The following is a 144,179-nucleotide window of genomic DNA, read 5'->3' on the forward strand; positions in this document are numbered from 1 at the left end:
GTACTTAGCAAATAATAAATCACTGTTCAAAATTAACAATAAACATTTTAACAAACTTTTAAGTGATGACAAAAATATGTTTCTTGAACTTGTATTTGATATACTAAAACAAGTTATGCAAGTAAAAAACTGAAATTCAAGAAATAAAAATGTCAATGAGTCCATAAAAACCTTTTTTTCCGCCATTTTCATTTGTTTTGATATAATAAACTGCTATTAAAAAATGGTGGAAAACAAGGTTTTTATGGATTTACTGACATTTTTATTTCTTTAATAACTCCCTATTCCGCAGGTGACCGCAGCAATCCCTTTATATTCTAAAAGTAATGGTGTTAGTTAACTGAAAAAAAAAAAATCTCCTTGGAACTCGTTTGAACAGTTTTTTAGCTGATATTTAAAACAGAAAAGTATGCATATGTTCCATATTATCTTAGAAAATTCTTCTAATTTGAACAAAAAAATCAGATTGCAATTTTTTTTTTTTTTTTTAATATATTTGAAATATATAAAGTTAAATAAAAATTATCTTAAAAGTAAATATAGACTTTTACTTAGATTAAAAAGTCTCCATTTTTACTAAATAAAAATCTTTCATTTTGCAAATTTCTTTAAAAATGATATTAAAGTTTTTTAACTTTTCTTATCCATGAAATATAAAATATAACTTATATGAAAAAACAGTTTTTACTTTTTAAATAAATAATCATTTTAATCTATTAATATCAAAAAAAGGGCACTATTTTTACAAAAAAGTTGTGAGGGGTTCATAGCCATTTGTTTTGAGTCACTGCAGCGTCTGCACAACGTAAAAACCCCTCATTGTTGTCAACCTCATTGTTGTTGCTAATTGTCAACAAAATTAATCTGCTTAAGTGTGAATGAGAAACGAAAAATAAATAAAAAAATTTTTTTAATTTTAAATTACAGTTGTATTAAATTGTAATCTTTCTGCAAAAGCTTCGTGTCATTCTTTTTAGCTACCGATGTTACAAAAATTGGTCAATCTTTTTCAATATAGCCTGCACTTGATTTTCAATGAATTTGTGTTAACATTTACCTAATCATTCAAAAGTAATTTTGTAAAAATTAAAAACTTTGAATGGCTGAAGGTTGGGTCTGAAGGTCGATTTTTTTAAGAATGAAAAATTTAAGATGTCTGAAAAGAAACTGCATCTTCTTTTAACAATTAAATTTACTAACTTGAAAAGTCTGTAAACTTTATTCACTAATCTGCCGGGTCCGATTTCGTTGTGTTCCAATAACCAAATCAAATACAGAATTTGATATAAAACAAAAGTGGAAACATAATGCAATAAAAAGCAGGTAAAATTTATAAAATTATTTTCAAAAATTATCGAAAGAGATTTACAAATTTACAATATAACAAGGAAAATATTTATCACAGCAGCATCGAGAAGAACGACTGACGAATACAATGTAAAATAACGCTATTAAAATATAAAAAAACAAAAAAAAACAAAAAAACAAGCAAAAAAAAAAACAAGAAAATTTTTTATCAAATTCTATTTGTAGCTAAAAAGATAACTTTGTTGCGATGTTATACCGAGTTTGCAAAACCCTACAAAATCTCGCAACAGCTACATATATTTACTCTTTTAGAGGAAGTTAGCTTTGATCGAGCGCGAAACAGAAAAAAAAGATCATTAAACGCTTCGCATGTTGAAAAGTAGGATCTTCTTTGAATGAACCTGGAAAATATACGGACGCAAAAGTAAAAAAGAATTAACTAAGAAATCGATCGTAATAATTATATCATATAAACTACCGTACAAAAAAAAAATGAAAATAAAAAAACACAATCAAAACTGGTACCAAAAGCATTTTTCACTTCAAAACTGTTTGTTATATTATTTTTCCCAATAAATTTCTAGTATATAATATTATTTCGAACACACTTTTTTTTTTTTTATCAGACCAACATATTTTTTAAATATGTAAACTTTAAAATCAACAAAGGTTAAAATGACAGTGAGGAAAATAGATGAAAATAATTGTTAATATTTATAGCAATCCAGTTCAAAGTATAAAAATAAAATAAATTGCATCAACAATTGACCCGAAACGCAGCTCTAATTACTAGCTAGCTAAGAGTCCACACATCATTTCAGTTTTGGTATGTTTTTTGCTTCGTTGGCTTCTGATAATAACAAGAAACAATTAAACTTAACAATGTCGAGCATCGAAAAATGAGAGATTGAGTGAAACTGCAGAAATAGAAAAACAGCACCAATCGCTAAACTAAAGGAGCTTAAAGCAAACCAGGAATCCGAGTTGACGATTCACACGTTCAATAATAGAAAGCTCACAGATATACGATTCTTTTCTCCAGGACAAGGAGGTCAGAGAGATTCCAGACCTCTTGATAATATATAACTTACTTTAACTATATCATTAATTTTGGATAAGAGCAGCTTTCCATGCAGCAATGTCTTGCGGCTTATTAGAGATTACTTTGACGTAAGTGAAAGGAAATATTCCTTTTTTACCGTTCGTTAGCTGGCCCTCCCATGTCCCATCTTCACGCATACTTTGGACTAAAATGCGATCACCTTTCTAAAAAACAAACCAAATAAAAAGAAGTTGGAAGAACAAGTTTGTTTAAAAAACAAAAATAGGCATTAAAATTTACTTGAAATTTCAACTCATAAGGATCGTATATGGTTGGAGTTCGGTCTTGCATAGCCTCAGCTATAACTGGTACAGTTGATGAGCTGGCTGTTGGCGTCTGTTTTTGAATTTAAAGCAAAAAAATAAAAAATAAAACAAAACAATTTGATTATAAACATAAAATTAAGTAGGAACTGAAAAGAAAAAATACCTCAATATTTGCCGGTGAAGTATAACCACCTCCTCCACTATGAATAGAGGATCTTTGAGATCTTGTACTAGGTGAACTACTGCTTACTGGGTATGAAAGCCGATTTTGTAACTAAAAGATTAAAATATTTAGCTTTAATGTTAAAATAACTTGTGATTTCTATATCTATTTCTATTCTTTTTTCTTTTTAACAAACATAATTATCAAAAATAAATCTTCAAAAGGTATAAGATAAAATTCTTTTCAGGAAAAAAATTACCAATTCTACATAATTTGCAGGTATCATTCCTTCTTTTCCCATACTGTCTCTTGCCATCCACCATTGCTGCTCTTCTTTTTTCAGCACAGTCAGAATATCATTTTTCTTAAAAGGAAGGTCTTCAGGGTCCTACAGAAAAATAACTGTTATTTTTATATATGTATACATATTTCTGTTATCTCTGTTAAAAGAGAATCTCTGTCACATCTTCTGTTATAGAGTTTAGTTAGGGAAGTTGTTAAAGGAACTTTTTGGTCATTTGAGACAAGACAAAAAACAAGTTATCTCTGTTAAAAGAGAATCTCTGTCACATCTTCTATTATAGAGTTTAGTTAGGGAAATTGTTAAAGGAACTTTTTGGTCATTTGAGACAAGAAAAAATTTTTTTAATATAAAACAGTATAAAACTAACATTTCCTGGGAAGTTGTATCTGGCTTTAACTTTAATTTCTTGTGGTTGAGGAGTAAAATTTAGACTCACAGCTGGCGTTGATTCCACAACACGAGGTGCCTGAAAAAGAAAATCAGTTACAGATTATTTGAAAATTTAATTTATGATATTAAATGGATGAGGATTTGTCTTTATTTTTAAAAAAATATCTAAATTTTTTTTATATACTGATTATCTGTAAAACTACATATAGGAAAATAAAAATGAAAAAATTTTAAAACACTTACAGATTCTACAAGAGTGGTTGTGTCTAGAAAATGTCTTTTGTAAAATTCCACAATTTCAGGAAGATCATTAAATGTCTGGTCACCTATTTGATACTGAGAATTTTTGTTTGTAATAATATAATGACTCACTTTGTTGTTTTCACTAAAGGGAAAAAAATTATAACCAACAGTAATCTGAAAAATATATAGAAAAATAATAAACTACAAAATATGAAAAATAAACTAAAAAAAAAATCTAAAGAAATAAACATGTGCAAAACTACCTTTCTTACTAATCTTAAGAAATAATTTTTTTTTTTATGGCTGAACAGCAACTGTTATCTTACAAACATTTTTGAATTTAAAAAAATCAAACATTCAGATTAATCTTTTAACATTGAAGCATTCCCTGAATCCATGTAACTTATGTAAAGCTCAGGATATTAGGTATACATGCATCTATAAAACAGCTTACATATAATTATTATAGGACTTTGATATGAGTTACATGATGCCAAAAAACTTATTTCACAGTTCAGTTAGAAATCAATTTATTCAAAATCCTAACTCTTTTGAAAATCAGGAAAGTATGAGACTTTATATTTAACAAACTTTTGACTGTTTTGTTTTTTTTTTAAAAAAGAATGTAAAGTGTTATTTTTCTAAGTGTTATAAAAAAGTGAATTTTAATTCAAAAAATTATTTTCTTCAAATGGTATGTGGGCTTTGAAAACAAATAACTTGTATAATTTAATTTAGCAAATTTATATAAAAAGAAAAAATAAAAAGACTGGAAGGTTTTTTTTTATATTCAGTTACAAAAAAAAAAAAGAAACTTGAAGCTAGTTTTAATTCAAAATTCTTTCCTAAAACCAACTGTTAATGATGGCTACTTTATAAATGTAAGTTATGTTAACTAATGTTTATTCTCTTTGAATAAAATTTCAAAGAGAATAAACATTAGTTATGTTAACTAATGTTTATTCTCTTTGAAAATTCATAACAATATCAATATTAATAAGTTTGGTCACTTTTAAAGATTTTTATGAGATTTTAAGAAAATCAGAAAGTTAATATTCAAATATATGGATTAAAAAGCAGTATATGAGCAATTAAGTGCTAGATATAAGTATAAAGGTTGGCAGCTACAGAATTTACAACAGAGAAATAGCAAGATTTTCAATTTGTAAAAACTACAAAAGAAATACTCTTAAAACTCATAACAAGATAGGTTGTATAAATTGTTATTCAGGGTCTAAAACGTCCCCAAAAAACACAATAAATGTAAAAACAATCTTAATTTCAAGGTTAAGTTATTATGAACTTGTAGAAGCAAGAAATTTTAAGCAAGAAAAGCAACTTTGATGTAACAGACACAGAAAGCAAGGTTTTTGTGAAATGATTTATATTTGAAAAGTATAGCAATTGCTTTGTTATGCAAATGTTGCAAGATGGCTACATGATATCATCATCAGGCAGGGTGATCATAATAATAGGTGAGCTGAACATAGTATTATTATTATTATTATTATTGTTATTATTATTATTATTATCATCATTATTATTATTATTATTATTATTATTACTATTATTATTATTATTATTATTATTATTATTATTATTATTATTATTATTATTATTATTATTATTATTATTATTATTATTATTATTATTATTATTATTATTATTATTACTATTATATTATTATTATTATTATTATTTTCAAATTCAGCTTGGATTTAAATTATTAGATTTGAACCCAAACTAAATTTAAAACAAAAGTAATGGATAGGTTGCAATTTTGTTGTTGTTTCACCTACATTCGTTTAGCTTTTGATCATTAAAAATGTCTAACAATGATACATTCAATCATATGCATGTTTTGAATACTTTAGTATATTGCTATGCTCTATTTTAACAGGAATTTGCAAGATTAAATGTTAACTTACTAGAAAATTGACATCACAATTTTATGATAATGACATTTGTGCTTGGTAAGAAAATGTATTAGCAAAGTTCTCAAAACTGCATCGATTAAAACTCCAAACTTTATGTTTTAAATACGGAACTAAAACTATTTATTTTATCATGCATTTTTATGAAATAAATAAATAAGCATTAAACTTAACATTTGAAGTTTTAATGGTACTGAAAGCCACAGGGCATTAAAATATAGCATTTTGAATTATAACAGTATGGTATTTTAAATTACAATTTAAGAACAAGAAGAACTTTTAAAATAATACTATTAACTAAATCAATAATTTAATCAGTTCTCATTTTATTTTATTTAAATAAACTATATTTTAAAAAAAGTTGTATATACCTGACAGAAAGAACATAGCCTCCTTTACAAGAAGAACTGTCACGCACAAGAAAATATCCAGGTTTCTGTGTCATAAGAATGCTTTCACATGCAGATCTATTAATATCACCATGGTACCAACTACAAATAAAAACTCGTATAAATTTTCAACGTTATTTTAAATCAATTCTAAAATGAACAACCTCAATTTAAGCAATCATTTTTTTCAAATTAATACAAAAATTTTATATTGAAGATTTAGCATCATAAAAACTAACATAAAGATTAGAGAGTTATTTCACATAAAATAATTATCTTTTTATAAGTTGTAATGATTGAGTTTGGATGATTATTATACTATAAACTAAACTTTTAAACTCAGTTAAGTACTATGCCATTAGCCCAACCATGGATTTCTCTAAATAGTACACTTCTTTCCTCATAATCCTTTTTTCCTAGTTATTTTTTCTGTATGACTCATTTTTTAAGAGAAAAAATCCTCAAACAAAAATGCAAGGACAAATCTAATCAAAGTTCGTAATTCAAATTAAAAACTGAGAGTATTTATAATTTATCATAACTCATATCTTTTCATCAGCTTTTTATAAAATTTTGATCCGTTGTAAAATGTTAAAACCTTTTAAAAATACTAGATAAAAATAACAAAATATGACAGAATAAGAGTACCATGTAAATAAGTATCAGTAGAAGAATTTTGAAACTAAACAGTTTAAAATTCTTTTAACCACAAGTTTAAAACTAAAAAGAACATGATAGTACTTTCTGTTGTCTAGTAACAAGTTTTTATTTAATGTCACTAACAACTACTTTACTAGTCTCTTTTATTTTCTTTAAGAGTTAATTTTTGTTGATACTATGTTTCTAATTTTAAATAAACACAGAGCTGAAAAACTCAGAAAACTTTTCCTTTTCACTTAAAGCATCACAACTTGATAAGATATAAACACTTGCAAAGTAAATCTAATTCTACATCAAGCTACAACTTTTGTTTTACCTTTTATTAAACAGCGTTTTAAAAGAACTAGCTATGATCAAGATCTGTATTTAACTAATTATCCAACACCTAGATTATTTTACATCTACAAAAAATTATTTTAAAAAATATTCATGAAAAAACTTTTGTTCTTTCTAGTCAGCTAAATAATTAAAATTAGAGATTGCTATTATTAGGAAAAGTAAATCTCTACTAAGGTTACTATGAAACTCTATAACAACCTTTGATATAATTTAAAAAAAAAAAAAGTAGTTACATGAGAAAAATAAAAAATTGACCTATACATGTACAAACGATCAGCCATTCTATAAATCCACTAATGTATTGGCAAAGATGTTAGCTGATAAAGATTTCCCCCATTGACTACTTGTATTTATTTGTATTACACTGAAATAAAGGTGTTTGTATATATATATGTGTGTGTGTATATATATATATGTATACATACATACATATATATATATATATATATATATATATATATATATATATATATATATATATATATATATATATACACACACACACACACACAGACACATATAAAATAGTAAAGTTCATATATAATATATATATATTACTATTTGAGGAAAAAGACCTAATTAACTCCACATCCCCATTTATGATTAAACTATTTCTTAGATTCTAAGCTAAAAATGTACTGGTTATTTTTGATGTAGGTTTTTTTTATTAGCATGATTACAGAAAATCTTTCTTTTTTTTTTTTTTTTTTCTCATAGTTAAAACTCGAGAACTTCAGCTAATCACAAGTACACTCGCAAAATCTATTTTAATAAAGCAAGAGCACTAAAAAATTGTTCCCTTTTATTATTATGTAAAAAAAGATAAGGGAAACACAATCATTAAAAGAAAAAAACAAGCTCTCAAATCAACATTTTGTTTAAACACCAGATCGGCATGAATTTAGTATGATTTATATTTCGTTGATACATTAGGGACTTTTAAGCGCCCTTTCCATCTGTAAAATTTCGTCTTAGAAAACCAAGTAAATTTTGTGTAAATACGCATGCGTATATTTATGATCCATGTTTGCTTTTAATCAAGAACACCATATGGTGCTTACATCACTAGGTCATAATTGAACTTAAGATTAACAAGAAATATTTTTGTTTTAAATTCTATTGTCTGCTTAAGCTATGCGTTAAGTTTCTTACGCTAAAGTTTTCTTTCAACAGCTTTGTATTCTTTGTTTCTTGAATCTTTCAGGAGTAAATTGACCGAAGGAACCTGAAGGTATTTAGGCTTGTCGGATAATAAACCATACCTCTTAAAAGTTATATGAAATTTTAAGTTCAACTTTTCTTTCCTCTTTTTTTAATGTTAAAATTTTAGTCATATCCGGTTGGCAAAAAATCAGCACGATTTTTCCTTTTTGTAAGTTTATGAGAGCCAGCGTAAGTTCGGCCATGGTGTCAGAACATTTCTCTTTTTACTTTAAAGGTAAGTTTTTTCATAAAACTTAAATACTGCATCTTTAAAAAAATTTTTTAAAAATTGTATTATTATAAATCGTTTATTTTGTTTCTAAAAAAATATGTGTAGATTATAGAATAATATGTTGATGAGTTTAAAACAACGATCAGCATTGGTATCGTTTAATAAGATCCACTTAAATATCTTAATAAAACCCACTTAAATATGTTGGATTTATAACTGGTTAAACAATTCTAATTTAATTCTTGAATCGAATTTTTTTTTTATTTGCTGTTGTTGTTTTGTTTTTTTTTTGACATTTTAAGTAGAAGTGTCTGGAAAAATATTGAAAAGGATTGTTTAAGAGGAAAATATATTAATAATTCATTAAAGGATGCATTTTAGAAAATGAATTGTGTCAAAGGGAGGTTTCATCAAAGTATCCTCCGAAGGATTCTTACATTTCATTTGTTTCCAGGATCAAAATTAAATTAAATAAAAGATTTTAAATAAAGAAAATAAAATTAAAGAGAAACTTTATTAAAATGTTCTTCTAAATTTTATAGGAAGCAAAATTTCTTTCTTTCTTAGCAGTATTTTTTCCAGGGACCTTATAAACCACTGGACGCTAATGAGGACGCAGATTTCTTTTCTTTAAATTTTGAAAAATTTAAACAAATTTTAATTGAAGAAATATTACGAAGTAATGATTTAGCAAATTTAATGACAATATAATTTTTAATTTATTACAAGTTAAAATTTAGGCGGATCTAGAGTGGTGCCAGTTACCCTTTGAAAAAAATTAGATGTATCTGCTTGAACCCTTTATATAATGACCTATTTTGTACTTCCACATAATTTAACCAAAATGCAGTGGTTTGTCAACTATAATTTTATTGAAATGAATTTTTTTTTAATTTAGTTTATATTATAAAGTTTATTTTACTTTAAAAATATAAATTGTAAAATCACCTATATGCAGAGAGAATTCATTTCAACCCCACATAAATCATATTATTTCACCTCCACATTTAATCATATTAATCTCGATATCTGCTAATATCGATATTATTGAGCTAATGAGATTAATGTCGATATTATCGATATTAGCAGTTGGCTTTTTCTTAGACGAGAGAAGTCTATTATGGTTCCAAGTTCTTAGAAACCTTATTATTTGCAGAGAGAAAATTTTTTTTGTCGTATAAATGCAAAATTCTAAAAAATTGTTATAACCGGATTAATAGGGCAACTTGAGAGATTGCTCTAAGGGCTCGAACCCAGAGCATTGAGGTTTCGAGGTTTTTTTTCGCTTTCGATTTCGGTTTTCTATTGACCCGTAAATATTTTTATTTTGTTTTACTCAGCTAAAACTTGAAAAGCCTAATACAGAAAAAAAAAAATTATCTTGAATCATTTTCTTTCTTATTATTTAACATTTATTTACGGTTAGAACAGTTTTGATTTCAATGGATGACTGGTGTTTATTGGGTAAACGTTACTATTAAGAAAATGTTTAACGATGTTTCAGCCGTAAGAATTCCTAGATTCTTATAAATACTTAAGGATTGTCCGTTGATTTTTTGTTTCATTTGAAATTTTTGACTTTTGTTTATTTATTTCTTTGAATTTTTTCATTACTGAAATATAGATCTCATCAAGCTGCTCTTCCACAAAATAGTAAAACGAAGATTAGGGCAGGCTGCTGCATTTGTTCTCTTCAATCTGTAAAAAAAAGTTTGATGAATAATGTAAAATTTTATATTACGACGGAAAAACATATATCGCAAATAAATAGTAGTCAGCATTAAAAAAAAAAAATTAATTATACAAAAAAAAAAAAATTTTAGTATTGCGATTAAAGCATTTAACAAATGATCTTACCTAAATGAAGAAGTTACGTAAAGAATTGAATGAGCTAAACTAACGTTTTCTCTTTAAAAATTTTGAAATGAATTTCTCTTATTTATTACGAAATGCATTAAACCCTCAGCAGATGAGGATTTTATTGTCGTGGGGTGAGCGATGTTTCTTTTAGAGTTCTTTTTACACTAGAAGTCAATCAATTTTAGTTGCAGTTTCTTGGTTGTTTACGAATCAGGGTGAAAACGATTCCAAAGTTTTTTTTTTTGTTAATGTTGCTTTTTTTTCAAGGTTTTGATTATTCATTGAAAAAATCAGTGGAAATTAGCAATTGTTTTAAAATTTCAGCTGAACCTATCCAAAATAAATCCAGAGATCCTTCGATTTCTCTAATTGCTGTAGTTATTTATATAAGATTTTTTTTTACACTTGGCTTTTTACCCATGATTTTAAGCAAGTTATAACATTTATACACTTTCTAATGTAATAATATCTTTTTTCCTTAAAGTTGAAATGAATTTCCTTTCGAAAATGATTGCGAAGATCATTTTTAAGCTTTTCACCATAAGGATTTATCCATAAGGATTTTGCCATAATGATTTTACCACAAGAAATTTACCATAAGGTAATCATAGCTGTCTGCATTCTCCGAGCAAAAAGCTCAACATTGTTTAAAAAGAGATTTCTTTCCCTTGACCAATCAGTTTCATGGTGCGTTCAATTGAAATTAAAATAATGTTTTAAAAAAATATTTTACTTTCTTCGTCTGCTATAAATTTCGTTTTTTTAAGAAAACTTTATCAATTTAGTTTATAAAATTAAAGCCATAAAATATTGATATTAGTGATAAAAGTATAATTGATTTATTATTTATTATTAATTATAAATACTAGCAAAAGTGTTATAGTTTATAATAAGATTACACTCAGCGTATATTCAAATATTTTCGATTCCTCGGATGCAACTTTAGATTCTTATGCTGGTTTTACTTTTTAACGGACTGCTAATTCATTCAATTATGTGTATACTAAAACAAATATATATATATTTTAAATCAATTGTTTTATTATAAAATTATTTTTTTATTTTATAATCATATGACAATAATTGTATAATTATTTTTTATTTTATAATTATGTATCAATAACTGTATAGTTGTTTTAAATAAATTGTTTTATTAGAATCTTTTATTTTTCTTGTCTCTAACAAGAAAAAAAATAAATAAATAAATTAGTAGTTTTTGTTTCTTTTTGAGCTTATTCAGGAATTGAAGATGGAGATATTTGAAGAATACTCCATTTAATCCTAATATTCAGATTACGTTAAAAATTGAGCTTGATCAAAAGCCAACTATTTATTTAAACACGTTACAGCCTTGATGTTTTTCGTAAAAATCTTAAAAATGCTGTTAACGTCAACTCGATAAGCTACTTTAAGCAATAAAAGTACTTTTACATAAAAAAGCTTATCAATAAGTTACAAATGGAGTACAAAGTTTAATGGCCAATTGTTTGGGAAAGTTTAACAAACTTCATGCTTATCTCGATTATGAATGAAGTGGTCATGGCAAAACTTATATATTTTTTTGTTAATGCTTAAAAAACAATTTTGCTTTTATGAAGCGAATGTTACATAGCCGTAAACATAAAAAAGAGAGAGGCATTTTAAAGATTGGTTATGTTAACTTTTATAACTTTTAACCTCCAAGTGGCCGATAATAATTTGATTTAATGATTATTTTCGGAATTTTCTCGGAACAAAGTTTTCTGTCTCTCCGTCATTAGTGCTAGTTGGAAGGAGAAGGGAGGATGGAGGATGGGAAGTGAGCAAATCAAGGGATCACTTGTGAGCTGCTTGATCAACACGCAGAAAGAAAGCATGTTTTTTATTTACCTTAAAATTTTCTATTACATTTAATTAAAGTAAAATGATGACCTGTGGTATTTGAGTCAGTACTAGGAAAAAAGCCCACTGAAAAACTACAACCATGAAGTAATCTCCCTTCTACTAAGTAAACCATAACCTGTTATTCGAATAACTTTTCACTTATTGCATTCATTGTTGTAATGTCAAAGTTATTCTGAGAGTTCAAAGCTGTTGCTAGAATTTACAATCATATCGCAATAAATGCGTTGTACGTCATTTATTAAATAAAACAAAATTTAAATTATTTCTAATACTTGGCTTTGTAAACAAAAGAAATGGCTTCAGATTTGAATATGGTTTTAAAATTAACAATTTTCAAACGCGAACGAGGAACAAGCTAGAAAAGCGATAAAAATAAAGCGATAAAATTAAAATGCTATAAAAAAATAGAAAACCTTTTTGGAACAACCGCCAAATTAAATTTATTGCAGGCATAAGGGAATTAAAAACCATACTTTAAACCCAGAAAAAGGGACGAGAAAAAGTTAATTTTATTTTGTGGTCGGATCCCGTCGGCTACATTTCATGATCGAAGCTCTTCAACTTATCGAACACCCCTCCTCTTTGAGAAGACGAAATGTTGGTTTACTTTTTTATTTCATATTTCATTGTGAACAAAAACTTTTTAAACTCAGTGGAATTGTACAAAGAGTCAGAATAGCTAGTTCAACTATTATTTTAAAAATCTATTTGAAAGTTTCCGCGTTATCTTTTTAGTTAATATATCTTTGGATATCGAGGATAGCAAATTTCCATTGGAATATAAATTTAAAAAAGACATTTAAGCATGCCCTTTTTGTTTATGACTCATGATGTTTTGATGATAGTTCATATACTGATTTCTCTAAAGCCAGCTTTTGTCTTTTAAGTAGCTCAAGCTGCTGATATCATTTTGAGATTTGACTCCCTTTCACTCTTGAGTAAATTTTATTTAGCTAAACCATTTACGAATCAAAAAACTCAAAAATAAATGTTTATTGGTTTAACAATCAACTTGATTCATAAGGAATTACGTGCTGCAATTATGACTAGTGCGTCGACAAGCTGACGCATGATACTCTGGTTTAAACAAGTTTTTAAAGACTGCTCTTATTTGAATAACATTAACTTCTATTAAAGTATCACTACCTGTTAATTATTAAACATTAAACTTAATGTCAAAAAATAGGTTCTTAAATGTTGATTTTGCAGGAATCTAAAGATCATGTTGGTTTACATTGTTGCTCCAATTACAGATGAAACTTGTATTATCAAACATCATTTTCCTAAGTTACAAAAAATGATGTAACTGTTTCATCACAAAAAACTTAAAAAAAATAATCCATTATTTTGTCACTCAATAGGTTTTGTCGACAGTTTTTTGTTTTAAAGGTGACAGCTTTACAAATCAATGATCAGTAGCATGAAGTTGATGCAAGTCACACAGCATCATTATTAGTCGGCAATATATATTTTAAACATAGTAACTTTTCAGTAATACAATTATTTCTGATACGTTTTAAAATGTGACGGTATCATTTAGAAGGAAGTAACAGTTTTGCATTGAAATATTGAAATGTTTTTTATTTTACATGACGTTATTAATCCAACAAGCTTTTCACACTGAAGTATGATTTGTTTAATCCTTCTATCACATTTCTTTGAAAATCTACACTACTTTACTTACTGAAAAAACTTTTTGACTTCAGAAACGACACTCTAGCACAATCGTTAAAACTTTTTTTTCTTTTGTTTGAACATTTGTTGCTTCGCCATACACTATATCAATAATCATAGAAAATAAATGATTAAAAAACAAGTATTTGCATAATGACTTATTGATATTTATTAAAAGTGCTTTGAACATTTCAGCTACCTGGATAATAGTAAAATAATATGAAACAAGATCTAGGCAAGAAAGTACAAAGTTGAAAATAACTAACCATCAGAGTACTGCAATCCTATGATAATAGTTTAAAGTTTATTAAAATAGAACTTTTTATGCATTTTAAGCGATGAAAGCCCTTGGAGTAACAAATTTTAATGATGTATAAAGTTACTTAATACTTCTGAAAAAAAAAAAATTAACTGATTTTATTGAATGCTATTGTGCAATACTTTCAACGGAACAAAATAAAGAGTCGATCTAATCAGCATTATATTAATAGTATTTTTATATATTCCTAAAGTTCACAAAATGTCATCCTATTTAATACTCAACTTTTCTACAAGGTCAAACTATACTGATCGAGATTTTGAATAAAGATGCAATGCATCTTTACTCAAAATTTCTTCAATAGAAAACAAAGAATTCCTTATTTTATTTAAAAACCTACTTGCTGATGAATACCATTTGCTCGCTTAGAATCTGGTCCATCATTTATAACACAGCTGTATTCCAGTTGGGAATAATAACTAAAAAATTCCTTTGTTTAAAAACAAAATTTTCTTTTTTAATTATAAACTGTTTTAATTATAAACTAATTATAATCCAGTGAAAAAAATGTCTCTTGAATCTCCTGAAATTATAAATACTGGGAAATGAAGTATTCGTCCGCGAAGTTTATATGATGCTTTATTCTCTTTTCACAACATAAAAATTTTCTTCATTGAGTTATATTAAACGCCATCCTTTTTTTAAGACTTAGAAGGCTGAAACAAAACCACCACCTTTCTTTTTAGGACTTAGAAGGGATGGCTGGAACAAAACCACCACCTTTCTTGAATTCATTGAATCCCCGTCTTTCTTAAAACTCTACTCTTTTTCTTGAGTTTCTACTCCCTTTCTTGAATTACTACCACCTTTCTTGAGTTCCTTTAACTCAACTATCTTGAATTCGACATCTTCTAGATAGTGTTGAGCAAAAATTTGTCGTGGTGTTAAATGAAGTAAAATGGTATCCACTTTAACTTTTAGCCAACGCAAAGTTCTCTAATTCTAAGTTGATAGTCTAAAAGTTCTCATTAAAATGCTAATATTCGTCTTTTTTTTTAGTAAAAAGTTTTTTTTAAAGTTTAAGCATAAATATAAGCAAAGTAGATTTAACAAAGGTTTAACTCTTGAAAATTCTTTAACAAAAAAGAAAAGAAAAAAGAATACACTTTGACTCCATTTTGTTGATCTTTTCACAGGAGTTACTACGAACATGTGGAAACAATTTGGCATCGAACGAAATCTATATTAAATGTAATGATGGGCTCAAAAACCGTGTAATGATTCTGGACTACTTTCCAGAAATTACGTGGGTACAACGGTTTAATAAACATCGTTTCTTTCACTTATGAAGCCAAATTGCAGCAATTTATTCAGTATAAACTCGAATACAAAAATGCAAAGTGAAATGGATTCTGAAATTGTTTAATACAAATAAATACAAAACGTAGGTATGCTTTTGTTGTTATCCAATCACTTTTTTGGTCTTTTGCTATACATAAGTAAGCCTCAAGAGAAATTAAAGAAAATTACACAATATTTTAAAATAATGATTCACTTTTACTATCAAAGCTGTCCTCTTACTTTTTGTCACCACGATATTGTTTTAAAAAAGACGATTATTTGCGTTTTAACGAATTTTTTAATTTCGACTTTTTGAGGAGCAATCATAATAATCCTGTCAAAATAAACATTTCAATTTACAATAATTCGCATAAAGCTGAAAATTGGTACATACCTTTAGGAAATTATTACAAATAAAATATTTAAAGTCCCCACCGATCCCATATCTGCAAAAAAAGTTATTAAAGGTGAAAGGTTAAAAAAAATAGTTTTTTCTTTTTTTCCAATTAATGATAAGTTTTATCATAATAAATATCAATTAAAAGTATTACATCATGAAAGTATTTAATAGAATTGCCTTTATACATTTTTATAAGAACCGTTATTCCTGAGATATTGCAATTCTTGCGAAAATATATTGCGAGAAGATATTGCAAGAATATATTGCAAGAAAATATATAGCGAAAATATATAGCGAAAATATACTAAGTATAATGCGATTTTATATAAAATACATTGCAAACTAATTTTAAATGTTCTAACTTAGATCGTTTATTTTTCAAAATAACTTGCTCTAATATATAAGTCAATGACTCTGGAATATCGCTGTTAATATCTTCAAACATTTGACTTGGCGAGGGATAATTGGTATTATCAAATACCAATAATTGAATGTCCTCTCGAATGATTGCTGTCGCAGTTTTTAAAATTCGAAATCGTTTTTCTTCTTTATTTTGGCTTTTTTTCTCATACCAAGCTTGGTTAAGAATATCGCTATGATTGTCAAAAAAAACAGATAAACGTTAATTTTCCCGATTTTTTAGTGATAATAACTTTATTACCGAACTTTAATCGTGTCTTAATTGTTCTGTTATCTAAATGTGGATTTTTGCAAATATTTTTTAGTTGTTCTAATGAAAACTAGCAGTCATCGCTATTTTCAGTGTATTTAAATATTTCTTCCATCGCAACATTTGTAAATTCATCTTAAGGACGACCAATTTGTTGGTCTCAAGAAAGAATTATAACAGGTATTATGATACTTAGCCTCAGCAGCAACTAAATCAAATTCATATACAATGCGTGCAGTAACCTTTTTTATTCCTCGTCAGAACGACTCCATGCTACCTTCAGAATTGATTCTTTAAATTCAAGAGTCGCAACTTTATGAATTTTACGCCGAACTTTCTTCGCTTTCTTCTTCTCGGCCTCCTCGTTTGCTTCATCGCTGCAAAATAAGCAACATTTTTTTAAACAAAAAAGTGATTCACTTACGCGCGCTCTGGTACGAGGTGAACTATTTTCAGATGTGCTGACTTGATCTATATTGCTATCTTTTAAATGCAACAATAGTACTCTTCCGAGTATACATTTTACGGCACACCACATGAATCGTCACAGACTTCAGATCTTTCAGGTATTCATAAAACCCGTCAATTCTTTTAACAGTTGTATCAATTAAAGTCTTCATTCCGCGATCAACAACAACAGTTTCACTTGCTATTAAAAGTTTACTACATATAAAACATAGTTACGACGTTTTAATAAAAATATTAAACGGTTCCAATTGTAATAAAAAATACTGCTCGATACTCTTAACTGCAATAGAACGTTCAACGCCAAAAGTATTTCATCGTTCGTAACTTTGTTCCAAGAATTTTGGGAAGTCAGACGAGAAAAATCAGTTGAAAAAATTAGTTGAAAAAAGCATTTTTTATTGTTCTTATACAAGTTTAAAGAGAGGCCGACGAAACAGTTTATTCAAAAATACTTTTAAATAGTGAACGGAAACTTTCGGCTTCGGCCGAAGTTTCGGCCGAAGTCGAAACCGAAATTTCTGCGACAGCAATTTTTTACTTTTCCTGTTTCGGCCGAAATTTCGGTTCAAACCACAACCGAAATGAACCGAAACTTTTATAAGATTTTTTTTAAAGTCTAGATAACTTTTTTTTAATTTAGAGTGGGATCATGACGATTTCCTAATTTTAATCGTTTGTTAGTAAATCAATTTTTAACTATAACAATTGTAGAAATTTTAATTGAAGTCACGTTACATAATTGATTCAAGTTACTATTCTCAAATCATTCTTTAAATAAGTTAACATTTAAGTTAAGTAACCAAAATCAATAATTTAATCAAAGTTTCTCAGTGCTAAATTTTACAATGGAAAATAATCGAAAGAAAAGCTATTTGTGGAATCATTTTACCGTAACAGCCAGTGATTCCAAATACGCAACTTGCAATATCTGCAATTTGAAAATATCTCGTGGATCCCACAATCCAAAACTTCAATCACTTAGCGGACTTTCATCACATTTAAGAAGTCGGCATCCACAGCTTACTCTAAAAAATCTCCTAACTGAAAAAGCAATACTCACAACTACCGACAATCCTGAAAATATACCAAGTTCAGATCAGCTTGAGCCTCTTACAATTAAAAAAAGAACAATACCTTTATTTGACATCAGATCAAAACGCCAGAGGACTGAAATGCTGCAATTTACAATGCCTGGCTGGGTTGACAATATCTCAAAAATTGATTCAAATTCCGAAGAAGGTCTTAAGTTTCATAGATCTATATTTGAAATGATTATCCTCGACTTACAGCCTTGGTCAATTGTGAATAATCCGGGATTTTTACGCCATCATGCACTTTTTAAACCACACTTTGACATTGGAAGTGAGAAATACTACCGAAGCATGCTCAATCCAGCCTATGAAAAGATTAAGCTTGCAACGAAAGTTATGCTTAACGAAAAAAATGCTGAAACTATCTCCATCTCTCTGGACGCTTGGTCATCCTTTCATCATAAGTACTTGGGCATGATGGCACACTTCATTTCAGACAAATGGGAGCGGATCAAATTCTGCCTGTCATGTTCCAAGTTTGATGAAAAACATACTGCTTCAAACATTTTTCAAAGAGTTGAGAATGTTGTGAAAGAGTGGGAGCTAAAGGACAAGATCACATTCTGCTTAAGAGACAATGCTGCAAATATAAAAGCAGCTTTCAAAGAACCACAGTGTGTTTACAAGTCTGCTGGGTGTCTAAATCATTCACTTCAACTAGTGATTAAAAAAGAACTTTTTTCACTCCAGAGTGCTGTAAACTTGATAGAAAAATGTCGAAAGCTTTGCACTCATGCTTCTTTTTCAAATTCCTTCTTTGCTGAGCTTTACAAACAACAAGAGGTTCAAATGAACAATTTTGACAGGCTCGGACTCAAAAATGATGTCCCAACACGCTGGAATTTAACATATTACATGCTTGAAAGAATTCTGTACTTGAAATCAGCAATTGCTACCACGCTGCTAATCCGTCCTTCCAGCGGCATTGAGTTCACTGTACAGGATTGGAACCTGTGTGAAAAGCTGGTACACATTTTAGCGATTTTCGAAGAAGCCACCAAATTGCTCTCTGGAAAGGATGCTTGCATCAGTGCATGTATTCCAATTGTGACAACTATCCTGAAATCATTCGAAGTTCCCTCTGATGACGAAGAAGTGATTGGCATGAAAAATGCTTTAAAGAAAGCAATGGAGGCACGTTTTTTTGATTTAGAAACCATTGATCATTTTGCAATAGCAACACTTCTTGATCCCAGATACAAGCACCACTTCTTTAGATCCCAAGAAGCCTTTCAAGCTGCAAAAAAACAAGTTCTTTTGGAATTAGACAGTTCCATTTTGAGCCAAAATGAAACTACTCCTGTGATGAAAACTAAGTCTATTGAGAACACTGGGTTTTCTTCAATGATGCAAAATATAATTGCACAGTCACAAAATACAAGGTCCAAAAATCCAACTTCCAAATTGAAGAGCGTTTTTTCAAAAGGGATATAAGTCCATTTTTGCTATAGTGTAAATGGAACAAATCTAACTATAATAACATGGATAGAAAATTATTTATCCACTTTACTTTCAATATTAAAATCACCAAGTTTTTTCAAAAGGGCATAAGTCCCAGCATTAGAAAAAAGTATAGCAAAAACTTAAGTTCACGCTTGCGCAGTAGCAACTTCCGTAACAAATTTTATCTAAAAATGGTATCTAAAATAATAGATTCAGAACTGGAAATATTTTCTTACTCTCTAACCCCTGGACATGGTCGGAAAAGATCGAAAATAAGCAAAACAGGAGAGAAAAAACGCCAGAGATATTCATCTCTTGGAAAATTACCTGTCATAGCTTGTAGGCACAACAACAAAAGATGTAAAGCAGGCAATCTTGGCAACCTGGATATTGTTGGTGAGCTCAGTTGTATTACACTAGCCACTTTTGTTAGTTCAGAATTATTATAGTTAGCTATGAGTTTCAATCTATACTATGAATTTAAAATAAAAATAATTCTTTATTATATCAATCTTGACATACCAAAATTTTTTTTAGGTTTTTTCCAGAAGCTGTACAATGAAGAATTAAAAGTTAAACAGGATAATTTTCTTCTGAAGTTTGTTAAATTAACTCAAGTTAAAAGACACAGGCCAAGGAATGAATATTTTTGTTTGAGAAAACATTCAATAAACTACAGTATTGCTGACAGAAGTTGTAAAACAGTTCCAGTTTGTAAAAAAACATTTCTTTCCATAACATGTGTTGGAATAAAAAGATTGCATAATCTTATAAAATATTACTCTAAAAATGGGTGTCTGAGACCTGAAAAACGCGGAGGATTTAGACAAACGATAGGTGATAAAGAAATCACCAATTCAATAGTGAATTTTATAAGTCAATATAAAGGTTGTGTTTCACACTATGGGAGAGGGAAAAGTGTTAGAGTGTACCTTTCACCTGAATTAAATGTTGTAAAGTTATGGAGAAACTGGAAACTTCATAGAAACCAAGAAAATATGGGTATTTCATCACTTTCTAAATTTAAAAACATTTTTTACACAAAGTTTAATGTTGGATTTGGAAACCCAAGAACAGATATCTTTTCTTTTTGTGAAGCACAAAAGAAGTTGATAAGAAAAACATTTGATACAAAGTTAAAGGGAGAAGAGTTTGCTAAATATCGTCTGCACAAATTAAGAGCAAAAAAATTCTACTCTCTTATGAAAGAGAAAAATGAAAATGTCATTAAAGTGTGCTTTGACATGCAACAAAACCAACCACTTCCTAGATTAAGTGTTAGTGAAGTATTTTATGCTCGACAAATTTGGCTCTATAATTTAACATTTGTTCGACATGATCAAATAGTACAAAACAAAGATAACATTTTTATTTATACCTGGTTGGAAACTCAGAGTGGTAGAGGATCTAATGAAGTTTCTTCAGCCCTGGTTCACTATTTGTCTAAGTTGGAAAAAGATTTAATTACAGAAAGAGGAGCTAAAGTGAAATTAGATCTACATTTATTTTCTGATGCTTGTTCATCACAGAACAAAAACTTTGTTGTTTTGTGTTGTTTGAAAAATTTTGTGGAAACGAGTGTTATGTTTAATGCTGTTAAACATTTTTTTCCAATCAGGGGTCATAGTTTTTTACCTCCTGATCGAGTTTTTGGGCGTATAGAAAAAGTGGTACGCAAAAAAGAAACCATTCTTTCTCCTCTGGAATATTACAAAATATTTTCAGAGCATGGAGCAGTGCAAAAACTAGGAGAAGATTGGTTTCTTAAAGATTACCAAAAAATGGCTAAACAGATTCTTAAAAAAAAAAAGCCATTTCCAATGAGAGATCAGAAAATTATAATTTACTCTCAAAAGAAAATCGAAGTGCAAAGTGCATATTCTGCAGAGCCTTGTCTAGTTAGTTCTTTATTAAAAAAAGGACAGTTATTTGCAAAAATGACTGAAGCAATACCAAGACCATTAGAAAACAAAGTCAAAAAGGAAAAGAAAGCAGATGTAAAAAAGTTAATGGCTTTCTTTGAGGTACCATATGATGCAAAGGACTTCTATGCCTGTATTCTTGATGGTATTGAGGGAGTAATGCAGAATGATGTTGATGAGTTTGATGAAGATGAACCGTTTGTTTAAACTTAATAAAATAATTTTACTAAACTTTTGTTTTGTTTTTTTGTATTATAAAATGTTCTCTATTGTTGTCTTAAAATGAGATTGTCTAAAAATATGTACTAAAAGAATATAATATTAAATCCATTCAAATAATTTTTTGTCCCAAACATTAAGGGTTCATACGTTAATGACGTCTCTGCTGAAAGGGGTACTAATGACTTCTCTGCTGAAGGGAGTATCAGTAAATTAATTCAGATGGTAATTATTGGTAAAATTTTGAATTAAAACAAAAATGTTTAATTAAACAATTTAATTATATCATAGGCATCTTGAATTCCTTAAAAACTCTTTAACCAATGTTTGATTAACTCAATTTAGTATTTTTATGAAAATAAAAAAACTGATCTGCAGCATGCTTTGAACTGGTATGGCTGAAAACCATCGAAAAACGTTTAAAATATTTTCGCTTTTCAAGTCTCCATTAAACATATTTCTGGCATAAAACAACAGTTTTTTATTTTTTAAACAGCGTACGTATGAATTTTAAATTTTTACAAAAAAAGAAAAATCACAGAGAGGGTCTTCACTTATCATGTAACAAGGGATGAGGTGGTCAAAATATTAGGTGTGTTTTAAGAACTTACGTTACAAATTTGTAAGTCCATCCAAATAAACTTAATTCGCAAACAATTTAAAACATAATTTTGTCACAAATACTTATTTTTCTCTAAAAAAATGTGGACTTATGCCCTTTTTGAAAAACTTCTTACATTTTAACCCGTTATAAGTATACTTCAAAAAAAGAAAAATTTTAATTGTAAAATTATTTTTATGAAAATCACAATAAACTACCGCTTACAAAAAGAAAAATTTTTATTTGTTGAAAGTTTAAATAGATTATTAATTTTTTTTAGTTTTTTCAAAATATTTAAAATGTGACTTATATCCCTTTTGAAAAAACGGTCTTCAATTAGCAAAGGAAGTTTTAAACGAGTACTTAGAAAGCCCAACATCTTCATGCTGTTTAGAGTTTTGGAAAGAGTATGAAGAAAAAACAACATTAAAAGCAAAGTTTGGTTTGGCAAAAATGGCAAAGAGATTCCTTACACCTCCACCAACATCTACCGAAGTTGAAAGGTTGTTTTCAACTGCTGGAGACATTCTTTCAAATGAAAGAAACAGACTTTTGCCAGAAAACATGGAAAAAATTTTATTCTGTAGAGAAAATATTTCAATTGTTAACTTTAATTATTAAAATGTCTTGACATATTCTACTTTTTTTTTTTGACATATTATAGTTTTTATCAAATTATGTTACATGGTGATTGCTTAGATATACGTAAAATAGTTTTTTTTGCTTTAATTCGGTGATCATAAAAGGTTCAGGGATTTTTAACATTTTTTTTCAAATTTCGGCTGTTTCGGTTTCGGCTCCGGCCGAAATTTCGGCCGAAATTTCAATTTCGGCTTCGGCTACGGCTTTACTGAACCGAAATTTCGGTACTTTCGGTTTCGGCCACTGATCTCTATAATAACTGGATAGCGTAACTCCGAGCAAAACTTCTTATTTTTTGACGCCAAAATCGCCATATTGGAAAGCCCCAAAAATTTTGATCCCGTAAGCTTTAAGTTCTGTTTTTCGGCTTATCGCTTTATCGCTTTATCACACATATCAGATTTTATTGTTCTGGGGCTTTCCAATATGGCGATTTTGGCGTGAATTTTGATATTAGAGATGCGCTATCCAGTTATTATAGAGATCAGTGGTTTCGGCTCAAATTTCGGTTTCGGTCGATCACTACTTTTAAATGCTGTTCGCTTTCGTTTGATCTATTTTAATGATAAAACATTTCCTTTTTTTTTTAAAAAAAAAACAACTTTTTTTATACCTTAAACCTTGAATAACTTTTTTTTGTAGATATGGGATCGATGGGGACTTTATTTGTAATAATGTGCTCAAGCTATGTACAAGTTTTCAGCTCTATGCGAATTATTGCAAATCTACCACTATTTTTTTGTCTATTTTGACCGGATTATAAACACAACATTAACGAGGCATTCTACAAGTTCAATATTATGAGCTTAAGTTACAAAATTCTTCATTATAAATATATTTTTTAATGTTTTCCTCCGTAAAAAAACTGAGCCTTAGCTAATATAACGGAAAAAAGTAGTTGCGGCTTGTATAAGTTGGCTTTCAAAAACGCAAATTTTCATCGCCTCTAAAAAAGATACAACAAACTCCAGATGAATGCATAGCTTTTACCTTTCCAACGCTGAAATGAAATCTTTTTTCGAGCACTTATTCAAATATTTCTCTCGAGCAAATTTCAATTTTCTCTGATTTTTGAAGTAAGTTAACATTATTGTTATAGGTAATATGCTAAATTCCAACAAAAAATCAACAAACTGTAATGTAAACTATAATTCTAATAAAAAGTTAAAACATTAATTTGCCCGTCTCACAAATTTTAAAACGCGTGAAACGCGTCTCACAAATTTTGTAAAACGCGTGTGACTTGCTCGTTTTGCCCACCGCTAATTACGCAACTAAGTTTCCACTAAGTCAGAATTCAATTAAACGGAATAAACCTTAATGAAATAAATTTTATGAACGAAAATCAAAATGAGTTTAAATAGTATTTTTTTTTTTTTTTTTTTTTTAAAAAATAATTGATTTAAGGTAATAGCAATGCTTTGATATAATATTTAGTTTTGATAATATTTCGAGCTAGAACGAGAAATTATTTGTTTTTCTTATTACCAAATTTTTTCTTTACCATTGACAGCAGAGATAAACTTAAGATAATCTTGAGTTTATCTTCGCCATCTTTAAAAATAATGCACTTTAAATATTTTTGTTCGTATATAACTTATGCATGCAGAGATAAGCTTGAGTTTATATCTGATGCATAAACTATAACTGGTAAAACTGTAAAAGCATCCGCTTTCCGTTCCGTTGTAAACAAACATTATCTTTAAATTCCTGTTGAACCAACATTTCAGATTCATTCTTTTTATATATAAGTTAAATGTTGAGAAATAAACAGAACAGAGGAACATAAATGGCACTTATCTGAAATAAAATTAACAAAAGCCTTTAAAACTCGTTTAAATCTGGTTATATGAGTAAGAGAATGGTCGCAATCATAATTGAGGCGCATAATCCCCTTTAAACCAAGTTGATTATCGTTCATGAAATTGACAAAGAATTAAATTTGAGTTTTTTGAAGAGTAAATTTTTGTTTTATGCAAGTTAGGAGCCTTTTAATCAGTTCCTTTTGAACTTTTATGGTTGTGTCAAATCACCATCATCACCAGGGTAACTTTTAAGAATTACCGACTTGGTTTTGTTACTTGGTAATTTTTGAAAATTATCTCCTTTTGCTTTCAATTAAAAAATGCAATTTGAAATTTAAAAATATTATAAAAAATTTCAAGCTATACATCTTTTTTTTGTTTGAATGAATAGAAAAAAATTTCAGAACCTAATATATTTCAAATGCGAATTCTTGTTAGTAAAGAGAAAAGAAAGCTTTTAAAAGCAGAGTTAATCCATTTAGTTTGAATAAATAAATGCATTTCAAAGTATTAATTTTGAAATAAGAGTCATTCGATAAAATTCTAATTACTAATCGCCTAAAAATTTAAAATATAGAGAAGTTTTATATGACCGACTGAAACTGTTTTTCTTATAATTTTTTGGAATATTCGTTTGAAATTTCAAGTTTTACACTGAATTGCAACGAAGAATTTGGAACCTATTGAAAGGTGCTTTAATTCATTGTGATGAGCATTAAAGAAATTTGATTTGGTGTTGTAATATAATTTATACTTGTCAATGCGTTATAACATTTTTTTTAAAAGACTCTGCAAATGCTTTTCTTTAATATAAAGTTTTTAAATACTAGTTTATTAAAAATCTTGATAAACATTTACACAAAAGTTCAAAAATTTTTTTTCAAACTGAACATTTATCGTAGCACAAAATGGAAACCCAATTAATCTTTATTAGTTTTAAAAGTACTACTTTTAAAAATAATACTTTAAAACAACCGAGAGTAGTTGTTGTTGATGAGAACTCAGTTGTTTAAAGTGGTACTATTGGGTTATTATCTTGATTGAGACAAAAGGACAGAAGCAAAATCACAGCTGTCAAAAACTAAATATGAGCTTGATGTTGTGAACGAAGATGAATAGAGGCCTAAAATTTTATGTTACTTGGGTATAAATCCTAAAACCTGAATACAACGTCCGTGAAAAGATAAGACAACTTTAATTTTCCATTGATAAATAAAAAGTTGGGTAATAAAAATGAAAAGTCATGAGGTAAAAAAAAATAGAAAGTCTTTATAATAAAATTAATTAAAAGATTGAAAAGTTTAACAGTTTTTGATAGTTTTCAAGTTTTGAAAAATAAAATGATTTTGAAATTTGAACAAAAAGTTTTCAAATTATAAAATTACAATAGTTAATACAAATTCTAAAAAATATAAAAAAAAACATCTAACAAAAACATAAAAGACAAATAGAATAAGAGCATTTAAAAAAAATAATTCAAATTCTATTTACACGCGTAGTGATAAATTTTGAAATTATTCAAGTCTTTTAGCGTTAAAAATATGTGGCACACCTTTGCAAACTATCACCATTTACTGAATGGTGATTATGTAATTTGTAACTCTGCCATTGGGCTCTAAAGAGATGATGCAAAACTTCGGTAACTTGCTCAGAAAAAATACCAAGAGAGCTATTGTGACATTAAACAAGTTGTTAAACAGACTTTTACCAATTTATTAGAATTTCTACATGTTTCAATAAAAAGAATTGTTGGAAAAAAGAAGTGCTTCTGAATTCATTTTTTTTTTACGGGGATCCTCATGTTTCAGTGGCTTTCGATATTCATTGCCAGCTAGCTGCTCTCTAGAAAATGCCTTTAAATATGATGCAAGGTGAGCGACTATGAAGTATTAGGCCAAATCTGAGTTAAGGAATTTTAGTGATTGCCAATGCCGTGCATTAAATGAAGCTCCATTATTGACATAACATTGGGAAAAAAAGTATTTTCAAGATCCAAATTGAAATGGCTTAACTTACCGTTTCAAAACAATTGTTTATGCAACAATTATATATTAGAAACTCTCCTCATGGAATTTATATTAGAAACTCTATTCATGGAATTTGCATTACGAAACTTTTAAGTAAATACAAGAACAACTGGTTTGATTATTCTAATCATGTCTGACTTACTTACCTCAAAAAGAGTTCTTTTTATCATGTGATATAAAATCCATGCGTTTATATACCATAACATTTGCTAGAACGTTGATTTTAAATTATATAACGGTTGATTTTTAATTATGCATTATAAATTTCTTAACCTAAAGAAAAAAAAAATGCGGCTAGTAAAACTTAAGAGAGCTGGTTTTAATGAAAAAATCAAAGCTGAATTTATTTTCACAGAGGAAGTAACTAGATTTTGGAAATTTTACCCAAATGTCTTAAGCGTATAGGCCTATCATCCTCCATATGGATTTTCTTTGGTCATAACATCAAGTTCATATTTCATTTTTGATCACCGAAAAATGTTTCTTGAGAAAAAGCGTCAAAATAATTTTCTTAAAAACGGTGTAAAAATCAATAAACCGCAAATAGCTTATTAGAATAATACTATTACAAAAAATAGAATATTCACATGAGTAATAGGGGGGCCAAATTTTCAAAATAATATCGAAAGTTGGAACTATTTAATAGAAGGAAGTTTGTTTTATTAAAAACAGACTTAAGAACTCACAAAACCTGAGAAAAAACTTCATAGCATTGTCTTTTGTCTTAATAAACTGTTGCTAATAAAGATCTTTTTGTAATTTTCTTTCGAACAATAACAATCCTAAAAATCTAAACGTATTTTAACAAAAGTGTTTTAAGACTCCTCTTGAATCTCAAAAATCTGTACAAGTTTTATTAAGTTTCTTTACGTCCTGGAAAGTATGTTTTCCCATTTTCTTTTGCTTCAAATAAATCGAAAACGGCCGTTGTTTCTAAATTTCTTTTAAAATCAGTTGTTACAGATTCTCTGGATAACTTGTCCTTCTAATATAATAAGAATGTTGCTATTTAAGTATTACGCCATATACTCTATTTTTACAGTTTGCACATTTTTGTTCTTATTTGATGTTAAATTTGGTTAGTAAAAATAAGTTTTACGCATATAGATGAGAAGTATAGAACATTTATTTAATTCTTATTTATAGATAACTTATGCCAGAAATAAAATTTAATTGATGATAAGAGCATATCTTCTTTATGCGCAACTTTTTTAATGGGACATCTAAATTTCCTAAATTAAGTGTCTCGTCATAAGATAAATTGTGTAATGGAGTGAAATTGTTTCTATAAACTCAATTTCATTCCAAATGAAAAATGTCTTTTTAATTGTTAGTTCCAAACAAATGACAGGACTCTTCTTCGACAATTGCAGTTTTGGTTATCAACCCATCTTCTATTGCTGAGCCTCAAAAATAATCATTTCATGCACAAGAGGGCCTGCTTTGACCATACAAAGACACTTTTTTAAGTGTAAAATAAAAGCTGAAAACAAAGAAAAAAAAACACCAAATAAATCAATTTTGCAAGTTAAAAAAAAAACATTGCATAACAAGGAAAAATTAGAAAAAGTCTTTCACAAAGTTTAAGTTTTATTATTATTCTTACTATTATTCTTACTACTACTACTACTACTACTACTACTACTACTACTACTACTACTACTACTACTACTACTACTACTACTACTACTACTACTACTACTACTACTACTACTACTACTACTACTACTACTACTACTACTACTACTACTACTACTACTACTACTACTACTACTACTACTACTACTACTACTACTACTACTACTACTACTACTACTACTACTACTACTACTACTACTACTACTACTACTACTACTACTACTACTACTACTACTACTACTACTACTACTACTACTACTACTACTACTACTACTACTACTACTACTACTACTACTACTACTACTACTACTACTACTACTACTACTACTACTACTACTACTACTACTACTACTACTACTACTATTACTAACTACTACTATTAATACTGCTACTACTACTACTACTACTACTACTACTACTACTACTACTACTACTACTACTACTACTACTACTACTACTACTACTACTACTACTACTACTACTATTACTAACTACTACTATTATCATTACTATAAATATTTTAATTATTACTATTATTCTTATTATCATTATTGCTATTATTATTATTATTCTTAAAAAACTTTTTTTTTTATAATACAGGTTATCAGCAGGAAAATGACACGGACAGCTATATTTTTTATTGTAGCCTTTGCTTTATCAGGTACGCGAATTGTTCTATTTACAATGAAATTTGTATTTAAATTTATATTTAAAATTATATATAAATATAAATTTATAAAATGTTCTTGTGTGAAAAATACATTTTTCACTTTTTTTTCTTTTTCACTTTTTTTTCTTTTTTTTTATATTAATAATACTTTCATCATCAATTAACTTTGATGAAAACATCTTCAGGTCCATTCATTTCAATATAAAAGTATTAGGCTTGTTTGCACTTGCTCTCGCAATCATTGTTTTAAAATGCTTTTCTTTTACTTTTTGGTGAAACAGTGCACACAGCACCTATTTCTATTAGCCACATAAATAAATACTGAAATGAAATAAATTTTTATACATTTTAAATCAATTAAAAAAAAAGAAATTATTTTGTTTTTTAGTAAGCTTATAAAGAATTTGTTTGTCTCTGTGTTTGTACTGTGTATTTATTTTGTATACTGGCATATATATTAGAGTAAATATAATAAATACAAAAAAAAAATCCTTAACTGTCGTTATGCAAAGAAAATTATATATTATATCATTAATTAACAAAAGTATACATTAGTATACATTGTAATAATGTACAGGGCCAGAAAAAGTGGTAAGATTTGTTTTTTGAAACAACAACACTTACAAAAAAGTGAGCAACAGTAAGAAGCATAATTGTGAGTACTGAATAATATAAGAACAATTACAGTATCCAGAATGTTCAAGTGAAAAATTTTTCTAAACAGCCTCCTTGCTGCTCGATGCATTTTTACAGTCTTGCACGCTATTGATCAATTCCTTTCGCAATAGTATCTTGTCTCACACGATTCAAACAGTATAAAATTCTTTCACGCAAGTGAGCTTCATCCCTTATTTCCACTCCCTTGTAGTATTTTCCAAATTAAATAGTCTAACGGGTTAAGGTCAGGCAAATTTGAGATCCATTCATCTGGTGAAATAAGAAAAGGAACTTTTCTCCTCAAAAATGTTATTGTCCTTCTTGCACGCTGTGATGGAGCAGAATCTTGTTGAAAAGTGTAGCGGTGATTACCAAAAATTCGCTCGCAGTCAGGCAGCAAACATTGCTGAAGAATAGTATTTTGGTAACATTGAGCATCAATTTTGGTGCCTGGTTCAACGAAATAAATTAATCCTTTATGGTGTTTAGTGACACCGAGACTGACCATAACACTTTTTGAGAAATAACTCCGTGGATTGCAAAGATTTTCACTAGACACATCGCATTTTTTGTCTACTTCACAATACACTCTGTTACTTTGAGTATTTTTTGGAGTTTCCACAGTAAAAATCCTTTCATCAGTGAAGAAAATGTTCTGAACTTGACGAATAGGAAATCTATCTCATGAATTTTGGCAACATACTTTACGTCTTTCTTTTTGAGCATCAGTCAAGTTCTGAACACAATGTCTTTTGAACACCTTTAAATTCAAAGATTTAACAATTCTATTACACCCTGTAATATAAATAATGAAAAATTACTGAGGAAAATAGACTTAGAACAAATTTACAAGGGAAAAGAAAAACTTAGAGGATATGCTCATGGGGAAGTTTAGGGAAGTTCCCTCTCCCCCTAATTAAATCAAAATTGTTTGTATGCCCATGCATTACAAATTTGTATTTTCTTGAAAAGATTTCTAAAGAACTCTCTATTAAGTAGGGTATGGAGGCACATCCTCAAAAATTTGTGAATGATACAAACAAATATTTCCCAACTCCATCTTTTAGGGTATAGAACTAGAAGTCTCACTTGTTTAAAAAATCCAAAAACTAAACTGGGCTGTTAGGCTTTTTTCAAGAAATGGATTTTTATCTTTTCATAAACTTATCAATTATGTACTTATTTTTTGCCGGTGGCCAGAACAACCAAATTATTCACATGCATTCAAAAATAATTAGTTCTAAACTAATTATTCAAAAATAATTAGTTCCAAAGCTTGTGGTAAGAAAAGCAAACAAAACTTGTCAATACTTTTCATATTCGGTTGGAAATTTAGACTGGCTAACATATACATGTATGCACATACTTGCACCTCCATTTTATACTTCTTTACACTATCTTTTTCTTTTAACATTTATCATAAGATATTTGTCTGTTATGGTAAAAATGAAATATTTTGAGACCTATTGGTTAGGGCACCTTAATGCAGATTTTACTCTTAAGTGCATATTCAAGCATATTTTAATTTAAAGGATATTTTTCAAGATGTATTTTTAAAAAAGTTTTAGAACTAATCTAATTTGAAATAGATGGTGATATTTATATATATATATATATATATACTTATATATATAATAGAAGCTGATAACAAAGAAAAAAAGTACCAAATAAATCAATTTTGAAAGTTAAAAGAAAAACACACGCACACATACATATACCAGGCAAATTAGTAAAAAAAATTTATTTTTTTGACAATACTTAAGCCAAACATAAATATTTATTTAATAAAAAGTATTTAGACATACATTTACCTTATTTTTATTAAATATACCTCTCTCAGCATCAATCACAGCTAAAACTTAACTCCTAAACCTGGAACAGGGCGAAGTTTGTTCCACTTTTTCTTGATAGCAGCGTTCTCCTGGATTCACCTCTGAGTCTTCTGGGATGTATGTGAAGGTGCTCTATCCTGCTGGAACCCAGAATAGTCATCTGAAGAGTGGTGGGTGACAATCCAGGGTTTGACATGGTTATTCAGGATTTAAATGTACTCATTGGTATTGACTTTCTGACCAAATCTGATGAAGACCGAAGGCATTTTAAGACCATCAGAAGAAATCAGGCCAACATAAACAAACTGCAGCCAGATGATTGGACTTGAATGTATACTTAACATACTCTTGAACTGCCTGGATTGTTTGATGACTTATAAAACATTTGGTACGGTGGTTTGAGACAGATTCAACAGTCAAAAAATTCTCATCTGAGAAAAGGATGGTGATCGTTCTATTCTTCAGGATGCTCAAAAGTTTTTTGATCTTTTAAATCTTTTTCATTGATACTTGGGGAAACCATGTGTTTCTTAATTATAGCTTTTAACTTTGCCTTCAGATCCTTCCTGACATTTCAGATGGTGTGCTCACTGATAGATAGCTCTTTGTTAATTTTCCATAATGACCATACTGGATTCCAAAAAACTTAACCCATGACTGGTATGATCAACTGAGGAGTTTAAACTAACTTCTTCAAACCAGTTCCTGGCTTCCTCTTAACACAATCAGTCATTTGAAAACATAATCAGACTGTAGACAGTATTCAGAGACTTGTTTAGCTTCTTGGTAATGTCTTTGAGGGTGGTGCCAATCATTGCAAACATTAACAATGAGCTTATTTTTCTACCTATCTTCTCTTCTTAACTGTTTTTTATTTGTTTTTGTAATAAAAGATATTTGCATCAAAATTAGTAAACTAAGACGCGAAAACCCAAGCTAAACAATTATTTTGAAACCACCAAATTTATCATGAAATTTGTGGTTATGCACAGTAATAAAAATTAAAAAAAAGCAACGAGTTGACCAGTTCTATTGATTAAGGATAAAAACAATTTTACATACAAAAAGGGTACGTTAAGGCATATTAATACCTTTATTGTATTTACTGTAAAACATCTGCAAAAACTTTTTTTTCTTCTACAAAACAAAAATCTGGCTTCTTTTTTTTGTTTAATAAAATATTTGATTGAAAACCATTTTCTTACTGTGCTCAAATTTTATAAAAATGATACTTGAATTAAAATTTTTATCCCTTTATTGGTAATTCAAAATGAAAACTCTTATCTTGGTAGATAAAAGTTTAACAACAGCAGAAAACATAACAACTACATCTCAAACTGAAACAGCGACAGAATCAGCCACAACAACATCAGTACCAACCAATGCATCAGCGGTTGGTACTGAGCAAACAACTTCTACTACTTCAGCAATAGCTACAACCGCTGTAACAATTTCAACAACAGTATCAACACCTGCAACCTCATCTGAATCAACATCTGCATCAACAGCAGCATCAACAGCAGCATCAACAGCAGCATCAACAGCAGCATCAACAGCTGCATCAACAGCTGAATCAACAGCTGCATCAACAGCTGCATCAACAGCTGCATCAACAGCTGCATCAACAACTGTAACAACACCTGCAACAACATCTGCAACAGCAGCTGGAGAAACTGCAGCATCAACAACTGTAACAACGTCTACAACAACATCTGTATCAACAATAGCATCAACTGCAGCATCGACAGTTGCATCAACAGCTGCATCAACAGCTGAATCAACAGCTGCATCAACAGCTGCATCAACAGTTGCATCAACAGCTGCATCAACAGCTGAATCAATAGCTGCATCAACAGCTGCATCAACAGCTGCATCAACAACTGTAACAACACCTGCAACAACATCTGCAACAGCAGCTGGAGAAACTGCAGCATCAACAGCTGTAACAACGTCTACAACAACAACTGCATCAACAGCAGCATCAACAGCAGCATCAACAGCTGCATCAACAGCTGCATCTACAACTGTAACAACACCTGTAACAACACCTGCAACAACATCTGCAACAGCAGCCGGAGAAACTGCAGCATCAACAACTGTAACAACGTCTACAACAACATCTGCATCAACAGTAGCATCAACTGCAGTATCGACAGCAGCATCAACAGCTGCATCTACAACAGTAACAACACCTGTAACAACACCTGCAACAACAGCCGGAGAAACTGCAGCATCAACAACTGTAACAACGTCTACAACAACATCTGCATCAACAGCTGCATCGACAGCAGCATCAACAGCAGCATCGACAACAGTATCAGCACCTGCAACCTCATCTGAATCAACATCTGCATCAACAGCAGCATCAACAGCAGCATCAACAGCAGCATCAACAGCTGCATCTACAACTGCATCAGTAGCTGCATCTACAACTGTAACAACACCTGCAACATCATCTGTAACAGCAGCTGGAGAAACTGCAGCATCAACGACTGTAACAACGTCTCCAACAACATCTGCATCAACAACTGCATCAACAGCTGCATCAACAGCTGCATCAACAGCTGCATCAACAGTTGCATCAACAGCTGCATCAACAGCTGAATCAACAGCTGCATCAACAGCTGCATCAACAGTTGCATCAACAGTTGCATCAACAGCTGCATCAACAGCTGAATCAACAGCTGTAACAACACCTGCAACAACATCTGCAACAGCAGCTGGAGAAACTGCAGCATCAACAACTGTAACAACGTCTACAACAACATCTGTATCAACAATAGCATCAACTGCAGCATCAACAGCAGCATCGACAACAGCATCAACAGTTGCATCAACAGCTGCATCAACAGCTGAATCAACAGCTGCATCAACAGCTGCATCAACAGTTGCATCAACAGTTGCATCAACAGCTGCATCAACAGCTGAATCAACAGCTGCATCAACAGCTGCATCAACAGCTGCATCAACAGCTGCATCAACAACTGTAACAACACCTGCAACAACATCTGCAACAGCAGCTGGAGAAACTGCAGCATCAACAACTGTAACAACGTCTACAACAACATCTGTATCAACAATAGCATCAACTGCAGCATCGACAGCAGCATCAACAGCTGCATCAACAGTTGCATCAACAGCTGCATCAACAGCTGAATCAACAGCTGCATCAACAGCTGCATCAACAGTTGCATCAACAGTTGCATCAACAGCTGCATCAACAGCAGCATCAACAGCAGCATCAACAGCTGCATCAACAGCTGCATCTACAACTGTAACAACACCTGTAACAACACCTGCAACAACATCTGCAACAGCAGCCGGAGAAACTGCAGCATCAACAACTGTAACAACGTCTACAACAACATCTGCATCAACAGTAGCATCAACTGCAGTATCGACAGCAGCATCAACAGCTGCATCTACAACAGTAACAACACCTGTAACAACACCTGCAACAACAGCCGGAGAAACTGCAGCATCAACAACTGTAACAACGTCTACAACAACATCTGCATCAACAGCTGCATCGACAGCAGCATCAACAGCAGCATCGACAACAGTATCAGCACCTGCAACCTCATCTGAATCAACATCTGCATCAACAGCAGCATCAACAGCAGCATCAACAGCAGCATCAACAGCTGCATCTACAACTGCATCAGTAGCTGCATCTACAACTGTAACAACACCTGCAACATCATCTGTAACAGCAGCTGGAGAAACTGCAGCATCAACGACTGTAACAACGTCTCCAACAACATCTGCATCAACAACTGCATCAACAGCTGCATCAACAGCTGCATCAACAGCTGCATCAACAGCTGCATCAACAGCTGAATCAACAGCTGCATCAACAGCTGCATCAACAGCTGCATCAACAACTGTAACAACACCTGCAACAACACCTGCAACAACAGCCGGAGAAACTGCAGCATCAACAACTGTAACAACGTCTACAACAACATCTGCATCAACAGCTGCATCGACAGCAGCATCAACAGCAACATCGACAACAGCATCAACAGCTGCATCTACAACTGTAACAACACCTGCAACAACATCTGCATCAACAGCAGCATCAACAGCAGCATCAACAGCTGCATCTACAACTGTAACAACACCTGCAACAACATCTGCATCAACAGCAGCATCAACAGCAGCATCAACAGCTGCATCTACAACTGTAACAACACCTGCAACAACATCTGCATCAACAGCAGCATCAACAACAGCATCAACAGCTGCATCTACAACTGTAACAACACCTGCAACAACATCTGCAACAGCAGCTGGAGAAACTGCAGCATCAACAACTATAACAGCGTCTACAACAACAACTGCATCAACAGCAGCATCAACAGCAGCATCAACAGCAGCATCGACAACAGCATCAATAGCTGCATCTACAACTGTAACAACACCTGCAACAGCATCTGCATCAACAGCTGCATCAACATCTGCATCAACAGCTGCGTCAACAGCTGCATCAACAGCTGCATCCACAACTGTAACAATACCTGCAACAACATCATCACCAGGTTTTTTTAATCAATTTAAATCTATTCTGATGTTAGAATTTCATTTTATTATATGAATAGTTAAGTTACTTTTATCAGACTTTTTCTTTGTTTGATTTTTGCTAATCAAGCGTTTAATTAATTGGTTTAGTTTTTTAATGATTTTTTTAAAAATAGTAACTGTTTTTAGAATTATTTTAAAAAGAATTTTATTACAGCTTGCTTTATTAAAAACTTGATTTAAAATATTTTTGTAATCTGCTTTTTTAGATGTATGCTCATTGCAAATAAATGGAACTGTGTGCTCCAATTCATCAACATGCAAGAATGCTAATGGTTCTTTTGTCTGTGAATGTTTACCTGGTTTTTCTCAGAGTGGCAACCTTAGCAAGAACACTGTTTGCAATGGTGCGTAATAATATATCACTAATTTGTTTTGCTGTTTTATAAATATAAACTTTTAGTATTTCTCAAATAACTTGATGAATTGCAAAGTAGTTTAAGTAATGCAAGATCAAAATACACATGCTCTCATAAATTTACAAAACTTTAAAGATATATCTTGTAGTCATATTCTAAACCATTTTGTTTCATTTTTAAAAGTGTTGTATTAATATAAGTATATTGATTCTTCAAAATGGTTTTCTTACTTTAAAATGCAATTTTATTTGTTTTGGTAATTTGTGTTCAGATATTGATGAATGCCAAGTTAAAAGTAAGGGAACAAACTGCACAAGTTCATCTGTTTGTAAAAACACCATAGGAGGTTTTGTTTGTGAATGCTTACCTGGTTATTCTCAAGTTGGCGTTTTAAGCAACCAAACTGCCTGCATTGGTAAATTTTTCTTTTATTACTTTTCCCTCCTTTATTTAAAAGTCTATTGAAAATAAACTTTTCTGTGTTTTGATAAAGATATTTTATAGTTTTGTAAAGTACTTTTATCTTTAGTATCTATGCGTTAGTTTCCAATGTTTCATTTGGTAACATACATACATACATACATACATACATACATACATACATACATACATACATACATACATACATACATACATACATACATACATACATACATACATACATACATACATACATACATACATACATACATACATACAAAATATAAAGATACATAGATACATACATACATACATACATACATACATACATACATACATACATACATACATACATACATACATACATACATACATACATACATACATACATACATACATACATACATACATACATACATACATACATACTTACATGTTTGTTTTGATGTGTTACAAATGCAAACTTTTGTGTTTTTAGGCATGGTGGGGCTTAGTTATTTAAGTGCCAAATAGTAAAAAATATGCATTTTTCATCAAAATCATCTATGTACCAATGCCAATCTAATTCAAAGATTTTTAACTGCAGAATCTCCCTTTTTCTCATAGAAAAATGTATCAATAGAGTTGTTTGAATGTCCACGCATATCATTTTCTTTAATTGATCTAAGCCCATTTTCACCGTTATAATTGTTAGACTTGAATTGTTTAAATTACACAATTTAATAGTTGGTTTGTTGATACAATTATTCATCATTGTTATCATTCAAGTTATTATTCTTATTTCACACTTTCGCTTTGTGGTTTAATATACCATTGAAAATTTAAAAAACAAACGTAAAAGAAAAATAGAACTTGAAAAAAAGAATAAGCAGAGATGTGTACGAGGTCAGTAAAAGAAACAAAAAGGTATTAAAAAATACTTCCTTTCATTACTTTTGTAAATTTGTAATTAACATTATTTACCAATATGTTTAGTGTTTTCGTTTGATTTTTAGGTTTTCATTTTTTCCTTTTTTTTTAATTTTGAAAAAAAAAACCGGATCAATATGAATTTGCATGTAAGCGCATCTGAGATCAAGCATTGAAAAATCGTTATTAATATTTCTCCATCTCCTCACTGTTTTGTGGCATGCATCACTTGAGGCATTATGCGAGTTAACATACTGTTTCAAATCACGTAAGTCCAAAACCGGTCGTAAATTCCCTTTATTATCCTGTTTAATTGCCATTACCAGGATAATCCCTTGTTCATCTTTTTTGCAGTTTTAACCAACCGTTTTCCATCCATGAGTCCATTATTTGGTTAAATTGATGCATTATTTGGGATTTTATCTTATACTGCGCGACAGAATTCTTCAGTTGGGGATCATGACGTTTCCATTTGCATTTAGCAGTTCACTTTATGCCATCGAAATAAGAATCGAAATCCTTGTCCGTCATAGGAACATTGTTGCAAACAGATTTTTTCTCCTTATAAATTGAAACAAAACCAAATTCGATCTTTCCATCGTATAAATACACTCCTCCACAACGATTGATAATATCCATACCAATTACAGCGTCAATACGGTCGAAAACGCTTTTTAAAATCATTACTGACGCCTGTAATTGTTTCCCCAGCTATTACCAATGTTATCATCGCTTCTCCCACTGTTTCCACAAATTCTCCAATACCTTGAGTTCGTTTCTTCTGACGTGAACATTTGTTTTCTGAACCGTTTTTCTTGAAATAATGGTTCGGGTACATCTACTGTCGACCAGTGCTTTTGCTGCAAAGTTGTATTGGGAGCGCCGTTAGTTGCTCAAGGGAACAGTTGGCGCTGGTAATTCCCCTCTTGAGTTTCCCTGTTGCGGTGAGTAAAATCTTTTAATATGGCTGGGTTTTCACATCGAAAACATTTTATTGCACCATTAGCAGTTTGTTTCTTTGAAAAAAAGTTTCGGGCAACAATAAAATTATCGCATTTAAAGCAGTTAAAACCATTAAAGAATGAAGGTGATCTGTTAGCATTTTTTTTTAATTCCAGAAATTGTTGTTGAAACACATTCCTCTTTCGTTGGTTCCGATAAATGCACTCTTGCGTGGTTTAATACATTCTACAAGTTGATCCCAAATATTTCTACTTGCGCTCGTAACTGCTTTGAAATTTCATCTGACAATTCAGTTATAAACGCTTGCTGCAATAACTCTTCATTTTCTTAAGTCTCATAAGTTGACGCAAACTGGCCATGTAAACATCAACAGATTTGCCTTCGTTCCATCTCCGATCCCTAAACAACTCGTAGGCTTCAAAACTATCTACTGCAAACGCATCCAATAATGCTTTTTCAATATCCGCGACGGAGGTTCCTTCGAGAGATAACGGAATCCTCACCGACTCACCGACCAGCTTAAGTTTCTTCAGCCATACTATCACATAGTCAGACCCATCAAATTTTTCAATCATTTTTGACATGGGTGTTGAACTGCCGAAATAGCTTGTAAAATTAAGAAGACTTGATCTCTATTACAGTTCTATATTTTTCTATCTCTCTCTGCATTATTAAATCTATATTGGTTTTCCGAATTCTCTTTGGCGTAATTTCTTACACAATTGTCGCGACGTAAGTGCAATGAATTATACAGCTGTTACAATGAATTATGTACATTTAGTAAAATGCAATAAATTGAAAACTAACTTATAAATTGAAAAAAATAACAAACAAAAATAAATCAATAACTTGTAAATTTAGAAAAAGAAAGGTTATAGATAAAAATTCACAAAAACCAAAGGAAAAAAGAGTAATAATAAAAGCCCAGATTCAAACTAGATTCAATAAAACATGTCATTATCAAAATCTGTACCACAACAACACACCATAGCTTTACAAATCTGACGAATTTTCTATATTTATAGGATTTATGAGGATTGCAGATAATTTCTCTATTTAATTCTAGTTTTAATGATTAGTCACTAGATAATTGGTTGTCTGTTGACATTTCTCGGGTAATAGCAGTTAATATTTCCCGTACATGCCCGTCAAATTTTATAATGTAGATAAGGTTATCCATGTAAACCCGTATGTGTTTTAAATTATAAATGATAATGTAGGTATGTGCGTATCTGCGATTTACGGCACCGATTTTAAAGTTAAAATTGTGACCATTTTTTCACCGCGTGCTCGAGGTAGGTGTCGCACAGTGAAGCGAAATGGTCAAAAAGCGGCCAAAACTCAAAATTTTGTAAAGTAATAATCGTTTTTATTAAACTATTGTTCCAATTCTCTGATTAGGATAGTAGACATGAGAGAAACAAAATATATATTTTTCTTATCATTTGATATTTTTTCTAATAAGTTGTAAAAAAAAATTAATGAAAATAGTGTATTAAAAAAATTCCACTTATGGCCACTTTTTGAGCTTTTCGCTTCATAGTGTGTCGTAAGGACGGACTTTTCTCGTCTTTTTTTTAGAGTTTTATATTGACTTAGATAATATTTTAAAAGTAGAGTGTTGTAAGTTTATTGCAATCTGTTTTTTTTTTGCAGTTACTAACGTTTTTAGTGATTTTATTGCTATTGAAAACTTCATTCCTGTTCTGGAAGTGAATTGACATTGAAGGGATGATGGGTTTTTTTCTAACTTTTGAATCAATTCTATATATCTATTTTTTATGTACCTGCCAAATTTTATTAAAAAATAATGACACGCTCATATTCTATTTTTGCACGCAGTAAAGGTACCAAATATTCTTCTGTTGGAGAGGTTGGGGGGGGGGGGGATTCAAGATTATGAACCTTTTGTATATTTGACTTTTTTATTCATTAAAAAATTGTTTTTTTAGAAAAATGAAACTTTATTTAAAATATTGGTGATTTTTTAAAAGTATTCAAAACATGATTTACACACAAAAACACAAAAAAAAAACCATGTTCTGTTATTAGTTGAATAAAAATATAACCGAGGCAAAGTAATGCGCTAAAAACTAAACAAAGTTCTATTATAAAACCACCGTAAACCGAACGCTAATTTTTTAAGTTAGTTGCAGTTTTCTAAAGCATTCCTTATAATGAATTGTTGTCACTTAAATGGGCATAACTTTTAGTAGAATCATTAGTTTTTTATGAAATTTTCACCATCGTTATACTGATTTAAAGCTCTTTACAATGATGTAAAATAACTAAATAGCTGAATAGTTTAAAAATTTTACACACATACCTAGATAATGACATGTTTTTGAATTATAAATGATAATGACATGTTTTATTGAATCAAAATACAATAAGCCAGTGATTCCCAACGTTGGGCGCTTCCCTCACCGGTGGAGCGTAGGAAATTTTCAGTGGGCAATTATAAAATTTATTTAGGTTTAAAAAAAGGAGGCAATTTAGATTCTAAATAAATTTTATTGCTTCCTTGTTTTGGAACCTAAATAAATTTTATAATTGCCCACTGAAAATTTCCTACGCTCCACCGGTGTGGCAAGTGCCCTACGTTGGGAATCACTGCAATAAGCTATTACAACAGGAACTATGATGAGCCAAATGATACCAGAAGGCAATTAATTATAAGTTTCACAGATCTTGTTGGTAAAGGAGAGCTTAAAAAGATTTGAAAAAAATATTTCTAGACATTTTTTGCTATTAACCCCCAAAAAGGTGAGCTCTTGTTTTGAAAAGAAAAGCTGGTTTGACCACTTTTTAAGATTCATGGAGGAGTAAAAAAGTACAAGTATACTTTTCACGACAGGCAAATGGTTGAAATCACTGTCTCGTTACATTTTTTTGATAATGTAAGATGGGATTAATCCAGGTGCCTGGTCTAAAGTGACAAAAGACAGTACAGGATTTAAATATTTTAGAAAAAATTTAGTACACAAGGAGTACTTATTGAAGAAATTATAAATGCAGAAATTGAACATCTTATGGAGGTGGTACCAATTAAAGAGACAAAGACAAAGGATCTCCAAAACATAAAGCAGTATTTGGGTGAAGAAAATAGGTTGCATTTTGAAAATAATTTAAATGCCTAAACTGTTGGACTTAGATCATTTCATGTTAACTAAATATGGACATAGATCATTTCTGTCATTTTATATTTTTAAAATATTTGTTATTTATATTATCTCCAAAATTTTTTTAGTATATGGTTAATACAATGCTTTTTGTCTAATAAAAGTTTGTTAAATAAAAGTGTACTTTTTTTTTATGGAAATGGTATAGCTTTATTTAAATCCCAAAAAAATCTTTGCCACATAGATCACTTAGCCCTTCAATGCCTCAGTTCTCTAATAAACTTATAAATTTCAAAGTAGTTTAAGTAATACAAGATCAAAATACACATGCTTTCATCAATTTACAAAATTTTTAAGATATATCTTGTAGTCATATTCTAAACCATTTTGTTTCATTTTTAAAAGAGTTGTGTTAATAAAAGTATATTGATTCTTCAAAATGGTTTTCTTTCTTTAAAATGCAATTTTATTTGTTTTGGTAATTTGTGTTCAGATATTGATGAATGCCAAGTTAAAAGTAAGGGAACAAACTGCACAAGTTCATCTGTTTGTAAAAACACCATAGGAGGTTTTGTTTGTGAATGCTTACCTGGTTATTCTCAAGTTGGCGTTTTAAGCAACCAAACTGCCTGCATTGGTAAATTTTTCTTTTATTACTTTTCCCTCCTTTATTTAAAAGTCTATTGAAAATAAACTTTTCTGTGTTTTGATAAAGATATTTTATAGTTTTGTAAAGTACTTTTATCTTTAGTATCTATGCGTTAGTTTCCAATGTTTCATTTGGTAACATACATACATACATACATACATACATACATACATACATACATACATACATACATACATACATACATACATACATACATACATACATACATACATACATACATACATACATAAATACATGTCTATGAGTACATGTCTATGAATACATGCATGCATTCAGACAGACAGACTTATTTGTATACATACACAGTTTGTTTTATTGTCTTATAAATGCAAACTTTTATCATTTCTTTAACAACATGATAAATTGCAAAGTAGTTTAAATAAAACAGCATCAAAATAAACATGTTTTCATAAATATAAGAAACTTATAAAATATATCTTGCAGTCATATTATAAACAATTTGATTTCCTTTTTATTTGTGTTCAGATATTGATGAATGTCAAACAAAAAGCGAGGGAACAAACTGCACTAAGACATCTGCTTGTAAAAATATAAATGGAGGTTTTGTTTGTGAATGCTTACCTGGTTATTCTCCAGTTGGCATTGTAAGCAACCAAACTGTCTGCATTGGTAAATATTTCTTTTATTACTTTTCATCCCTTATTTTAAAGTGCATTGAAAGTAATTTTTCTATTGTTTTGATAAAGTGTATGTATATATGCATGTATGTATGTATGTATGTATGTATGTATGTATGTATGTATGTATGTATGTATGTATGTATGTATGTATGTATGTATGTATGTATGTATGTATGTATGTATGTATGTATGTATGTATGTATGTATGTATGTATGTATGTATGTATGTATGTATGTATGTATGTATGTATGTATGTATGTGTGCATATATGTGTATGTATGTATATGTATGTATGTTTATATATATATGTAGTGTGTGTACAGTAAAATTGCACATTTGTTGAGTCATTCGTTTTTACTTCAGGTGTGAAGTAGAAAAAGAGTGACTTTCCAAATACAGGCTTTCAAAATACAGGCTTCAAAATACAGTTTCAAAATGCAGGCTCTCTCTAAGTTCTTAAGTTTATTCTACAAGTGTGTTTTTTTTCCTGTGCCACAGCTGTGTGTACTTAATTGTTACCTTGTTGTTTTTACTCATTTAGCTATGACTATTGTTTTTTTTTAAATAATTTTGTTTGAACTATATTTAAAATTTTTATTTTCATTCAAAGATTCAATGAGGAAATCAAAAAACTAAATAAATCATTTTTAAAAGATTTTAGAAGAAATTGGAATGTGGAAAATATGAATGCAGATTACTTAAATTTAGAATGTCATTGCATAGACTTTTGAAATTTAAAAAATATTTTGAGCATGTTTTTAATTTTGTGGTTGTATAAAAATTCAAAAAAAATATATGTAGGGAAAAAATGCAAGGAAACCATTTATCAAACTACTTATACTAACTTTTTTGCCTGGATAAAGTGATGAAAATTTAGTTGTTTAATTATCTTTTTAAGAAAATGATAACACAGGCAAACAACTCTGCTCCATAAATGTTTTGAGTTGTTCTTACATAATTTTGTAGTGCTGATTATCAAAAGTCCACATCATTTTTAAAGTCATGAATCACTTTTGATTTTATAAGGAGTATTTTAGTAGGTATTATCTTAAAACTATTGGATCTTTAAATACACAAATTACTTGTAGAAGTAAGTTTTCTTAATTCACTTGTTTAAGAATCCTGGTAAATCCATTTGCAACATTCCTAGAAACCTTTTCAATAAGTCTCCCTGGTGTGGCTTCTCAATGATGTGGCTTTAATCAATTGGTGATTTATGAAATGTGTTGTTCAACATATATTTGCTCTGAATTACTTATTTGTTCTGTGATTTTATAGTCAAATTAAACTTGTTTGAGTTGAACTATAATTATTGAGTATTGCATTAATATCTCAGTACATAATAAATACCTGAACTCTTTATAGTTAAGTTCTCTATAATAATCAAAAATTAGTGTATTGGCATTTACACAATGTAATATGACTTTGCTAGTTTTATCTAATCCTACAGAGTGTTATGCAGATTAAATCATAAGATGAGCTGTTGATGAAACAATTATTTTTCCACTTTTATCTTTAACCACAAAACTTTATTATGATTTGTTTTTGTCCTAAATTTTGTAAAAAAGTAACTGAAATTATAATAACATGAAATGGTTCAATAAATCCTTGATTTTAACCTTATCATGAAATATGATTGTTACAGCAAAAAATTCCTGTAATCTAAAATAGATAAATATTTTTGCTACTAAATAAATCTTATCTGTGTTTTAAAACATATTTTTTTTCACATTAAATTTTCTTCACATTAAGTTTAGGTAATTTTATCTTGTTTACTTTTTCGTCTCATTTTTAACTTTGGCATGCTTTTTGATTTTCTATATTTAAACACTTTAACCACAACATGTTTTTTAATTTTTTAAATTTTAAAATTTTTGTGAAACAACAATTTCAATTTTTAACTCCGTATCACTTAGATGTAAAACAAAGGTTCGTGAGCATTTTCAAATGACCTTTAAGGTTAAGAAGGAGATTTTAAAAAATGACCTTTCAAAGTTTAAGAAAAAAAATAAATTTTTGTTTACTTTTTAATGTAAGATAAAGTAGGTCAGTTCAAAGCTTATGTTTAAAATATTTTGAGAGAATTAGGTAATTTTCTACTGTCAAAAACATTGGTTCATTTTTTTTTTTTATTCTCCTAAAATTATTTTCAAAACAGTTTTTGTAGAATTGTGTTAGACTTTTAAAATTATGTGTGAACAATATAACATAAGCAATCTGGTATTAAACCAGTTGTTTTGGTAGAAGTTTTACTTACAACATTTTAAGAGTGAAAATCTAATGTTATCAAGATCAGTATAACAATGTCCATAAGACAGTATGTTTGCAGTTTCAGAATAATGTAGCTATTACTTTTAGATATTGATGAATGTCAAAGCAATCCTTGCAATTGGACTCATTCTGTTTGCAACAATACTATTGGCAGTTACAATTGTTCTTGTGAAGATGGTTGGATGCTTAGTAAAACAAACTCCAGCTGCACTGGTATGAGTTTACTTAAAAATGATGCAATAGTATGTACTTCAATTAGTTTCTTAAATTATTTGTTAATGATTATTTAAAAAAGATTTTTATTAATCTAAATTTTATACTTTTTAAACTAAACTTAAATTATGATGTAGGGCCTCCGATTTCTGATAAATCATCAAGCTACTTTGTAGTTCCTTACATTTCTTTCAAAGAACCAGTTCGGTATTAATTTATTTTTATTTTTTATTTCAATACATAAACCAATATACAAGGTCTTTATTTATGTTATTTTATATTTACCTGCCAAATGAATAGATTTACTTTTCTAAACCATTTTAAGTTTAAAATATTGTTTATTTAGAACTGTGCTTGTCTTTCTTTGTCATTTATCTAACCTTGAGGAACTTAGTTTTGATCCTAGCTTGTTAACTGATAATGAATTATTTAATGGTAAATTTAATTGCTACAAAGTTAAAGAATTCAATCCAAGTACTACTACTGAAGTTAAAATTGGTGGTAAAAGTTCCGTATCAAAACGCAAAAGAAGAGAAAACACATGTAACTTTCTTTGGAGTTTTAATAAAATTTTTCTTGTATGTTCTTTTTTTTTGTAAATAACTATAAATAAAATGCTACAGATTTTATTTTAAGTTTATGAAGTTACTTTCATTTTAAAATTTATTTTCTTTACATGCTAATATCTCTTAACCATTAGAGATATTACTATATAAGTTAGAATGTAAAATAAATAGACTTCACAAAGCAGAGATAGCACTACCAACTACCAAATAACCAATGTTCTTGTAGCAATACTAATTGTTTGGTGGTAGGTAGTGCTGAAAATGATTTTTATAGTTAGATATTGTTTAACTTTCTTGAGGTCATTTTGCTTTAAGATGATTATCCACCTCTTCAAGAGGGAGAAGTGTATACTGTGGCTTTTCGAGGTTATACCAATGATGGCAAGACTTTGACATCACCTTTCTTTCCTCCTGTAGTACTAAGTGATCCGGGTTGTAAGATCTTTTTAAGATATTTTTTGTTGTTTGTTGCTTATTAACTATTATTGTTTAGTTTTATAATGGTTTTTTAATATAAAGTATTAAAGTGATTTTGATCTCAAAATAAATGTGAAATTCAACAAAATATAAGTAATGTGTTGTTTTTTTGAAACATGAAACTGTAAAAAAAAATTTAAAGCTTCAACAGAGTTCTCCATTGTATTTTCACATTTTGCTATCCATTTTAAAGTTGATTATTTTAAAATTTAAAAATATTTTTGCAAAATGACGTTATGTGTAAAAATAAAAAGTCTACTTATAAAAATGGTTTTATATTTGATCCTGCAGTGGTCAACAAAGAATTGGTTCTAAAAAATATAACTTTAAATTTATACATTAATATTGATTTACAAGTTTGGAAATTCAACTTTGTTATAGTTTGTATTGGTTTATCAAGCTTAGAACACCATTTTTTTTGTTGATTTTATTCTAGACAAATGCAGCAATTCTGCATTGCTAAGAATTAGTTTGAAGGTTTTCAACAAAAGTTTCAGCCAAACCTCTTGCTTCATTTGCAAGGTACAAACATTTGCTTTATGCTGCTATTAAAATAGTACTGAAAGAGGTTAGTTTTTTCCTTGTTCAAGATTGCTTAGCAAAATTTCTTTGTTTGGGTAACTGCCAATGTGCATGTACAAAAAAATTGAAACACTATTTATAATAATAATGCATCAAATAAGCTACATTACTACACCTTTTCAAGATGTAAGTGAGAACTTGAAAGTTGCAATTAAGAAACGTAAGATGTAATTGAGAAATACAAAATGTAATTTAAAAGTCGCAATATGTAATTTAGAACATGGAAGATGTAATTAAGAAACGAAAGATGTAATTGAGAAGATGAAAGTTGTAATTGAGAAAAGCTTGTAATATATGTTTCAAATTAAAGAACAAGTCTAATAAGAATTGGATGTACCAATGTTTTATTTGATACAAAAATACAAAAAAAAATATATATATATATTTAAAATATATAATGTTATTTGATAATATAATATATAATATATAATATAATATAATATATAATATAATATATAATATAATATATAATATAATATATAATATAATATATAATATAATATATAATATAATATATAATATAATATATAATATAATATATAATATAATATATAATATAATATATAATATAATATATAATATAATATATAATATAATATATAATATAATATATAATATAATATATAATATATAATATATAATATAATATATAATATATAATGTTATTTGATAAAGACTTGATATTATGAAAGCAAACTACCAATTAAAACATAGTTTATCTTTTTTTTTTTTTATCTTTTTAAGCATTAAATAAAGCTTTTTGCATTTAAACTTCTTATCTCAGACTTAAGACAATCTGAATATGCAATATACAATATCATCTTTTTAAACATCAAACAAAGTTTCTTGTATTTAAACTTCTTATTTCAGAATATTCAATATACAATATTACTCTAGAGTAAGAAGAATTGAACTTCAAGTTCAAGAAAACAAGTGCTCTATTTGTTGTTTCTCTTTTGGTTAATGCTTGATGTTTTGCCTCTACTCAAAAAACACCACCACTTCTACATCAAAATCTATATCATATATTACAGCATCACTGGGTATCAATTTAGATACAGATTCATAACTTGCATTCCCATGATTTAAATGTAACCACACCATTTGGTACAAAATTGATTTAAACACTGGCAGTGTTTAAATTTTTAGGAAGTCTGATCATCAAATAAAACTTTATGTAAATCTAAAAAATGGTGGTAAGTATATCCTTATTTGAAGTACCTGTATAAAAAGAATGTTTTCATATAAAAATTGTGTAAATAATCAGTAAAGGTGGTTTAGGGATATAGAATATAGAGCTTTTAACAACTGGAACCAAATTGTTTACACATGGTACCAAATAAATATTTTGTTTATTCATTCTGAAAAGAAAATTTCAACAGTTTTCGTGAATATTGTAGAGATCTTCTTTAATCTCTTATTATAAAGTGAATATAATAAGAGTTCAAAAAAACAACTTGACACAATTCTCAGATGCAACTTGCAAATGCAACCTTGCAACAGAAGTTCATGGCTTAATTAAGATGTGATGGATATTTACCAAGGTAAATAACCCTCTAGTTTGTGTAAATGCTATTTTGTTTGCAAACCATCATAGCAAGTTTTAGTTTACCATCAGCTTGTGACATCAAGTTGGAACACAAGATAATATTAGTAATTTATACAGCACACTGCTTTTGACAATTTTTGTTGTTTCTTAAATAACTTGCTGCTAAAAGATGTTTTTCCATTTATAAAAGAACCAATAATTAAATGTTTTTGACCTCAAAATCACTTTAATACTAACAATATTTTTGGCTCATTTTTTCAAATTAATGCCTGGCAATTTAACATCTGGCATGTAGCATTTTAATTTTCGTATTTAGCTCCTTGCGATATTCTCACTTGTTTTTCATACAAGAATCAAATATGTAAAACAGTTAATTCCACTTATGCAAAATGTTTTTGTAAAAATGGTTACATATCTTTTGATAATTTTTCAACATGTGAAGGTGAATATTATACTTCTGAAATATTTAGAAACTGATAAGCATTTTTTTTATTTAGAAATTTTTAATGGAAATTTTTAGATAGAAATGGTTTTTTACTTTGTTATTTTCTATTTACTATTTTTTTAACTTTCTTTTTTTGTTATATTTTCTATTTTTTTTGTGTTTTATGTTTTTATATTATTTATGAATTTTTATAAGCCAATGAATTCATTTTGCATAAATTTACTATGACTGACTTTTTTCACTGGTGCTTTTTTTCTAACTTTTTAAACTTTTTAAATAAATTTTTACTTTTTACAAAGATATTGATGACTGCTCATCAGGATCAAATGGCTGTAATTTTGAGAATAGCAAATGCATAAATACCAAAGGTGGTTATGAGTGTTCATGCAATAGTGGATGGGCATTCAATAGTACTCTAAATATTTGTGTTGGTATGTTGTTATCTATATAATTTTTTTTTAGATTTTTTATGATTTGAACTATATACATACATTACATACATTGTATGTGTATATATGTATGTAATGTAATGTAATGTATGTATGTGTATGTGTATGTGTATGTATTATCCCTTTCTAAATGACTTAAAGTCTCAATTATGCACTGATTTATATGCATTATGTAAGCATTATCATCTTTTCATACTTTAGATATAAATGAATGTGAAAAACTTTGTAAGATGCCAAATGCTTCCTGTACCAATCTCATAGGAACATATCAGTGCCAGTGCAATACTATTGGCTCCTTTTATAATGCAGATTTGGATAAATGTCAAGGTCTTTTATTATGATTTGCACAATTTTTTTAAAGTTATAATTATATAAAAAGTTTTTCTTTAAAACAATTATTAAGTAATATGGTTTATAAAAATATAATTAATTAAAATATTTAAATTGTCTTTTGAATGTCCCTGTAAATAAAATAACAATAAGTATATGTTAAGTAATTTCAAACTGATAAAAATTATTTTCAAACTGATTAAAATTTTTAATTTTTTTTAAGCATTGATGTACAAAGTTCAAAGGTCATCATCATCATCATCATCATCATCATCATCATCATCATCATCATCATCATCATCATCATCATCATCATCATCATCATCATCATCATCATCAGTATGTGTAAACTTGTTCGGTAATGCAACCTTGCGCTTTCATTCCAATTTAACGGCGCGTTGCAGTACCGAAGTTTTAATGTTTTGTTACATTTTATAGGAAAAGTTAGGGTGATGGTTAAACTTTTGTTCTGATATGATTTTAAACATTAATAGGAGTCAATCACCCCTAAAAAAGTAGTGATCAGCTTTATCATATAACCCCAAAAACATAATTTATCATGAATTTTTTTTTTTCTCAAACCGTCTATAACTTGTTACTAATTATACTTGAGTTATAACTTTCTTGAAAAAACTAAAAAAACCACAAATTTTATTTTGTAAAAATGTAATAATGGAAATGGGTGTTGGATTCCTTTACATTTGGTATGAAAGATAATAGAATAGTTTACCGTCAACAAGGAATACAATTTTAACAGTAAAATGGATATATTGAAAAGTTGCATTACCGAGAACACAAAGGTTGCAATACCGAACTCTAATAAAAACTATGATTTTTTGTTTATTTTATGTCAAAATTTTAGAAAAAACGCCAATCCTAGTAATAATCTAATTATATTTCTTTTGGAAAAATAGTTATTTTAAAAATATCAAAAGTTTAGAGTTTCAACAATAAGAAAAAAATGCGAAAAATTGAGTTGGCGTTGGATTATGACCTATTTAAAATTCGAGGGACTTATTTTTTGGATCTGATAAGGATGTTTAAAACAGGTTCGGCCCTAGTAGCAATTCTTTTAGGTATTTAAAAGCCTCAGCTCATGCGTATGTGCACATTACGCAACCAGTAAATTAGAAACAGAAAGTGAACAGCTAGTGTTTTTCTATAGAGAGGTGTGGAATGGTGTCCAAAAATTGATTGAAAACAGAAATTTTATCACAACGCCAAAAGGTAATATTTACAGGCCTAATTAGATTCCTAAAATTTAGGTCAAATAAATCTGAAGAACCTTGTAAACTGAATATATTTTATTTAAGATTCTGAAGATACTCGTTCCTACAGCCGCCCCTCTACCTATATCTCAGCTATACTTATTTAAATGAGCATTTTAGTTTTGTATCGGATACATTTGTAATTTTATATACAACACGTAAGGTAACAGTCTTTATAAACCGCCTCAAAAAGAGGATGACGTGCCCGGTTAAGCAGAGATTTGATCTCAAGCATCGCACTACGTCATAAGTCAACGTCAAATGTATTATAAATATCATTTTAGTATTATTTATTTCAGCTATAACAGGCAAGAAACTTTAACTATTAAATAAGTTTCTATAGAGAAAATATATTGTGGTGGCGTATGATTGTTTAGAATATCTTATTTATATCAGATTTATATACGCTTCAGTTTTAGGTAATTTAAATTATTAGATTAAGCCACACTTGACTGGATTTCGGGATAATATCATGAAAAATAATTTTTGCAAAATAAACGTACCCAGAAATGGATTGCTCATAATTTAATTAAGTATACATTATTGAAAAAAATGTAACCCTTACACCTCTTGTTTTAGTTTATTGAAAAATAAATGATCCATCCCTCATTATAATGGGATTTTCGGTACTTACGAAATGTCATGTTTTAAATTAAGAACTTTAAATGGGTAAATCTAAAATCTATTAACGTTTTAAAGTAATAGTTTTAAGTTTACATCAAAAGCAATTTTTAAAAGATTTATGTGAACTAACATCACAAAAATGAAATATACAAAATTAACAGAAGTAAAAACATATTTCTCATTTGATTAAAAAAAAAAATTATGAGAGGTTTAACATATTATATGAGAGATCATAACGATTTATTGATTAAAAACAAAAACTTGAAAATTATATATATATATATATATATATATATAAAATATCTAATACAGTTTTCTGTAGAAAAACTTCATTTTTTTATAACGTACTTTTGCAACAATCTGCTCAGTAGTAAAATCTTTAAATAACTCTTTAGCTTCTTTATTTTGATTAATAATACTTTTCACATTTGATGTAACAACACTCTGGTGGCCAGATATTGTAGTGGAAAATAATATTTTTAATTGTTCTGAATTGATTGAAAACTTTAAACACTGTGGCTCTTCATTTTCATTTAGTTATACAATGAATCTTTTTTTAGTTATACTTACTGTTATACAATGAATTTTCGAATTCTTAAAAGATATTTGAACCAAGCTACTATTACATTACAAGTATACTTCAAATTTATTATTAGATGATGCACTAAAGAACACAAACTTAAAATTTACTTTTATAGAATTTTATGTTTTAGCCAAAGCATTAAATAGTTAGTGTTGTTGGTCCTCACTTAACAAATCAATCAGTTCTTGATCACATAAATTTTCTTGTAGATAAAACAAGTTTTAAAAAACCATTTACATTTTAGCGCATTTATCTTTGACTAATTTATCTTTGATTAAAATCTTAAAAACTTTCAAAAATATGCAACTTAACCTACTTTTACTTTGTCTTCCTGCAATAAATAAATCATGTCTGTAACTGTACACCTAAAAGTCAATGCATTGACATATTGTTTTTCAAATTTATTTCTAATTATATTTATTTTTAATGTGATCATCCAAGCTTCTACTACCTTTAGTTTTCTATATTTATCATATATATATACATATATTACGCAGACACACGCGCACACACACACACACACACACACACACACACAAATATACACATCATTTCTTTTACAGGTGAGTTGCCTTTTTATAACTAAAAAGCTTCACCTGCCCTGAGTATAAATTATATAACAGAACAGACTTGTTATATCAACATATTTAAAAAATTAAACCTAAACATCCAATTAGTATTGCCAATCCTGACCAGAAAATATTGATCTAAGTAAGAGAGAAGAAGCAATTTCCTCTACTTTTTCTTTTGTCATTTTTTGGATTCCTAAAACAAAATATTCTATTTTTGAATTATTAATTACTTTAACTTTAAGAGTAATAAAATTAAAACCCTTTAATGTTTAATAATTTGGGTGCTATAGTGAAAGCTAAATAATTTGTGTGCTGTAGTGATTCTTCCCTCTAATAACTTGTGCCTAGTCGAGAAAAAGGTTTTTTGGTTGAGATATCCAAAAAGTGAGTTTAATTTCTTATCTTTTCAAGTTTTTTTCTTTTTAATTGGTTACTACATTATTCTTCTTAATTATTTACCAAAATTAATAACCCTGTGGATAATTAGCAAGCGTTTTTACATAACTAATTAGTGTTATCTTTCTAAAAGTATAAAACAAACTTAGTTGCTAAAAAAGCTTTTAATAGTTTAAAACTTATTTTTATATACTTATCATATAATTATCAACTTATATATCTACCATAAGTAAATTGTAATAAACTTTGAAAAAACTTTTATAAAAATGTTACTTATAAACAATTAAAAATTTACCTCTACCAACTAAATTATCTTTTTTTGTTGGGGAAATTTTGCAGCAACCTAAATAATGAAATAATGAAATTCTATAAATTAATTCTATATCTATATTGAAACTCTTACAAAAATTTAAAGGAATCTAGGAGAGACTAGGTAGACTATAGACACAGGGAGACCATGGACACTTTTAAATCTGCCATCCTATTGACACTAGAACAATATTGTCTATGGTTGATATGTTGGACCTGTGACTATAGTTTTAAAACATTCAGTTCCTAATTACATTACCTGCCATAGTTTGGGCTCTTTTCTTTAGAAGGAAAAATTCATTTAATTTTTTTCAATACACTCCACTGGGGTAGACTGTTCAAAGCTGATACTTAATTAAACACTCAACAATGTTCCATGGTCTCACAAAAAAAACAAAAAGACATTTAGCTATTGAATATTTGGGTAGAAAATGTATAAAGTATCCATAAAAATGGGAGGAATAGAAGTCTACAGGACCTGATTGGTTCTCATCATTAATGAAACCTCATTAACCTGTTGATTCAGTCACCTGAAGTTACAAGTCTCACTTGAATGACCAAAAAATTTCTTCTAATGATAGTACAAACAACCTTGACGATGATGAGTTTGAAGACAGCAATACTGATGTGGCTGAATAAAGATTTATAATTGTTAAGATTTATGGATGCGTATAGCTATCAGACTGTAACTATGTAGCAAAATTTGTTTAAAAAAGGGCAATAATTATTAAATCAGGTCAGTTTCATTTAAAATTATCTGAAGTCTAAACGGTCTCCCCTATAATATAAATTTCTTGTAATTTAAATTTTATTCTTACAATTTTATCTTATGATATAGATTTTTGCATATGAATACATCAATGTCTTTACAAAAATATTACTATGTAATAAGTTTAAGTAATATGCAATAAATTTCTTGCATATTATTGATGATTAAGCATTGCATTTTTGGAGCTACAGCTAGTTCAAAAAATTTGAATATTGTATGAAATAACTTCTAAAATTTATAGATTTATGCAATTGAATGAATTTAGCTTTTTCTTTGAAAAATGCTTAAGGTTAGAGCAAGTATTTAAGATTGGATATGATTGAATAGTGTCATGTTGTATTTTTAACACAAAATGTGTTTATGTTGAAAGTATTAGAGCTCAAGTAAGGGAAAAAAAACATTAGAAACATCAACAACTTAATACCTGCACATACATTACAGATAACGTAGCTATCCCCAATTATTCCTCCTTGGCATTTGATGTCAATTATTTTTTTACATAGGCACATGTGGTTCCAGATAAGAAAGCGTCCCCCAAGCATACTTGTCATTTAACCATTTTAAAAATAGTATTTATATTTGACTAAACATTTTGAAACTTTCAATTCAATTAATTACTAACCTTTTTTGTGTTAGTAACTTAAACATGCGTTACTAATCAACATTGCAAATCATTACTAACACTTAAATCAATATTGTTTGAACATCGCATCTTATATGTTTACAATTAAACAACATCTATTTGAAATATAGCCTAAGTTATATTTTTTCAATAGCCTTTTTACAAAACTAAATTTCTGATAACAATAAACTTTTCAAAGCTTTTTAAAACAAATTTCCATCGAGTTCTCGAGAAAATTTAATGGCGGAACTCAAACATATTTAAACCGGTACCGATTACAACTTTAGCGGGTTGCAAAAACGAATTTTCATCCTTTTTGGTTGCAAAAACGAATGATGAGGTTGCAAAAACGAAGCCTAAGTTGCAAAAACGAACGCGTAAGTTGCAATACCGAAAAATAATCCACATAAACGAAAAAAGAGGTTGCAATACCGAATTTAACTATGGTCATCATCATCATCATCATCATCATCATCATCATCATCATCATCATCATCATCATCATCATCATCAACATCAACATCATCAACAACAACGACAACAACAATAGTAGCAGCAAGTTATAAAAGTTTACCTGTCTTAAAAGACACAAATATAAGTTATCTTACGGTATTTTTTTTTTTGTATATGTCGAAGATGTGGATGAATGTAGTGGAAGCAAGAAAATTTGTGATCCTGACAGAGGAATTTGTAAGAATGAAAATATTTTTGAAACTAACAGGCGTTATAACTGTTCTTGCCCTGGTGGTTGGGTGTTGTCAACAGATGGAAGTAACATTTGTAAAGGTCAGTTATCTGATGACTTTTATCCATTATTACATTTACTATTTAACACATATTTAATCTTTTATTTAAATTATTACAGATATAAATGAATGCTTAAGCATGTGTAATGGTCCAAATAGCCATTGCCAAAACACTCTGGGTTCTTTTGAATGCTCTTGTGCTGCTGGGTTTGTTTTAAATGCTACTAATCAATGTCAACGTAAGCATAAGTTTTTCTTTCAGATTTGCATTGAGATAAATGTCTGCATTTTTTAATGAATTTTTGACAATACATTTTTCAGCTTTTGACTCATGCTCTAACAAGGTCTTTTGTCCAGCAAATGCCACCTGCTCAAAAAACAGTCTTGGAAACTCTGTTTGCACATGTAATCAAGGATACACAATGAATCATCTGTCTATTTGCGTTGGTACAAATGTTTGATTTTATATACATCCATAAAGTTTTTTTTACTCGTTTTTTTCAACAATATAACACAACAATATTGTGATTAATTTATTAGGTAATTCAATTATTAAAGGATACTTATATTTCAGTTATCAAAATTGAAGAATATCTTAATAAAAAAAACAAAGTGAAGACTTTTGATAAAAAAAGTTCCCTAGCTAAATCAAAGTTATTTTCAGGTTATGTTGAACCATTTTTTTTTTTACATTTGACCTGTTCATTTAAGAAAATCTAAAACATTGTAAAGTTACCATTTATGGAAGTTTCATAGATGAATTTTTTATTTTTTGTTAAAACAGCACCAAAAACTAATTTTTTTATTCTTTTTGAACTTTATGCATATTTATTTTTTGTAAACAGTACAGAGACTTATTGCTGCCAATCATAATATTTATCTTAAACTGTTGAAAGAGCTTCTATAAATGTTTGTCCAATCCATATTTTGTTAATTTGGTTTTATAATTGGCTGAGAAAAAAAAAATTTTGTTAATGTGGTTTTATAATTTGCTGAGATTCTTTAAAGTAAACCATCATTAAGTATAATTAATAAAAAAAAAACTTGTCCAGAGTAACCATGGCATTGCATTCCTTCCAGAATGGTCTGTAATGAAAAAAAAAAAAAAAGAAAAAACTTTAATGCAATTATTTTTGAAGCATTTTAGTAATTTTATCTTTATATTTTTTAGGTAAAATATGACAAGTTAATATCTTTCTTTCATGTAACACAATTCATCAATATGATTTTTAATTGTCCTTTTAAAATTTGTTTTGATTAATGTGATTGATAATATGCTGAACTAAACTTATTAACTATTTTATCAATACTAATTATTACCAATACTATTTTAGTATTTAACAACACTTCATTTTAAAATTATTAATTTAAAAGTATTTGAACTTTTTTTACTTATAATTCTTGACATTATTGAAATAAATAACAAATTTGATGAAAAAAAATCTCTCAAAAAATTGAATTTTGATTTTAAAGATGTTATAACGTGTTACAAAAATGATAGATTCAAATTTAACAGTTTTTCCTTAAATTTTAAAGGTCTTCTTGTGAGCAATGAGGGCTGATCTTATTTCTCATTAACCAGTTTTGAAATTCAATAAAAATCAGTCCAGAAACTGAATCTTTAAATAGTTTTTAGAAGGGTTTCTAATTTATTGATTACCACAAAAGATGTTGACCAAATTTATTTTTAAAAAATTCAAAAAATTCCAATTCAACTAATGAAAAAATGGTGACAAGGAAAAGAGATTTGATCACAAACAATCGGCCAAATTTGATTTTTATTTACTTTTACCCAAATTTATTTTTAAAAAATTCAAAAATTTCCAATTTAACTAATGAAAAAATGGTGACAAGGTTTTAAAAGAAAAAGAGATTTGATCACAAACAATCCGCCAAATTTGATTTTTATTTACTTTTACTCAAATTTTGAACAGTTTAGTTTTAATTTTCTTTCAGGAACAAAATCACACCTAATGATATCTTAATTTCAAAATTTCTTTTTTTCTCAAACTACTTACTTTTAAACATAAAGTTTAACATCTTTTAATCAAGCAATCAATTTTTACCATTTTAAACCTCTTTTTTTTTTTTTAATTCATTTAAAATTTTTGTGGTAAAAGTTATTCAAAGTTATTACCAAAAATCCAGTGATTTAAGAAAGTCACCAGAAATTGGTTCTGTTTAATTTTTATATCAACATGCTTTCATTCTTTTTTAAGAAATTGATGAATGTAAAAGTGAAACTGCATGTCCAAAGCCTCATCAAGTTTGCCGAAATATTGTTGGTGGCCCTGGCATTAGATGTGAGTGTCGTGATGGTTTTCAAAAAGTGGGTGAAGACTGTATAGGTGAATATTTTCAAATAGTGCATTAAGTGTTTTATTCTAAGATTTCTTAAAAGTTTAATTTTCATAATAATCTTCTTAATGTTTTATGTATGCTTTTACACTTTACAGATCTTTTCTATATTAGAAAAAGCTGTAAATGTGTGCTCATCCAATCCATTAATTTGCCTCAGCAATCAGCAATGTTTTGATACCAATTCAACCATTGAGTGTCAATGTTATCCTGGTTATGTAAAAAATGCATTAGATTTATGTGAAGGTAATTTCAAGGACAGGATATTGAATTTTTTTGGATTGAGTTGTTTTGAAATTAATTTTGGTTTATTCCCCACTTTCTTTTTTAGATTTAAATGAATGTCTAAATAAAGATAGCTGTCCTGAAAATTCTGATTGCATAAATTATAATGGTAGCTATGATTGCCATTGTAAAACCGGCTACAACGAAAAAAATGCATCCACACCTAATTTAAAACTCTGTTATCGTATGCTCTTAATTCTCCTTTCATTTTTTAAATTCTCTTTTCTTCTTTTTTTAAAATTTATTTGATTTTAAATATCATAGTATTAGTATTATAAGTTTAATTTTGTTAACTATTTTAATTTATGATATTCATTAACAGTTGTTTTTCTATCTTTGATTAAGCTGTAAATGTTCTTTTCAAAAGCAAAAATCAATGATTGTTTGTGACAGAACTGTATATACTGATCTATGCTAAGTTTAATCTTTAGAGAAAACTATTTGGAGCTCTTGGGAACAAGCTGGTGATTGCAGTGAGTTATGTCAAACTGATCAGAAACAAGGGAGGATGTTGTTTATTAGGAGATGTGAAGGTTTAGGCTCATATTGTGAAGGCGAGGCAAAACAAGAAATAGTTTGCAACACTGAGTTTTGTGACAACAGTATGATTTTTTTATCCTTCTTTTTTTAAGCTTACATTTTAAGATACAAAATATTTAACGAATTTCATCTTTTTAAAATGTTTTCTTTTTCTTCCTTTTACTGTGATCTTATTTTTTATGAATTTCTGAATCCTCTAAAAATTTAACTCCTAAAAGATTAAACAAAATCCTTTTCCTTCCATTAACCTGTTATCTTTTTATGAAGCATCATCCTAAATAACCACCTTTTATGATGGTCAAACTTTTTGCTTTTTAAAATTTATATAATAATTTTTTTAGATAATATTTTTTCCTGTTGTATAAACATGTCGATTTTTTCTCATGGATCATTCTATTTTCTTTTCATGGGTCATTATCTTCTCATGGGTTCTTCTGAATCTGAAAATAAATGAGCTTGTCTTTTATGGTCTTTGTTCTTGCAATTTATTTTTACCTAGTAAATTATATATTATTTTTAATATTCAAGTCTGTTTCCCGAAGTTTAAAATATTTTTTATGAAATTTAAGTTTTGTAGGTTAAAAAATATAGGTTTTAACAAAATTAGGTAAAAATATATTTAAATATTTTCATTTTTTATGATTTTTATTTTTATTAGACTTAATTTGCTATTTTCTAATTTGTAACTCTAAATGTATTAAAAACTGAGATCAAATTTAGATTCATAGATAAAGTAACTCAACTAACTTATCAGCTACCTCTTACATATTACATCCTACATGCTACATCTTACATGCTACATGAAAGTAAACAACATGAGATTTTCAGCAATAAAGACTAATGATTTTCATAGTCAGGATAATTATTCACATAGTTGAGATAAACAAAACAAAACAAAACAACGCAACAAGAATATGAGAAAAATGCACCTGATACAATCTGGAATTTTTTTTTTTAACCGATTTTTTTATTAACTTTTGAGTTTTAATCAAATCTTTAACATCATTATGTCAGATTAGAAAACTCTACGTTATAAAAACCAGTCATAAAATAAAACTTTTTTTGGTATAGGAGGTTAAATATTCTGATATTTATAATTTTTCTCGTATAGAATTAGAAGTTTCCAAATCTTTGCAGTGTAAAAGATGGGAAAATACGGAAGAAAAAATCAATCTGACGTTTAAAAATGACAATCAAATTTGGTTTAAAGAACTTCGAGCGTGGCTTGATGTCAACTGTAAAATCTCTTCAATTTTTTTAAATTTAAGTTAATTAAATTTAGCATGTTATTTTAATTAAGAGATTCTATTACAGCCTCTGGATGCCCTACAATCGATTGGGTATATATCGATGCTGAGTTAAAGGATAGACTCGATAGCTTGCAATTGGAAATATCGCTCCTTGTTAATATTCGCTCTTCGTTGAGGAAAGTCATTGATTGCAACTCTTATCTTCAAAGAAAAAATGGTTTGCTTCAAAGCTATTATTCAGTTCAATCCAAACTGGTCATGTACACTTCTATAAAGACTGCTTTTAAGAAATTGCAAGCCAGATTACATTTGAAGAAAAACGATTGTGAGAATTGTAAGTTAAAGCAAGTTTCAGTTTTTCACTTCTTCTTTTTTTTTTCTTTATTTCACGTTTTTATGCTTTTTATCTTTTTTATCTTTACGAGTTGTTTTTGACATTTTTAGCTTACTTTAACCATTAATGTATTATTAGCGCCTCTTAGGCGCTTGGAATACTTTAGTACCTAACTTCAGTGTTTAATTTTTAAAATAGTTTACCAATAATTTGTAATGGTTTATAATAAATTTTAATCATTAATAATCATTTGTCATTTTACTACAAGCACCTGAGAGTCTTCAAGGATGACAAAACTTGTAGGATAACTTTACAATTAAAAAAAAAAAACGTTTTACGTAAATTGTAAAAATGAAAGTGTTTTGTGTTTTTCACATTATTCTATTATACTTTCTATATTTGACCCCATCGTCACCTACTTTACATAAAATACTACGAAAAAACTAGAATTTAACAAAATTTGTAGTTTATTACAATTACTTGAATTTTTTATTTATTTCTCTTCTTTAGCTTTTTTTGGCCCATACTCAAGCTACCTTGATAGCAGATTCGTTGATAACGTCTACTGAATACGACTAAAATTGACTTTGAATAAAATTCCGTATTATTTCAACTTGTTCCCAACGTTCTTTTTTTTCATTCTTGCAAATTCCGCTTATATTTTCACATTGTGTATAATATACTTTTTGTGATTTTGTTAATTTTGTGATTGTTTTTTTAATAATAAACATTTCTTGAATAAATAACTTTTTTGAAAAGCGTATCTATTAAAGAAATAATTACGATGATGTCACAGATTTTTTGGGTGCTAAACCCTTCCAGAGTTCAAACTAGGTGGCGAAATTCAGGAGGCTTCAAATGGATTCTTAAAAGAGAATGAAGGAAAATATAAGGTGTAAATCGGATCGCTAGTCAAATTTTAGACTTAATAATTATTGCAAGAACATATAATACTGAAAAATAATAACAAAAATGCGAAAAAATTTTTTTTAAGTTGAAATACCGCGAAAAAATTGTAAATCTGGGAACTAAGAAGGGGTAAATTATAAAAGTCTGTATGCACCTGCCGTTCACACTGATGCTCTAGAGTTAGCCAAAATTCGAAAAAACGATTACGATCATTGTATAAACAAAATTGTACTCTTTAGTTGTAAAAAAATTTTTAAACATCTGAAAAATGTAGGAAAGGTTTTTAATTCTAATAACAATGTTGTCTCAACTCTGCAAAATTAGGAAACTCATGTGATTCGAGAAATTTAACGGATTTTTGAATATACACAAAGAAAATTAATTGCGAATGTTTCTCCCTGGTTAGACTAAATAATCATGAATTCATTATATGGAAATGCGCTTATACTACAATTAGAAATAATTGGAGATCAATTGAGACGTTGAGTAAACCTCGAAATTTCCCAGTTACACCTTATGCGGCCTACCCCTACTACTACTCAAAAAGTGTACCATTTATAGGACAGTATAATTTATTTGCAAAATATTTATTTACACATATAATCATTTGATTTATAAATTCAGTCCAATACTTCTTTCGCTAATTTTTCGGAATCACTTTCAAAAGGCTTTTTTTTTGTAAAGGGAAAAAATTCCTTAACTTTAAAAATATAAGAACGACTTCTGAGATCTTCTTTCGAATGTTTTCCAATTTTGATTTCTTTAACTATTATAAAAAATAAGATATAATTTTTTTACATGATATATATTTAATAAAAATATTTTAAACTTTTCGCTTGTAAAAAAAATTAAATTCACCCTTCTACAATCGGATTGCTTAAGGGTCAAGCACACTTCTTGCGAAGTGAACGACAGTGGTTTCTACTCAAAAAGGACATCAAAGTATAGAGTTGCTTCAGAACTATACGCTTCTTTTCACTCAGTAAATCTAGGAAAAGAAAAAAATCTCCTTAAGAAGAAACGAAAAATATTCGCAATAAGATGATGAAAATGTTACTCCGTAAAAGCAATTTTCATTAAATCTTCAAAAAACGCTTCAAACATTACTTCGAGAAAGATATTAACATCAAAAATTAACATTAAAAACAAATTGGAAAAAAAACATCCGATAACTCCCCTGCCATTTTTTGCCCAAGTTTTTTTAGAAGCATTTTTTCTAAATTACGCATAGAGCAAAAGAAAAAATTTTATTCAACCTTCTTTTTTGTATCATGTAGATGGGAATGTATTGTAAATTAAAGTACAATTAATATTTTTCGAAAACTTAAACTGGTGGTGAAAGGAAGTAATGGCGAGCACTTGAACCAAAATGATGCTTTTTACATTACTCGCCACCCTGTCAATTTTGCATGACGTTTTTTTGTATCATAAAATAGTAGTTTTGAGTCTCTTGACAATCGCGGGAGTAAGTTTCCTTTAAAGTAAACACTTTTAAATGACTTTCGATTTTAGTTCCTAGTTTCCTTATCAACATTAAATATGATTTTTAGGTCATTTTTCAGTTACTTTTTAATTCATCAAATTTCTTAGATATCACATTGAAAATATCTCCTACTCAGGTGTTATTATCAAAATTATTGGTTATCGACAATAACCGTAAAATAACAATGAATCCATAAAAAATATAAAAAGTAAATGTGTGAGGCAGTAAAAAATGAGAAGTCCGATTGTTTTATATTATCAAAGAGAACTTTGCAAAACTCTTCTTTCCTACATTTAACGAAGTCAAGCAAAGCAGTAAAATTCAAAACTCGCTTCGCAAATGAAGGCTTTAAATTTCCTTTAAAGCCAGAAACACCAGTCGTTCTGTTTTTAACCTTTTGTATCGTCGAAAATCTACTTTAGAAGAATATTATTTTACGCTCTTTGTACTTTTAAAATTATTTTTTTGAATGAACGCACGGAGATTAAGGACACCATAAATCTTTCTACAGTATTCGTCATTTTTAAGTTTATGGAGCAACAACCTCCTTCTTAAAAAAAGGACTTCAATCCTTTTAAAGTATATAATAAAGAGCGACTAATTCTTAATAGAATAAAACTTTAAGATCGAAAAAAAATGGTAGAGAGTGAAACAAGATAAACTTTCAAACATACTTTTACAGACTGTTTCTTTGCCTATTAAACCTATTTGAGATACACCTGGCAAGCATCTGCAAACAAAAGCACCAACTGTATTCTGGCAAACAGATAGACTTGTGCAGTTTGTACCCTCGCTTTTGATTTGGCATTCGTCAATATCTGAATTTGTTTTAATAATTAAGCATAAGAAAAATAAATGAGTTACAAAAATTTTCTTTTACAAACTCCTTATAAATTGTGATTAATCAGTCATCTGATCAATAACTTACGGGTCAAAAATTTGATCAAACCCTCGTGATAGAGAAATCTTTTGAGCAAATTGTATGTATGTACGTATGTATGTATGTATGTACGTATGTACGTATGTACGTATGGACGTTTGTATGTATGTATGTATGTATGTATGTATGTATGTATGTATGTATGTATGTATGTATGTATGTATGTATGTATGTATGTATGTATGTATGTATGTATGTATGTATGTATGTATGTATGTATGTATGTATGTATGTATGTATGTATGTATGTATGTATGTATGTATGTATGTATGTATGTATGTATGTATGTATGTATGTATGTATGTATGTATGTATGTATGTATGTATGTATGTATGTATGTATGTATGTATGTATGTATGTATGTATGTATGTATGTATGTATGTATGTATGTATGTATGTATGTATGTATGTATGTATGTATGTATGTATGTATGTATGTATGTATGTATGTATGTATGTATGTATGTATGTATGTATGTATGTATGTATGTATGTATGTATGTATGTATGTATGTATGTATGTATGTATGTATGTATGTATGTATGTATGTATGTATGTATGTATGTATGTATGTATGTATGTATGTATGTATGTATGTATTGTATTCAATAGGAAAAGTAACATAAGAAATATTTACCGATGCAGACAGTTTGGTTACTTAATGTGCCAACTTGAGAATAACCAGGTAAGCATTCACAAACAAAACCTCCTTTAGTGTTTTTACAAACAGATGAACTTGTGCAGTTTGTTCCCTCACTTTTAATTTGGCATTCATCAATATCTTAATGCAAGTTTACCAAAAGAATGAAAATTGCATTTGTATGTTATAAAAGATTTTTTAGGGAATAACATTCTTTCATTAACACTACCCTTTTAAAAATGAAGCAAAATGATTTAGAATATGACAAGTTACATCTTACAAACTACGTAAATTGATGAAAACATGCTTATTTGATGCTGTATTACTTAAACTACTTTGCAAATCATCAAGTTATTTGAGAAATACTAAAGGTTTATATTTGTAAAACAGAAAAAAAAATTATTGAGAAAACAGAACGCACCATTACAGACAGTGTTTTTGCTAAGATTGCCACTCTGAGAAAAACCAGGTAAACATTCACAGACAAAAGAACCATTAGCATTCTTGCATATTGATGAATTGGAGCACACAGTTCCATTTACTTGCAATGAGCATAAATCTAAAAAAACAGATTACAAAAATAGTTTAAATCAAGTTTTTAATAAAGCAAGCTGTAATAAAATTCTTTTTAAAATAATTCCGAAAACAGTTTCTATTTTATAAACAAATCAATTTAGAATTAAACCTATTAATTAGATGTTTGATTAACAAAAATCAAGCGAAGAAGTAATCTGAAAAAAGGAACTTAACTGCTCATATAAAAACATAAAGTTCAAACACCAGAATAGAATTAAATTGATTAAAAAAACCTGGTGATGATGTTGTAGTTGGTGAAGTTGTTGTAAGTGATATTGTAGAAGATGTTACTGAAGATGTTGTTGCAGATGTTATTGCAGATAATGTTGTTGCAGACATTGTTACAGTTGTTGATGCTGCAGTTTGTCCTGCCTTTGTTGCAGATGTTGTGGCAGGTGTTGTTACAGTTGTTGTTGCAGATGCTGCTACAGTTGTAGATGCAGCTGTTGATGAAGCTGTTGATGCAGATGTTATTGCTGACAATGTTACAGTTGTTGTTGCAGGTGTTACTACAGTTGTAGATGCAGCTGTTGAAGCAGATGTTGTTTCAGATGGTGTCACAGTTGTTGTTGCAGGTGCTGCTACGGTTGTAGATGCAGCTGTTGAAGCAGATGTTGTTTCAGATGGTGTCACAGTTGTTGTTGCAGGTGCTGCTACGGTTGTAGATGCAGCTGTTGAAGCAGATGTTGTTTCAGATGGTGTCACAGTTGTTGTTGCAGGTGCTGCTACTGTTGTAAATGCAGCTGTTGAAGCAAATGTTGTTTCAGATGGTGTTACAGTTGTTGTTGCAGGTGCTGCTACGGTTGTAGATGCAGCTGTTGAAGCAGATGTTGTTTCAGATGGTGTTAGAGTTGTTGTTGCAGGTGCTGCTACGGTTGTAGATGAAGCTGTTGAAGCAGATGTTGTTTCAGATGGTGTCACAGTTGTTGTTGCAGGTGCTGCTACGGTTGTAGATGCAGCTGTTGAAGCAGATGTTGTTTCAGATGGTGTCACAGTTGTTGTTGCAGGTGCTGCTACGGTTGTAGATGCAGCTGTTGAAGCAGATGTTGTTTCAGATGGTGTCACAGTTGTTGTTGCTGGTTTTCCTACAGTTGTAGATGCAACTGTTGAAGCAGATGTTGTTTCAGATGGTGTCACAGTTGTTGTTGCTGGTGTTACTACAGTTGTAGATGCAGCTGTTGAAGCAGATGTTGTTTCAGATAGTGTTACAGTTGTTGTTGCAGGTGCTGCTACAGTTGTAGATGCAACTGTTGAAGCAGATGTTGTTTCAGATAGTGTTACAGTTGTTGTTGCAGGTGTTAGTACAGTTGTAGATGCAGCTGTTGAAGCAGATGTTGTTTCAGATAGTGTTAGAGTTGTTGTTGCAGGTGCTGCTACGGTTGTAGATGCAGCTGTTGAAGCAGATGTTGTTTCAGATGGTGTTACAGTTGTTGTTGCAGGTGCTGCTACTGTTGTAAATGCAGCTGTTGAAGCAAATGTTGTTTCAGATGGTGTCACAGTTGTTGTTGCTGGTGTTGCTACAGTTGTAGATGCAGCTGTTGAAGCAGATGTTGTTTCAGATAGTGTTAGAGTTGTTGTTGCAGGTGCTGCTACGGTTGTAGATGCAGCTGTTGAAGCAGATGTTGTTTCAGATGGTGTTAGAGTTGTTGTTGCAGGTGCTGCTACGGTTGTAGATGAAGCTGTTGAAGCAGATGTTGTTTCAGATGGTGTCACAGTTGTTGTTGCAGGTGCTGCTACGGTTGTAGATGCAACTGTTGAAGCAGATGTTGTTTCAGATGGTGTTAGAGTTGTTGTTGCAGGTGCTGCTACGGTTGTAGATGCAGCTGTTGAAGCAGATGTTGTTTCAGATGGTGTTAGAGTTGTTGTTGCAGGTGCTGCTACGGTTGTAGATGCAGCTGTTGAAGCAGATGTTGTTTCAGATGGTGTCACAGTTGTTGTTGCAGGTGCTGCTACGGTTGTAGATGCAGCTGTTGAAGCAGATGTTGTTTCAGATGGTGTCACAGTTGTTGTTGCTGGTGTTACTACAGTTGTAGATGCAACTGTTGAAGCAGATGTTGTTTCAGATAGTGTTAGAGTTGTTGTTGCAGGTGTTACTACAGTTGTAGATGCAGCTGTTGAAGCAGATGTTGTTTCAGATGGTGTCACAGTTGTTGTTGCTGGTGTTGCTACAGTTGTAGATGCAGCTGTTGAAGCAGATGTTGTTTCAGATAGTGTTACAGTTGTTGTTGCAGGTGCTGCTACGGTTGTAGATGCAGCTGTTGAAGCAGATGTTGTTTCAGATGGTGTTAGAGTTGTTGTTGCAGGTGCTGCTACGGTTGTAGATGCAGCTGTTGAGGAAGATGTTGTTTCAGATGGTATTACAGTTGTTGTTGATGTTATTGGTGCTACTGTTGATGTAGCTGTTGATGCAGATGTTGATGAAGGTGTAGTTGATTGAGATTCTGATAATAAATTTGTAGTTAATTAGAAAAACAAATCATTTAGTAAGCTTTGAGTAGCTTATTAGCTACTTGAAAAGTGTCCTGTTTAAAATTCTTTTATTTTTTTAAAGTTAAACAATTTGATTGGATCTTTCACGTCAAATTGTCAATAAAGCTACAATTGTACAAATAATTGTACTTTTGTACAATCACTTTTGTGTTTTAAAAAATGAATTAAATTCAAGCGTAAGCCTGCATATAACAAGTTTAGGGGATTAATGTAATTCTTTTTTTTGTTCAATACATGCAACTTAGCTTTTTGAGGCAACCAAAAATATCCCATTAAAAAGCCAACCATAATTTTAAAGAGCGAAAAACAGAGAGCAGGAACACAGAGAAAAGAGTTAACTTTTCTAAATGATGAAACATTTGGAAAAAAAAAAGGGTCATGGCAACCCCCCCCCCCCCTACCGCGACTTTAAGAAAACTTTTAACTTCAAAACTTCTTAACTCCAAAAACAGAAACAGATTTTTATTTAGGGTTTTCAAATTAATATTTTTTACTCAATTATTAACTAAATTATATAATTTGAATTTTAGTTATTTTTTTAATTTTTTGTAAGAGCTAGTACGTTTCTTCACCTACCTTGATAAAGCACCACCTACCGTAATCGATACTCCACCTACCGTGTATGAAAAAAATCGTATATTTTAATTTTAGTTTTATATATTTTAATCAAGAAACGAATACATAAATTTAATATGATTACAAAACAAAGAAAACATTGGTTATAAAATTATCCACCAAAGCTTTTTTTCTGAATGTAAATTAAATTTTTTTTTTTGTCTTTTATTTTTATTTTCTTTTGTTACCGCTTGTTTTCTTTTAGATTTTTTTGTTTTTCTTTTTCTTTCAATTCTTTTTTTTCAGCAGCTTTATTTTTACGTTCAATATTTTTGATATCTTCTTCTTCCTTTGCATTTTCTTTAGTTATTTGAATCCCTAACCATTTGGATACAACGCTCGGTAATCCTACAACTTGTTTAACCCTTTTTTTCGTGCTTGGTTGCTTTGGCCATAAAAGAAAGTCGTGTAATGGATTTACATCTTTTATTATTTGTTGATTTAAATCTGTTGGATCTGTTGCTGATTTACTTTCACTGGATTCATCAATAAATGCGTTTTTTCCGAATTCGCTAACATTACTAGATACGATTTCTAGATGCTAACATTCTAGATGCGTACTGCTAATATCTAAATACAACTCTTTATCAATTTCATTATTCGATACATTATTGTTGGCTTTTATTAACTTTATGGTTTGTTTGGAGCTATCGTTAAATCTAAGCTTTTTCCAAAAATTAATTAATTCTCTGATGTCAGTTTTTCCTCCCCATTCTTTATTTCCAGTTTTTTCAAACTGGAGCAATACTTCAGGTGCAACGCTGTTTTCAAAAATGTTTCCCATATTATTATGGCGTGAAAGATTCGTTTCACTATTATCAATTGTAGAATTCAGTTTAACACGCTGAATTACTTTTTTTAATCAACATTGTTCGCATTAAGTGGGAATATTCCTGTCGACCTAAATCCGTTAATTATACTTTTTTCATATTTGGATCCATAACAAAATTATTCAACAACATTGGTACATTTTTTCTGCTAATTTCATTTAAATTGTTATCCAATTTAAATTGCCGACAAATGTTCCGCCATTTTTTTTGATTGGTCCGAAAGCTGACACATCTAATGGTTGTAAGATATGTGTAGCATTAAGAAACAACGAAATCAAATGAATTCTTTCCGAAGAGCAATACATGCTGAGCTCTTTAGACAGATGCGAGCGATTTCCATCCATGAAAATATATATTGGTAATTGTGTATTAATAGATTTCAAATATGGTTCTAACACATTTGTAAAGTACTCATAAAAGCATTCGGCAGTCATCCAGCCGCTGTTACTTTTATTGAGACCCCAGCCTGGTTGTGCTGCAGCAGCAATAGTATTTGGCATTCGAGCATACTTGTACAATGTTAATGATGGTGCAAATTCACTATTTGCATTTACACAAAATAGAGTTGTAAGGTTTTCCTAATTGCTGTTGTTGCATTCTTCAAAAACATTTTTTCCTCTAATGCCAATTACTTTTCCAGTTTTTGGTACTAACTCAAAACCAGTTTCGTCTAAGTTAAAAACACGAGATGGATCATTAAGGTATTGCGCATCATCGCCTAACAATTCATTCACCTCATTAAACCATTTTCTTATCGATGGTTCAGTTATAAGACCTCTAGCTCCACTATAATGCTCTGCTCGTTTTTACGATAATTCCTTATGACCGCGCATAAATTTGTAAAACCAGTTTTTACTGGGGATGTCATCTTTAAATGGTGTTTTATATCTCGCTCTTTAACTATTTTTTGTACTGCCTTAATAACTTTTTTGTTATCGCAAATCCCATGTTAGCGCACTGCATTAACCAAGCAACCATTCATTCTCTATTTCTTCTCCAAGATATGATTTAATGCCAGAGTTTTGCCGTTTGGGTAGGCTTTTACCAGACAATTTGTCGCGTAAGATACTTTTAGGAACATTAAACTTTTGGCTGAGACAAAAAATTTTTTCACCTTTATTTAAAGCTCTAAGTGCTGCATGCAGTTGTTCTTCTGAAAACAATAGCTTTTTTCGAAAAATTTTATTCTATTTTGAACCTTGCATCTTTCTAATCGAATTCATTTCACATAATAAATAAAGTATAAAAAACATATCAAATAAATACTCCCTAGGGTTAAATAACCTTTAATTGGTAATTTAGTTTAACTTAAATAGTTTTTTAGACAGAAAACTTAAAAAATAAAACACGTCCGAAAAAATATTTTTATAAACGGAAGTGCTAACTATTATAATTTTTGTAATTACCTTCCGTGTAAATGATTAAACAATGTTATACAAAAATTACTAATATTAAATGATTAAACAATGTTATACAAAAATTACTAATATTAAATGATTAAACAATGTTATACAAAAATTACTAATATTAAATGATTAAACAATGTTATACAAAAATTACTAATATTAAATGATTAAACAATGTTATACAAAAATTACTAATATTAAATGATTAAACAATGTTATACAAAAATTACTAATATTAAATGATTAAACAATGTTATACAAAAATTACTAATATTTTTTTGATAAGATTTTAAATATTCAATGTTTTTACAACTATTTTAAACTTTTATCGAAAAAATTATATAAATTTTAAGCCATAAAAAAAACCAGACAAATTTTTTTCTACTGTTAAAGATTTTCTTAAGAGAAATAAAAAATCATTTGCGGGTAAAAAAACATCTGAAATGTTTAAAAATATACCTTTTTAAAAATATATTAGTGAAATAAGTTAGTTTTGTATAAAACAATACTAAAAAAATAAATTAAAAAAAAAACAAAAAAACTTGCTGATTTTTTCAAAAACCGCGGTAGGTGCTTCTTCACGGTAGGGAGTGCCATGACCCTGGTTAGATAATAAAATCAAAACCAATTTAAAAATCTCAAAATTAAAAAATTACTAAAAGTTTTCAAGCTAAAAAACCTGGAAGAATGCTAGTTGTTGTTGGAGTTTGAGACATTGTTGTTGGATGTACAAATGCTGTAGTTATAAGTTCAGTTGTGATAGTTGCAGCTTCAGTTGTAGTGGTTACAGCTTCAGTTGTAGCAATTGTAGCCTCAGTTGTTGTTGTTTTAGTTGGCTCAAATGTTGTTGTTGTTGGCTCAGTTATTGTTGTTGACTCAGTTGATGTTATTGTTGGCTCTATTGTTGTTGTTAATGTTGGTACAGTTGTTATTGTTGATGGCTCAGTTAATGCTGTTGGCTCAGCTGTTGTTGTTGTTATCTCAGCTGTTGTTGTTGTTGTTGGCTCAGTTGTTGTTGATGTTGGTTCAGTTGTTGATGTTAGAGCTTCAGTTATTGTTGTTGCTTGCTCAGTTAATAATGTTGTTGGCTCAGTTGTTGTTGTTGACTCAGTTGTTTTTGTTGGCTCAGTTGTTGTTGTTAGCTCAGTTGTTGTTAGCTCAGTTGTTGATGTTTGCTCAATTGCTGTTGTTGTTGGCTCAGTTGTTGTTGTTGTTTGCTCAGTTGTTGTGGATAGTGGTTCAGTTGTTGATGTTAGAGCTTCAGTTGTTGTTGTTTGGTCAGTTGTTGTTGGCTCAGTTGTTGTTGATGTTGGTTCAGCTGTTGTTGTTGGCTCAGTAGTTGTTGTTGGCTCAGTAGTTGTTGTTGGCTCAGTTGTTGTTGTTGTTGGCTCAGTTGTTGTTGTTGTTGGCTCAATTGTTGTTGTTGTTGGCTCAGTTGTTGTTGTTTCCTCTAATGTTGTTGTTGTAAGCTCAGTTGTTGTTGACTCAGTTGTTGATGTTTGCTCAATTGCTGTTGTTGTTGGCTCAGTTGTTGTTCTTGTTTGCTCAGTTGTTGAAGAGAGTGGTTCAGTTGTTGATGTTAGAGTTTCAGTTGTTGTTGTTTGGTCAGTTGTTGTTGGCTCAGTTGTTGTTGATGTTGGTTCAGCTGTTGTTGTTGGCTCAGTTGTTGTTGTTGGCTCAGTTGTTGATGTTTGCTCAATTGCTGTTGTTGTTGGTTCAGTTGTTGATGTTAGAGCTTCAGTTATTGTTGTTGCTTGCTCAGTTAATAATGTTGTTGGCTCAGTTGTTGTTGTTGACTCAGTTGTTTTTGTTGGCTCAGTTGTTGTTGTTAGCTCAGTTGTTGTTAGCTCAGTTGTTGATGTTTGCTCAATTGCTGTTGTTGTTGGCTCAGTTGTTGTTGTTGTTTGCTCAGTTGTTGTGGATAGTGGTTCAGTTGTTGATGTTAGAGCTTCAGTTGTTGTTGTTTGGTCAGTTGTTGTTGGCTCAGTTGTTGTTGATGTTGGTTCAGCTGTTGTTGTTGGCTCAGTAGTTGTTGTTGGCTCAGTAGTTGTTGTTGGCTCAGTTGTTGTTGTTGTTGGCTCAGTTGTTGTTGTTGTTGGCTCAATTGTTGTTGTTGTTGGCTCAGTTGTTGTTGTTTCCTCTAATGTTGTTGTTGTAAGCTCAGTTGTTGTTGACTCAGTTGTTGATGTTTGCTCAATTGCTGTTGTTGTTGGCTCAGTTGTTGTTCTTGTTTGCTCAGTTGTTGAAGAGAGTGGTTCAGTTGTTGATGTTAGAGTTTCAGTTGTTGTTGTTTGGTCAGTTGTTGTTGGCTCAGTTGTTGTTGATGTTGGTTCAGCTGTTGTTGTTGGCTCAGTTGTTGTTGTTGGCTCAGTTGTTGATGTTTGCTCAATTGCTGTTGTTGTTGGTTCAGTTGTTGATGTTAGAGCTTCAGTTATTGTTGTTGCTTGCTCAGTTAATAATGTTGTTGGCTCAGTTGTTGTTGTTGACTCAGTTGTTTTTGTTGGCTCAGTTGTTGTTGTTAGCTCAGTTGTTGTTAGCTCAGTTGTTGATGTTTGCTCAATTGCTGTTGTTGTTGGCTCAGTTGTTGTTGTTGTTTGCTCAGTTGTTGTGGATAGTGGTTCAGTTGTTGATGTTAGAGCTTCAGTTGTTGTTGTTTGGTCAGTTGTTGTTGGCTCAGTTGTTGTTGATGTTGGTTCAGCTGTTGTTGTTGGCTCAGTAGTTGTTGTTGGCTCAGTAGTTGTTGTTGGCTCAGTTGTTGTTGTTGTTGGCTCAGTTGTTGTTGTTGTTGGCTCAATTGTTGTTGTTGTTGGCTCAGTTGTTGTTGTTTCCTCTAATGTTGTTGTTGTAAGCTCAGTTGTTGTTGACTCAGTTGTTGATGTTTGCTCAATTGCTGTTGTTGTTGGCTCAGTTGTTGTTCTTGTTTGCTCAGTTGTTGAAGAGAGTGGTTCAGTTGTTGATGTTAGAGTTTCAGTTGTTGTTGTTTGGTCAGTTGTTGTTGGCTCAGTTGTTGTTGATGTTGGTTCAGCTGTTGTTGTTGGCTCAGTTGTTGTTGTTGGCTCAGTTGTTAATGTTTGCTCAATTGCTGTTGTTGTTGGCTCAGTTGTTGTTGTTGTTTGCTCAGTTGTTGTGGATAGTGGTTCAGTTGTTGATGTTAGAGCTTCAGTTGTTGTTGTTTGGTCAGTTGTTGTTGGCTCAGTTGTTGTTGTTGGCTCAGTTGTTGTTGTTGGCTCAGTTGTTGTTGGCTCAGTTGTTGTTGTTGTTGGCTCAATTGTTGTTGTTGATGGCTCAGTTGTTGTTGTTTCCTCTATTGTTGTTGTTGTTAGCTCAGTTGTTGTTGTTGTTGGTTTAGTTGTTGTTGATGTTGGCTCAGTTGTTGTTGATGTTGATTCAGTTGTTGATGTTAGAGCTTCAGTTGTTGTTGTTTCTTGCTCAGTTTCTATTGCTATTGACTCAGTTGTTGCTGTTAGCTCAGTTGATGTTGGCTCAGTTGTTGTTGTTGATTCAGTTGTTGTTGTTGTTGACTCAGTTATTGTTATTGTTGGCTCAGTTGTTGATGTTTGCTCTATTGTTGTTGTTGTTGGCTCAGTTGTTGTTGTTGGCTCTATTGTTGCTGTTGTTGTTTCAGTTGTTGTTGCTTGCTCTATTGTTGTTGTTAGCTCAGTTGTTGTTGTTATTGGCTCAGTTGTTGTTGGCTCAGTTGTAGTTGGCTCAGTTGTTGTTGGCTCAGTTATTGTTGGCTCAGTTGTTGTTGTTGGCTCAATTTTTGTTGTTGTTGACTCAGTTATTGTTGATGTTGGTTCAGTTGTTGTTGTTGTTGGCTCAATTTTTGTTGTTGTTGGCTCAGTTGTTATTGATGTTGGCTCTATTGTTGTTGTTGTTGGTTCAGTTGTTGTTGTTGGTTCAGTTGTTGTTGTTGACTCAGTTATTGTTGTTGGCTCTTTTGTTGTTGTTGTTGGCTCAGTTGTTGTTGTTGTTTGCGCAGTAATTGTTGTTATTAGCTCAGTTGTTGTTGGCTCAGTTAATGTTGGCTCAGTTGTTGTTGCCTCAATTGTTGTTGTAGGTTCAGTTGTTGTTGTTGTTGGCTCAGTTGTTGTTGTTGTTGGCTCAGTTGTTGTTGATGTTGGTTTAGTTGTTGATGTTAGAGCTTCAGTGTTTGTTGTTGTTGGCTCAGTTAATAATGTTGTTGGCTCAGTTGTTGTTGTTGACTCAGTTGTTTTTGTTGGCTCAATTTTTGTTGTTGTTGACTCAGTTATTGTTGATGTTGGTTCAGTTGTTGTTGTTGTTGGCTCAATTTTTGTTGTTGTTGGCTCAGTTGTTATTGATGTTGGCTCTATTGTTGTTGTTGTTGGTTCAGTTGTTGTTGTTGGTTCAGTTGTTGTTGTTGACTCAGTTATTGTTGTTGGCTCTTTTGTTGTTGTTGCTGGCTCAGTTGTTGTTGTTGTTTGCGCAGTAATTGTTGTTATTAGCTCAGTTGTTGTTGGCTCAGTTAATGTTGGCTCAGTTGTTGTTGCCTCAATTGTTGTTGTAGGTTCAGTTGTTGTTGTTGTTGGCTCAGTTGTTGTTGTTGTTGGCTCAGTTGTTGTTGATGTTGGTTTAGTTGTTGATGTTAGAGCTTCAGTGTTTGTTGTTGTTGGCTCAGTTGTTGTTGTTTCCTCTATTGTTGTTGTTGTTTCCTCTATTGTTGTTGTTGTTGGCTCAGTTGTTGTTGTTGTTGGCTCAGTTGTTGTTGTTGTTGGCTCAGTTGTTGTTGGATCAATTGCTGTTGTTGTTGGCTCAGTTGTTGTTGGCTCAGTTGTTCTTGTTGGTTCAGTTGTTGTTATTGTTGGCTGAGTTGTTGTTGATGTTGGCTCTATTGTTGTTGTTGTTGGTTCAGTTGTTGTTGTTGGCTCAGTTATTGTTGTTGGCTCTTTTGTTGTTGGCTCTATTGTTATTGTTGTTGGCTCAGTTGTTGTTGTTGTTAGCTTAGTAATTGTTGACATTAGCTCAGTTGTTGTTGGCTCAGTTATTGTTGGCTCAGTTGTTGTTGACTCAGTTGTTGTTGTTGGTTCAGTTGTTGTTGTTGTTGGCTCAGTTGCTGTTGATGTTGGTTCAGTTGTTGATGTTAGAGCTTCAGTTGCTGCTGTTGTTTGCTCAGTTATTGTTGTTGTTGGCTCAGTTGTTGTTTTTTCTTCTATTGTTGTTTTTGTTGACTTAGTTGTTGTTGTTGTTGGCTCAGTTGTTGTTGATGTTTGTTCAGTTGTTGATGTTAGAGCTTCTGTGTTTGTTGTTGTTGGCTCAGTTGTTGTTGTTGTTGGCTCAGTTGTTGTTGTTTCTTCTATTGTTGTTGTTGTTGGCTCAGTTGTTCTTGTTGTTGGCTCAGTTGTTGTTGTTTCCTCATTTTTTGTTGTTGTTGCCTTAGTTGTTGTTGTTTCCTCTATTGTTGTTGTTGTTGGCTCAGTTGTTGTTGGCTCAGTTGTTGTTGTTTCCTCTATTGTTATTGTTGTTGGCTCAGTTGTTGTTGGCTCAGTTGTTATTGTTGGTTCAGTTGTTGTTGTTGTTGGCTCAGTTGTTGTTGGCTCAGTTGTTATTGTTGGTTCAGTTGTTGTTGTTGTTGGCTCAGTTGTTGTTGTTGTTGGCTCAGTTGTTATTGTTGTTGGCTCAGTTGTTGTTGAAGTTGGTTCAGTTGTTGATGTTAGAGCTTCTGTTGCTGTTGTTGTTGGCTCATTTGTTGATGTTTCCTCTATTGTTGTTGTTGTTGGCTCAGTTGTTGTTGATGTTGGTTCAGTTGTTGATGTTGGTTCAGTTGTTGATTTTAGAGCTTCTGTGTTTGTTGTTGTTGGCTCAGTTGTTGTTGTTTCCTCTATTGTTGTTGTTGTTGGCTCAGTTGTTGTTGTGGTTGATTCAGTTGTTGTTGTTTCCTCTGTTGTTGTTGTTGTTGCCTCAGTTGTTGTTGTTTCCTCTATTGTTGTTGTTGTTGCCTCAGTTGTTGTTGTTGGTTCATTTGTTGTTGTTGTTGGCTCAGCTGTTGTTGATGTTGGTTCAGTTGTTGATGTTAGAGTTTCATTTGCTGTTGTTGTTTGCTCAGTTGTTGTTGTTGTTGGCTCAGCTGTTGTTGATGCTGGTTCAGTTGTTGATGTTAGAGCTTCTGTGTTCGTTGTTGTTTCCTCTATTTTTGTTGTTGTTGGCTCAGTTGTTGTTGTTTCCTCTATTGTTGTTGTTGTTGGCTCACTTTTTGTTTCCTCTATTGTTGTTGTTGTTGGCTCAGTTGTTGTTGTGGTTGGTTCAGTTGTTGTTGTTTCCTCTATTGTTGTTGTTGTTGCCTCAGTTTTTGTTTCTTCTATTGTTGTTGTTGTTGCCTCAGTTGTTGTCGTTGTTAGCTCAGTAATTGTTGACATTAGCTCAGTTGTTGTTGGCTTAGTTATTGTTGGCTCAGTTGTTGTTGCCTCAGTTGTTATTGTTGGTTCAGTTGTTGTTGTTGTTGGCTCAGTTGTTGTGGTTTCCTCTATTGTTGTTGTTGTTGACTCAGTTGTTGTTGTTGTTGGCTCAGTTGTTGTTGTTTCCTCTATTGTTGTTGTTGTTGGCTCAGTTGTTATTGTGGTTTGCTCAGTTATTATTGTTATTTGCTCAGTTGTTGTTGTTGGCTCATTTGTTGTTGTTATTGGCTCACTTGTTGTTGGCTCACTCGTTGTTGTTGGCTCAGTTGTTGTGGTTTCCTCTATTGTTGTTGTTGTTGACTCAGTTGTTGTTGTTGTTGGCTCAATTGTTGTTGTTTCCTCTATTGTTGTTGTTGTTGGCTCAGTTGTTATTGTGGTTTGCTCAGTTATTATTGTTATTTGCTCAGTTGTTGTTGTTGGCTCATTTGTTGTTGTTGTTGGCTCACTTGTTGTCGGCTCACTTGTTGTTGTTGGCTCAGTTGTTGTTGTTGTTGGCTCAGTTGTTGCTGTTGGCTCAGTTGTTGTTGATGTTGGCTCAGTTATTGTTGGCTCAGTTGTTGTTGTAGGAGGTTCAGTTGTATTAAGCGATTCAGTTGTTTGTGTTGGAGCTTCATTTGTTGTTGCTGGAGTTTCAGTTGTTGTTGTTTGAGCCTCATATGTTGTTTGTTCTTCAGTTTTTTTTGGTTGCGTCTCCGTTGTTTCTTTTTGTGCTTCAGTTGTTGATGTAGGAGCTGTAGATGTTGTTGTTAACTCATCAGATATAGTCGCTTGAACTTCAGCTGTTGTTGTTTCAGCTTTAGCTGATATAGCTTAATAACGTAAAAAGATTAGAAAAAAAATGCGCAATTAACGAGTTGGTAATTCAAAAGTTTTTTTATGAAACTTTTGAAGCCAGGTCATCAGAATAGAGTTTTTTTACCTAACTATATATTACTCTAATGTGCATACTTTATTAATGTTCATTTTCAAATCTTCTACAAGTGTTTAAAAATTGGCTTTTTATTCAGACGATTTTTTCAAGAGAATATCTAGCAAAAATATATAGAGCAACATAATTGATGCTGCTTTTTATTATTCAAATTTTGAGCTTTTTGATTTGCTCCTCATTGTTAAAACTATGTCAGGTCAGCACCATTTTTTTATTTTTTGTATTCTTTAGTTTAAGATTTTTTCTAACCAACTTTAGGCTAAATTTTTAAAAAATGACATTTTTTTTACCTTATATTTCAAGTATTAACTTTATAGCATAGTAGAAATAGATTCAATAGCTATGTTTAGACCGTATTTCTCAAAAACTGGACTCTCTGAATACCATAACAGTCATCCGCAAGCACATGTATGTTCCATTGGATTTTGTCATAGTCTTATAATCTGGATGACTTTCTCATCTCTCATGTTACTAAGCTTAGTAATAATTTTGCTAATGTAGTTTTTGAAAAAAATAACTTTAGTGCTATTATTGCAGCCCAAACAATAAAAACATTCAATCAACAGTTCTACCAGGCTTTTGTAATTTTCTGCTTTTGTACTTCCATATATGATTGACTTTTGGCCCATCAAATACATAAGCTTTTAATTTGTCATAAACTAGACCAGAAAAACAGAGCTGATGTCCTTGCAAGAATTACCCTTTATGTTAAGTAAATTGCTTATTAAACCTTATTTGGTGTAACAAGACCAAAAATGATTTTTTGCCGCTATACCAGTTGTTGATTTATGACAATCTTTTCACCAGTCTTTATCTGACCAGCCAAATTTCTGCTTCCAATGATTGTCTTTAGCTTGGCTATCCCATCACTACAGAAAATATGGATACTTTGCTTTTCTTTTTGTTGGCTGAGTAAAAAGCTAAATACTTTACAAACCTTACAAATAATCCATTGCTCATACCTGAGTGCTCATACCTGAGTTAAACTAGTACTCCTTGTAACTATATTCTTGTTTAAGATGAATGTAGTCACGAGTACTAGCTTTACTCAGATAGCGACCATTCGGAGTTCAAATATGCCTAATTAAAACCTTTAGAAATTGTTATTGAGGTATCTACTAAGTCTGCATCGTTACTTATTTCAGGACTGCTCTCTAACTTACAGCTACTTTTTTCTTTTTCTAGTGAAAGAAGCTGCGTGAAAATAGGTACAGAATAAATAATCAACATGATATAGCAAAAACTCATGGCATTTTAAAAATTATTGATCCCAAATTATCTTCAAGCTTAAAAAAGATGAAAAAAAGTAAGATTTTGTTGACCTGCGTCAGTTAAATGATATACTTTTATTGTCCTATACAATGTTGTTATATTAGACGCTCAAATTTCGGTGCAACTCGAGTTTCTCTCCCTCCCCCCCCCTCCCAATTTTATGATTGATTTTAACAGAGATTTTTACGCTGATTAAGAACCGTATAAAAAATATAGGTCTCAAAATCAACGGAAAGTACTCTAATCTGAAGTTGAAATATACTACAAATTGCTAATATTCTCCATCTTAAGTTGACTAACTTTACGGTGAGTTTTGTTTTCAACCGCAAACCATTGCCAGCCTGGTTTCTTCCATTAAATTTTTTTTTTTTTAAATTTTAGATGCGAAAGTTTTTTCGACAGTAATCAGACAGACAAACGAGCTATAAAACATGTTATTCATATGAGAATTATGATTCCTTCTAGTAAATTTTAATTTTTAACAGAATGTTTTAACAGAATATGTTTTCATTAAAAGTTTTTATAACCAATATAGAAAATTAAGTACAGGACAAAAAATCAAAGTAACTCATTGGGTATTCGAGTTTACTCGAATAGCCAAATGAGTTACTTTTATTACATTTAAATGTAATAAAATACAGCTTTTATTCTCTAAGTTTCAGCATCCTTTAAAAACCATTTTTATAAAAATATCAAGGAGAGTAATATATCAAGATAATGTGTTTGTCTTGAAGATTCTTAAACTTGAAAAAAAATTTTTTGTACGCGTACAGTCAACTTAAAAGCGCGCATTAAACGCGTCGAAGCTGCGCGTAAAAAAAAAAAATATTAACAAATTTGAACTCTTTGACCCCAAAATTATTATTTTGATATGTAACATTATTTATTTACAATTTATGTCAAATTTATTTAATTTTTACCGTTTTTTGATCATCCTGAGTCACTGTGAGTCGTTGTTTCAATTAACAGTTAAAGGGGATGATTTATTGTGAACAAAAAATATTATAAAAACAGTACAAGAAGTAAATTTTCTAATATAAAATAAGTAGCACCAATGAATATGTAAATTAAAAGTAAGTTGTTTATTTTTCGAAGTTAAAGAATGTTTTATTAAGTTTGACGACTGCTATACCATTTATTCTACTCTTTTTAAATCCAGGAGGCGGTAATTCATTATCTCGAGCCTTTCAAATTTACCCATCCATTTGAAATGATCTGGAGTTAATTCTCTTTTTTAGTATTAAAATTTTAGTGTTTAGTGATTTCATGTTTCTCTGAAATCAGTGGAACAGGTTGTTGAAGAACAAGAAACGAAAAGTTTTCTTTACGAAAAACGTTGTAGCCTCTTAGCTAAGTTGGATTGCTTTTTTTATGTGGTTCAACAGATGCTATTTAGAAAATCATGAAATCTGGACTCAACTCCCCCCCCCCCCCCCCACCCTCCACTCCCATCCCAAAAAAATAAAAAGACGATAATATTAAACTCAATTTGGAAGAAAAAGTAACAAACAAGCAACCATAGAAGTCACAAACTATGATAGATTTGGGAAATTGCACTTAGTAATAAAGAAAAAGAAATAACAGAAGAAAAAGATAGGTATAATTAGGATGATATGGAGATGGAATAACAAATGATAGAATTTTTAGGGAGATATTAATGTTACAGAAGTAGATATCGGTTTAAGATCGGGATTAAATTATGATCCTCCAAATGATAGACTATCAAAACTTATTTGTGCACCTCCCCTAAACTCAAGAAAACCACCTCTGCAGTAGAGGGCTAAAATTGTCTGATAAAATAGCAGCAATGTTTATTTCTGCTGTAATATAAGCTTTTGGTGGAAACTCTGACAAATGTGATATTTCCAGATTTAGATCTATATGGAGTAAAACCATTGAAGGAAGATTTCTAGGGTTACTGTAGATAAGGTTCAACCCTCCTTAGTTTTGTGCCCTTGGCTGGAACGGAAAACTGTTGGAAGATATATTAGTTATGCATATTAAATCATTTTACATACCTAATAAATTTTTAATAAATAGTTAAAAAGACTTCTATGCAACTTCAGTCTGGGGTCGTAATGAAGTACTTAAACTGTAATTAATGTGCTAATCCAAACCTTGAAGTAGTCGTATTAAATGGGCACCTGATTTAAGATTGTCCCCGAGAAAGCTAGCAGATAATTTGAAACCTCAAGACAGTTATCGTGTTGCTATTTTACTTCTAGGTAGATTTGAGTTAACTGAATGATACTTTTTTGAGACAATGCTACCAAGGTTTCCGTTGATTGAAATTCTGTTGAAGCTCGTCGAAAATTCATGCTGTCAATAAGCTGAAAAACTTTAATAGGACTACTGTTTTTTAATGAGTCTCATCATTACTACAAAAAAATGTAAAAGGCATTTCAAATTTTATTTGCAAATTTTTCTTTTCTTCTCAAGTTAGTAATGAAACTCAAGAGAGATATGACGAAGTTCTGATCAGCGAATCAGAAGAACTACAGCTACAAGAATAAATTGTTTCTCTCCATCACTTAAACAATATTATGACCAGCATGATCATGCCGGTCAAAAAAAAAAACAACTCAAAAATACTCTAGCTATCCCATCAATTGGTTCCGTTATAACTTGGATTAATCTCAGCATGTTCTGCTGCACCCACGCAGCTCAAATTTTGAATTAATTTCTAAATCTCTGAGTAATGTAATTCTTAAAGTTATTTTAAATGGAATATGCCATTATCTCATGCCAAATTATCAAATTTATTATTTTATTAAAAAGAGAAAAAAAAATAAAGAGTTTATGGTTTGAATACCAATAACGAAAATCGGTATTGAACTAAATTTTTCCAAAAACGAAAACGAAATTTGAACAGAGATTTTAATTATCTTAAGAGAATAAGAACAGAGATTTTAATTATTTTAAGCAATTAAAATAAAAACTTTCATTTTAATTGCCTAAAATTTTCATTTTAATTGCTTAAATGTTTCAGCTTAAACGCCTTTGTAATATTTCATTTTAAACGCCTACGTAATCTTTCAATTTAAACGCCCACATAATATTTCATTTTAAACGCCTATGTAAAGTTTCAATTTAAACATCAATGTTATCTTTCATTTTAAATGTTTCATGTTAAATGTTTCATTTTAATCTGCAAGCAATTCAATTACTAAACTCTACTTTTTGTACTATGTAAAGCAATACAAGCTACTTTTTGTGTTGGAATTTAGTAAATGAAAGACGAAAAATAGAAGTTATTTTGTTCTGCCATTTGCAAACGGCAAGTTTGTCAATTTTTATAATAATTAGTTACTCACAGGTATTGTAATTATTGAAACACTACAAGTCCCTTGGAGATTATTTCTTCGCGAAGGAAATCTTCGAGTGGTTCTATATAACAGCCATAGCGCTGAACTAAGGATTTGTGGAAACATGGGAGACAACGAATTGTTTAGCACTATATAGATCATATATTTAATGTATCTTCTTAAGTAAATGTTATGCACACAACAATATTAGTCTCATTCAAATACCAACAGAAAACGTTACAGGTAGTTGATAAGTACCGCCGTCATGTGTTTTTCTTTAGAATAAATTTTTTTTTAGTATTTTATGTTATCAAAAAGGCAAAAAAATAGATTTTCGTCAACGATTACGTTTCATATACTTTATATGAATATGTCATTAGTAAGTAATGTAATTTTATTCGTGGAACATTTGAATTTTATTTTACTTAAGTTCATTAATTTATAACCAATAAAAGTACCACAAAACAACATGTAAAGCTCTGCTGTCTGGAAGTATTTCGCAAAATCATACGAGTCAGCTAGTTAAGCAAAATGCACCTTTTGCAATTCTTTAATTAAATGCAAAGGTTCGAGCACATCTGGTCTGATTACCCACATAACCATCCATGGTCTAATTATCAAAAATACGAAAGTAGATGAAATATCTGTTGCAAAAGTTCCGAAAAAATATATGGAAATACCGTGGTGTGACCGAAGTCCAATGCTGTGAGAAAGTCCGAATGTAACAAAAGATAAACTTTGTATATCGTAAAATAAATATTTTAAGAAAATGCTTTTGATATTTTAACTAAATGTTTTTGAAGAAACTTTTCCGTAAAAAAATTGACTGGATTGGTGGAGAATTCGGCCATTCAGAGTATTTGTTCGACTGAGATGTAAATAGTCAATATAAGCTGGTGCCATATTAAACATTGCGTCAAAAATTGCATGGTGAAGAATTAGGTTTTTTATTGTAAAAATCTTTTTGTAAAAAACTATTTTGATTAATAATGGCACAAGAACGTGATAAGTTTCGAATTTAGATGTTAAAACAATCGATTTGCACGTAAAAACTAATACTTTTACGAAAAATTTGATGTGACTTTCTTTTTTCCTCTTTTTTTATCGTATACAAAAGAAAGTCCTAGTCTTAAAAGATAATTTAATTTTTTGTTGTACGCTTAAAAAGATCTTAAGAGCCATATTCACAAGATGTGGATGAAGCATTGGATAAAGTATAAGTCAAATAAGTCTTTTTTTAGATGGCCACAAATCAAATTTGACCTTGGGACAACTTTGCAGAGAAAAAAGTATTGTCACCATTTGTTTGCCACCTACTTGCACCCATTTGCACAACCATTGGGCCAAGTTTATTTTCATGTTGCAAAAGAAATTTGAACTAACATAGTCACAGAATGGAAGATGCAAAACTTTGAAACTATTTTACCAAAAAGAACATTTGTGCCCCTGCTCCATACTGCAATTGCTAAAACACAGGAAAATACAACTTTAATATCAAATAGATTTAAATGCTGCAGGTTGTGTCCTTTTTTAATAGAAAATTTGGATCTAACAAATACCCTGTTAGGTGAACAAGAAAATGAAATTCAAAGGAATCCCAAAGAATCCGCTGAAATTCCGGTTATAGCAGAACTGTTAAGTCCAATCGATAAGGCCAAAACTGATTTAGAAACTGATATGACACATGACAATTAAAATTTTTTAGAGTACATAGTAATCTTATGCATTGAACAGGTGCAGTTTAACAAGAAGCCTTCTTTTACTACTGGCAGAAGAAAATGAACAAAATAGAGAATGATAATTCCACAACTCGAGAAAAGAACTTGGTTCTAGAAATGTCATTTGAAAAAATTCCAGTAAGTAATTTACACAATCAGAATCTACAACTGAAATTAATAAGACAGTTTTAAAACCAGTTTAAGAAAGAATGGCAGTGTTTTCAAGTCAACATTTGTTAGTCCAGAAGAATTTCAAAGTAAAAAAGTACTAAATCAAGGAACAAAAAGTTTCATCAGTCATTACATCTGACGAATATATTGCTAGTTTAGAGAAGAAAAAGAGATCTAAAGAATAATTAGAACAACAGAATTAAAAAAAAAAAAAAAAGAAAAAAAAAAAGAGAGAGAGAAAAAGCTGAAAAAGAGTCTGAGAAACAGGAAAGATAGCGAAATCGGTTGGAAAATTTGAAAGAAAAAAATCAGCTAATAAGTCAAAAACTAAGTAAAGTTATACGTAGAATAATGGAAAGAAATTTTTAATTTTATACATTGTATTATGTATAGGATTATGTATAGTAATTGTATTATGTATAGTATTATGTATAGAATTAAAAAATCTCTGTCAGAAAAATAATGTCTTTAGTGTATTAGTCATTTTATTATTCAAGAAATATATAATACTTAACATTAGGACTTTCTTTAATTCCAAACAAAATTATAGTACTTTTCTTTTGTCACCACCTCGAATTACATTACAGCTTAAATTAAGACTATTTTGAAAATATTCACACCTAAAATAGGGTAAAACTGAAAATTTATTTATTAATCTACATAAAAATGAGATAAAAAAACAAAAGCTGTCTGGTGAATTTTCTTTTTTTAAGAAAAGTTCAACATAACAGTTGATGAATGTGTCAGTCCATTCATCATTAAAAGGTATATAAATTTAACTCTTCACAGTAATGTTACTTATAGATTAGATCTCGTTAAAATTGATGGTTCCTGTGATGCTATTACAACCGAAGATTTAGTGAAAGAAAAACTTGCAGAATTTGAGTTTAATTTAACGTTTATAAATGCGTCACGATGGTGCTGCAGTAATTCAAATATACAAACGGATATTACATGTAGAGAGTCATCTATGCCACAATCACAGCATTTATCTGGCATTATGGTAGGCAGGGCTAGTTGAGCATTTTTTACTAAATCTAACATCTCTTGAATGGTGCGTCGTATTTACATAATTTTTTCACTGTTAAAATTTTATTTGCTAAAATTTCATCTGCTAAAATTTTATCTGCTAAAAGTTGCTATTGAAAAAAAATTTTTTAGTTTCGATTGATAAATTTTTACTCATCCTACCCCAATGGGAAAGTTGAGCAATAAACAAATGCATTTCTGTAACAGCTATGAACTCTGTTATAAAACTAAAGTATAGTTTTGTTAAAAATCAAATATAAACTTTACATCTCAACAATATATTTAAGATATGAGTATTTAAGATAAATTTAAGATTTGATTATTTATGATAACTAAAAGAAAAAGATAAAAGGAAAATCTTAAAACACAACTTTATAACACATTTTTTAAAAAAGTAATACTGATATGACTAGTGGCTGTAGCTTATAGTTGCAGTGTGGTAGGAAAGACAACATAACGATTTTTTTCTTCTTTGCTAAGTTTAGTGTTTCAAAATGTAAATGAGAAGAATGGTTGTCCAAAATTAACAACATTTTATATTCATTTGAACGCTTCAATGCTAAATGAAATGTTGCTAAATTTTTTCAATTCCATATCTGTAAAGCAGCCACTTCCTTTACCTACTTCAATACAGTCCAGTGGGCCATTGTTAGCAAAATAATCCTTGTAATTTTTGCGAGAAAACACAAACATTTGGGCACTGTATTTCCTGAAGCAGATACAGCAGTTACCACTATGACATTAGTCCTTTTATCCCCAGATGTCATAGCACCAAAATCTCGCTTGCCCATTGCAGCCACAATTTTACCTGGCCTAACCACTGTAGATCCACCAGTTTCATTAACATTCCATATTTGTTAAGCACTGAATTTGTATATATCCAATAACTTCATCTAATTTATCATAAAAATGTTGCTCAACCAAGGCTAGTTGCTTCTGGTTTTCTAATAGATAATTTAGGATTTCTTTTTAAAAAACAGATTATCCATTCTTTACCTTTTTTTTTTTTCAGTCCAAGATTCTTCTATTTTGATTTTGTATTGAACAGCGCACTCGTAAACAAGACAATGTCAGAAGTATATCCATAAAATAGAGATGCCATTTGCAATAAATGATTTTTCAAGGAGCTTTCTCGGTCTTGGGAAAAAGTTAATCTAGGTTTCGAATAACCCATGGATGGGCAACCACCAGAGTTTAGTTTTAAAATTTATCTTGTTAACATCATTTTCTTGATCATAAATTCTTTAGCAACTGCACTTACACTTTTTTTCCCTCCAAAATAGACCCTGCTGCATCACAAAAACTGCTGACTTGTAAAAGCACCATTTGATGTTTTTCTTTTATAATTACGGATTCTGTAATATATATATATATATATATATATATTACATGGCGCAACTCGTCTTTCTCCCCCCCCCCCCAAATTTTATGTTTGATTTTGATAGAGAATTTTATGCTGATTAAGAATCGTATAAAAACAAAGGTCTCAAAATGAATGGAAAGTGCTATAATCTGAAGTTGAAAGTACAAAAATATACAACAAAACGCTAATATTCGCCATTTCGATTAAACTTTCTTAACGATGCATAAGGCCGGGTGAATAAAAATGAGCAATTGCTTTTACTCAGTAATTGGTCAGCTTTACGTGAATAGAAACTTCAACAACTTTCCTTAAGTTTTTATTCACGTAAAATTGAGCAATTACTGAGTAAATCGCTTACCTTTACTTGAATAAAAATATGAGGAAAACTGCTGAAGTTTTAATTCACGTAAAGCTGACCAATTACTGAGTAAGAGCAATTGCTCATTTTTATTCACCCGGCCCATGGTTAAGAAGGTTGAAGTATGCAATTGAAGACAAAATCCATCGCGATGGATTTTGTCTTCAACCGCATACTATTGAAGCCTGGTTTTTACCATCAAAAAATATTTTTTTTGGTGTATTATAGACGCAAGAGTTCTTTCGAGGGTAATCAGACACACAAAAGAGCTATAAAACATGTTATTCCTGTAAAACATGTAATTTCTTCTTATGAATTTTAAGTTATGACATTGTTTTGACTATGTTTTCGTTAAAAATATTTATTATTATTAAAGGAAAAAGTATTTGAAAATACGAACTTTTATCGAATAGTGAAAATGGAATTTGTGAATTTTCTTTGCAAAAAATGAATGTTTTTTGAAACGTACCTTTTCATATGACAGATATAATAAAAATAAATTTTCACAGTTGATTAACTTGAAGTATTTAAAGAAATTCAATAGTTTAAAATACATATATTTTTGATAAAAACAGTTTTAGCTGTTTAAAAAGTTCATTGAGTCTGTTTTCAATAAAACAGCTTTTCAGCTTACTCCATAAAAATTTAAAAGATTTTTTAGACAAGTAAAGAATAATCCAGCTAAAAAAAAAAAATGGCGTGATAATAATTAAACGCGATTAATTCCCATAACGTTCTATTTTTCGAAATCTTCATTATGAAAAATAAAAACCAGGTTGTTAGTACTTTTTTAAAGATAACACGTAAACCAGGGGTTCTCAACCTTTTTTAGTCCAGCACCCCCTTTAAGATTTAACAGAAAACAGTAACCCCCTAGCAAATATTGAATGTACTTTCCCAAAAAACATTAAAAGTACTGATTTTCAATTTCAAAAAATAATAATTTATTTTATTTATACATTAGGTTAGTGTGATGATTGTTGTTGCTTTTTAGCACACAGTTTTTCTATTCTTGGTTTTGTCTTTGATTGTGCTAGCCCACTGATCTCTATAATAACTGGATAGCGCATCTCTAATATCAAAATTCACGCCAAAATCGCCATATTGGAAAGCCCCAGAACAATGAAATCTGATATGTGCGATAAAGCGATAAAGCGATAAGCCGAAAAACAGAACTTAAAGCTTACGGGATTAAAATTTTTGGGGCTTTCCAATATGGCGATTTTGGCGTCAAAAAATAAGAAGTTTTGCTCGGAGTTGCGCTATCCAGTTATTATAGAGATCAGTGTGCTAGCCTCATATCACAATCAATGCTCAATACACTTCTTTGTTTTATCTTTAACTTAAGCATTGTGGAAAACCCACATTCACACCTATAAGTTGATGCAAATGGCAATAGCACTGGCATTACCATTTCAGATAACATTCGGTAACTGGCACTATTTTTTGACCAAAATGCAACTAGGTTCTCCTTTTCAATGCATTAACTGTGTCTGTGCAGCATATTTTTTATCTGGAATGCATGTCACGGGAGCATTCAATGGATCTTTGACCAATATTGCTATTTCATTTGACTGCTCTGGAAAATGGTTATTGAATTCAGATGCCAACTGCTTCAAATGTTCAGTAATCATTTCTTTAATTTCTAAAGATAGCATCATAATACCATTGTCCAATATATCTGAACATTATGAAAACATTGCAACATTTTCTAACTTTACCTTTCTGTGCCAATTTGCAAATTTTCTGATGAAAGCTTTAATTGTGTCTCTAAAATCAATGATATTTGTTTCTCTGCCCTGCAGTTGCAAATAAGGATGATTCAGTTCCGAAAATATATCAGTTAAATGTCAAAAAAATAATCACTCATGACATTCAACACCAGATCAATCAGTAAAGAAACAAAGTCATGTGATGTGTACGCTTCTTATTACTGATTGATCTGGTTTTCACAATAATCTTAAGTTTAACACTATTTTTTGTAATAATATATTATAAACTATACTGCATATTTAAAAAATTATGTAAAATGCAAGAAGTAAATGACCCCCATATAGATAAAATGGAATACTTTCATGACCCCCCTAGAAAAGCTATATGACCCCCTTGGGGGTCACAACTCCCAGGTTGAGAACACCTGACGTAAACAAAAAAAATCATTATTCAAGATGGCGAATATTAGCTATTTGTTGTAGATATTTTGATTGTCGAACTTACCCCTGTGCTCAACTAGCAAGGCCCTACCCTAACAGATGATTATTTACAAAAAATCAAGTACCTGCGATAGCCAAAGATGTTCGAGTGACGAATCACATAAAGAATGATGCCAATGAAGTGATGAAGCAAATGAAGAGAAAATTCCGATGAAGATAATGATTCAGATTGTATTGACAGTGATTGTGCTCATGGAAGCTGCAACAGAGCATTTATCAATTTTGGACATTGGAACAAACAGTTTTTATGATGAAGCCAATTTTAAAGTTTTGAAGTTATTTAAAAAGTTTTAAAACCTATTGAATCGGCTGTTAGGGAGCTTAGTAAGGAAAACACAACGATTTTAACCAGTGAAGATGCTCATACGTCTTTGTTCAAAAATCCTTATAAGTTAAACATCTAATTTAAGTGTCGTGATGCTAGATTTACTCAAAAAGCAATATGATGAACGACGCAATAAAGATTTAGTGTCGCTAACGAGATAATTGCAAAACCCCGAGTCAAATATTTCACAAAATAATGATGGCTTCAAGTATTCATCAAACTCTGCAATTATTCAGTATGTAAAATATATAAATAAACAAAATCTCATCAAAGTATTGGAAAGTGTCGATGTCGAATCATCGAATGAAGAAGTTGTTGAAGAAGCCAATAATAACCTGAACATTGTTACAACAATCCCTAACATAAATGGTTTCAAATCGAGATCAGTAGTTCTGATCCATTTTCAGTGATACTAAAGGAGTTTAAGCAATTTGAAGCAATTGTAGTTCGAATATCAAACATATAAGATTGATTCTGCACTCACAATAATTCAGCCTGCGTCAGCATCCAGCGAAAAGACGTTTTCAGTTGCTGGTAGCTTTTACAATAAGCGTCGAAGCCAAATGAATTTTGATATGTTAAATGCATTAACATTTCTAAAATACTATTAGTAAGAAAATTAAAACACTTGGTTAAATACAGCTACAATTTTTGAATAATATTAAAAAATAAATTAAATTAAGTAATCAAAAGAGAAGAATAGATCTATAAAACACTTTAGTTTTTAAAGTTTTTTATTGATTTGAATAAATTTTTAAGATGTTTTTTATAAATACCGCGAAATACCGGTATATACCAGTATTGAAATCTTTTGAATACCAGAAATCGGTATTATAATTTTCCGGTATTTTGGAAACTCTAAACAAAAATAATATTTATGCTACGATTGACAAACATGCTGTTGTAACATATTGTCTAAAGTTCATGCATTTTTATGGGATTATATAATCGCTGTTATACAATCCCATAAAAAAAAAAAAAGGTTCATTTAACAATCTTTACTCGAGTGTTTGAACATTTCGCCAAAATATAATTCATCGGCAATTTTTTTGTGTTTCGTTTGAGCTCAAAGCTCGCCGTCATCTCTGATTCCACTTATTGACAACTTTAAGAAAAACAAGATAGAAAGATAAACTCCCTAAATAGAAAGTTAAAATAGGTCTGAGAACAAAACAATTTGCATTCCTTAGTATAAAACATTTTTTTAAACAACAATGCTGATAAGCGGTTTTCTTCTTTTTCTTTTATTCAAGAGAAAAAAACTTTGGCAAACTTAAAGATTAACTTAAATGTTTAATAAAACTTAATGAAACTGAGTTGTTTTATTAAGTTTTAAGAAATTGTTTTTTTTTCTTTATGAACAAACTTAGCCCTGATTGCAGTCTGAAGACGACCTCGGAATGAGAGGTCTAAGAGCCAGCAAACATGCTTTCAGCGGACCGTGATGCGTAAAGCCGCCGCCGGCATGCCGATGCTGGCTCGCTGTTATCTAAAGCCCGGCTTGCCGTCATTGGTAAAATGATGAAGGTCCGTTATGCCATTTTTTGTTGGCTTCCACCCTCGGCTACAAAGCGGCAAAACGCTTCGTTGTAAACGCGTTTTTAATTAGGCACGCCAGTATCGGTAAATACAATGCGGTACGCTGTAATCTTACCAACATAATGCCAGCTCGGGCATTACATTTTGCACGGTGATTAAATACTTATAAAAGCTTAGGATTTTATTATGCGCATGCGTTTGGTACAAATAGTTAAGTATCTAAGTTTTTATTTACCGTGTTAAAAACTTATGTTGCTTGGAGCACTGTGTCCAATTTCTAAAAGCAATTTTATGTGATAGTTAACATCTAGACAAATAAGGCGCTACTCGACTTTCTCTCCCCCCCCTCCCCCTAATTTTATGATTGATTCTGATAGAGAATTTTACAACCTATTCACAACCTGGTTTTTATTTTGTTATTATGAAGACTTCAAATAATAGAACATGAGAATTCATTCACGTTTAAGTTATCACGCCAATATGCTTTAACTAGGGCTCTTACTTAGTTGACTAGAATATCTTTTAAAGTTTTTATGGATTAAGTTGAAAAATTCTGTTATCGATTATATGCTAAGATAAGTTTTAAAACAAAAAAAATTGTTTATTAGCAAAGTATATATATTTAAAACTATAGAGTACTTTTTTAAATACTTCAAGTTAACCCTCCGTAAAAATTTATTTTCATTATGTCTTTCATACAAAAACGAATGTTTCAGAATAATTATACTGTTTCTTCATTTATCATATGTCATAGCTCTTCAAAAACCAACAAACAAACGCAATAGCCCTATTACCTAGGATCTTCCAAATTAAAAACGGCTATTTTCATAGCCACACAAATTCAGTAAGAAAATTTTTTACAAAAAAGAATTCCAATTTTATTATTCAATGAAAGTTCATCTTTACTATTACTTTTTACTGAATAATAAAGCAAATTTTTATTTAAAAAGATAGTCTTAAATTCTTTTATAAAAATAAAATTTCAAGGAAAAATCACGTTTCACAAGAGCAAGATGTTTTATATTCGTTTGTGCATCTAATTACACTCGAAAGAACTGTCGCGCCTACAATAATCCAAAAAAACGTTTTTTTATAATAAAAACCAGGCTAGCAATGTTTTGCTTTAGAGCACAAAATCAACCGTGAAATAAGATTATTCAAGATGGCGAATATTAGGGATTTGTCGTATAATTTTATACTTTCAACTTCAGAAAATCGAGTAGAGGCGACAAATAAATTGGTATTTTACATAATTGAGCTGTTATATGCACAAAGTCCAAGTGAAATTTATGTTTTAACATCTACTTCACTAATTGGAACAGAAAAGTGTAATATTGTTTAAAATAACACTTTTTATATACATTTTTATTATGAAAGAAGCAAAATTTTTATGACGTTTGGGTTAGTTTTTAACAAAAGCATTATTAATTATTTCTTAAAAAATATTGATTTCTATAACCTGTCATTTTTTATAAAATGAAATTTCAATATTTAGCTAACAGCATTTCAAAAATTTCATTTAATAGATGGCTGGAAAACATCAACAAAAATTATTGAGAGTTTGCAGAATTTGTGGAAATTTGACAAGAAAAGATTCTTTAACAACTGCTAGTAAGACTGAAATAATAATTGATATTTTTAAAATAAATAGAGATGAAGATTGTTTAGAGGTTCACCCATCAAAAACGTGCTTGAAATGTTTTACAACTGTGAGAAATATTGAAAAATAAAGAAATAAACTATTCAGTGCTAAACCAAAAACTTGATTAAAATGTATGACAAAAGAGTGTAAGTGTATTTTTAGTAAGGCTGGTTGAAAACCAAGTCCCAATGTTGAAAGACCAGGAACTTTTAAAAGATGGATGCAAATAAATGTAAACTAGTTTCTTGAATCCTTGTCCTAACCTTTAAGCAAAGAACAAGTTTCTTCAGCTAAATCTACATATTACAGCTCTTATTTTGCAGTCTATGTATTATATCAATTATTAAAGTTTAGCTAGAAAGTGAAGCAAAATGTCCATTATTCTCAACCCACACCATGATTAAAACAACTTTTCAGCTCTATCCATGTAGATGATGAAACTACTGTAGATGATGAAACTTTTGTATATTGCATGGAAGATTTGTGGAAAAAAATTTTTAAAGACAAATGTGTAAGAGTGTAATTGTCAAATGTGTAAGACAAATGTGTCATGAGTGTAAGAAAGATCATTTAAGCAATAACTGCAGCACAGTAATTGATGATTTATGTAAAGTTAGTTAATCAAGTCATATTCCACATGATATTGAAGATGCAGTGTTGCATGTCATTAAACAAAAATTCAAGAATTCAAAAAAACTGTAATAGAGTTTCTATCTGGTGGGCTAAGAGTAAGAGTAATACAATTTGTTAAGTACATAAATATGAAATTTAGCCTCAAACTTTGCTTAATTTGTGCAATTCCAAAATTTGGCACAGATGATCATTTACTATTAATGTAAGCCAGAAATTTAAACAGTTATTTCAATATTATTCAAAATGTCCAAAGTTTATGAGCAGCTTGCAGTCTTTTCAAGAGAATGATATTCAGGAACAAGGTAGGTATTTAAAATCTTTTGAGTTTGGCAGATTGTAAAGTAATTGCTGATTGCTTTTATTTCGGTAGAAATTTGGTTAGCTTATTTAAATTAATTTATTTTAAATCTTTTTCATATAAATGAATAATTTAATTTTAGAACGAGCAATCCACAATATTATGAATTTTTATCAACCGACTTGGCCAAATGGATCTGTAACTCCAATGATGCATTTGTTTAAAACCCATATTCTTCAATTAATTAAAAAATGCAGATTAAGCATTGAATTTTATGGGGAACAAGGTAAGGAAAGTTTGCATGCTGAATTAACAATCTTAATCATTTATTTTGGCACATGAATGGTTGTCGTCACTTGAAAAGCATGTTGAAAGACATTAAAGAAGAAACCATTCAAAATCTAAAGCAATGAAGCCAGAAATTAAAAAAAGCAAAACATTTAGATCTTAAATTTTATTGAGTCCATATATATATATATATATATATATATATATATATATATATATATATATATATATATATATATATATATATATAATATTTTGATACTTTCTTATCAAAATATAGTATTTACCCTAAGAAATGGTACTATTTAAGTACTACTAGTATATACTATAATACTGTTATATACTATTATACTATTATATACTATTATTATATACTGTTATGCATTTTTTTAAAAAGAGTATACTCTTTTTCAAAAAATGACTGGTTAAAATGAAACAGTGATGTTTTAGACATTTTTTACAGAGTTTAGAACAATTCAACTTTTTAGCTAAAAAATTATCAACCAAGAGATATTCTTTAAATTGTCTAGCAGATGCTTCTTTTTTTAACTCAAAAAACCTTGCGGTTTGAGCATTAAAATCTTCTTTGTTTACAAACGTTCTTTTACTATAAACACTCTAGGATATAAGGTTTCAAAAATGTATAGTGCATGTTTTTTAATGAGAAATAAGTAAAGGTTTAGTAACAAACTAAATCAAGGAATTTTAGTTATATGCAAGAAAATCACTTTTGTTTTTTATATGCTTGCTAGTAATTTATTTTATGAAAAAAAATAGTTTTAACCAACCATTTGTATAGAATCAGTATGCCAGTTATTTGCCTTTTTTATAGCTTTTTTATCTTTTCAGGGAATTTTCATAGTTTATCACATTAAGTTATGCTTTTGTTTGTACAGTGAAAACTTTGTTCAATATGCAAACTATAATTGTATTTATCATGTAGGCACACATGAAAAGAGAATTCCTAGCTAAAAACTTGCAATGAGACAAAAGATGCATATAAAGCCTGAAAAAGCTAGTGTTCTATTTTGTTATATAGTGTAAGTATAGTGTTACATTGTGCTTTTTTAATATGTTCATTGCAATATCTCTTAAATTTCTAATTGCTAATTTATGATTATATATCTTTGTCTGTTTTCAGGGCAAAATTAGAAATCTCCAGACAAGTAAAGTAATGTGAAGTGATTTTTACCACAAAATGACTTGCCTAATAAAAATTCCATCTGATCGAAATGATGATAAACATGGCTTAAAGCTAAAGCACTGCAGATTTCAAAATAAACTGCTTATATTGGAAGAATTAAAATCGATTAGCAAACACAAATTAAACACTAACCCGCCAATTTCTTGTATATTATATTTATTGATAACAATTTCATTATGACTTAAATATGTAATTTGTAATATCTTAATGATAAAATGTTTTAGTATTTCTGAGTATCTTTTATATTCGTATTTATTAACAAATTTGCATTGATCTATGAATTTATTTGTGTCTATATATCAAAGCATTGGAACAAAAGTATCGGCTGTGTTTTGCCAAGTTTGTGTCGACCTGTTGCAATCTTAAAATAAAAATGCTCATTCTTAGGATTCAATTACTTGAAAAATGTAATTATCAGTTAACTTTGCAATAGAATAGTACGTAAAAAAAATTAAAAATGCAAGTAAACAAGTATATCTATCCCTAGGAATGGTATTAAAAACCACTAAAGGTCCTATATTGAACCGCTATCGTACCTACATTAGTTTGCCGCCAACGGACCGTTGTTAAAAAGTTGGCAATTTGCCGCCTTCGGTCCGCTGTTGGACCGCCTTCAGCTTGCAAATAAACGGACCGATATAAATACGATGTGCAAAACAGCACGGCACCACAGGGGGCGGCCGACCTCGGTACGGCATAAGTGCTGACAGCGGTCGTCCGCCGGTCCGACAACCTAATGTTTACTGGGGATATCATGACAGTTGCTCTTAGGGCTCTAGTACTCCTGCAAAGAGTGGGGTGGTATCTTTCAAGTTGCCATTCTTTCTTTTAAAAAAAAGTTTTTTAATCACTAAAACAAGTGGGCTTTTACCTAGTGTGAGGGCCAGCGCAAATCTCTACCGATCCTTCCTCCATCTCCATATCTTTGGAATTGCCTCTGATGCATAATATGAGCCATTCCTGGGCTAGTTATGTAAATTTGGTACCTGTTTTTTTTTTTTTGGCACCTAAAAAATTGATACTTTTTTAAATCTCTAAATAGGTGTTATCAATAATGAACAGGATGAACCTTATAAGGACCTCGAAGAGACTGAGGAACGTTTTCAATTATGCTGGTAAAAAGATCACGATGGTTGACTTGTTGAAAATTAAAAGAAAATAAAGTTTTTTCTATAGAAATTGAGTTTGAATTTCTTTATATCATCTCCTGAACTTTTTTACATATTTGTGATTATGTGATTATGCTTTTGTTTTACAATAGTACGAAGGATAATACCTTTATTTCGGAGGATAATACTATAAATTTTCAAGCAACATTTAAGCAATACGTTATGATTGATATCTAGATTTTCTCTGTTTTATCATATTTGTTTGAAAAACCCAGGAATTAATTGGAGTTATAGTACCAAATAAAAGTATTTTGACTGCATACAGCTTCAAGATAAATTATAGATACAATGTATTTACATAAATGTTTACAAAAGTATAATACTTTTTAAGTTAATATATTACATGCGCATCATATTATACATGTCTATTATATTGCAGATTCAAATACATTATAGGAATCAATATGCTTATTTTATGGCTGGAGTTTCTAAATGATTTAACCATAAAGCTTTATGCATGCATGTGTTGATGCATGTTTTGTTCATTATCTGTCATTTAATTAGGCACATGGTGATTCAAAATATGCTACCATGGTTTTAACAACTGAACCTCAAGGTATAAGTATTAGGACCCATGACGTAACCATTGGAACCCATGACGTAACATTTGGGACCTAGTGTGCAACCACGAAGACCCATAAAATAACCATGAAACCCATGATGTGCATTATGACTGGTGAATTAAAAATCATGGCAATCATATTTTAACTCTGGCTCCTTAGAACTCCATGGGGCTTCAATGGAGTGCTGTGGAGTTCTATGGGAAGATATAAAATACTGCATGATATTTGGTAAAACTTTAAAGCATAATGCGATTAATTGTAACTTCTTAAACTTCTAACTATTTTGGAGCTCAGAAGGTCAACTAATGATTAAGTACTTAACTTATAATCACTCAATGACAAAATCAGAAAAGAGTTATGACGAAATTTGAGTTATTAACGAAATTAAGAAGATATAAAACTTGAACAAAAAGTATTGTTTTGAAATATACAATAAAAAGGTAAAATAATTATCATAATATAATAGCAAATATTTTTTATTTATATTTTGCAAATAATCTTTTAATAATGCTATGTATCACCTGTTATAAGAAGTATTATGCACGTGATTTTCCCTCTCCATATCATTATTTTTTCTAAATCTAAAATTAAAATAAAGTTTTTATATTCTTTATTTGACTTTAGATACTAAAAGCCGGGGGTAAAAGAATAAGTAATGCTTCAGCCTTCTTCTTTACAGAACATTTATTAAATCCTAAAAACATTTTCGACAGTTTAAAAAAAAAATTAAACTAATAAATTTTCAAAACTTACTTTTTAGCAGTTTCTTAATCAACTTTTTAAAATGTGTTTCTGAAGAACTAACTAAATATTAAGGGCTTGTGTTGGTAAATCTGTCTTTTTAGAAGCACAAGCTCATGTATACCTACAAACCGCAAAAAAAACTTTTCATCTTCAGTGGAAGATTTATGGAGTTTTTTAAAAAGCCCCAAAATGTTCTCTATTTACAAAATGTTCTCTATTTACATATAACAACTATCTAAGGTTGCTGACACATTTCTTTCAAACTTTATTCTTGTGATATCATGATAAATTACAAGTGATAATTGGTGACAAAAGCATCAAATTTTATTTTGTTTTATTTGGACTGCAAGAAAACGGTGTATTATTTTTCGTCGCACGCTAATGTAAGATATCAAATTATGCATATTCACGTTTATTACAAATGCACCATGTTGCTCAATATTATTTTCAATACTAATAAATAGATAGATAACAAGATAAACGAATCTGGACCGTCGTTTTCCTCCAGTTGAAAACTATTTGATGAATATGTTTCATGTTTTTAAAATCCAACAAAAATAGCGAATGTAAAACAAAAGTGATCAAAATCACTAAAAGATATTTTTTGGATGTTATTTCTACCTACCAACTTTTCCACTTTTTTTCTATTTTGCCTGTTTATAGCCTTCTGTGTATGTTTTAAAACAACGTCTTAAGACTTCAAAAGCGCTATTCATGTTTAATAGTTTGATTCAACTGAGTAATATCTAATATAAGGGCTTTTATAGTGTCAACGTGATGTATACTAGACGCTTATGATTAAGCCGCTTTTAAAAAAAAGATTATATTAGACAAATATTTTTGAAAAAAAACAACTTTACTTTAATGCAGAAATAATGCAATTTAACAAGGAACATTTTTTAAATCATATTTTTACTAATTATCTTATATTCAAATTTTTATCAACTAATATGTTTAAATTTTTATTATTTATGACATAATCATATTTTTACTATTTATTACAAATTCATATATTTATAACTTAGTTTATATTCATATTTTTACTATTTGTTACATATTCGGTATTTTTATTATTTGTTATAATTTCATATTTAAGCCTCACAAGCCTGTGAAAACGCTAAAAAAAATTTTTAAACGCGTGTTACATTTCATGATCGTATCTTTTAATCTTATTTTAAGTTCTTTTTTAAATACTCGTTTTTTTTGTATTAGAAACATTTATCAATTTGCAAGCTCAACCGTGATAGGAACAGATGCAGTAAATAAAATATTTCCTGATTCTAAATTCATTACAATTAGGACTTTTCTTTGAAAAGCATCACTGAAACTTTTATTGTGTTTTAAAAGTTTTTTTCGTGTTCAAAATTTGTTTCAAAAAATCTCTGATTATCGTAGTGAGTATCACATACTGATGAGTGAATCCCATGAGCCAAGATTTTTTCCGAAATTGGATTGTTTAGTGTTCCCAACTTTACTATCGAGCGACACTATCAGCGTTTACGCCGTCTTCCGTTTTAGTGATTAAACAACTAATTAGTTCAAGAAAATTTACTTTTTTAAAAGAAAAACCAGTTTAGAGGAGAAATACAGCTATTCGATTGTTATTCGAGAGTATGGAAGTATAGCTAAATAAAGAAATTAAGAAACAAAGGAATAAGAGTATTAGTTATCTTTTTAGCTACATTTGCATAAATGCATGATCAAAGAAATTTCTAATAGTAGCTAATAGAAAAGCAATGTTTAAAAATTAACTGTTAAATTTTTGTGAATTTAACGCTGTGGAATCACAATTGATATTTAACGCTATGCATTCACGATTGACGATCTTGGTTGCGATTGACATTGGATAGAATATTGAGCTAAAAAGCGGACTTCTTCTGTAGTGCAGTATTCTAATAGAACAGCACCTGGTGATTGTAGAGAAGTGGCTTCTTCGGAGATCTTTAAGCTTCTCCCTGCAATATGAAAACGTTTTAAACATTCCTTCGATGTTTCTCTCTTTCGATTTCGTTTTCTATAAATTTTTTTGGTGCTCGGTGCTACATTTATTTTTAGTTCTTTTAAACGGGAAATATGAAATAATATTTCCTGGTTAAAGGAGCTAAAAGTAATATAACAATATAATACTACTTGAAGAACTCAGGACAATTCAGAATTCAGATGAAAATTGAAATGCAAAATCAAAGAAAGTAGATTCTGTATGTTCATGCAACATGTCTAGTGACATGGTTCAAGTACTTTTCGGAAATAATTATATCGTTTATTTATGTCATGTTTAATATTATTACCACTATTAACACCTGTCAGGAATATAATATCATTATAGAGGTCTTTGATGTACTTTATTAATATTGGAGTTACATACAAAATCAAATGGCCATCAGAGACGCATTTTTCAGTTATCAATTATTATATATTTTTATATCAATTGTTATATATTTTTAATAACAAAAATAAAATATTTTGGTTTTCTGCATTGTAAAATTTTTATGATCATTTAAAACTATTTCAGAAATCGTAACAAATTCATTGAAAACAATCAGGGGCAAATCATTCTAATTGGATAAGTTTTATGAAGACATCTTTCTCATTATAAAACTTACGAACAAGTATGCAATGTATATTAATTTATTTAAGGAAGAAGTGTTAAATATAAAATTTTCTAATAAGTTTGAAATATTAAATCAGAAGTTATTTATTTTGAATCAGGTTTTAGGCCTTGTAGCTCAAAGTGTGCAAGAAATATCAAAAGGAAGAAGAACGAAATAGCTAGGGATTTCAAAATCATCACTGCACCAAATCTTGCTGTCTGATCTACACTTAATTAGGTCTGACCGCAAGATTCAATGACCACATATCTCCGAATACGGTGATGATGCGGTCACCGAAAATAATAATTAATCTGCTCGGTGACCAATGCCAACAGCTCCGGACATTTTTTCTATTAGACTATATGAAGTCTAAAGTTTAAACAAAAATCAGAGCCAAAATCATAAACATAATACAGGGTTTGCTGCGTTCTGTTATGCAGAATATGATAAAGAGCCCAAACTTGTCTGCGCTTAAATGGGTTCAAATTAAATAAAGGTATATGTGTCAAGTTTTATATTTCAACTGTCACTATATTTCCCTTTTAAACATTTTAAACCTATTCTAATTATTAGGCTATTAAGGCAATTTTTTTGGTCTGATAAATTTCGCAAGGTTCCAAAAACGTTTTCAATTTTACAATAACTTTTATTGCTTAAATTTTATTTTTAAATGTTATTGCAGCCATTCACACAATCTATAGCAAGTTGGCCTGTGGATTTGCAATTGATCCAATCAAATTCGAGTGATTGTACCAAAAGACAATATTTTGACCGAGAACCTGGATTCTCATAAAAACAATATCCCACCAAAATTACAAAGAGATCGTAAAAATTAGTCTGAAAAGATAAAGAAGCTGGAGAGAGGAACATATCCAGAGATATATCAAAGCATCGGGGCCCTTTTATTAGATTACATTTTCAAAACTTAATGTGAAAAAATGATAAGAAAGAAATTTTAATTTATCGTTAAACATTTTGGACACCCTTCAGATTATGTCATGCAGATGCTAACTTGAGTTCCATGCTAACATAAAATTGCAATAAAGATGTATATTAAACCGAAAAAAAGATGTAAATTAAACTTTTAATCATTAGCTTTAAAATGAGCACCAGTTAATATTATATTAAAAAAATCAGATAAAAATGATCAACTTAAAACTTCCTAAATGTAGATTGACGAGTAAAACATCTGATTAAATGAGTTTTTTTGTCGTCACAAATTTTTTATGCCCATCAGCAGTGACTCATCATAATCTGGAACAGGATATATGTACTTTAAATTCATAAGTTTTATGATTAAATCTTTAAATAAATTGGCTTACAAACTATAATGCCCATTTAATCTGGTTAATCGCAAGAATCAAATGAAGATATTACCAAGAAAAAACATATTGTTTCAAAAATTTCTTTTGGATTTCGACTTAACCATTTCACTGTTTTACATTGTTCACTGTTACCATATGGCAACAAAAACATTTAATTGATTCTAATTGATTCCTGCTCCGTAAATTATCAATTTAGTGATGATTTTACATAAATCCAACTTTGTTTTATTTATTCTAGTCAACTTTGTGATTGTTGCGCTAATTGAAATTGGGGTAAATTTATCATACTTTTGGGTTACTATATATAGGGGAAAGCCGATTCTGGCTTATAGAATAAACGATTCTGGCTTATAGAATAAACATTTAGGCATAATAATAGACTTGTATAAATTTCTGGCTTATAGAATAAACGATTCTGGCTTATAGAATAAACATTTAGGCATAATAATAGACTTGTATAAATTTCTGGCTTATAGAATAAACGATTCTGGCTTATAGAATAAACATTTAGGCATAATAATAGACTTGTATAAATTTCCTTTTACATTGTTGAATAATCTTATTATATAAATAAAACCCGATTCTGGCTTTTTTTTCATTTTTTCTGACATATTTCCATTTTTGCGCAGGATTGTGGCTCATTTCCATTTTTCTATAGAAAAAATGACATATCGGTTTCTAGCTCATTGATACTTTTCCATACTTAAGGAATGCAAGATGGCGTCGTGTTTTTTTTAATGTAAAGTGTTGTCTGAATATTTTTTCCCGTTCTAAAATTATTTCTTTGCGCATTTTCATAATGAGATGACATTATGAAAAAAGGTTGTGAATGTCTTAGTTAATTTATTCTTTGTAGTTGTTCTTCAAGTATGGAAAAAGATGTTTATATTTTTCTCTTCGTGTTTCTCTTATTAATTGATTATGTTCTTTTTGTCGTTGTTCTTCAAATCCATGTTGTAGTAAGAGTTTAGTATTGTGATGAATGGGTAAGGTATTTAATTTTTTAATTTTATTAAGATAATTTTCATCAATTCTTTTTTTGTGATTATCATAGTGGAATTGTATAGCAATTCTGTGTAATTCTGGGTCAAAAGTGGGTTTATTTATTTCCTGTAGTTCACTGTAACAGAATTCCTCATATTCTTCTTGTTCTGTAATACTCATTTTTATAACAAGAAAAAATTTATTTAAGTCATTTTAAAAAAAGTTTTCACTGTATATTTTACAAAATTAAATTTAAAAAAGGAATGCTTGAGAATGGAGAGTTTGGTCCGAGAAGCAAACCAGCGCCGATAGATTCATATCCTCTTCCGCTTTTAACATAAACTCCGTCTTTGAATGATCCTCCTTTAGGCCAGGGTGTTAAAAATAATCCGTTTCCTCTGTGCGTTCCCATTTTCATTCCATTTCCATTCTTTTTCAAATAAACGATACCTCTTCCTGCAATTTTATCAACCATAGCAGAACCTGCAGAAGATCCTACACCTGCTAACAATCCGGTGGCAAGAGCTGGAACTACTCTTGTTGCAAGTGTACTACCCAACATACCCAATAAAGGTAGAAGAGCTCCAATAAATCCTCCTTTCACATTTGCGTTATGTTCCAATTGGGTTTTGCTCATTTTAATGGTGACTCCAACTCCTCGATGGAGAGCGTCCAAAAGTTTTCGATGTTGATTTTGTGTTACAAGTAAAACGTCGTTTCCGTTAAAATCATCTTTTGAAATACGGATGCTCACAGGTTTACCTGCTATCATTGATTTTTTTATTTTTTCAGTCTGTCCCTGAGACACATTTAATTTAACACTAACATATTTGCTCATTTTTAAATGTGGGAAAAAATATTTATTTCACTTCTCGAATGTGATAACGGATCGTAATGTCCTCTCCACGAAAATCAACCAAATTTCCATTTTGGTCAACAACGCGAGTGATCATTGTGGAGATTTCTGGGACTTTGACAGGGAGGTAAACCAAATGAGTGGGTCTTTCGATGATTTTAAACCCAGGACCAACAGCTGGATAAAAAGAGTAGATGCAATTGAGTTGGGAGCCGTTGATGTAAGCCGACCCGATGACGTTGTTGAGGATTCTGATCGTGTTGATGCTTGAAATTCTGACAACATCGTCAGACTCATATTCGGAATTAGGATCCAATTGTCTTTTTGTGAATCCTAAAAGTGAGGCGATGCTGTTATCCACATTCAAATCCATCAAATAATTCAATCCAAGTGTGATGGTTGATTTTAAAGTGTTTAAATTGGATCCGATTTTTATGTTATCAGGAGAGTAGCTGATTGTATTTGTTGTGACGAAGCTAGGGCTTTGAGATGCATAATTTTTTATTGTGTTTGAGACGGTCTTTTGTAAATAATTGTTAATGTCAATGATATCATAGCTCCCGTCTGGAATGGCGACATTTTCCCAATTGATTCCGTTGTTCATGCTGTACCGGAAAGAATTGTTTTTGCTGGTGATGTTTGGAAAGCTGTTGTACGTCTCAAGTCCTAGAAAAGCCATTTCGTAAGTTTTTCCTTTTTCAAAAACGATTTTGTCTAAAAATTCTGTTATGATTACGTTGGAATTTCCATCCACGTCGATGATTATGCCTGACATTTTATTATGTGACATTTTTTTTTAAATCCTTCGGATTCAGACGTATTTAAATGGCTTCTTTTGGAAAATAAAAAGTGTCAAATCCGCTTCGATATTTTCCATTGTCCTTTTTTGAAGACAAATCAATCACCGCAAATCCGTGAGGTTCAGACCAACAATGTCTGCAAAACTTTTCAAACTCTTTTTTTCCCATATCGCTCGAAACGTGGTCTTGATAAATGTGGTTAATGTTTTTTAAGTCTTGGGGAAAGAGACAGATAAAATTGGTGTTTTCTCTAATCGTTTGTCTTGGGAGCATGAAATAATTTTGAGCGAGGTAAAAGCAGTCGACGTTAGAGTGTCTTCCTCGGATGTAATATTTTTCACACTTGTTTTGTTTGGTTAGTTGCAAATTGTCAAAGATCATTAAATTGTTTTTGGATGAATCAAGATCTTCAGGTTCAGGCACATCGTCAGCCGTTTCAAAAAATTGGCACTCCATGCCTTCGGTTTCGGAAAAATTTTTTGAAAGGTCGTTGATAACGCATTCAGGGTCTAGTTTTAATTTTTCAATTTCGGTTTGTACCTTGAACAAGTCAAGAATTATTTTTTTTGGTAATTTTTTTTCGAACGAACTTTTTAGTATTTTGTACTCGGGTTGGAAAAGAGATTTTCCAAAAACTTGCAAATGGTTATAATCCAACCATCCAGGTCTGAGCAATAAATTGAGAAGCAACGTTGTTTTTCCACATCCAGATTTTCCAACGATGATTCCTCGAATGCTTCTCGGTAAAAGCTTGTTGTTGTTTCTTTTGATTTTTCCAATATTCCATGACAAATCAGACACTTCCATTTTTAGTTTAAAAATATTTTTTTAAAATAAAATGTATTGTGTTAAATGCAAAAGGAAAACAGAAACGAACCATTTGAGAAACGAGATCACAAAAAACAACCGACATATGGTCAAAGGGACTTGTAACGTTTGCGGAACAACCAAATGTAAGTTTGTTTCTTCGCATGCGCTCAAAGGATCATCTTCGCATACGACAAAAGGGGGAGACTTGGTGGAATCGATCAACAATTTTTCAAAAAAAATAAAGCTTCCATGGGCAAAATTTCCAGGAGAAATGCACATTCCAGGAATGAATTTTGCAGGACCTGGAACAAACTTGGACAAAAGGCTCACATCCACCGACATGTATCAAGAGTGGAGCAAACCGGTAGACCGAGTGGACAATGCAGCATACCATCACGATTTAGCTTATAAATATTTAAACGACGTTCAAAGCAGAAATTTGGCAGATCAAATGATGCTTGAAGAAATGAACTCCATTCCAAACCCTACTCAAAAAGAGATAAACGAAAGAAAACTTATTGCGCCCATCATCAAAGCCAAAGCCAAATTCGGATTAGGTCTAAAAAAATTCAAAGAATTTTCCACTGATCCAAAGGATCTTAAAAAAAACTACCGGAGAACCTAAAATGGACGGATCAACTTGCAAACGAGCTTCATAAGCCAGTCATTCATCATTTTAAAAGAAGAAAAGTGTTTGTGAACGACATGGATGAAATATGGGCTGCAGATTTGGTCGACATGCAATCGTTTTCAAAATTCAACAACGGCGTAAAATATTTGCTCACGGTGATCGACGTGTTTTCAAAGTATGGATGGATCGTTCCGTTGAAAAGCAAAACAGGTATTGAAGTGGCTGAAGCGTTGAAAAAAATCTTTGAAGGATCTGAAAAAAGAAAGTGTGTCAAAATGTGGGTGGACAAAGGAAAAGAGTTTTACAACAAGCACGTGAAAGCGCTGGGAGTGCAGTTGTATTCCACTGAAAACGAGGGAAAAAGTTGTGTTGTCGAGCGATGGAATAGAACGATGAAAGAGAGAATGTTTAAATATTTTTCAGCCAACAACACTCATAAATACATTGACGTTTTAGATGAAATGGTTAAAAATTACAACAACACAAAGCATTCTTCCATCAAAATGACTCCAGTTGAAGCCAGCGATAAAAAGAATAAATATAAGGTATGGATGAACCTGAATGGAAAGACGCAAACAGAAAGAGCAGGACCAAAATTCTTAATGGGTGACAAAGTGAGGATCGTAAAAAAGAAGTCTCATTTTGAAAAGGGGTATACACCGAGATGGACAGAGGAGGTTTTTACTATATCAAAAATTCAGTACACAGACCCGCCTACGTATAAAATCGCTGACGCTAACGGTGAAGAAATTAAAGGTACATTTTATGAACAAGAAATGCAAAAGACCAATCAAGACATATTTAGAATTGAAAAAGTCATTCGAAAGCAAAAGAACAGATCTTTAGTCAAATGGTTTGGATATCCAGATTCATTCAACTCTTGGGTAGATCATAAAGAATTGATTTCTCTGAAAAAATGAGTTAAATAATTTTCTTTTTTATATAAAAGAAATGAATTTTATTACAATTGAAAATTTTGATGAGAGCAAATTATCAGTTGGAGAAATTTACGCAGCAACAAAAACAGTAGTCTATCAAAAAGTGCCAGTAAAATATTCTTATCCAACTGGAGATGGTCCTCTTGTATTACGAACACCTACATTATTTTCGTATGGTGTGTGTGAGAATAAAGATCCGGTAACACAAAAATTGACTGGATATTCCATGTCCTTTGTTTGCTTTGATGCTAAAAAGGGTAAAACTGAAGAAGAAGCAAAGTTTATTAGCACAATGGAAAAGATTACTTTGTTTATTAGAGGTGAAGTAGATAAATTGTCATCCAAACTTAAAAAAGGAGGAAGAAGAAAGCAAATTAACTCTAACGAATTGAGTATTTTAAAATATAAAGCTGACCATGCTGATGCAGCGCCAGTGTTTTATGCTAAAATGTATATAACTAAAAATGAAGACGAAATACTCATTACTTCTATATTTCATAGAAAGAAAACAGCTCTTGATATAAAAAATGGAGTCAAAGGTGAACGTAGTAATAAAAATTTGGTCATATCTTCTGGACATGGTTTTATCAACCAAAGATGTTACGCTATTGGAGGACTTAGAATTGATGGGGTGTATATTGGTCCTTCGATTGTGTCTATTCAAGTTAAACTGTCCGAAGCCATCATCGTAAAAAATGCATCTTTACCTCATAGCCTTATGATGTGTGAAAACTTGGATTTAGAGGTAAAAGAATCAGACGAGGAAATGTAAAAGCACAAAAAACTGAAAATAAAACGACTTAAAACATTTTATTTTCATATTAAAAATGCATGCCCCACACAAGTTGTTTAAAAACAGCGCCTCAGCAGAGATTCACAATTTTAATTTCCATCTGAGTCATTTAGAGGATAGAATCAAAGAGTTGGAACGAAAAAATACAAAAAACATTATTATAACAAAGAAAAAGTTGGATTATCCTACCTATTTCAACACCAACAGACAGCACGAGATTTTTGCTCAACAAGACATTAAATTTCCTCCTGTATCTCACAAACAGATATCGTTGTCCGTAGGTTTACAATTAGACAAAGGAATTGCTGTCGTTACTTTGATGAATAAAATAAGCAATCAATTGAATTATTTCAAAAACGATGCTATTTTTTCCGAGTCTGTGGATGACATAGTCATGACCATACACAATTATAACAACCAGGAAGTCACCGTTAAAAAAGGTGAAAAGCTTTGTAAAATAAACTACATCGATTCGAATTAAAAAAAAATGTGTCTTTGTTAAAAAGATGGAAATAATAAAAAACACTGAAAAAATTTATCCAGTTCTTCCAACAGCTCCATCAGATGGAGGACATTTATATCGACTTCAAAAAATAAGCGAGATCCAAAAAGAAATAGAGGATGAAAAAGTGAAACGAATGGCTTTGAGTAAAAAATACCATCGAGCGGCAAAAATAATTCGTTTCACCGACGACGGATTGCAAACGGTATGCATTGGTTTAGGGGTTGCAGGGATTGCACTTTTATCAACCGTTGTTGCCACTCCAGTTTCGATTGCGTGTGAAGGGGTTGCTGTTGTATTGGGAGCTTTATCCATTTTCGGAAATCATCAGAACAAAAAAATGATGCTAAAGGCTGAAAAGCACGAAAAATTGAAAGTTCTTTCCGAGTCAAAATTGAATACGATTAGTGACCACATTTCAAAATCTCTCATGGATGGATTTGTGAGTGATTCCGAGTACGAACTCATTCTCAGCGAGCTTCAAAAATTCAAAGTCATGAGTGAAGAAATCCGAACCAAGACAAAAAGCGTCATTGACGAATTGACTAAAGAGTCGTTAATCCAAAAAGGAAGAGAGGATGCGATAAAAGCATTCAACAACCTGTTCAAGAAAAATTAAAGATTTTTCCATGAATCCGCGTGCGGATTTAAGAAATCGTAGATTTCCATGGATTCAATGAATCTAAGAAAAATTAAAGAATCCAAAAAGAAATAGTAAACGCAATCGAGTTTTTGTTTTAAGTTTTTTTCTCCGTATTCTAAAAATGTCTTTTTTTAGAATACAAGATCCTGAAAAGCGAGATGAGATTTTGAGAGAATATAGAGCTAATAGAGAAAAGCTTTACAATGAAAGTCTCAACACCAACATTTCAGATGCAAATTATCAGACTGATTTGAGCAAGTTTTTTAAACCTCTGATTGAGAGCAATGAAAATATAAAAAACGAACTAAAAAGCATCGCATACAGAGAGGTTGAAAACACTCCACTGGCTTTGACTTATCCAGAAAGCGAGCCGTCTTTTGAAAGTCTAAAAAGTGATAAAACTTTTGGAAAAATGAATGTTGGAAATATTGCTTTGGAATATTTATCCAAATATGCAGCCAAAAAATTTTATGCAGACAGAGTGTTTGGAATTCACGCAAAAGAACGCGGAAAAATGTTTATTGGAAACAAAGAAATTTTTATCGATAATAACGACATCATTATTGATGGAGAAAAGTACGAGGGGACGACAGGTCTTTGGGAGTTGATCACAAGATCCAAGCCTGATACAACAAAGGTAACAGACGAGGATATGAAAAATTATGAAAAAATACTCGTTGAAACGCATGCAATGGAGAAAGAAGGGAGACCAACCGTACCAAAATCTTCGAGAAGTGAAAAGTGGGGAACGATTGTTTCAAAAATTTGGGAAAAAAATTACACAAAAACGAGTGGAAGAAAAGGTCGAGGAGTGATCATTCTTCCGAGCGATCCGAATGTGCTTACGCAAAGGCTTAACTTGAGCATCGCCGCAGGACATGCTGGAAATATAGCATCGAGAAACGAAGCCGTTGCCATTTGTGACGAGCTTTTGAGACAGGGTGAAATAAACAAAGAAGAATACAGAGCGATTCAAAAATACATCGAGTCGTGAGAACGGATTTAAAAAATTTCACAAGTGAAATTCCATTGATCCGCAAACGGATCTAAAAAAATATTTTCTCATTTTAAAAAAATGCTCATTGTGAACAACAGAAGATATTTTAAAAAGAACGTCGTTGGAGGTGGGGGAATCATGGACGCGATTAAAAATTTTTTGAGGAGAATGGCAGCCACAAATGCTTCACGATCGTCTCTTCATTTATTGAGAAAAGCAGCAGCAAGCGAAATTGGAAGAGAAGCAATCACAGCCGCCAAATCAGCTGGAAAAGAATTAGCCTCTTCAGCTATATCCACTGCTAAAGACGTTGCCATCGACAAAGGAAAAAAAGCGCTTGAAAAAGTTTACGCCAAGACAGGAACAGTGAATCCAAACCAATTACTCACCACGATTGTAAACGAAGCGGCAAAGGCTGATCCGTATATTAATCCAATGGAAGAGCTGCATAAAAAAATGTTTGGTTCTTCCATTCAAGTGAAAAAGAAAATGACGAAAAAGAATGCGGCTAGAATCCAAGATCTCGTTAAAATGGGGAGCGGGCTTTTGATTGCTTGATTTTTTTAACAAATCGAAAATGACATAAATTTTTTTTTCTCATTTTAAAAATGATAAACACCGATAGATTAAGAGTTGATGAAATGCCAGAGTATGACACTGGAATTGAAAAAGTTGATTTTTTCGAGTACCTCCCAACAAACCTCGATTTAAATTCTTCAGGATCGATCGTTTTTGAGATTGATTGTCAATCTGTGCAAACAGTTCCGTCTGATGCTTACATCCTCGTCGAAGGGGTTCTCAAAAAAGCGGATGGAACTGCATACACAGCAACAGACAACATTGCTCTGATAAACAACGCCATCATGTATTTGTTCAGCGATGCCACCTATGATTTATCAGGACAACAAGTGGAAAGAGTCATGTATCCAGGTCAAGGAACAACCATGCTTGGATTGTTGAAATACCCTTTTGGTTTTCAGCTTGCAGATGGTTTGAAGCAAATGTGGTATAAAGACACTTCAAACGCCACCGGAAATTCAGGGTTTGTTGTAAGGCGAGACCACTTGTTTGCAGACACGACATCCGTTGGCGCATTTTCGTTCAAGATACCATTAAAGCACATTTTTGGTTTTTGCGAAACTTACGACAAAGTTGTTTATGGCTTCAGACACACCATTACCTTTACAAAAAAAGAATACGACGACGCCATTTACAGAGCCGAGACTGTTGCCGCAGGAATGATCGACATTAAAAAATTCAGATTTTTTATGCCTAGAATTGAGTTGGATGTTTCGAAGAAAGCTGAATTCTTGAAATTAATGGCGAGTAAAATTTCCATCCCAGTAGCCTATAAGTCAAACAAAGTCGAAAGACAAGCCATTCCTGCCGGTCTCACAGAATTTACTTGGACCCTTGGAAGAATCACAGACAAAAGCGTTCCGAGATATATAGTGTTTGGGCTTCAGACAAACAAGAATTCCAGTCAAATCGTAAATCCAGCCATTTTCAACCATTGTGATGTCAGCAATTTTTTCGTAACCGTCAATGGAATAAAATATCCAAATTACAATTACGATTTGAATTTTGGAGAAAAGAAAATTACCATGGCTGATTCTGACGCGTTCTCTTTTGACGATAAATATTATGGTACAAACGAACTTGTTTGTCAATCTGGTTTGTCTCTGCTCGAATATAAAAATTTGTTTCCGTTGTTTTTTGTAGACATTAGCTAGCAAAAAGAAAGAGTTGTTTCTGAAACGGCAGAATTGGTGGTCAACCTCAAATTTCGAACAGCAGTACCAGAAAACACCGTTATTTTTGCAGTGATCATTTCCGACCAATTGCTCAATTTCGTTTCCAACGGAACCAGCATGAACGTTGTTTATTAGGTTTGAAAGACCGTCATGAGATTCTTAACAAAAATGATTTAAAAAAATTTTTTTCTTTTTAAAAATAAAACATGAGATATACAAAAAATTATCTGAAAAATTTGCTTATGGAAAATGGAATTACATTAACCTCAAACAAATTGTTACCTTTGATGCTGATTGCGATTGAGAATAATCTAATAAGTAAAGATTCGCTTTTGAAAGGTGTAAAAGAACATAGACCAGTGGGTCGACCAAAAAAAGAAATAAAAATGAAAAATGAGAAAACGGAAAAAAAACCGATCGATCCAAAATACGAGAGACTTGCTTCAATTCGAAATAAGCCTGTTTCTGTGAAAACAACCAATATGGAAACCGGGGAAGTGACTGAATACAAATCCCTTTACAAAGCAATGAAAAAGACAGGACATGGATGGAGATATTTGGAACGTCGAAATGGAAAAGTGGAAGATGGAATAAAGATTGAAATTTTAAATTCGGAAAAGCTAGAAAGAAAAAGTCCGTGAGAAATGTATAAATTTTTTCAATTCTTTTTTCAGAGAATTGAAAAGAAATAAAAAATATTAGAAAAATGATTTTGGGTTAAATAAATTTCTTGCTATAATAAAAATGGAAAACAAAACGTTGAAAGAATTGCGAGAAATTGCTAAAGAGCAAAAAATAAAAGGGTATTCTAAAATGAGAAAGGGGGAACTTATAATGGCTTTGCAGCCTCCTAGAGTTGTCTCTGCTCCTGCTTCTTTTCGTAGGCGAACGACTGAGGCAAGACCTTTGCCTGTTAATGCTACCGTGGTGAGGTTTGTTAGACCAGCTGTAAAAGTTTCAATAAAGCCGACAAAAGTAAGGTTTGTTCCTTCTGCAGTGATAAAACCTCCTATTGCTCCAAAACCAGCAATCATTCCACCAAGACCTACTGTAGTAAAACCTCCTATTGCTCCGAAACCAATTCATTTGCAAAGACCAATTCACATCCTTGATGAGCCTGTTTCAGATTCATCTCCTATCATCCTACCAAAACCTGTCATTCCACCGAGACCTGGATTTTTTTCAAGTCTGACGGCAGCTGCAAAAAGTGTGGCATCGTATGTTGCAAATAAGTATAATGATATTAAAGAATGGATAGAACCCTACGTTCCTGAAGTAGTCAAGAATCAAGTAAGCGAAACAGTGGAACAAATCGATGAAAAGATAAATTCTATCAAATCACTCGTATTAAAAACAGTGTATAAACATCCCGCGCCAAAACCTTATAAAATAAAATTCAATAAAGTTGAGCATGCATTGGGTAATACTGTTAGGATATATTCTTACAAGCCTTCTTCTCAATATAACGACATTGCATCCTTTTTTAATTTGGTGAGAGAGGCTGCGATTAAAGTCATGGAAGGAGAAAGGAATACAAAGGTAAGAATTATTTTAACGTGTGAAATGAAATCTGTGAGCATCACCACTGGTGAAGAAGTGACTCGTGAAGCAAGCTTTTCATCCAAGTCAGAAATTATTCTAGCAGCTAAGGATGTAAGAACGTTAATAAGCGAAATGGAAGAAAAAGTTTTTAAAAGTAGTGTCAATTACAATGCGTTGGGATCTAATACGGTTCTATCTAAGATTTTAAAAATGGATATAAACTTTATCGATTACAGACCTATCAGAGGTTCTTCCTACATGGAGCTACCTACTGACTTGAAAAATAAAAAGGCTATCGTCAACATGAAAAACAAAGACAATCAATGCTTCAAGTGGTGTGTTACCAGAGCTCTTAATCTGAAAAATAAAAATTACGAAATAATTGATAAAGACTTGATTGAAAAGTCAAAAGAGCTGAATTGGGAAGGAATTGAATTTCCTGTGAATTACCATGGAATCGACAAGTTTGAAAAAAACAACAAAGACATTAGCGTCAACGTTTATGAGTATGAACATGGATTACCCAACCCTTTGCGAGTATCTGACTTTGTCAAACAAAAGCATTGTGTTGATTTGTTGCTTATTTCAGACGAAGAGAACAGTCATTATTGTCTCATTAAAAGTTTCAGTCGATTTGCAAGTTCTTCAGAATCGAATCATCAACATAAAAGTTATATTTGCAAAAGGTGTATGCAAGGTTATGATAAAGAAGAAAAGCTTCAAATCCATCTAAAATACTGTTATAATAACGCTCCAATGAGAATCGAACTTCCTAAAGAAGGGAAAAATATCCTTGAGTTTAAAAACTTAAATAATACTATGAAGGTTCCTTTTGTAGTCTATGCTGACTTTGAAAGTTTCATTAAACCTGTTAACACTTGTACTCCTACCTCAAAAAAATCGTACACAAAACAATATCAAAAACATGTGCCAAGCTCTATCGTCTATTATATCAAATGCTTTGACGAAACCGTTTGCAAGAGGAGACTTGTTTCATACACAGCTGAAAGCGATGAGGATGATGTGGCTAAAAAGTTTATCACCATGCTTGAAGCTGATCTTACAAAGATTTGGAACGATAGCGATTTACTACAAAAACAATGGGGAAAAAAGAGAATAATCACTGATGAAGATGAAAAGAAATTTAAAGAGGCAACCGAATGTCACACTTGCAATACAGATCTTAAAGAGGATAAAGTATTAGATCACTGTCATTTAACCGGAAAGTACCGTGGAGCTGCGCATGATGTTTGCAATAAAAAATATAAAATTCCAAAATTTATCCCTGTTGTCTTTCATAACTTGTCTGGCTACGATAGCCATTTATTCATCAAGAAATTAGGTGAGAGACTCAATTGCATACCCAACAATGAAGAAAAGTATATCAGCTTCTCTAAAAAAATCAAAGTAAGAGAAGAAATTAAAAAAGGTAAACCAGAGCCTGTGTTGAAAGAAATAAGGTTTATTGATAGCTTCAAATTCATGTCAAGCTCATTAGAAAGTTTAACATACAACCTTGTTAAAGATTTGTGTAATGAATGCTCAAAATTAGACGAAAAAACGTGCAAAAAGAGTTGTCTGGATAAGTTAGGTAAAAAATGCAAATGCAAATATAATTGTGAAGATTGCGCTACTAGAAGATCTAAAAAAGCAGATGTAGTGTGTAATAATCTAAATTCATTTTACAGCGGAACAAAACGAGATTTGCTATTAAGAAAAGGAGTTTATCCTTACGAATGGGTGGACTCCATTAATAAGTTTTTCGAAACTCAATTACCTCCTATCAAAGACTTTTATTCCAAACTATACATCACTGAATTAGATGAAGAAGACTATGCACATGCTCAAAAAGTTTGGAAAGAATTCGGGTGCAAAACGTTTAAAGATTACCACGAGCTGTACAACAAGTCTGATGTGCTGCTACTGGTAGATGTCTTTGAAAATTTCAGAGACGTTTGCCTAGAATCTTACGGTCTTGATCCTCTTTGGTATTTCACCTCTCCTGGATTGGCTTGGGATGCTATGTTAAAATTAACTAAAATTAAATTGGAATTGTTAACCGATATTGATATGCTCAACATGATACAAAAAGGAATACGCGGTGGGATTAGCATGATCTCCAATCGGCATGGAACTGCTAACAACAAATACATGGGTGATGATTACAATCCTTCAAAACCTTCGAAATTCATTCAGTATTTAGACGCTAATAATCTTTATGGTTGGGCTATGTGCAAACCTCTTCCAGTTAGAGGATTTAGATGGATGACTGAGGATGAACTTTTAAATTGGAAATCCATGCCTTGCATTCTCGAAGTAGATTTAGATTATCCTAAAAGTCTTCACGATTTACACAATGACTACCCTTTGGCTCCTGAAAGATTAACCATTGGAAAAGTGGAAAAACTAGTCCCTAATTTAAACAACAAAGAAAAATACGTCGTTCATCATGATAACCTAAAACTCTATGAACGACTGGGGTTAGTCATCACCAAAATTCACAGAGGGATCACCTTTGAAGAAGAACCTTTTATGAAAGTTTACATTGACCTCAATACCAATAAAAGAAAAGATGCTAAAAACGAGTTTGAAAAGGACTTTTTTAAACTCATGAACAACTCCGTCTTTGGAAAAACCATGGAGAATATTCTAAAGCGTGTTGATATCAGACTTGTCACTACCAAAAAAGAGGCCTTAAAATGGTCTAAATTACCTCGATATAAACGAAACACCATTTTTGATGAAAACTTAATTGCAGTTCACCTGCAAAAAACAAAAGTCTTTTACAATAAACCAGTTTACTTGGGAATGAGCATCCTCGATATCAGCAAAACCCTCATGTTTGATTTCCATTATAACTATATCAAACCTAAATACGATGATAAGGCGAAATTACTCATGACCGACACTGACTCACTGATTTACGAAATCGAAACGGAAGATTTTTATCAAGACATTAATAACGATGTAAAAGCCAAATTTGACACTAGCAACTTTCCTAAAAACCATCCAGCCGTTGAATTTTTTGGATTCTGCGTTGGAAAAAACGGTAAGGTTCTTGGATTGTTTAAAGATGAGGCTGGTGGTTTGATCATTGTTGAATTTGTTGGACTAAGACCTAAACTATACTCTTACTACATCCCTGAAGAAAAAGAAGAAGAAGATAAAGAACACAAAAAATGCAAAGGGGTTAAAAAGATAGTCGTTGAAAAACACATCACTCATCAAGATTATAAAAACTGCTTAATGAATAAGAAAAAAAAATTTGCAACCATGAATGTCATACGATCTCACAATCATGAAATTTTCACTGAAGAAGTGAACAAAGTCGCACTCAGCGCTAACGACGACAAAAGAGTTATCTTGGAAGATAGAATACACACCTTGGCTTATGGTCACTACAAATTAAAAGGTAAGTGTTAAAGGCGAGTAACAAAATGGAAGGAGAAACAAATTTAAAAAAATAACAAAATAAAAAAAATGAGAAACAAAAAAATAAATGTGGAGGGAATTGTTTTACCAAACGAGGCTTTATCCACTATTCAGTTGATGGAAGCAGCAAAAAAACTGAAAATAAAAAACTTTCGAGGAGTTTTTGTCAGAGACGCGTTGCCAAAAAAGCCAAGAAAAAAAGAATGTGGAATTGTCAACACGGGGGATTCGAGCACAGATGGATTTCATTGGGTGTGTTGGTTCAAAGACGGAGACAAAAAATTCAGCTTTGACTCTTACGCTCAACCTCCTCTCGTCGAGCTCGTCGACTATTTAAAAAGCCCTGTCTTTTACAACAGTGAAAGGGTTCAATTTGGAAACACTTCTTATTGCGGCCACTTGTGTCTTTACGTCTTGAAAAAATGCGAAGAGGGAAACAGCTTTCAAGACGTTGTCAACACCCTTTGGTGATTTTTTAAAAATTTCACCCATTTAAAAAATTCGAAGAATTTTCAACAGATCCAAAAGATCTAAAAAAAATTTTACCCCATTAAAAAATGATTGACAAATTCAACAGAAGCGAATTCAGTGTTTATTTTGATAATCTTGCATCAGACTCAACCAGCAACGTTTATATTAAAACGGACGGATCGAGCACAATCACTGCAGATTTGGATTACAACTCTCATAAAATCATCAACTTGGGTGAACCCACCAACGCACACGATGCCGCCACTAAAAATTACGTAGACAATCACGTGACAGGTGGTACTGGAACTGTAGTTGGAACTGCAGACTTGGATTTAAATTTTCACAAGGCGATCAATTTGAACGAACCAACCAATTTGCATGATGCTGCCACAAAAAATTATGTGGACGTCAGCTAAAGTCAGTGTGTTAAAACCGACGGATCCAGCACCATCACAGGGATCATCGACATGAACTCTCACAAGTTGATCAATGTAAGCGATCCTACCAATTTAAAAGACGCAGCTACAAAAGGGTATGTAGATACCAAAGTCTCTTACAACACTATTTCTTACGTAGACATTAACATGACGTCGCACAAATTGACTAATTTAGCTGAACCTACATCAGCCTCAGATTCGGCTACGAAAAATTACGTAGACACGCATGCGTCAGGTGGAACGACTGTAGGTGCAGCAGATTTGGATTTGAACTCTCACAAATTGATCAACGTGTTTGATCCAACCAACGCACAAGATGGAGCGACAAAAAATTACGTGGACTTGTTGTTGCAAAAATCGAGTTTGGTCAGTGTCGTTCCAGGATCCAGTTTTACTAGTTTAGGGTTTAAGTCTCAGACGGTTGCGGCGCTTACCACTTCTCCTGTGTTTGCGTTTTCTGGAAAATCTGGTGTGCTGAGAAGATTGTGGTTGGCTTTATACGGAACCTCTGGTATAAATATTCCTGGAAACGTTTTCATTCGAATCTTCACTGACGGAGAAATTAATGTAGGGAATTATGCAGAAACAACGGAAGGAATTGGAGTGGATCAAACAGGACTTGCTACCGATTTGCTTTTTTCACCATTGGGAGGAGCTTTTTACGCCAATTCTTTGCAAGGTTGCAACATGTTTAACACCACTTCCTTGGGAGGATATTTCACGTTGGACATGCCTTTCAGAAACGACATCTCCATTCAACTGGTGAACAGAAATGCCACAGCCATCACGTATTGGATTCAGCCGTTCATTTCCACACTTGCTTCCATTCCTGCCTCCATCCCTCTTTACAAACTGTACTGCAGAACGTTTCGATATTTGGACACCACTTACGGCAGCGAATACGTTTTGATGAACACCAACGGAAAAGGAAATGGTGTGTCGTTGAAATACATCAGGATGCACATCATTGGTGCCTCTGGAAACTGGTGGGAATCTAGAGTCCGAATGTACGATGGGAATTTACCTCCAGGTAACGGCACTGTTCTCACTCCTTGGACACCGTACAACACCAACAATTACACGTATTTTCCAGGATATGACGGTGACAGCACATGCTTCTTTTCCTCTTCTGGATTAGAAGATTTTTACTTATCCTCATGGAACGGATCAAATGTGACTTCATTCAACAACAAATCGACTGGGTTATTATATCAATCCAACACCTCCATCGGATCGACCACCACCATTTCGTTTTACAGAAACTTTGGAGAGGCAGACTCTATGCCTAACGTTGCAGCGGGCAGAAGGCTTGTTGTCACGCTCAACTCTGGTGATGCTCAAGTCGGTCAATCCGGAAACTTTTACCTTCTTCAAGGACAAGTCTATTATTATGCCTAAATATTCGAAGAATTTCCATGGATTCAAAGAATCTAATGCACAGATGAAAAAAAAAATTGAAAATGACTTAAATAAATTTCTTATTATATAAAAAATAACAATGAGTATGTCAGAACAAAATGAATGGTTAGAAGATTATGAAAGCGAAGATGATGTTAATGTTTTAGACGAAGCTAATATATTTAGTTGGTCTAGTTCAGAAGATGATAGTTCAGAAGAATCTGAAGATGATGATCCTGAAGATGTTGACCCTGAAGATTTGCCTTACAATGAATCTGCGATGAATGATCCTGTATATTTAGATTACAATGCGATGAGTATTGAAGAACAAAATGAATATAATGATTTTTTATATAATGAATTGTTAGAAGATCTGCGTGATGAAGGCTATGAAACGAGAGCAAACAACTTCACCATTTACATCGAAGATGATGAAAAAAATAAACTAAAGATTAAAGCATTGCGTAAAGGTTTTCAAAAGGATAAATATAGAGTGTGTGCTTCTGCTGCTTAAATAATAAGAGAAACGCGAAGAACAACTACAAAGAATAAATTAACTAAGACATTCACAACCTTTTTTCATAATGTCATCTCATTATGAAAATGCGCAAAGAAATAATTTTAGAACGGGAAAAAATATTCAGACAACACTTTACATTAAAAAAAACACGACGCCATCTTGCATTCCTTAAGTATGGAAAAGTATCAATGAGCTAGAAACCGATATGTCATTTTTTCTATAGAAAAATGGAAATGAGCCACAATCCTGCGCAAAAATGGAAATATGTCAGAAAAAATGAAAAAAAAGCCAGAATCGGGTTTTATTTATATAATAAGATTATTCAACAATGTAAAAGGAAATTTATACAAGTCTATTATTATGCCTAAATGTTTATTCTATAAGCCAGAATCGTTTATTCTATAAGCCAGAAATTTATACAAGTCTATTATTATGCCTAAATGTTTATTCTATAAGCCAGAATCGTTTATTCTATAAGCCAGAATAGGCTTTCCCCTATATATAATATCGGCTTTCCCCTATAATCGGCTTTCCCCTATATTTGTAAGCAAAAAGTACATGCAACCTTTAGCCCTATTTAACTGATAATCAACTGAAATTTTTCCCTCCTTTTTCTTTTTTATTTATTACAAGTGTATAGTTATTTTAAATATGTCAAAATTAGGCTCTGTTTATAAAACTGAGTTGGGGTATAACTGGGGCAAATAAAATTTTAGCCGTACGGCAACATTAAACAACAGCGGCAGTATTTTTCAGTCATTCAGCTTTTTGTTTTTAATGTGTTATTTCAAAGTATTTATTTTATTATATAATTTTACTGATTAATGAGATAATTTTTCAAAGCAAGCTTCTAAAGATTACAATCAATATTGCTTGTGGACTGACAATGTCATATAAAGTCTCTTGTACTCGTCCAGTAGGAAGACCATCATTAAGTTTCGAACATGAATCTCAAAGTAAGCGCGGTTGTAAAGCTTCAGTGCCAATACCAATTAGTGATGTGCGCTATGATTTGTTAAATCATTGGCCGGAGTTGCGCAAAATTAAGAACCGCTGCAGATATTGTTTGACTGGTTACAGTCGTGTATACTGCACCAAGTGCAAATTATGTTTATTATGACTGGTTACAGTCGTGTACCAACTGCACCAACTGCAAATTATGTTTATGTTTGACAGGCTGGAAAAACTATTTTAATGAAATTCATAAAAAAAGAATGCTAAGCAAAGAGTTTTTAAGATTAAAAGATGTCATTGTTAAAACTTAGATTATGTTCTCTTTTTATATAACAGTTTTAAAAATAAAAAAGCTTTTTTGATTTTCACATAGTCAAACTGACCTTTGCCCTCCCCTCCTCCCCTGACACTCCTCGTTGAGCTAAGTATATTTCTCAATGTTGTAATTATTTTATGATTGAAAATACCATGTAATAAGAACGAGTTTTGTTTAATAAGTTCTATATATAGTTTTCTAGCATATTTAAACATAATAGCATGAAAGCAATCTTTTTAAAACTTTTTGTCTATTACCTTAATCGTTCAATGTTGCCAAACGGCAATAATTAAAATTTAGATGTTACAGGTAAAGGGATCTCAAAATGTTAGGTTTCTTAAAGATTTTGCTAAGCCCCAAATATTTGAGCATATACTTCGTTTTTACTTTTGAGAGTTGAAAAAATACTCCTGCTAGATTGCCAAAAATTTTTAGCAGTTTTTAGTAAAATGTTATTGTGTCTTTAGATAAATATTTAGGACATGTTTTTTTCGTTAGGGACCTCAGAATGTCAGGTTTAATAATAAGTAGTTTTGTTGCCAATATTGCTTAGTTAATCATGAATTTCTGCATATATTATTTATTTTCAATGCTGAATATATTTTTAAATGTTTTGTTCACTTATCTTTTATACTTTTTGCATACTACTACACAATGCACAATGGTTGAGGGACCTCAAAATTCTTGGCTAATGAAAGCTAATTAACATATATAAAAAAAGTTGTTAGCAACAGTTTCTTCTCGACATTATGAAATGAATATTCTGCTTATAGTTTCTTCACGAAACCTCATTCAAAACACACTTTAGTGTGTTTTCTTTGTTTGCTTTTGAAAAAAAAAATAAATTAAACTTAAGTGCCTTTACTAAAGTAAAGTGCAAGTACAAAAGTGTGTTTTGATATTCCTTTCAGTAAAGAATGAATAAGAAATGGGAAAGTCCTTTAGAATTAAACCAACAAGCAAATCAAGATGCAATGTTCTAAGAGATGTTATAATGATGAAAAGTTAGCAGTTAGAGGAAGCAGTTGAGTGGTGTCGACACTAAATGGTGTCATTGTAACTGGAAGCGAGAAGAAATATTTTTCAATTTTTACAAAAGATGAAGAAGAGTCGATAGTCTTTTATATAAGAAACAAGAATAGGTAATATCAACAGATAATTGAGAAATGAAACTTTTTTTTTATAAACTGTTATAAACTGCAATAAAATTCTGTTTTTTTAATATTGTTCATTAAGAAAACTAAAGCTATACTAATTAGTTTTCTTGTATTATTATTTCAATAATATATTTAGGTTCCTCCAAGGTTTGAACAAGTTGGAGTTGACAAGGATAATCTTGAATGTTTTGGAAGTAAGAAAGCAAGCCTGTAGAAACCTTCTTGGAGGTCAGATCACTAATCTTTCACCAAATGCTCAACGAGTACTCCGAACAAAGAAGCTTAGCAAGTTTTTTTGGAAGCGTTGGGATGCAAAATATCAAAAGTACATAACCAAAAAGAGACAAGGAACTGTATCCATAAATCGTGCCCTTAACTGCACAAAAGCAATTGCATGTAAACACCTCAACGAATTAGCTGAAGAACTTATAGAATGTAATAATTTCATTGATGCAAATCAATTAGAAGTAGGTGTATGGCAGGGATATATAGATACCACTAGAATTTGCAATCATAATGAAATCCCCCAGTTTATAAACTATGGAGTTGATGGTACCCCAAATGGTTAAGTGTATGCTCGAAGAAGGGAAAGTTGTCAAAAGATAATAAGAGAAAATAGAGAACGCGTAACTATATATCCTTTTGTTTCCTTTGGGGGAGATATAGCAATGTGCCAAATCATATTCAAGGGAAAAGGGATTAGTGTCCACATGGCTCTAATAGAAGCAGTTATAAGTATTCCAAATCTTCTAATCTCCACAAATGAGAGTGGAAGTCAGGATCACAGTACACTTCTAAGTGGATATCAAATGTTTGACCAATTTTTAGAAAAAAACAATATAAAACGGCCTGTTGTTGTCCTATCTGATGGTCACTCTTCAAGATTTGACAGTGATGTATTGACATTCCTGAGAAGCAAAAATGTTAGACTTTTCATCACTCCACCTGATACAACTGGCGTTACCCAGCTCCTTGATCAAATCAATCAGAAATTGCATGGAATACATATTTCAATGTTAGAGTACAGAAGTGCTAAATCTTTGCTTTATTTTCCGTATATGAGAATCAACAGAGAAAGTTTCATGAATATACTTGCAGAGTTATGGCCAGAGTGGGCATCAAAACAAACAACCATAAATGCAGGTAAAAAAGTTGGCATTTCAAGCGGAGGACTTAGAGTTAAGTGGATGCAGGAAGATAAGTTTTTACGAGCTGAGCTGTGTATTCATGAAAATACCGAAAAAGATCATATACCAACAGCAGTAACAGTTTCATCTCCAAAATATGTTCGCTGTGGCTCAGCAAGATATTGGAAACATAAATACGAAAGTGCCATGGAAGCTTATCAAACAAAATCTGATAAATCAATATCACTGGAAGAAATACCTGACTTGTTGCCAAAGTAACAGCTAAATTGAAAAAAGAAAATGTTAGACTTACCCAGGTTCACGGCTCAATGAAGGGGAAAAAAATATTAGAAACGGTTTCTTTAATCAAGGAAGACAAAGCCAAAAAGGAAAAAGCAAATAATGAAAGGAAATCCAAGCTACAACAACAAATTGAGGCATTCTATAAATGTAAGGAAGAGTGTACATGTGGAAAGAATGTTTGCGCAGCAAATAAACTTCGAGAATGCTCGTGCTGAAACCTACATGTAGTAAAGCATCATGCCGAGGTAAAACAGACTTAAAACCAAATATGACCAAACCCTTTTGTGAAATAGGACCCAAAAAATGCCTTCGCTTTGAGTCTGATGAAGATAACATTGAAAACTTCATTCCAATAACTGATTTTATCTAGAATACAACCTAGCGTTCTCTATTCGCCTCTTTTTGAATTAAACTTTACCTGGATCTTATTTTTATATTTTTTGTTCATTACATTTTTTTAAGTTGGTTAATGTTATAAAAAAAAAGTGACAAAAAGTAATAACTTAAGTTTGTTATATAGTTTTTGATTTGGTATCTCAAAACGTTAGGTGCAGCACCTCAAATTGCTTCGTATTTAAAAAAGAGATTTAAAGAAAATTGGATTTATTCTGCGCACGCATCTTTTTAGCATTGTTTTTGGAGCCTTAAGGCAACATTTCTGATAAGGTTCTGCAAACTTATTTTCAGAAGAGATAGAAATATTTAAAATTATTAAAAAAAAATAAGTTTATTGCTTATAGACTATTTTCAACGTCTTCGTAATTTAAATTATTTTGTAAGGATTATATGTAATATTTTTTTATGACTTAACATTATATTCTTTAATCAGATTATTCAACGCTTTTAGAATTTAATTAAAAAATGGAGTTCTATGTTGGTTTAATTCAAACCTGACATTCTGAGGTCCCACTGCATTCTGAGGCCCTTTTACTTGTACTGTATTTGAAAAAATCTCTTTATAATATTCATTAAAAAAAATTATTCAAATGATTTTTTTAATAGTTTTTTCAATATTCGACCAATAGAGGGTTAAAATATTTGAATACTTCATCATTTTAAATGAAAAAACCAAATTTATTTTATTCAAAGATAAATAAATTTATAGAGCAAGCTATAAGACCAACAACTATAGACCAAGCAAAATCGAAACAGTTTCTTAACAAAAGTAATTTCTACGGCTTAGATCTATTTACATTATATTACTGATGGAGGTTAGTTTGATATATATTTGATATATTGATACATTTATTATGTAATACGCTTACACGATAGGTTATCAACAAATATATCAAGAAACATAATTTAGTCCAGTTGCTCTGTTTTTGTTTTGAAAAAACTTTTAGACAGGGAGTTTCTACAAAAAATGCTTTAAATTCTGTTATGAAATTTATATACAATCTAATTATTTGAAATAAAGACTCACGCTTTGTGTTAATTTCTTCTTCTTGAAGGCACGCAGTGTTAAAATTAAAAGTGCATAAATTTCTCTCCATATATTTTCACAACACTGCGCAATAAAAAAACTCTTTCTGCGCAATAAAAAAAACTCTTTCTGCGCAGGTGTCACAGATTTTATCAAACTTGGGTTTGTTGTTAAGAATCAAGAGAACAAACAAAAAGATGTTCCAAAAGACGAAATTAATTTGCTATTACTTGTAATTGATGCAAATAAAAAGAAATGACTTATATATATATATATATATATATATATATATATATATATATATATATATATATATATATATATATATACATTTTAATAATTTAACAAAAAACATAACTGGCTTGTTGCAATAAACATCAAAAACTACTACAAAACAAGTTTTTCTGATAATCTAGGTAGACTGAAACTACTATTTAAAATATGCTTCATGCGCTTATAATTCCAGGCCAAAGCTTAAAACCATCAATTAAAGGTTACAAACAGAAAAACCAACGGCTTTGATTTCTTTTTTAAATATAAGTTTCAAAGTGGCGATGAAATCTTTTATAATATGAAAAAAAAAAAAAAAAAACGAGAATATATACTCATTTTAGGGAGAATTTTTAAAACCCAAAACTTCAATGAGATAAATCTGTGTTTGGGGTTTTTAGTTTATGTGAATAATACCCGACTATTTGGTAACAAGCGATCACAGTCGTTCAAACTCTCTTATGAAGCGACAGGTTATGGTGCGCAAGCGCAGTTGGATTATGAAAATTTTAGAACTTTCGGTAAAACTTAAAAGTTTTTCTACTTTTACTTATATGAGTCTTTTAACTTTTTATTACTTATAAAAAATCTTAGCTCAATTTTTTTTCATGTTCAAAATTTACATCTAACCATTGTCGTAAATTGATAACATTTTATTTATATCGTTTGTGAAATAAAAATTGTCCTTATGTAAAAAGTTTGACTAAATGTTTCTAATAATTTCAAAGAAAATGTTTTACTCTATATGCATTTTCTTATTGATTTACTAGCTTAATTTACTTTATGATTATAAAACACTACAAAATGCATGTGGTTAAGTTTGATGGTTATTTACAAGAATTATCCAAAAAGTTTTATTATTTTAAGATAAAAATCCATTACAAAAATTTGAATCTTAGTTACTGGGTCTGTGGATATTCGGTTGGGAAAAAAAAGTGTCCTATTGGAATAAACCAGAAAAATAACATTGAAATACGTATTCCGTGTCAGATTTAGAGAATGTATACTCATCTAAAATTTTTCAAAACCTTATGATACAATAAAGAATGTGATCAAAAGAATGAAATCAACATCACGTCTTTTAAATGTGAACTGGAAAACTCATTGTGATGAATGCTATTGTTGTCAGCAGGTAGAAAAACTCAGTAAAAGTTTAAATGTGACTAAGTTACTAAAACAAAAGTAAAAAGCTTATTGGTCTCCCTGGTATTGGTAAAAAAGTGTGGTCATCTTCCATGATTGCTACCATTAAAAAAGTATTGTGACAGCACATGACTTGGAAATAGATATTGAAGAACTAAAAAATGAAATTAATCCTCATTTACAGCTTTACCAGTGTAATTTTTGTGGTAAAATACCAAAACAACCAGCAGCTCTAAAAAAATGTGAACACTTATTTTGTTTTTTCTGTCTTATGGAAAATATTAAGGTTAACCAACTCAATGAAAAATTATGTTCAAAATATAAACAGCTTATTTTACCTGAAGATTTGATATCCAGTATTAAAACAAATTCTCTTTTAATTATGTTGACTGTTGCATGTATATGTAAAAAAAGTTTAATTCAATCAAAGAATATGATTTAGGTATTAATCATAAGTGCATCTGCGTTGATAAATCATTAATAATATCAAAATCAGCCCCATCACTATCATCATGAATATTCTCACTTGCATCTTATTTGATTTCATCATCATCATCATCATCATCATCATCATCATCATCATCATCATCATCATCATCATCATCATCATCATCATCATCATCATCATCATCATCATCATCATCATCATCATCATCATCAGCATCATCATCAGCATCATCATCATCATCATCATCATCAGCATCATCATCATCATCATCATCATCATTATAGCAAAATCAATTCATGAAAAAAAAAGTTTTTTGTCGCAGTTTGATATTATTTATCTTCTCAATTGCTATTAATGTTAGCATATATTTTGATGAATTGGTAATTTGTTTACTTAAGCAGAGGCGTAAACAAACAAATAGCAAGAAACTCCTTTCTCTTCCAGGTTTTTTTTGCAATTCGCCCTTTTGATACTTTTTACCTTCTGAATTGGGTTTAATTGCTATTCGTTTGCTTAGGCAAACCAATAGCAAGAATTGTTATGTTTTACATGTGTTTTTTTTTTTTTAATTTTAATTAGTTCTCTTCTCACTCCTTACTCTTACAGGTTTATTTACTTTTGCCTTGTATTCATATTTAGTCTCTTTATTGTTTGCTATTACAATAAACATTTGTGTGCTTATTTAGGATCAAGGACATATATTGATGCAATGTTTTTAGCTGTTTGGCAACTTTTTACTGATCAACTCTAAAGATTTAATTTCTTAAAATTAGCTTGAAGTTTCCTTGAGTTAAAATTTTTGTCTAAATTTTTACTAAAGATTTCATCTACTTTGACTAAATATTTTTTTAATGGCTTTTTGATCTAAATAAGTCATAGCTTCAAAATAATTATTCCGCTGAATTAAATTGATTGAGATTAAATACTAGAATTTTAAAATATTTTTTGGATTAGATGAGTAACTTTATGGTTTTGATACGGACTTTATGAATTTGATACGGATTATCTAAAAGGTTTTAAAAAAACGATTTTATTAATATTGAAATATTATAGCCAGAGTGTTTGGAGATGAAAATTTTTTAATTTTGAAGTTTCATTTAAACTATTCAATAATGCATACATAGTACAATACTTAAATCAACGTTCGTATAGTAAAGTGAGGGGGTGGTTTTTTAATAAACAATTACATAGCTTGTTAATAGTATGAGGATCTAGTAAAGTTAAGGTTTAGGTAGGTATGGGTTCTAGGTTTATGTGAAAGGGGTAATTAGGAGGTTGGGATTGACGTTGAAGGTTTCGGTATAACTTGGTTAGGAAAGAGCAGGGGATAGTTTGGTTATGAATGGGGAAGGTTTAATCCTTAAAATAATTGTTAAGTGTCACTTCTGACATCTAACAAAAAATTCTATCCTGTGATACTTTACAAACAGCTACTTAACTATTTCTCACTTAAGCATCATCATCCAATTTTCTAGGAAGTATTAGAATAAGTTTAGTAAATACACAACTTTATCATAACCTTCACAAAATCCAAAGATAAAGGTATTTTCAGGCTAAATGTTCCGTTTGTTTCAGGACCTTGAGTGATAGCTGTTTGTCTCACAGCAAAACCAGTATTAGCTTCTATGGTTTATGTTGTTAATGGATATTTGTGCCAGAACTGATTCCATCCATAAAACTTTGAGTTACCATTAGTATATTTTAATAAACCAAGGATGGCTGTACATTGACCAGGATAGTTTATTTATTCAAATTCTCAACCTCCTAGTTGATACTTGATATTACTAAAAAGATATACTAAACCATTAATGGTAAGAGCAGCATTTTCTGCATTAGGAAAATCAGCACCATCAGCTTTAGTTAACTGAGTAAATGAGATTGCTCTCACTTGGATGTGTATACATATCTTGTAAGTTAACTTTTATGCCTATATCACCAGGGCTATTTAGTTTTGTACAACTTTCTTGTTCATACAATCGATACTCATACTTGGTAAGTATAAAGCATTTGTTATTTTTTTACCAATTCATTTCAAATGAATTTTAGTATGTAATTCTATTTATAACTCCTATTTGCTCTTGATCGTTATTCTTCTAAGCTATTAGCTCTTCTGAATACATGAGTGTCCCTCATAGTTTATTTAATACTTTCATAATCTTCACCTCCAAGATTAGATCCAGTATATAGAGATAAATGCAAGCCTTTTCTATGGCTGTGAATCTTGCAGACTCTTCCACCTTTTTTTTAAAAAAAAAAAGATATGCCAAACTTTTATTAGCAATAAAATGTTCATTAAACTTAATTAAAAACCCAAGCTGAGTTAAATATGATTTATCTTGATTAATATTTTACTTCTCTTTGGTAGCTCACCTTATTCTACAATTGGACTTAATAATAATATTATTATATATAGTCAAGTGACCCTTTGGTCGGGATCATAAGACCATCGGATTAAACTTTACAATCATACTTCACGGTATGAAAAAAGCGTTTTAAAACTATAGATTTCTCAGAGCGAACACTACGTTGCTATTCTACATTTTCTCTTCTACTAAAGAACTCTCCTTTACATAAGTTTTTCATTCAATTTATTCTTAAAAAATTTCTCCAAAACGCTCATCAAAAATACCACTCAACTATATTTACTAAGCTCGGGCGTCTCGAAACTATTTTTGTTACGAGACATTATGATACGAAATCTCGAAATGACACTGAGTTTTAATAATGTAGTCAACTTGAGGGTCAACCTGGACAAAATTTTTAAAAAGCAGTGTTTGATATTGTTAGAACCGCAATTTTATGTACATTTTGCAGGAAAAAGTCCACCGAATAACCTTTTGGGCAAAATTATTTACACTATTTTTTGTTACAATAACTTTTTGTGTAATAACGTCATTTTTTCACACTTTCATTAAAAAAACACTGAATGTCTAAATGGTTTTTCTGTTTATTAATATGTCATCAAAAAATGATAAATATATAATATACAATAAGCAATTTTAAAAAAATACAATACATCCCCATCAACACCGGGGAGGCCAGGGGGGTGGGGCTCCCCCCCCTCCAAAAAAACTATTTTTTTTTTTTGAAAAAAAGAAATACAAATGCAAATTAATTTTATTCAAACAAGCTGAACCACTTGTCAAATATGTTTCTATCTTCTACTTCATCGACGTTGTCTCCCTGGTCTTTGTTATCAAACAAAGACATTGAATTGTGACAATCTATTTCATGACACTGTATGCAAGCGCTCATGCACCTAATACTATGCCGTTTACAAGGACAAGCGTTTTTGCAAGATTTCTTTGTTGTAATACTACAGTTACTTCGGATAGAGCTAAGAATGTGCTCTGGTACTGCAGCCTGAAATGAAATAAAGTTTTTGAACTTATTTTACATATCGAATAACATATAACATAACATAAGTTACTCAATCAACTTTTATTTCTCTTTACCTTATCTGTCATTATTGGGACCAAGATATTGCTTTGATTTCTCCGTCCCCACTCAGTTGGTTCAAGTTCAGTATTCAACCATTGCAAAATCTGCAAGTGCACTCTTAAAGAATGATATCTTATAGCATCTTCTGTTGGTGGAAGCCTTTGAATATCATTAAAGGATGATGTTGGCATTTGCATATACTTATATTTTCTCATCAATGTAAGGCTTTCTTTTTCGTTATTTCCACCTAAGGTTTGATTTCAAAAAAATATAAAAATAGTTTTATTTTTGAGTGTATCTTTTTTTATCATAATTAATCTTTTAAATGCTCTACATTACCATAAGCTTTTATAGCAAATTTTATTCCAGCAGGTGAAACTTGTTCTTGTGTTGCAAAAGGGTCGTTGAATACCAGACAAACCTCTTTAATTAAAATGCTGTTTTGTTCTACTAGCTTCATGGCAGCAGTTTTGTCTTGCCCAAAACATGAAGATGTAGTATCACATCCGCCCCAAGCATGAATAAATAGTAGATTGCTTCTTACATGAGTTGGCAATAGTGAGATTCTTGCACACTGATCAATTCCATGTCTTTTTTGATACCTTTACGAGCTTCATGGCGTATGAAAATATTGCTCATTGATGGCTGCCACATGTTTAAAAGTAAAACAAGTATGTCTGTATCATCAGCAACAACGGTAGTATGATTTTCTTGGCTTGCATTTTCAAGACTTTTCTAAACTATAGTTTTATCAGCGTCATCTTCACATCTAGTGCAATCATGACCATGTAATATCAAAGCACTTGATAAGGAGTTAATTAAATTAGTTTTGTTGTTTTTGTTTGATAAAAAATCGGCTTGCATGCAGTTAATTTTCATTTGATGATGTAGAGCAAGCTCTGTAAATTTTACTTTTACTCGTCAATTATATTGTCCGAAAATATGGAAAAACCACAGTTGTATTTTTTCCATATTTTCGGACAATATAATTGCAATACTGTTGAACTATATCACCAAATGTAGAAGGAATTTTCCAAAGGACTTTGTGTAGTAATGCTCCCCCGTCTAAAACGTAGTTGGTTTTGTTTGGCTCATTTGATTGTTTAGTTGAAGAATTACCTAGAAGAACTTTGCTAAGTAATGCTTTATTGGATTTCCTCATAAGACCATCTTTAAAAAGCGATGTTGGTTCAGGTGTTAACTCATACTCAAAGCAACTTGTAATGTCTTCTGATCGTTCAGCTAACATGATAAGTCTTTGAAAGAGAACAGTTGGGTTCGCATGAATTGTTTCATTATTAACTTTAATTCCAGGGTGTAACGTTATGAGACTTTTAGCTTTTTCAGAACGTTTTACAACAGCTTTGTTAACAACAACATTGTCAAGAGCCATTTGAATCTTTAATCCTATCTTTTTGTCTTTTTTACTCTTTTACCATTTGCCATATACATTTATATTATATATAATTTTTATATATTTTTATACTTTTTAGTATATTAAGCGAATTGACATTTCAATTAAAACTTACTTTTGAGCGTAGCTTACGTTTCTTCTTTAGAGGATTTTCTGTGGTTGACAACCTTCGCTTGTTTGTATATTCTTTTCTGCAAACAGAATGAACCTTGATGCTGGTTTTTCCGTTCAAAAAGTTGATTACTTGGGAGTCAGTTCTAAGCTTTGAAAACTCAAATATAGTTTTTATTCCTTTTTCTCCCACAGTAACAAGTGTAGCGTTGGTTTATTCTTTACAGATAATGCAAATATCGTCATCCATTTTTTCGTAATTTTAAATAATATAAAATGCCTATTTCTAAAGAAATATTTTGCGCATTAATACTAATGTGTCAGTAAATGATTAATGCTCAATGTTTTTGTACAAAAAATTTAAAGTTTGACATTTTATTTTTGGCATATTTTCATATATTAGGCATTAAATAGAAGGCCTAAAGCAATATAACAAAAACTTGTTATATTGCTTGTTAAACTTGGTAGCAGATCCCTCGTATTAAATAAATAAATAAAATTCATTTTATATATTGCTAAGAGTTAAAAAACAAATTATGCAAACTTAAATTTTATTTATATAAGTAAACAATAATAATCAAACTCAGCATAATTAGGAACTCCATTAAATTATAATATTGTCAAAAATGTAAAATAGTGACCCTAAGTAAAATAGCCATATCTTTTTTTCCCGAAATAGTTATTCGGTGGACTTTTTCCTGCCTAAAGTACATAAAATTACGCTTCTAATGATACCAAACACCACTTTTTACAAATTTTGTCCAGGTTGACCCCATTTTCAGTCTATTTTGACTACACTATAAGAATAGTTTTGATCGAAATCATAATTTTCACAAGTTTCGTGAATTTTTTTTGAGAGGTTACAAAAAGTATCGAGATTCTCGAATGAGAATTGGCCATAAAATTTCCCTTCTCGAAACATGAAAATATTACAAGAATAACAAGAAAATTAACGAAATTTAAAATACTTTTTCGATGTTTTTCGAGACATTACGAGTCAAGTTTTCTACCAACAGAATATATAATAAAAAAGAGGTCTGTGGAGAGCACGCACCAATAAATTAACCATTAGTAATAATAACAATAATTAATTCACAAATGCCACATTTAACAACACCCACTTACAATAATTAAATAATAAATATCACTTTCCACATGCTCCGTTAAAATAATTAAAATATTACTGTCACTTTTAACAATAACTGTTTATTTTACTGACATCATTCACTTTTAACTTTTAACTTTGCCATCTTATTGAAAAACTAAAAAAATTTTAATTGTTGAACTAAAGTAAAAAGACACAACAAAATAAACAATAAGTTATAAAAATGTATAGTAATAAAGTGTTTTCTTACCTGATTCTTTGTAAAAAAGATGACAATATTGTTGAATAACAAAAAAATATATATTTAATGAACTAATTTCATTAAACTTTTAAAGTTTTTTTAACTCTTAGCTCTGTTTAACTAGTTTATCACCTTTTTTTTTTTGGATGAGCCATTACGAGAAACTCGTAATATTTCGTAATATTTCGAAATTCTCGCTCACGAAATGAAGTATCTCGAAATGAAGTAATTACGAGATTCTCGTAACTAATCTCGAAAAGAATCTCGTAACTCTCGAAACAAACTCAAAAAATTCTCGAATTTTTGGAGATATTTTGGTGAATTTTCATACCCAATTTCGTAACTTCTCGTATCATCTCGTATCATCTCGAAATAAAAATCTTAATATTTACAATATTTCAAGGAAACTACGTCATTGTCCGCTTTACAAAATTTGTTTCACGCAACTCAATTATAAAAACATTTTCCTAACAGCAGTTTTCTCCTTAATCTTCTTTAAAAACCTAATTATTACTGTTGTTTGTCTTTTATTGTTAGATATGTTTTGTTTTACATATATTTTTAATATTTTTTTAAGAGGATATTTTTAAGAGACATTTACGTAAAAGAAGAAACTTTCACATCATTTTCAAAATTATTAATGAAGAACTTTTTATTTTTCACCATTGCTTGCATATTTTAAATAATTTTCAAAATTATTAATGAAGAACTTTTTATTTTTCACCATTGCTTGCATATTTTAAATAATTTAAAAACAAAAATATTAAGCTAGGCATTTTTTTCCCAATATATATAGATTGGGTATTTTAGAAATTAAGTTAATATCTCCAGTGAGAGTACTCAATACAGCATAGCATAAGTAGAGCGAGTATGTTAATATTATTATTATACAAACTAAATCATTAGTTTGGCTTATAAAACATTATTTAAAGTTTCACGCAATAGCGATCATCAGATGTTATCTAACATCTGGTCTAATTTAAAAATGTTAAGTAAAAACGTTTTTCGAATGCTAATACTCATGTGTGATAGTAATATAACTCATTTAATATTTAGAAAAACCATTAAGCCAAGTCTACTATACACTTTACATGAGAACTTGTATGAGAAAATATCGTAACAGAAAAAAAGGTCATGAGATTGGGAGTGGCAATGTTGAAGTTAAGGCAAATTAAAATTCCACTGAAAATGTTAAATTTAAAGCAAATTATTCGTTTGCAAGAAATGATTTATATCAAAGCAGTGATAGTATTTAACAGTTTGTCTTTGATGATAACAATGACTTTGGATATGAAGAAGCTGTGATGTCTTCATCAGATACCTCTGATGACGACATTCCAGATACACATGCTTTTCACATGGAATTAAATCGATTAATCAGTGGAAATAACTGCTCTGTTCTGGATTGTTCTACGATATGGTTTAGATTGGTTCGATTTTTCCTCTTCAAATATAAATGCTAAGCCACCAAGTCTCTTGAAAGACTATTTTTTTTACCTCTTGTTGAATAACGTCTTGAAACATGTCATACAATAAAATTTTTGTCAATGTTTCTGTTTGGAATATTTTGTATTTGATTTTACAGTCATTGTGATTTGCAGCAAATAATTTTTTAATTTGTTTTGAACAACTCTGATTTTTTTTTTTTTCATTACTATTTTGCTAAGTGAATTTAAAAATTACAGACAGATAAGGGAAGAGAAAAGGCAGAGTACACGTAAAATAATATATTAAGATAAAAGAACATCACTAATTATTAAAGTTAGGGAAAAAGCTCTTAGTGAATGAAAAAGATTCTGGATGGAGTTAAACGCTAAAAAGCGTCATGGTGCGGAGGATTAAGAAAAAAAGTGTTATGAGTTTTTCACAAAATTTGCATTTCATTTAACAAGAGTTTTATGCTAAAAAAAAAAAAAAAAAAAAAAAAAACAAACCTTTTGAACTGTCATATTATTAAGATCATATCAAAAAATTGTTAAATTGTAAAAATTTGAATTAACATACGACTTGAAAAATTTGAATTCGAAATGTTTAAAAAAATTTTCTTTTTGATAAACTTGTATCGAAATTCGAATAAATTCGAATAAATTCGAAAAACAAGATCTCGGTTTTGATAAACATGCAAGTGCTACCCGTTTGAAAATGAAGTAACACCGTTCAATTTTGAAATATGCAAGTGCTACCCGTTTGAAAACGAAGTAGCACCGTTCAATTTTGAAATGCCAAAAAATGAGACTTTTAAAGAAAAAAATCCGAAACATTTTCTTGGTTTAGTATTTTTTTTCTCATTTTTACTCAATAACAGTTATTAAAGATAATTCACGCCAATACAATCTATCGACAAATCAAAAGCTTCATTGAGCAAAAAAATTGGAAATATTTGTTAAGTCGTTTTTGAGAATTTAACGATTATAGGTTGCTGAATCTCATGGTAATCGTTAATGGTTTTAATCTTTTAAAGAATCTAATCTCTTGTTCTGCTAATTATTAATATTAATCCGAAATTTGATTAAGCCTGCAACACAATTTGGCTAGAGAACTTACAAAACACAATTTAATTTGTATTCTATGACGGTTACAAAGAGAATATGGTAAGAAAAATTTTTTTTTTTATATACAATTTTACGGGTGTACTACATTATTCAAAGATAATTATATGGGTAAACAGAAACGTTTCCATCTAAATGATCTGATCTTTGAAAACAAAACTAAACAAACAAAAAAATATCATAATTAAGTAAAAGAATTAAATTAAGTTTTATATTTTTATGGACTAATATATGTAACATATAAGTCAAAATGGTCCAGTCTCTAATTAACAGTACAACAAGCTACTAAAGAAAAGGTTAAATATGCTCTCATGCATCCTACTTCAAAAATAATTATGAACGTGAAAGTCAATTATTGTGGTTTAAAGTTGCTATGGTTACAATTTTATATTGCGAACCTCTCTATAAAAAAGAACAAAATGAATGAAACTATCCTATAAACCTCAAAAACAGTTCACTATTCTTCATCCAAAAAATCTAGTTATTTACAGTATAGAAACGTCTTCGAGGTTCATAATAAGTAAGCATACTTTAAAAGATATATAAAAGTAAAAATCCAATATCCTATATGGATTTTTGAACTAGTAGCATCAAACTGAACGCAAAAGCATAATGTAACGAACTGGATTCAAAGCGGTATCAGCATTATTACCAATTTAACAACTGCTTTTTATTTAACGTCGGAAACCAAAACTTGAAGTGATATAACAGTCCATTTGTTTCAATTGTAAGAAAGAACCAACCTATCGCTTTCGAGGCAATTAATATAGAATCGTGAATATGCAAGAAGACATAAAGAAGATATCGACGAAATAAGTTTAGACGCGTCACGCTTTATGTGGAACTGGATGGCCATACAACACATTTGAGATTGCAAATATTATCCCAGAACGCAAAATATAAATTTGAAATCCCTATTCATATAAGAAAAGTTGATTCCTAATATCATATTATGAATATATTATGCTAAGTTAACTCATATACCAATTTAGAAAACAAATAGGTGGAGAACTTAGGCTTTTAGAACTATAAATATGTAGTGACCACAATACTTGTAAACAAAAATTTCAATTTTATAAAACCCATTAAAATGTTCATTATAAGCATTCTTAAATAATCTGCTGAATCTTTGCACCGTTCCTGCAATTCGACAATGCTTATCGGTAACCTTGACAAAGTAATTTTTTTTTTGTTTTACTATTTTAGACATTTCATATTTCATTTAAACTAAATTGTAATGTAAACAATTAAAAAGAGCTATTAATTAATTTGATTATTCAATTTGTGTAATTTTTGGTATCATTTCTTGATGTTATGTGCTTATTATAACTATCTGCTTGCTCATTGCTTAAATTATTAATGTTGCAATACTCTTAGTATTTTTCACATAAATCTTTTTTCTGTTTTTGAAGTTCTACATATCAGTCGAGAAAGAAGATAAAATCGTACAACTCTGATAATAATATGGTTCCATCTCCAATAAAATATTATTTTTAAACTTGCGTATTGAGGAGATAGAACGTTCAATATGACATACTAAACCATGTGAAAACATATATATTTTTATTATAATTAAAATAGAACAACATAATGTTAAATAATTCAAAAACGTTAAATAATCGGTTGTTTAAAAAATTGGAAATTGAACAAGATAATTTTAACGTCACAAATTCTAATTTAACATCAGTAAATTTAAGAACAGCATCCCAAGATAATTCCGGAGAATTGCAAAAACATGTAGAATTTAAACCATACGCATTTATGCATACATCTCTAAAACTTTATTAAAAATCACGCAAGAGTAAAGCATCTAACATTAAAAATGTTATGATGGTCCCTTAGTATTTCACATTTAAATTCTTTCCACACTTTTTGAACATGTTCACAATCTTAATCACTATCATGTTGACAAGTTAATCTTGAGTAGAATGCTTCTTCTGGAGGTAGTTCAGTATCATTTAATTTATTAATTCTTGCCATGTATTCATATGTATAAACACCCTTTTCGTAAACGCAAATCGTAAAAGTAGTTAGTCTCAAAGAATTTTTCAATATTTTTAAAATTTTTTAGTAAAATTTATACGAGTCTATCCAAGCTAGCTATCATAAATCTCAAGCTATCAAGAAGTCTGAGGCTTTTTTTTTTCAAATTTTTATCTATTACGATATCTTTTGAAAAGATAGTATACTTTTTCATTATTAAGCATTAATATCAAGTTAAGCTTTGCCAAGATTGTTTATGAATAACTGGCTGTCATATCCTGAAAGATTATGAAAGACAACTCGAAGTTTGGCATCTTTAATCTTAAATTGCAAAAGTTTTGAGCTGCTCCTCTCTACTTTTTAGCATTGTGACGAAAATCTCTTTCCTTTTTATCTTTTTCTGTAATGTTTTGCTCGATTGGTCTTTCTTGTCATCTCTACCAAATAAAATACCCTTTTTTTTGATATTGGTTGTAATTTTGATATGTTGCTCCAACTTTTCCGGAAACTTTTTTGCAACATCTTTACCATCAGTTGTTTTAGTTTAAGTAGCAGGTTCCCTAGAATGTACATTTTATATAATAACAAAAATTTGAAAGGATATGCTTCTAATTTAGCTACATGTAACTTTTTAGCGGAAATTCATCATAAAACCTAGTGATATGTCAAACATATTTGTTGGTTTTAAGATGGATTTGAAATTAGCGCATGCAATGAAAGGTACTCTAGTCATCTTTTTATAATTTTTAAAGTGTAAAAATGTATCTTTTTGGCATTCCTATTCTAACAGATTTATTAGTGTTACAATACTTCTTATGCTTATTCAATGATTCTTGTGAATTAAATGGATTTAAACATCTAAACCAGAAGAACTGTTTACAAGCCTTTTCTGTTGTTTTTGATGATAATAATTTGCTTATGTCAGCAATTAGACAATTGTGATCTTTTTTGTAACACCGTTAACTTTAGAGATGAGTAACAAATTGAAGAAAAATGGCTAATAACTCTTATCGATCTATCTTCATAATCGTAAACATTGGTTAACATGTTTACGTTTTGTTTTTTAAACTGGTCCATGGATTTATAATCAGGATAATCTGTAGCACTCATTTATTTCATTCTAATGCCATTTAACAATGATATCAACACGCTCACTATTATAATCTTCAGTGTTTAAGCTTTTAATACAGGCCACAGGAAACATTTTTCATCCTCATTCTTAATGTTAATTATAGCCTTTTTTAGAAGCCAATTGTTTAGAAAGTGGTATAAATGAGTTTCCTCATAGTGGAACATATTTAAAAGTAAGAACTTTTAGAGATATTATTGCCTCTTACATCCAACCACAAAAATCCTCAAAATAATCAATAATACGACAAATCATAGTATAATATAAGTCGTCTAAACCAGTTGCTTTTAAACTTAATCGTCTAAACCAGTTGCTCTTAAATTTAGTTCCGTATAAGAAAATTAATCAGCATCTATTACTTTAAAACCAATATTACCATTTTCTAATGCTTCTACTTATATAATACATTTATATACTTAAATCTTTGTTTTTGTGCAGAAGAATGACAATTTTTTTTACCGCCGCGCTTACAGAAGATCGTTATGTATTTTACCATTAAATCTTTGTACTACTTCAATATCAATAGTGAAAACATTTGCAAAAATTTCTGTAAGATTTTTCTTCCTTGATAGGCAACACTCTTAAAATTTTTTTGTCTGTCTTGTTTTTTGTATAATTTCTTAATCTGCTTTTTGAGTAACTTTAAAGAATGGTTAATATCTTTTTTCTAAGTTTTTTAAAATTTCTTATCAACATCAACAAAAGACTTATCCCAATCAATTCGAGTGTTTGTTATTTAGATGTGACTGAAGCTGAAATGTTGCATGGATCAATTGCTTCATCATAAAATACAATTAAATGACCTAAATCCAAAGGATCCTTAGAGCAGAGCTCTACCTTATGATTTAATCCATTATTCATATGTAATATTAATCTTCTCAGCTAAGTCTTTCTTAGTTTTGAATAACCAGTTTAACTTAAGCTTTTAGCTCTACTTTTAAAATATTTTACAGCTCGTAATTTATTCTTGGTTCTTGATGAGCTAAATGGGTTTTCTATCAAATTGATTAGTTCAGACTTTCTTAGTTTTAAATAAACAGTTATATAAAAGCTTTTTATAGTACTTCGTAACTCTTATAACGTTAGCGTTTTAAATTGTGCAGATATAATTTATGTAAGCTACAGAACTATCTTATATCTTTTTCATTTAAAAATAAAATGAAAACTTTCCATGGAGCATTATTGCTCCATGGAAGCTTGTCGAGCGTAAGGAAGCTGATTTTAATGGGAAAGATATTGGATTTTTTCTTAGATCTCCTTCAAATAAATACACCAACCTAAATTTCTCTTCATCAGATTGACCGTTTACAAGTCTATCACTAATAAAAACTTTTGTGAAAATCAATTCGTCAAAAAAATTTCCCCATTAGGAACTGTGACTTTTGTGTCAGGCTTTAGCTCGAGCTTTATCTATTAGTTTTGTACCATCATCAGCTACATCAGTATTACCAACTTCTTGAGCATTTTTACGAGCTTGTTTAGCAGCATCTTTACGAGCATCTAAAGCTGCAGTTGCACATTCCTTTGCTCCTTTTTACTTTTTTTTATCAACAATAGCAATCTAGTAATGTATTTGAATTACTTGGTAAGAATATAGCATTTTTCATACTTTTACTAATTTTGGATTCATTAAAAATGAGTTTTAGTATGTTATTCCATTTACAACTTCTAGTTTCTTTTCGGAGTTGAACCATCTTTCTCGTTATTATTTTTTAGTACATTTATACTTTCCATAATCTCTGAATAACTTTTAAAACCTTAATCAGTATATAGTTTTTGATTTGACTTTTTCATCATAATAATTTCCCAAAGACCTTCAGTATCTTCGTAGTCTCAATCTCCTACTATGATACTATCTTTAATACCAAAAGTTTTTTGAGCGTCATTAATTGTTAACTTTTTAAAATGTCGGTAAAAAAAGTTTGTATTAGATTCTATGTTAGTTATATGCAAGTTTTGGACCAAGTTGTCCTTTTAGCTCTATACCTCCATTGAGAATAATATTTGAACTATCTTTTGTACAGTACCTCATTAAAAGTCCTTCTCCGAGTTCTCTTTGTTCTTAAAAATAAGTAGCAGCACAAACAAGACCAGATAGAGCACCAACGCCAATAGCTGATAAGACACTTCTAGCAATTTTTAGTAAAAGAAGATGCAAGTAAAACTAACTAACCTAAAAGTTCATTTTCAATTTTAGTATTATAAGTTACTTATCTTTTTCTCATTTTAATAGCAACTCCTTTACCATTCTCAAATGCTTTTACAATCTTTTAAATTATGTGTATCTGTAAAGACAAGAGCACCTTATCTCTCATCTTTTCTTCATAATATAAAGGCATTCTTACAAATCTATTTGATTTTGCGCTCTGCGCCAAAAGTCTGTTGGATCTGAGAGGGTCTTATATTTACTTGATTTTACCCATTAGATATTCAAACATTTTTATTTGTATACCTCATTTTATTATACTATAAAAATATATTATACAGCTATTCACGAAAGTTTAAACGATTGCAGAATTTTCAAATCTAATCTTCGGTTTTTCTTGAATAAAAATCCAATGGAAATAGATATCAAAATAATTATTTTTTCAATTTGGTAAAGAGGTTATTTGTTTATAGAACAAAAAAAAGTAGGTTTTGACTCATTACCGTTTACTCAGAAATTTCATTAAAAAGGTAGGTGATACAAATTAAGAGGTTTCACCAAAGTTTAAACGATTTTATTTAGGATCAGTTATTTGCTAATTAATTGATAAATCCACTGCGAAATATTTTTTCGCGGTGAATTTATCAATTAATTAGCAAATAATAGAGTAGTTTTTCAATCAAAAAACTCATCACAACATCATCAGGCAGCTTTTAATTTATTAAAAATCAACTTAAAATATTGTGAATTTCAAATTAATTTCAATTGCGTGACAAATGGGTCGAAAATCAGTGTCTAGTGACATCAAATGGCGAGTTATTGGTATGGCGCGGACAAAAAATCAAGCAAACGTTCAAATAGGCAAAATACTTAACATTTCTGAATATTGCGTTAGAAAAACCATCAAAACCTGGGAACTTACCAAGGACGTCTCCGACATGCCGCGTACTGGGAGACCATCCAAACTCAGCAACCGTGACAAAAATGGCATATTCAGAATGAGCAGAGAAAAACCCAGACTCAGCTACAAAAAGCTATCACAAATCTTCAATGAGCCAAAAAATAATCCAAAAGTTAGCAGAGAGCTCGTGAGACGAACATTGTCTGACAAAGGTATTGGAACGTACATAGCTGCTAAAAAACATATTCTTTCAATCACGGATAAACGTAAACAACGAGTGTGGTCCAAAAAAAGGCTGGACTGGTCTGTACAACAGTGGGCAAAAGTTATTTGGAGTGATGAAGCTAACTTTCAAGTTGTAAACAGCAAGGGAAGAATCTATGTCAAAAGATTTGCAACTGAGAAATATTCAGACAGGTTTTTGCAACATTGTTGACAAGGTGGTGGAGGTTCGGTTGGCATCTGGGGATGTTTTTCTCACAAAGGTATAGGCTTCTGTGAGCTGTATGAAGGCCGAAATAATCAATACACCTATAAGAACACATTGGAAACGTGTTTAGTTCCATCAATCAGACACTTGTATGGCAGAAGCAAGTAATTCATCTTTTAACAAGACGGGGCTTCAGCTCATACAGCACACTCAATCAAAGAATATTTTTTGAAAAAAAAGTTCAATGTGATGCCCTGGTGCCCTAAATCACCAGATCTCAACCCAATCGAAAATATTTGGTCTTGGATCGACAATCAACTGACATACCATGAAATTCAATCAACTCAGCATTTGAAGCAACTTTTGAATGAGTACTGGCTGAAGGTACCTCGCGTGATGTGCATGAAATTAGTTGAATCAATGCATAAAAGAGTTTATCTTTGCTATAAAAATAAAGGAGAACACTTCAAATATTGATTTCGCTTTTTTTTTTCATTTTTTGTTCGAATGTTGCAATTCGTTTAAACTTTTGTGCTTCTTATTTTTCCTAAAAGATTTTTTGTAATAGCTTTTTTCTAACTAAATATTAAAACTTTTATAACATGTTCATATTCATTTTAAAACTAAATACTTTTTCTTTAATAAATAAAAAAAATTAAGTTGATATCATTTTACAGTTTTTCTTTATTAAACAAAAACCAAACATACTTGATAAAAATTCTGCAATCGTTTAAACTTTCGTGAATAGCTGTAGTAAAAAAAATTTTATTCATCTTATCATTTAAATAGGTGAAATCTTCATTTGGATCGGTTGAGATTTTTTCAAATCTCTCACACACCAATGAAAATATTTCAAAGTAACATTTACATAACTAAAAGTTTAAAAATTAAGAGAAAAAAAGATTCAAAAAAAAAAAAAATTAATATTTATAAAAACACTTAAAAGTATTAAAAGGTATTAAAATAATTTGTTGTTAATAGGGGCAATCGGTTTTGGAAATATTGACTAATTGATTTAGTAGTCTTAAACAAGGTTAAACTATAGCTAAAAAAGTTTAAAATAAAATCATCAATTATGTGTATAAATAAAATAATAAAAATGAAAACCCTTCTTAATATTTTTAAAGTTCTTTATGATATTTATCAGCAATAATAATAGATTCCATAAATACTTTAATCTCATCATCTTTAGGTATAAGTTTAATCTTAGGAAGATTATTAACACTAAATTCTTCTTCATCATATTTATATATACTTTAATTCATCGTGATAGTATTTCCTGGATGCCCTCTACAATTTATAACAAGATCTACCCCAATTCATTTAAATAAATTACTTTCATCTCCATTACTTAAATAATAGTTGAAATATTTATTTGAAATTTCCTTTCAAAAATCATCTTGAATAGCGATAAAAAGATATTTTCTTAGGTTTCTATTGTTAATATAAACATCATCAATATTAACATTAGCATTATCATAAACAATAAAACGGGGTGTCCAAAAATTCTCTTTACAATTTTAAAAACTTATATCAAAAGCAGTTTATAAAATATCTAAATGAGATTGGTTTTACTTTAACTAGTGTTTGTGAAAGTTTTTTAACTCTATTTACTAGACCTTAATATGGGCACCATTTGTTGAACGAAGGGCATCAAGACGGTACTCTATTTCTTGCCATGTTCTCTTTAGCATCGGTACATCAATGATGTCAATCATATTACGAATCATTTTCTTCAAGCCATAAATATCCCGTACGTTTCTTTAATACACGATATCTTTATCATAACACTATAAAAAGAAGTTCAAGGAAATGATATCTGGTAAACGTGGTGGCCGTGGAACTGGTCCATGCATTCCTATACATTAATCTGAAAATGATTGATTGATGAATAATATCTTGCTGGAAAATGATGGTTGGTTGTAGGTCAACCAGTTGAGGTGTCACGTTTAGTACGAAAGTCAAGATATACATTTGCAGTAATTACTGCCCCGACCAATTTTTCGATTAAAATGGATTCCACACTACAAATTGACTATCCCGGGGAAGCTCCATGGTCTTATGGAGGTGTTCTGAGTCCCAGTTTCTTACGTTATACCTATTTAATTTCCTTGAAACATAAAAAGTTGCATCTTCACTAAAACAGACTCGCTTAAGGAATGCTTCATCCTCTGAAATTCGTTCCTGGATTTCTTCAATAAAATCTCTTCGTTTAGGCCTGTCATTTGGCAGAAGAGTCTGTAACAGTTGCACTTT

General features: G+C 30.5%; 5 protein-coding genes, 2 long non-coding RNA genes and 3 pseudogenes across 19 annotated transcripts; 5 read left to right on the top strand and 5 right to left on the bottom strand.

The window, feature by feature from the left end:
* Positions 1 to 1,159: 1,159 nt before the first annotated feature.
* LOC145186887 (crk-like protein) lies at positions 1,160 to 7,480 on the bottom strand. Its single transcript, XM_090095212.1, has 8 exons — positions 7,354 to 7,480; positions 6,082 to 6,201; positions 3,777 to 3,918; positions 3,511 to 3,609; positions 3,099 to 3,227; positions 2,840 to 2,950; positions 2,651 to 2,746; positions 1,160 to 2,574 (listed from the first exon to the last, which is right to left on the bottom strand). Exons 1-8 carry the CDS (start codon positions 7,377 to 7,379, stop codon positions 2,413 to 2,415), a joined length of 885 nt encoding a protein of 294 aa, XP_089951338.1. The 5' UTR covers positions 7,380 to 7,480; the 3' UTR covers positions 1,160 to 2,412.
* Positions 7,481 to 13,714: 6,234 nt separating this feature from the next.
* On the top strand, positions 13,715 to 61,583 carry LOC149885185 (uncharacterized). Of its 3 annotated transcripts, none has more exons than XM_090095177.1 (24): positions 13,715 to 13,823; positions 29,078 to 29,138; positions 32,929 to 36,177; positions 36,427 to 36,564; positions 36,848 to 36,991; positions 42,484 to 42,627; positions 43,147 to 43,290; positions 45,661 to 45,786; positions 45,924 to 45,993; positions 46,133 to 46,329; positions 46,668 to 46,787; positions 49,277 to 49,402; positions 49,705 to 49,836; positions 50,056 to 50,181; positions 55,964 to 56,113; positions 56,193 to 56,312; positions 56,395 to 56,520; positions 58,293 to 58,421; positions 58,546 to 58,677; positions 58,763 to 58,900; positions 59,148 to 59,318; positions 60,368 to 60,493; positions 60,571 to 60,840; positions 61,351 to 61,583. In XM_090095177.1, exons 2-24 carry the CDS (start codon positions 29,093 to 29,095, stop codon positions 61,407 to 61,409), a joined length of 6,183 nt encoding a protein of 2,060 aa, XP_089951303.1. In that variant the 5' UTR covers positions 13,715 to 13,823; positions 29,078 to 29,092; the 3' UTR covers positions 61,410 to 61,583. The 3 variants fall into 3 exon arrangements, with proteins under 3 accessions (XP_089951303.1, XP_089951304.1, XP_089951302.1); XM_090095178.1 differs by lacking the exon at positions 13,715 to 13,823 and adding an exon at positions 25,042 to 25,091; XM_090095176.1 differs by lacking the exon at positions 13,715 to 13,823 and adding an exon at positions 25,325 to 25,502.
* Positions 16,710 to 17,295, bottom strand: LOC149885186 (uncharacterized; annotated as a pseudogene).
* LOC149885187 (zinc finger BED domain-containing protein 4-like) lies at positions 17,935 to 19,614 on the top strand. Its single transcript, XM_090094646.1, has one exon. The coding sequence runs from the start codon at positions 17,935 to 17,937 to the stop codon at positions 19,612 to 19,614; it is 1,680 nt and encodes a 559-aa protein (XP_089950772.1).
* Positions 19,652 to 22,299, top strand: LOC149885188 (uncharacterized). Its single transcript, XM_090095191.1, has 2 exons — positions 19,652 to 20,019; positions 20,161 to 22,299. Exons 1-2 carry the CDS (start codon positions 19,662 to 19,664, stop codon positions 21,750 to 21,752), a joined length of 1,950 nt encoding a protein of 649 aa, XP_089951317.1. The 5' UTR covers positions 19,652 to 19,661; the 3' UTR covers positions 21,753 to 22,299.
* Positions 22,819 to 29,138, top strand: LOC149885189 (uncharacterized; annotated as a pseudogene).
* On the bottom strand, positions 52,971 to 55,398 carry LOC149885190 (uncharacterized). Of its 2 annotated transcripts, XR_016454795.1 has the most exons (4): positions 55,130 to 55,398; positions 53,923 to 53,970; positions 53,321 to 53,424; positions 52,971 to 53,024 (listed from the first exon to the last, which is right to left on the bottom strand). It is a non-coding gene; the product is annotated as an uncharacterized LOC149885190 (long non-coding RNA). The 2 variants fall into 2 exon arrangements; XR_016454794.1 differs by lacking the exon at positions 52,971 to 53,024 and having other exon boundaries at positions 53,190 to 53,424.
* A 797-nt stretch (positions 61,584 to 62,380) lies between the features above and the next one.
* On the bottom strand, positions 62,381 to 98,661 carry LOC149885191 (uncharacterized). 3 transcript variants are annotated; one of them, XM_090095173.1, is made up of 10 exons: positions 98,534 to 98,661; positions 97,918 to 98,029; positions 97,686 to 97,745; positions 71,413 to 77,955; positions 65,626 to 67,833; positions 65,238 to 65,375; positions 64,814 to 64,957; positions 63,907 to 64,050; positions 62,608 to 62,737; positions 62,381 to 62,515 (listed from the first exon to the last, which is right to left on the bottom strand). In XM_090095173.1, exons 3-9 carry the CDS (start codon positions 97,729 to 97,731, stop codon positions 62,634 to 62,636), a joined length of 9,327 nt encoding a protein of 3,108 aa, XP_089951299.1. In that variant the 5' UTR covers positions 97,732 to 97,745; positions 97,918 to 98,029; positions 98,534 to 98,661; the 3' UTR covers positions 62,381 to 62,515; positions 62,608 to 62,633. The 3 variants fall into 3 exon arrangements, with proteins under 3 accessions (XP_089951299.1, XP_089951300.1, XP_089951298.1); XM_090095174.1 differs by lacking the exon at positions 62,381 to 62,515 and having other exon boundaries at positions 62,539 to 62,737; positions 65,626 to 66,831; positions 66,976 to 67,833; XM_090095172.1 differs by lacking the exon at positions 62,381 to 62,515 and having other exon boundaries at positions 62,539 to 62,737.
* On the top strand, positions 92,498 to 95,658 carry LOC149885192 (uncharacterized). 8 transcript variants are annotated; one of them, XR_016454790.1, is made up of 5 exons: positions 92,498 to 92,695; positions 92,894 to 93,944; positions 94,083 to 94,226; positions 95,172 to 95,268; positions 95,370 to 95,658. It is a non-coding gene; the product is annotated as an uncharacterized LOC149885192 (long non-coding RNA). The 8 variants fall into 8 exon arrangements; XR_016454791.1 differs by having other exon boundaries at positions 92,517 to 92,768; XR_016454792.1 differs by having other exon boundaries at positions 92,517 to 92,695.
* Positions 98,662 to 129,590: 30,929 nt separating the features above from the next.
* LOC149885193 (uncharacterized) lies at positions 129,591 to 130,702 on the bottom strand (annotated as a pseudogene).
* Positions 130,703 to 144,179: the final 13,477 nt, after the last annotated feature.

Source organism: Hydra viridissima, unplaced genomic scaffold, assembly GCF_058129835.1.
Source record: "Hydra viridissima isolate aposymbiotic clone 2 unplaced genomic scaffold, HvirCarnegie_v1 scaffold_8, whole genome shotgun sequence".
Classification (NCBI taxonomy): Eukaryota; Metazoa; Cnidaria; class Hydrozoa; order Anthoathecata; family Hydridae; genus Hydra; species Hydra viridissima.

Excerpts from the sequence above, each read along its gene's own strand:
- LOC145186887 (XM_090095212.1), bottom strand. The coding sequence starts at position 7,379 with ATGGCTGATCGTTTGTACATGTATAG. Across the intron at positions 3,228-3,510 it reads GATACAACTTCCCAGGAAAT|GACCCTGAAGACCTTCCTTT; the intron begins GTTAGTTTTATA and ends ATTTTTCTGTAG. Across the intron at positions 2,747-2,839 it reads CTTCACCGGCAAATATTGAG|ACGCCAACAGCCAGCTCATC; the intron begins GTATTTTTTCTT and ends ATTCAAAAACAG.
- LOC149885187 (XM_090094646.1), top strand. The coding sequence starts at position 17,935 with ATGGAAAATAATCGAAAGAAAAGCTATTTGTGGAATCATTTTACCGTA.
- LOC149885188 (XM_090095191.1), top strand. The coding sequence starts at position 19,662 with ATGGATAGAAAATTATTTATCCACTTTACTTTCAATATTAAAATCACC. Across the intron at positions 20,020-20,160 it reads TGGCAACCTGGATATTGTTG|GTTTTTTCCAGAAGCTGTAC; the intron begins GTGAGCTCAGTT and ends AATTTTTTTTAG.
- LOC149885185 (XM_090095177.1), top strand. The coding sequence starts at position 29,093 with ATGACACGGACAGCTATATTTTTTATTGTAGCCTTTGCTTTATCAG. Across the intron at positions 56,114-56,192 it reads TGGAAGTAACATTTGTAAAG|ATATAAATGAATGCTTAAGC; the intron begins GTCAGTTATCTG and ends AAATTATTACAG. Across the intron at positions 56,313-56,394 it reads TGCTACTAATCAATGTCAAC|CTTTTGACTCATGCTCTAAC; the intron begins GTAAGCATAAGT and ends TACATTTTTCAG.
- LOC149885191 (XM_090095173.1), bottom strand. The coding sequence starts at position 97,731 with ATGATATGGAGAGGGAAAATCACGTGCATAATACTTCTTATAACAG. Across the intron at positions 67,834-71,412 it reads AACAACTAGCATTCTTCCAG|AATCTCAATCAACTACACCT; the intron begins GTTTTTTAGCTT and ends ATTTATTATCAG. Across the intron at positions 64,958-65,237 it reads CAAAAACACTGTCTGTAATG|ATATTGATGAATGCCAAATT; the intron begins GTGCGTTCTGTT and ends ACTTGCATTAAG.